Genomic DNA, 144,179 nt, shown 5'->3' with positions numbered 1-144,179 from the left:
CCCAGGTAAACCCCTGTCCCCATCCATTCTCGGGAGACGCACCCTGAGATGTGCTCCCAGGAGAGTCCGTGCCTCATCCACGTCCAGCAGCCCCTAGTCTGGAAGGCTCCCGCGTGAGTGTCCTGGGGCGGCTGCCACACATCACCACAAACTGGGTGGCTTAAAACAACAGGAATTTGTTCCCTTACAGTTTTGGAGGCCAGAAGTAGGAAATCAGTACCACCGGGCTGAAGTCAGGTGTCAGCAGGGCCACGCTCCCTCTGGAATCTCGAGGGGAAAATCCATTACCCGTTCCTCGCTTCTCCCAGCTCCTGGAGGCTGCCGGCTTCGCTGGCTCGTGGCCGCATCCCTCTAATCTCCGCAGGTGCAATCAGATGGCCTTCTCCTCTTCTGTCTGCAAAATATCTCCTTCCGCCTCCCTCCTGTGAGGAGATGTGGCTGCAATTAGGGCTCACCTGGACAATCCAGGATAAGCCCCCCATTTCCAGATCGTTAATTTAAACCTGTGCAAACACACTTGTTCCTTATAAGGTACAATTACAGGATCCAGGGGTTGGGACCTGACATCTTTGGGACAGCCATTAGTCAGCCTGACACACTCCCAATCCATAGCTCTGGCCAGACTTCCCCATCCCCTTTGGACATTTGTCCTGTCTTAATCTGAACTCATCTGTCCCATCCTAAACTGGAACCGCCATGGACATTTTGACCATGGCTGAACCACTGGTTCTGTCCTCCAGGCTAGGAATCGGGCACCGTCCTCACCCCACCTCTCCCTCCTCCATCTTCACCCTGACCTAGCCCCCAGGCCCATCCATCCTAGTCCAGAGACCCTGGTGCACTTGTGGGACGTGAGGTCAGTTGAGGTCATGCTTCCCCTCTGTTCACTGACCAAAAAGTGCCCAGTGCCGCTGTGGGTCATGTGTCCCCTCGGCCTCACTCCCGGGCTCCTTGGCTGCAAGTCCCTTCTCCCCCCAGAAATGCCAGCGGCCCCCATGCCTCCGTCCTTCAATCTCGCCTCACCTGCTTCTGTCCAGACAACTCCATTCATAGCCACCTCAAGGCACTCTCCTGTCCCCCGAGACTCGAATCCTGGCCCGGCGACCACTGCAGGCCCAGGGCCAAATTCTGAATGGACCAGAGGCCTTTCCCCCTGGATGTCCCTTGTCACCTGGGACAAGGTGTTAGGTGCCACCTGCACCCAACACCAAGTCTAACACCTCCATCCTCATCTCAGGCCTGCTTCTCCTTCTATGATTTTAAAGCACCGAAAAACAGCCTCTTGCAGATGACAACCTGCCAGGCTGTTACAGCTCAGGTCCTTCTCTCCGTTTAGAGTTTGCCTATCTTCTCCACTGGACCATGTCCCACAGCCGGGAGGCGGGGGACTCTGTGTCTTGGCCACCATGGTTGTCCCCAGTCTAATACGTTGCATGGCATGTAGTAGGCACTCAATAATATCCACCGACTAGCTTTTCCATTTAACGTTTTGTGGGCATTTTGATAATTAACATATCAATATTTTGATGTTCATCCAATGCTGTGTTACATGGACTTGCCCTGACCCGTATCAGTGGATGCACAGACTCTGTGTACTTATCTGCACCGCACACAAAGCTCCAAGGAGCTCTTTGTGTATGAGTCGCTGACTGCATCTCGGCTGGTTTCCATGAGCTAGGTTTCTAGGAATGCCATTACCGGCCTGAAGCGCTTTTGGTTCAAATCAGGAGCAGCTTCTTCACCAGCTCAGCCCAGGGTGGGAAGAGCTGGCCACCTGGCTTAAGCCTCTGACCCATCCACCCTAGGCCTGCCCTTCCCTCCGACCGAGGTGCAGGTCTGTCCCAGCAGGGGGGATGAGGCTCCCCGGCTCCACACCGTGCTCGGCCCGAGCAGTGCCCTGCAGTGCGCCCTCCTGGGGCATGTGTCCAGGGACCCTGCAGCTGGCCCCTGGGCCCTCACAAGGAGCTCAGGCCACGGCTTTGACGGTGAGCTCAGGCTTCCAGGTGGCCTGCAGGCCTGGACACTGGCTGCCCCCGAGGCTGCAGGACCCAGGTGTGCTGGCCACCTTGGCCCTCTCTGCAGGCCACTGCCCCTCCTTCACCCTCACACCCCAGTGTCCAGCAACCCTGAGGCCAGGTCCCTGTGGCCCTGAGACCTGTCCCCAAGCCCACAGCTAGGCTATTGAGCTTCTTTATAAACTGAGATAAAACCCACGTAACATAAAATTAACCATTTTAGCCATTTCAAAGCACCCAGTTCAGTAGCATTTAGTGCATGTTAGTACATTCAGAGTTGTGCTCTATCCAGTTCTAGAGAATTTTCAAGCCCCCAAAGGAAACCCTGCACCCATTACGCATTGCTTCCCAGTCCCCTGTGACAGCAATTAAACAAGGAGGTCGTCAGACAGTGGCTCTGATGCCAGGTAGCCACAAAAGCCAACCGACGCCTAAGCCGAGTCACTGCACTCGAATCTGGGAAGATGAGACCTGAAAACACCAAACACAAACAGCTGGGGGGTCTCTCCCAAATACGGCAGCTGCTTAAGCTGTGACCAAATTTTCTTGCTCTCCGAGTCTTCTCTATAAAAACCCCTCCCCGCTCCTGTCGGGCGGGCCTGGGGGGGCTCCAATCACCTCCAGTTTCAAATCGATGTTTGTTCAAATAGACTCTTGAAAAAATGTACCGTGCCTCAGTTTACCCAGCTCCTGCCAGCCCCTAGTCCTCGCCAGTCTGCTTTCTGCGTCTGTGGATCTGCCTGTTCTGGACGCTTCATACAAACGAGACCACGCGAGACGTGGCCGTCAGTGTCTGGCTCCTTTCCCTCTGCACCACGCTTTCGAGGTTCCTCCAGGCTGTGGCAGGATAGGTGTCCCCTCCCTTTGATGGCTGAGGACTATTCCAGGGTGTGGACTGGGACCCGGACCCGTGAGGGCCGTGCCCCGTCCCCCGTCCTGACCGCCCTCAGCTCAGGAGACTCAGCCCAGGCCCCGAGGCCCCCAGGCGGGCGCTGGCCCCAGTGCAGCTCACAGAGGTCTTGGGAGGATGGCGGGGAAGCGCATTCCATTCAGATCAAACAGCTGCCCAAGACACCCGCGAACAAGCACCCACGCAGCACACTGCCCCCAGCCTGCGGAGAAGGGCCGGTTACGGCCATCGTCCCAGAAACCACGAGCCTGGGTGTTTGTCCCCAAGGTGGGTCTGGGTCCCCTCCTGCCAGGGGCCCAGCCTCTCCCTGTGACCCTGAGCAGAGAGGCCACCTTCACCTGGGCACAGTGGGGGAAAGGACCGGCTTTCCTCAAGAAGTGGTGGCAACAGGTCTGGGCCGAGACTCCCCCCGCAGCCCCTGGCCCGGCTGCGAGGTGGCACGTCTGTCCTCGGTGGAGAAGAGGCCGGTGCGGGAGCGGAGGCCCGCTGCCCAGGCCGTCCTGCCGGGCGTGCCAGGCTCTGCCAGCAGTGGGCTCGGGCTCTCTTCCCCAGGCTGGGTTCCGAGGCCAGGGCTGGCCTCCAGACACCTGCGGCAGGCACTCCCGAGCCAGTGGGTACAGCTGCCCGCAAAGACAGGGCCTGGCCGCCCACGAAGTGTGCGGGCATTTCCTCTGTCTGCCCTTCAGCCAGGCTGGGCTTCCACGGTGAGGCAAGGTGTCCAGCCTGCACCCAGGTCCCAGAGGGCAACCCAGATGGAGGGAGTGACACCGGGAGACGGGGGAGAGCAAAAATGGCACCCAGGTTTTAGTGGCCCGGGTGCCAGGGCCAGTGGAGGCCCCTCTGAGCTGTTCCGGAGAGAGTGCTGTGCTGTTAGCCGATGCCCAGCAGCCCACTGCAGACTGGGAGCTCCGTGCCCACGGGAGAGGGTGTGGAGAAAAGGGAACCCTCCTACACTCTTGGTGGGAATGTAAATTGGTGCAGTCACTATGGAGAACAGTATGGAGGTTCCTTAAAAAACTAAAAATGGAGCTACCATTGATCCAGCAATCACACTCCTGGGCATATATCTGGAGAAAACCGTAATTCGAAAAAATACATGCACCCCAATTTCATTGCAGCACTGTTTACAATAGCCAAGACATGGAAGCAACCTAAATGTCCATCAACAGATGAATGGATAAAGAGGAGGTGGTACATATATACAGTGGAATATTACTCAGCCATAAAAAAAAGAATGAAATAATGCCATTTGCAACAACATGGATGGACCTGGAGATTATCACACTAAGTGAAGTAAGTCAGACAGAGAAAGACAAATATCATATGATATCGCTTATATATGGAATCTAAAAAAAAAAATACAAATGAAATTATTTACAAAACAGAAACAGACACGCAGACTTAGAGAACAAACTTGTGGTTTCCCGGGGGGAAGGGTGGAGGGGAGGGATAGACTGGGAGGTTGGGATTGACATATACACACTACTATATTTGAAATAGGTAACCAAAAAGGATATATATGTATAGCACAGGGAACTCTGCTCAATATTCTGTAATATCCTAAATGGGAAAAGAACTTAAAAAAGAAGAGATACATGTATATGTATAACTGAATCACTTTGCTGTACACCTGAAACTAACACATTGTTAATCAACTATATTTCAATGTAAAATAAAAATTTAAAAAATAATAAATAGGGCTTCCCTGGTGGCGCAGTGGTTGAGAATCTGCCTGCTAATGCAGGGGACACGGGTTCAAGCCCTGGTCTGGGAAGATCCCACATGCCGCGGAGCAACTAGGCCCGTGAGCCACAACTACTGAGCCTGCGCGTCTGGAGCCTGTGCTCCGCAACAAGAGAGGCCACGATAGTGAGAGGCCTGCACACCGCAATGAAGAGTGGCCCCCACTCGCCACAACTAGAGAAAGCCCTCGCACAGAAACGAAGACCCAACACAGCCAAAAATAAAAATTAATTAATTAATTTTTTTAAAAATAAATAAATAATAAATAAATGAAAAATAAGTAGCTCCTCCTCACCCCTCCTGGGAGCAGTTGTCCTATCAGCCACTCACACCTTAGTATGACTTTGTTCCCACTGCACAGACCCTCTCACAGTGTGGTAGCCACAGCAGCTGTACTCATGTTTCAGGGGCACCCAACCCCTGTGAGATTCTGATTCCTCTACCCAAGAGGAGACTTAGACTCCGTACCAGCCTTGTGGAATTTCAGGATATCAAGGGTTAAGGACAGATCTCTGGAGTATTTAGAGAGGGAAAGGAGAGGTTAACCACAGAGGAATGAGGATCCAACCAGCAACAGGCTTCTCATCAGTCCCAGTGGGTCCCAGAAAACAATGGAGTCAACCTTTAAAGTCAGGAGGTGGGTATTTTGAACTCACAATCTATCCTCAGCCGAACCATCAATTACATTTGAATTTCCAGATATGCAAATGTGGGGGAAGTAATCTGTTAATTCTCCTTCTGTGCCCTTTCTGAGAAAAATTTTCTTGAGGATGTACTCCAACAAAGCCAACAACGACAAAAGGAATTCAAGAAAAAGAAAGAAATGGAATCCAAGAAAACAGTTGCATTAACCCAAGAGTGAAACATGAAAGTAAATTCTAGTCTGAGAGCCTAGAAAACAGCCAGTACAAAAACTAGCACTCCAAAAGGGAAGCTGGCTGGCCTTTCTGATGTGGAAGCATGCTTGTTCCATCAATATGGAAAAAGAAAGGCAGTTAGCAATGCCAGGATAAAGAGTTACAGATGAGTGTCATGGGCCCAGATGAAGCATCCTGATGTGATTTGGAGCAATTGAATGAGTGTAAAAATTATACATCCATTTCAACATGAGTCCTGGATCATCCCCTTGCCAGAGGCCAGGCTCAGTGGTATAGGAAAGGAATAATATTTATAAAATCATAATATATTTTTACTAGCTTTAGAATTATAGACTCAACATAGTGGCAATTATAGGGGAGACACAGTTAACAGATTGAGGACAGAGTAAGTGTTATAAATTCTCCCCTAGCCATTTATTAAATTGCAACCCCTCACCTCCCTCCCTCTTCTCCCAGCTTTAGTTTTCTCCACAGCTCTCATCACCACCTGATACCCTCTTGCACTGTTGGTGGGAAAGCAAATTAATATAACCACTATGGAGAACAGTATGGAGGTTCCTTAAAAAACTAAAAATAGAACTACCATATGACCCAGCAATCCCACTACTGGGCATATACCCTGAGAAAACCATAATTCAAAAAGAGTCATGTACCACCATGTTCATTGCAGCACTATTTACAATAGCCAGGACATGGAAGCAATCTAAGTGTCCATCGACAGATGAATGGATAAAGAAGATGTGGCACATATATACAATGGAATATTACTCAGCCATAAAAAGAAACGAAATTGAGTTATTTGTAGCGAGGTAGATAGACCTAGAGTCTGGCAGGTAGAGTGAAATAAGTCAGAAAGAGAAAAACAAATACCACATGCTAACACATATATACGGAATCTTAAAAAAAAAAAAAAAAAGGTTCTGAAGAACATAGAGGCAGGACAGGAATAAAGACGCAGACATAGAGAATGTACTTGAGGACACGGGGAGGGGGAAGGGTAAGTTGGGACGAAGTGAGAGAGTGGCATGGACATATACACACTACCAAATGTAAAGTAGATAGCTAGTGGGAAGCAGCCGCATAGCACAGGGAGATCAGCTCGGTGCTTTGTGACCACCTAGAGGGGTGGGATAGGGAGGGTGGGAGGGAGACGCAAGAGGGAGGGGATATGGGGATATATGTACACATATAGCTGATTCACTCTGTTACACAGCAGAAACTAACACACCATCGCAGAGCAATTATACTCCAATGTAAATGACAGGGCATCACTGACACAAGTTGGGGGGAACAGTGCAGAGAGAGGATGCCGCACTTCTTCCCCTGACACAGAAGGGAGACAGGAGAGTGTGTCCAAGGCTGGTCACGGAAGTGGAGGTCCATACACGGGATTCTAAGCTATTCATGAAAACACGGAAGGGCTAAAAATCATACACCAAAATTAAGTGGGGAATGGATGAAGTTGAAATGACGTAAACTTCTCTTTCATACTGAGAAGTCAAATAGAAATTGTTTAAAATGGACAAATGCAGGGACAGAGTGGAAGCATTTTATTTAGAATTATGGCGGTAACAAGATCTGAAAACATAACAGTTAAAATGGTTTTCTCCTTAGAGGGGGAATGGGGTGGGAAATGTTTCTTTTTCATTTCATATCAGTCTACACTGCTTTAATATTTTTACTTTGTGTGTATTACTTTTATAATTTTTAAAAATGTGGGGGAAAAGCCATGGACACAGACGTCAATGTCCTTGTTTCCTGTAAAAATGTCTTCACTTGTTTATGATTTAGTCTTATTCCCTTGGACTTTATAGAGGATCTATATTAAAAAACAGCCATCGAAGAGCACATCTGTAGGGTTTGGAAACTGCAATGAAAGACATTCATGTCCATTATGTCACCTAATGTCCCCATACGAGGATTCATGCCGCACACCTCTCCTAGAATTTCTCACCTAAAGAAAGTTTGCCTCAACCTGGGGAAAATATCTACAACAGATATGGAGGACAGAAGGGTTGACATTCTTAATAAAGAGAAACTTTCTCAAATTAACGAGAAAAATTCCTAAATATCTCAATAGAAAGAAAGGATAAAGGATATAAAGCATCTCACCAAAGGAGAAATGAAAAATAGTCAAATAAAACAGCAAATTAACTTTTTTACCCCTCAGCCTGGCAAAATTGAAAAAAGGAGGAGGAGGAGGAAGAGAAAGGGAAGGAGGAGAGCAAGGAGGGGGAGGGGTGAGGAAGAGCGGGAGGAGGAGGGGGAGAACAGCCAATAATGATGGGGGTGGGAGGTATGGGGAGCCTGGCCCCCTGGGCCCTGCAGTCAGAGGCACCATCTTGCGTGGGCCAATTGGAGGATGTGAACAAAAGTCCAGCAGTTTTACTTCTAGGAATTGAGGCTAAGGAAATAATTGGCTAAGTGTGCAAAGATGTATATCAATCAATGACAGGTGTCAAAGACACCAGGACACACACAGAGGGAGAAAGGAGGCTGGGTGAGGAGAGAGGCAGAGATTGGAGTGATGGAGGAAGCCCAGGGACCACCTAGAACCACCAGCAACTAGGAGGAAGGCAGGAAGAATGCTCTCCTAGAGCCTCCAGAGGGAGCCTGGCCCCGCCCACACCTTGATTTTGGACTCTGGCCTCCTGAATTGTGAGACGATACATTTCTATCATTTTAAGCCACCAGCCTGTGGTACCTGGTCACATGTCCTGGGAAACTAAATGTAATTCTTAACAGTGCAAGAATTAACGTTGGGCTGACAGTCTCAGGCTGGACAAGGGTGCCCAGCCTAGCGGGCTGACTCCCAAGTGGGGCCTCCATCTCTGGTCCATGGCAACTGCCACCAATGCCACTGTGTCAGCTGGAACTGACAGGGTTCTATTCCAAAAAGGAAGATGGGAGAAGAATCCAAGGGGTAGTTTGGGTCAGTTTCATTGCTCCCCTCACCCATGCAGTCAACTGTGGCCTGGAAGGTGCATCAGGTGAAACAGATGTGGCTCCTGGTGATCACCTGGTAAGTGGCAGGCAGGTCCTCGAAGGACGGAGGGCTTCCCAGGTGAGCTAGGCCCATGAAAGTAGGACAAGCACAGCAGACAGAATGATGTTTAAGTATTCAGTGTATCTTAAAACTGTAGGTCCCGTTTCTTCCTTTCTTTAAAAATAGGCCGTATAGACTGGGAGAAAATATTTGTAAATGATGCGACTGACAAGGGCTTAATTTCCAAAAAATATACACTAAGTCCCCTACATACAAACGAGTTCCATTCCGAGAGCACGTCTGTGAGTCCAATTTGTTCATAAGTGCAACAAAGTTAGCCTAGGTACCCAACTAACACAATCGGCTGTATAGTACTGTACTGTAATAGGTTTATAATACTTTTCACACAAATAACACATAAAATACAAACAAATACAACAAATAAAACATTTTTAATCTTACAGTACAGTCCCTTGAAAAGGACAGCAGTGCAGTACAACAGCTGGCATACAGGGGCTGGCATCGAGGGAACAGGCAAAAAGAGTTACTGACTGGAGGAGGGAGAGGAGGTGGGAGATGGTAGAGCTGAAGGATCGTCAGCAATAGGAGACGGAGGGCAAGCTGCAATTTCACTCACGCCTGACATTGATGGCACAGGTTCTGGTTCCTTGCTGGATTCAATTCTATCTACCCTCCTGAAAAAACAATCCAGTGATGTCTGGGTAATAGCTCTTTTTTCTCATCATAGATGACACCGTAGCACTGGATTGCATTCTGAATGGCTGCTGCAACCTTCATCTACTGTTCTTCCTTTGGGTCTGTGCCTCAAAAACTAACAGTGCCTCCCAAATAAAGGAAATCCCCTTACCATTTCCTGTGTCATGAATCTCTTCGGTTCTTCAGTTACTTTTTCTTCCTCTTGTCCCTCTTCGTCCTTTCTCTGGGCCTCCAATTCCATCAGGTCTTCATTAGTAAGCTCCTCGTGTTGCACAGCAAGGAGTTCAATGAAGTCATCCTCTTGCAGATCTAGCTCCAGCTTCTTGCTGAGGGCCACTAAGTTGCTGAAGACCTCTTTGGACTCCTCATCCACCTCTCAAATCCACGAAAATCATGAACAAACTGTGAAAAAAGGTTCTTCCAAACCCCATTCATGGTGAAGGCCATAACCTCACACACGTTGGCATCTTTCAAAGTTCGCAACTTTAAGTTTCGTGTAAGGGACTTACTGTAAACAGCTCATAAGACTCAACAACAACAACAAAAAAACAAACAACCCAATCAAAAAATGGACAGAAGACCTAAACAGACAATTTTCCAAAGAAGACCTACAGATGGACAACAGGCACAAGAAAAGATGCTCAACATCACTAATTATTAGAGAAATGCAAATCAAAACTACACCAAGGTACCACCTCACACCAGTCAGAATGGCCATCATTTAAAAATCTACAAATAACAAATGCTGGAGAGGGTGTAGAGAAAAGGGAACCCGCCTACATTTTTAGTGGGAATGTAAATTGGTGCAGCCACTATCGAAAACAGTATGGAGTTTCCTCAAAAAACTAAAAATAGTTGCCATATGAAGAAACAACATTGTGAAAATGACTATAGTACCCAAAGCAATCTACAGATTCAATGCAATCCCTATCAAACTACCAAAGGCATTTTTCACAGAACTAGAACAAAAAATTTCACAATTTGTATGGAAACACAAAAGACCCCGAATAGCCAAAGCAATCTTGAGAAAGAAAAACGGAGCTGGAGGAAGCAGGTTCCTGGACTTCACACTATACTACAAAGCTACAGTAATCAAGACAGTATGGTCCTGGCACAAAAACAGAAATATAGATCAATGGAACAGGATAGAAAGCCCAGAGATAAACCCACCCACACGTGGTCACCTTATTTTTGATAAAGGAGGCAAGAACATACAATGGAGAAAAGATAGCCTCTTCAATAAGTGTGCTGGGAAAACTGGACAGCTACATGTACAAGAATGAAATTAGAACACTCCCTAACACCATACACAAAAATAAACTCAAAATGGATTAGAGACCTAAATGTAAGGCCAGACACTATAAAACTCTTAGAGGAAAACATAGGCAGAACACTCTATGACGTAAATCACAGCAAGATCCTTTTTGACCCACCTCCTAGAGAAACGGAAATAAAAACAAAAATAAACAAATGGGACCTAATGAAACTTAAAAGCTTTTGCACAGCAAAGGAAAACATAAACAAGACAAAAAGACAACCCGCAGAATGGGAGAAAATATTTGCAAATGAAGCAATTGACAAAGGATTAATCTCCAAAATTTACAAGCAGCTCATGAAGCTCAATAACAAAAAAACAAACAACCCAATCCAAAAATGGGCAGAAGACCTAAATAGACATTTCTCCAAAGAAGATATACAGATTGCCAACAAACACATGAAAGATGCTCAACATCACTAATCATTAGAGAAATGCAAATCAAAACTACAACGAGGTATCACCTCACACCGGTCAGAATGGCCATCATCAAAAAATCTGCAAACAGTAAATGCTGGAGAGGGTGTGGAGAAAAGGGAACCCTCTTGCACTGTTGGTGGGAATGTAAATTGATACAGCCACTATGGAGAACAGTATGGAGGCTCCTTAAAAAACTAAAAATAGAACTACCATATGACCCAGCAATCCCACTACTGGGCATATACCCTGAGAAAACCATAATTCAACAAGAGTCATGCACCCCAATGTTCATTGCAGCTCTGTTTACAATAGCCAGGACATGGAAGCAACCTAAGTGTCCATCGACAGATGAATGGATAAAGAAGACATGGCACATATATACAATGGAATATTACTGAGCCATAAAAAGAAATGAAATTGAGTTATTTGTAGTGAAGTGGATGGACCTAGAGTCTGTCATACAGAGTGAAGTAAGTCAGAAAGAGAAAAACAAATACCGCATGCTAACACATATATATGGAATCTTAAAAAAAAAACCAAAAAAGGTTCTGAAGAACCTAGGGGAAGGACAGGAATAAAGACGCAGACGTAGAGAATGGACTTGAGGACACGGGGAGGGGGAAGGGTAAGTTGGGATGAAGTGAGAGAGTGGCATGGACATATACACACTACCAAATGTAAAATAGATAGCTAGTGGGAAGCAGCCACATAGCACAGGGAGATCAGCTCAGTGCTTTGTGACCACCTAGAGGGGTGGGATAGGGAGGGTGGGAGGGAGACAAGAATATGGGGATATATGTACACATATAGCTGATTCACTTTGTTATAAAGCAGAAACTAACACAACATTGTAAAGCAATTATACTCCAATAATGACGTTAAAAAGAAAACAAAAAAAGGCACAGTCCAAACGGAAAGAAAGGGATGGGTAATATGTCATATGAAGAGGTGTGCTGATATATATGCATGTCTAGGAAAGGAGAAGGCTAACATGTGATATCCTGTTTGTTAAGAGTAATAAAAATAGCAAAGTTTACACACACACAAAAAAAGTTGCCATATGATCCAGCAGTCCCAATCCTGGGCATATATCCAGACAAAACTATAATTCAAAGAAATAAATGCACCGCTATGTTCATAGCAGCACTATTCACAATAGTCAAGACATGGAAACAACCTAAATGTCCATTGACAGATGAATGGATAAAGAAGATGTGGTACATATATACAATGGAATACTACTTGGCAAAAAAAAAGAATGAAATAATGCCATTTGCAGCAACATGAATGGACCTAGAGATTATCATACTAAGTGAAGTAAGTCAGACAGAGAAAGACAAATATCATATGATATCGCTTATATGTGGAGTCTAAAATATGACACAAGTGAACTCATCTACAAAACAAAACAGACTCACAGACATAGAGAACAGACTTGTGGTTGCCAAGGGGGAGTGGGAGTGAGGGAAGGAAGGATTAGGAGTTAGGGATTAGCAGATGCAAACTAGTATATATAGGACGGATAAACAACAAGGTCCTACTGTAGAGCACAGGGAACTATATTCAATATCCTATGATAAACCATAATGGAAAAGAATATGAAAAAGAATGTATACATATGTCAAACTGAATCACTTTGCTGTACAGTAGAAAGTAACACAACATTGTAAATCAACTATACTTCAACAAAATAATTATTTTTTAAAGGCCATATAGGAACTTGATACCATATTTGGAAAGTGATGCATTCCTTCTCAGCTCTGGTAAGAATGGGCTAAAAAATATAACAAACTAGTGAATATAACAGAAAAGAAGCAGACTCACAGATCTAGAGAACAAACTAGTGGTTATCAGTGGGGGTGGGGCAATAAAGGGGTCGGGGAGGAAGAGGTACAAACTGTGAGGTATAAAATAAACTACAAGGGTATATTGTACAACACGAGGAGTATAGCCAATATGTTACAAAACTATAAATGGAGTATAACCTTTAAAAATTATGAATAACTATATTGTACACCTGTTAAGTAAGATAATATTGTATAGCAACTATACTTCAACTAAAAAAAAGGAAGGAAGAAAGAAGGAAAGAAGGAAGGAAGGAAGGAAAGAAAGAAAGGAAGGAAGGAAGGAAGAAAGAAAGAAAGAAAAGAAAGAAAGAAAGAAGGAAGGAAGGAAGGAAGGAAAGAAAGAAAGAAAGGAAGGAAGAAAGAAACAAAGAAAGAAAGGAAGGAAGGAAGGGAGGGAGGGAAGGAGGGAGAGAGGGAGGGAGGGAGGAAGGAAGGAAGGAAGGAAGGAAGAAAGGAAGAAAGGAAAAATAGAAGGAATCTGGCTGTGTCTAACCAGAGCCACCAAGCATGCCCAAGCCGGACGTCACCTCAGCCCAGCTGGTACCTGAGGAGTTCCGGGCACCACTCAGCCAACCTTCCAGGCTCAGATGTGGGCACGTCCCTTTGACATTTGCCATGGCCCCCTGAGGGTAAGTCACGTGTCACTTCCTGGAAACGTTTTAAAGGTCAAGTTCTAGCATCGGTCAGCATTTGCCTCCCCTTCTGGGTGGCTGAGGAGCCAGTTTAGAAGGAGATGGACCAGCCTGGGACCCTCTCAAGGGCCTGGGCCACCTGGACCCGAGCGTGAGCCAGAGATAACTTGGGTTATTTTAATCCACTATGGCTGGGGAGTCCTTTGTTATTACTTAGCTTATCCAAACAAACAACCTGAACATCTATCGGGAAAGGAGGACTTAAGTCAAGATTGCAACCGGTTCAGAGCCCAGTGCCACGTGGTGAGGGCACGCAGAGGGGCTGCCTCCCTTACTTATCCAAAAACGCCAGCTGATCGCCGAGCAGGCAGGGGGATACACACTGGTGGGCCAAACGTGGCACACAGGCCACCGGCTGGGACCTCGACTTCAAAGACATGAAGGTGTGTACCCAGGGGGAACGCCACACGGCCAGGAGAAACAGTGGGCTCCCCAAGCGTGCTGGCGGGCATGGAGTCCGTGGGCGGCAGGAACATAGAATCCTGTTGAAATGTACATACACAAGAAGAAATGTGGACATTTGCACAGTCACGAATGCACTAACGAGATGTGATATATCCATACAATGGGGTATTATTCAACCATAATGAGGAATAAAATACTAACACACTTTTCACCACAGATGAACCTTGAAGACATTATACTGAGTGAAAGAAGCCAGACACAAAAGACCGCGCATTGTATGATTCCATTTACATGAAACGTCCAGAGCAGGGAAATCTATGGAGACAGAAAGTAGACAGAAAATAGGCTGCGTAGGGCTCGCGGGTGTTCAGCTTCTTTCTGAGGTGATGACAAGACGCTAAAACTGACTGGGGCGATGGGTGCACTTATCTGTGAATACACACTTTAAATGGGTGAGGTGCATGTTACGGGACTTGCATCTCAGTAAACTATTTTTGAAAAAGAAATGTGCGCATCTGTACTTACACAGCCGAGACCTGCCAATGGCATTTGCTCCGGGGAGGGGACTAGGGCAGGAAGAGGACGGGAGCTTTTTGCTCTGAACTGTGAACTGTACCTCTGTTTCATTTCCGAATTGTAGGAAGTTCTGCAGTAAGCAGTTACTCTTGTCACTGGGGAGAAAAGGAGGAGGAGGCCCACAGCCCACGCCTGCCAGTCTGGTGTCCTGCAGATTCACCAACATCCTCTCCCTGCTTTTTAAGAAGGCCGAGTCCACGTGGGCCGTGCTGCGCTGAACGCCCTCCGTGTGCCCATCTGGCTGGGAGCGTGCAGTCCTCGGAACCTCAGCAAGGGCTCATGAACTTCTGGAAAAACGCACGTACATTCTCCTAAGTAACCTCGGCCAAGTCTTCCCTGTTTCTGGATGGCGTCGCAGCCACTTACGGTAAAACTGACCTGGGTTCCACATCAACCCCTTTCTTGTTGAAAGGCTCTGGTTATAAACCACACCCTCAGAAGGATGAGTAAAAGATGGATTAGACAGGCCATCCCGCTTTCTTGGGGCAGATAACGTGGACGCAGGCCCGCAGCCGGTGAGAGCTCACCCAGTCGGCTCGCTGTGGTCATCATGACGTGCGGGTCTCGGCTGGTGTCTTAGGTAAGACGCACGTGGCTGGGGTGAAAGTTACTATCACTGCACATGTATTCTGCACTGTTCACTTTTGACAAAACAGGCTTTTAGTTCCAGAGGTGGCTTGGGTCTAGAATGGCTGTTGGATCCTTACGAACGAAGCTTTATTTCCACGGGCTCACCCCTGACATGGGCTTCGAGAAAAGCATGCAGATGCTAGCCAGAGGGGCACCGTGGAGTAACAGCGGGACCTCATCCACGAGCAGGGCAAGTCTGGCTTTGCAGTCGGGATGGGGCCTGCTTGGAGCCGGTCCCGCTTGCAGCCGGCCCGTCTGCCATCGCCTGGCCGGCATCCCACTCCATCTGGCACAGGTGTGTGCGCGGCTGCCCTGGGATCTGGATTCCCACATTCTGCTTTGTTCTTGCTGTGGAGTTCTGGAGGAAAACACCAGCCTGGCATATTTAGCCCTAAAATCCAGCCAAAGTGGAGGCAGGGCACGTTCAGGAGATCCGTGGGTCCTGCTTTGCTGTGGCCCTGTGAAGCCCATCAGGAGGACTTGTGGGATGAGTGGGGACCCAGAGGGCAGAGACAGGCCTAGAAGAGGGAGACCCATACTCTGACCTGCGACATTCTCTCCTGGGCAGTGGCTGCATCTCCCGGTGTCTCAGCGCCCAGCCCTCACGGGATCTGGGGAGTGCGCTCGGCCTGCCGCAGACCCCAGTGCCGTGGGGGCCTTGGCGCTGCTCCAGGGCAAGGCCGTGTCATTGTCTGTTTGATGTGTCTCTCTCCTCGACTGGACAGCCGCACGGGGCACAGAGTGGCACCCACGAGGGACAGTTCCCAGCACGCAGCAGGTATTTTAGATGGGGCTCTTCAGGTTGAAAAAAAAAAGATAAATCTACTTAAACTCAAGCACAAAAGGTGTAGTGGTCTCAGCACTGCTCTCAGGTGGAGGTTTGGTTGCAAGACTGACTCTGGCGGGCAACCTGACAGAGGCCGTTTATTGGTGGGTTGTCAGGAGCTCCCAGAATTGATGGGAGAAGGGGCACCGCAGATGTTCCAGGCATCTCAGGGCAGGAGGCAGACAGTCATCTGGCTGGTGAGGCCTTGAGGGCTCTCCCATCATGCAAAGCTGGGTCCCAGGTGGTGTTGCTGGGGTACCACGTAGGCTGTGCCGTGGTCACTGCCCCATGAGGACAGAAGGCTTGGTGGCCGGGGGAGAGCGCCAGGCAGGCTTCAGAGGGCAGTGGTGGCAGCTCTTGCAGGCTCCTGGGGCCCAGGGACAGGAGTGGGATCCCTGCCCCTCCGTCCAGGGCAGAGCTGGGGCTCAGAGCCAGACGGGGAGTGAGGACCGATGTCCCCATGGCTTCACTCCCGGACTGGAGGCAGGTCTCGTGCAGGCTGAACAACAGCCACCGTGGTGGCTGATCGGGAATCGGGCAGGATCTCATCCCCACTTTGCTCTGAGGGCCCCCCCGATGCCCTAATCACAGTTTCCGTGGATGGGACCTCGCCCAGAAGACAAGTGACTATTACTTTCTATGACAAAAGATGCCGTTAATGTTCTTGAGGGGAGGAGCTCATCCTGGGTTATCTGGGTAGCCCGAAATGCCGTCAGGTGTCCTCCTAGAGGGACACAGAGGGAGGTTTGGTACAGATGCACAGGGGAGGCCATGTGAGGATGGACGCGGAGACAGGCGCGAAGCACCACAGCAGCACGCAGGCCGAAAGAGGCGGGAAGCCACCCCCCCAGAGCCTGCAGACGGAGCGCAGCCCCGCATGACACCTAGGTTTTGAACTTCTGGCCTGCAGGACTGTGAGAGAATGCATTTCTGTTGATTTAAAATACGTTGAGATAAAATAAGCTTGTGGTGGCGTGTTAGGCGGCCATGGGAAGCAGAGACAGGTGGGTATGGCTGTGCCCACCCCCAGCGAGGGTGTCCAGGTTCACGGACATCCGGCACCCTGCTGAGGCCGCAGAGCGGGGTCTCGGGGCCGGAGGGGGTGCCAGCCCAGGGACACTGGCACGTCGCTGCCCCGGCGGCCAGGGCCGCAAACCTCAGGCTGCTGACCAGCCGCGCGGGTGGAAAACAACAACGGTAATAACAACGGCCGATGCTCACTGCCGCACAGCCAGAGCCAGGCCCTGCCATGTGCTCTGTGGCACCCACGAGGGGCGGGGAGCCTAACCCCAGCCCTGTCCACACCGCAGAGGTAGAGGACAGAGTGTGAGCCGTCCGCCCCGTGCAGGGCCCGGCCGGGACACGTCCGAGGGCAAACTTGATGCAGAAGCTACTCTCTCAGCCTCCACCCTGCACTGCTTCCCTGAGGAAAGCTTATACTCATCAGAATAAGTGGTTCATTCAAAGGCTTATATTTTATACCCAGTTTCATGTTTTCCAGTGATGTGGTGTGTTCTTGGATGTGAATGAAAGCATCACTTCAGAGGGAAAAAGTATAAGGAAACCTTTTCTGTTTTCCCCTCAAGGGTGTTAATCTCACCCGGCTGCTGAGTTCGGGGCACAGTTCTGGGTGGGCCAGGGTTAGGAGGCTGATGGGTCTGGGGGCTGCTCCTGCCCTTCCCCCCCCCCAACCAGGCTGTCGTCCCGATCCGTTCCTCCACCACCTGGCCCAGCGGTGGCCCCCTCCTCTCTGTAGGTGCAATCGTCCCCACGCTGGTGTCCACTTTGAGTCTCTCACACTTGTCGACAACCATAGCAGCACAGGGACCAAAAAGGCAGGAGGCTGTAGCCTTAATGGATCTGAGACTCGGAGGGGCAGGCGTGGGCGTGGAGCCAGGCGCTGTGTCCTGGGATGGCATCGTGCCCCGGATGGGGTTTGGGAGAGGTCGGCTCCCTTTGCTGAGGAGGGAGCCGTTTGAAACCGTCTGCCCCTTCCCTCTCATCTTTTCTCTTTCTGAAGGGGTTCCGGGTTGGAACTGTGGCTGGTGTCTATAAGATTCATCTGGGGCTTTTCTGGGTGTTTTTGAAAAGGCAGAACAGGAGAGAATTTAGGAACCAGACGGTTCTCGTAAAACAAAATAATGAATTCCTCCCAAGTATGAGATATTGATTTAGCATCACCTAAGAAGTCATCCTAACACTCTGTGAAGAATATGCTTTCAGTTCTAAAATCTTCTAATGGATATGTCAATTTTAACTGATTTTTCCCCATTAGGTCTAAATCTTTCCTTTGGATCGTGCCATGCGGCTGTCATGAGCGCTGATAACATGACAAATGGGGTTAGGATATGCACTTCCATTTTCCAAATGAGCCTTTCCGCTGAGGCTGCAGCTGGCCTGCCTCTTTCTAGGCAAATGAGCCCGAAGGCTTAGGCATTGGGGTCCTCCGTGTGGGGTGTGGCTCCATCACACGTGCCGAGACAGGGCGGGGCCGGCCTCCCCCAGCAGCCTCTAGACCATGTGCTTGCCCTGCAGCCCAGCATCATACTTAATTGCTTGGTGACACTGCTGGTATTATCATCATTATTCTTCTTCTTCTTTTGTCCGGAGATGAAATGACTGGTCCTGTAAGGGGGCTGGCAGCAGTGGCACATTATCCTATGATGCTTGTTCCGTGCAGGCACTGCTCTGAGTGCTTCTCCACTATTAACCCACTTAACCCTCACAACAGGTCACTGGGGGTTATCTGAGTTTTACAGATGAAGAAACCGAGGCACAGAGGGTTTGAGATGCGTCCGAGGCCACACAGCTGGGAAGCGGGCCTCGGGCTCCAGCCTCCAGTGACGAGAGGCGCAGACGGGACCCTTTCTTGGCAGAGGACTATCTGCAGCTCCTCCTGCCCCCTCCCCGGGGCAAGTCAGGCTGCCCGGCTGGGCTGCATGAGGCTCTTTACCTACCACCACTCAAGGGCCCCACTGAGACCAGCGGCTGCCACCGGGAAGGTGGGGCCTGTCCTGCCGCGTGGCAAGGCCCTCGGCTGCCGTTGGCCTCCCTGGGCTGCGATCAGGGGGCCAGGTGCGAGGGGCCAGGTCTGTGCGGCCCCCGAGCAGACACAGCAACATCGCAGAGCAGCCCTTCGTGTCCTTCATCGCATGTGCCAAGTGTTGCTTTGTTTCTTTATTGATTTTGCTGCCTTGCTTTGCAAGGTTTTCCCCAGGACTTTACCATAATAATGTTTTCTAGTCAGGCTGATGATGTCTCCCTTAAGAGGTATTAATATTGGAATAAATTGTTCTTAAGGTGCATCTACTTATGAAATAAACTGTAATAAGCACACTGCAGTGTTCCATGGAGCATAGTACACATCATAATATAGAGAAAACTGTCGGGTATTCATAACTTTGTTTTAACTTCCTGAATCAGTCCGCAAGGGATGGGATACCTTTCTAGAACAATCTCTGTCAGAGAGGAAAGCTCACCCAATGCTTCATCTGAAGGAGGTGGGGTGCTTGGTGGGAGCAGCCTGGGTGGTCACTGGGGATGGAGGAGGCCCTGGGAACCCCTCTGCACAGGAAGAAGGTACAGAGCATCTTCGAGACCTTCATCCCCCTCTGGCCCATTGGAGAATTCACTGCCTAGACCCCGAAACCACAGCTTCAGGAGGACTTCACTTCATTGGAAGTTCTCTTCTTTAACGGTAGGTGTCAAATGCATCGCCATATCTAAATATTCAATTCATTAAGTATTAAACATCCGTTCTACATAGCACTGTGAAATGCAAATGAGAGCAGCTGTGTTATATCTTAATACAAAATTCATTAAATCTGTAGCCCCAAACTTTCCGACCTCATTACAAAGTTGTGTGCTCACCACTCGCCACCAAAGATGTGTCAGAGTTCGGCTGTCTCTTCTGGAAGCCAAAATGTCCAGGCGGCGGGCACGCAAGAAGGATGCCGGGGGATGGGGTGGGAATTGGCCACCGTCACCCGGGAGACATGGGAAATGGAGCTTTGCTTGTTTTGTGCATCCCCCAGAGAAACTACTGACTCAGTTCAAAGGACCCTCAGGCTTTGCCACCAAAGTAAACCCACGTGTCCATGCCTGAGACCACGGCAGCTCCCGCAGCACGGGCAGGGCCGGGTAGACCACTGGCCCAGACCTGTGGGCCGCCCATGGGGTTAGCACCCTGCAGGGCCCACTAGCTCTGTGCAGAGGGGACCGGCAGGCAGCAGGGCCCCCACCATCCTGGGCCACCGGGAGATGAGCCCCAGGGGTCAACAAAGCAAAGAGGACGCAGGGGCTGGCCAGAGTCTCGGAGCCGTCAATTCTAGCGCACAGACACTCAGAACCATCTCCACGGAACCTCTGCCAACCACGAGGACTTGGCATGGGGCAGGGGGCAGCCGGGCACACAGGGCAGCTGACTGGTTGGTGAGTTAACTGACCCACTAGGTGTTCTCTCCTCCCTCTTCACAGTGTTGCTTCTGCCTGGGCGTCTCTCTGGAAACGATCTCATCTTGCCGTGCCGCATCTCAAGTGATGCCACACTCCGCCCCCCGCGCCAGCTGCCATGCCTGCAGAACATTCCCGAACTCCTGCTGCACTTTGGGCTTCTCCTTCTCCCTGTCCCGAGGCTGCCCTCTGCTCCTCTGGCGCCAACTCATGCCTTGCATGTGGTACCTGCTCCATAATCCTTCCTGAACTATTGAAAGAACAAATGAACATCCTGCATGGCCTATGAGAGAATTCACGAGCGTGGGCCCCGCAAGGCCCCATCCCACCTTCAGTGTTAAACATGAATGGCACTGCTTGACACATTTTCAACACAACCCACAGTAGGAAACGTGGCTTATGCTGGACCAATCCTCACATATTTATATCTCACGTGTGGTCTATTCTAACCTTTTAGCCTCTCTGAAATGCACTCTGTCTTACAGTCAAAGGCCCCGCCTTGCAATGAAACGCTGCCTGGCACCCTCCTCAACTCACTTGAGTTGTCCATCTTTTTGGTACCACGTGGGGTGAATTTCATTTTTGTTAAAATGTCTTCAAAGGGTGTCACTATGATTCAGCATTGAAATGAAAGGATTTTGAGTATGTAGAACGGTACCAAAGCAGGGCAGCGGATTCGAATTCGAATCAATATTGAATCAGAATTCAATATTAGGGAAGCAGGGCTTCCCTGGTGGCGCAGGGGTTGAGAAACCGCCTGCCAATGCAGGGGACACGGGTTCGAGCCCTGGTCCGGGAAGATCCCACATGACGCGGAGCAAATAAGCCCGTGTGCCACAACTACTGAGCCTGTGCTCTAGAGCCCGCAAGCCACGACTACTGAAGCCCACATGCCACAACTACTGAAGCCCGCACGCCTAGAGCCTGTGCTCCGCAACAAGAGAAGCCACTGCAATGAAAAGCCCACGCACCGCATCGAAGAGTAGCCCCTGCTCGCCACAACTAGAGGAAGCCCACACGCAGCAACGAAGACCCAACTCAGCCCCAAATAAATTAATTAATTTTAAAAAAAACATTAGGGAAGCAAATACGCATCATTGGGAGAAGGACTGGGAGGCCACATGGTTTTCTGCAAAACAACACCCAGTGCTTTATGAACCTGAAGGAGAGAAGAGGCCCATAAGTAGGTGAGGCTGGGTTGTGTTTGGTGACCAAAACACATGCAAAAGGACTGACTATACCACACCCAGCAATGCAGCCCAAGGCAGGATAAATGGCCAGGGCCTCACAGTAGATGAGGAACTCAAAGCACCAAGAAGCTGTTGGGACTGGTTCTGGTGTTCCGAATGCCTGTCATTTAATGCCTTTCATCATGGTTTAATTGGCTGTGTGTTTTCTTTCTTAGTTGTTCATAAAAGTATAGTACAGTGGGCCCTCCATATCCATGGGTTTTGCATCTGTGGATTCAACCAAATGCAAATACAATACTCAGCCATTTTGTATAAGGGCCGTGAGCATCCTCGGATCTTGGTATCTACAGAGGTTCTGGAGCCAATCCCCAGGGTCAACTGTACCTCTTACAACTTCTAGCACTTAGATCGATGAACTAAAAAACGCTTAACTTAAGAAGGTTTTGCAAACCAGTATCTTTAGTGTGCAATTCACTCTAAATATTTTCTCTTTTATTCTATTTCATTGTTTAAAAATTCTGGCCATGACCTACTAAACTGATTTCCTGGCCACTTGATAGGCTGTGACTTGCAATTTGAAAAGATGCTGGCAGCCACCTCCTCTACCACATGCAGGAACCCCACCCGGGAGGTGGGAGAGAGGCGTGGAGTCTGATCCAGCGCCGTCCAATAAAAATGCAACAGGAGCCACAGACACAGTTGAAAATTTTACACTTTTCACGTAGGCACGTGAAAAGTGTAAAAAGAAGCAGGTGAAATTAATTTTGATACTATATTTCATTTAACCCAACACATTAAAAGATACCACCTTAACACGCAAACAATATGCAAAATTTCTTAATGAGCTATTTTATACCCTTTTCTTCATATTAAGTCTTTGAAATCTTAGTTTACACTTAAGCCCATCTTAGTTCAGACTAGACAGGTTTCAAGTGTCATAACGTTAGAGAGCACAGCTCCAGAGCTGGGGTGGGCAAACCTTTCGTGTAAAGGCCCAGGTAATAAATATCTTAGGCTCTGCCAGACGATGGTCTTCGGCACAACTGCTCAACGCTGCCACTGCTGTGTGAAAGCAGTCACGGATAACACTTAAACGCTTTTGCTCGTGTTCCCATAACAACGCACTTACAAGAACAGCCAGCAGGACAGATGTGGCCCGAGGGCCAGAGTTTGCCGACCCCTGATGCGGGTCATTCCCCGCCCGAAACCATCACCGTCTCCGGACTCTCCAGCTCAAGCCAACAAACCCTCTTTTTACCATTTGCTCAAGCGGTCATCAAAATTCCCAGTTAAGATCTACCGTCTCAAGCTCCTGCCCGCTGCGGCCGCTGGGCAGCCCTCAGCGGTGCTCTGGGTCAGAGTTTCCTCCCAGCTTTCTGTTCACTCCTCAGCCTGTGTTTCTCCCACCCCCTTCCATCCGCAGTTCTTCCTGAAAGCTTGGCATCACCTCTCCTCCCTCCTGCTCTCCCCATCTCCCTTTCTCTTCTAGGAGGCATTGGCTGGGCTCGCCTGCATTTGAAAAGCATGGGGGAACGTGAGGTTGACTTCATGAAAGCACATTGCCAGCCCAGACCAGGGAGTAGGGAGACCAGTCGGGCTGGTTCAGGGAGAGGCGGCCAGACGGGCAGGAATGGCCCTCCGGCCCTCCAAGTGCACGGCCTGCATCCGGGTCTACAGAAAAGCTCCCACTGCGTCCCTGGTCCCTGCTGCCTGGAGGCCCCAGCACTGCAGCATCCCTCACAGCTTGGTGTTGGCCAAATGGCTCCAACGTCTGATTTTAGCTCGCCCAGCCCTGCACAGGAAATGATTTTCAAGTGACAAACATTAGCCTGGTGGCTCCCAAATGCCGGAAACAAACGATCCCCAAGTGATGGTGGCAGGTAGCAGACCTCCCTGGGTTTCCCTGCCAGTCCCTCGCCTTTCCGTGGGCAATTCCTTGTCCCCCGCTGGCCTCCAAAGCTGCGCGGGGCCGGGAGGGACCTGACCGATGAGTTGCTGCCCTGAGGTGTTTGGACTTGGAGCTCTGTCGGCTGAGGCAGACCCACTTGGGGGCCGTTGGCAGCCACGTGGAGAAAGCTGATGCGCAGTGCAAGTGAAGGAAACCAAGTGTGGGGAGCGGGGAGGCAGCTGGAGGGGCCTGGGGGCATTCGTGGCCCTGGATGTCACATCCAGCCCTGGTTTGTTCTTGCTTTCCTAGGGGCTGAGTGGCTCTTAGAGACAGCTCCAAGTCCTTTCCATAAGCCCCTTGCTGCTTTAGCCAGCTCCCATTTTGTTCTGACCACTTGCAAACAAATGAGTCCTATTAAGTCCTATTAAATGAGTGTGATCTAATGCAAGTGGTCAAAGCGCAGTGAACGCACTGAGGGGAGAAAGGGGCAGGGACGGCCTGGGGGCTGCAGCCTGTCTGAGGCCAGAGGCCCGGAGCCTCCCTTCTTACCCGTGGTCCTGCAGTCCTGGGCTTGGTTTAGCCTCCCCTGCCTGGGGAAGGAAGCACCTGCTCGTCTTCCATCCCTGGGGAGAGAAGCAAGAAAAGAAGCACTTCTCTTTAGAAAACACTTGTGACTTAGTTAATATCACAGGCTGCTTTGGGGCATCACAGGGGCGAATTGGGGAGTGAGAAAGTCCCTCCAAGATGGGACAAAGGGGGCTGCTCTTCACAACATACTTCCTGCACAGGGTTAAATCGTGTCTCCCCAGGTGCACGTCCACCCAGAACCTTGGAAGGTGACAATTGGCAATAGGTCTTTGCAGGTGGCATTAGTTAAAGATGAGGTCATTCTGGATTAGGGTGGGCCCCAAATCCAATGACTGGTGTCCTTGTAAGGAGAGGAGAGACACACACAAAGGAACAGAACACACAGGGACGACGGCCACGTGACGACGGAGGAGCTGCCATCCGAGGAACCCCAGCAAATGCCGTAAGCCAGGGAGGCAGGAAGGATCCCCTGCAGCGTCCAGAGGGAGCGCGGCACTGCCACCACCTTGACCTCTGGCCTCCAGACCGTGAAAGAAGAGATTCTGCTGTCTTAAGTCGCCCACTTTGTGGTACTTGGTTACAGCAGCCCCAGGACACTAGTGTGGGGAGCAGCTCCTTAGTCAGGCCCCCTGCCAGGGCCCAGCGCCCACCTGGGCTTCTGCTTCTGAACTCTTAGAAGCCAGCGGCTCCCCCGACACACAGCCCTCACTCTGTTTCCTGCAGCTCTGCGGGCTCCTGGACCTCCTGAAGAATCCGCTCTGTCCTGGGAAGCACCCTGCCTGCACCTGGAGACCGCCAGTGCCCCTTTAGCTGGCTTCCCTTTGCCCTGTGAAAAAGGCCACTTTGACGGTGACCTCAGAGGATGCCAGCGCCTGTGTCTGCATCCACCTCCCTCACGTACTGAGCTCCTGGCGGGGACCCCGGCCCTGGCCACCTCCACGCATGGCCGGAGAGGACGCACTTAAGGAAGCACCAGTTGGGGCTTCGCCGGCAAAGCAGGGATTTGAGAAACAAGTGTTCCTGTTGATCACGGGCCTGCTGTATCTGTTCCAAACTCTTGCTGCCTGGATGGGGTCATTTCTCCTCATGATGTCCGACGGGGGTCACGCTCCGATCCCCATTTGGTGCGTGAGGTGATGGAGGCCTCGCACGTCCAAGTGGCCCTGGCACCCCTGCCAGGAGATGGGGCCTTCCAAGAGGTGACTAAGGTTACAGGAGGTCAGCAGGTCATCCGCCAGGACTGGTGTTCTTATGAGAAGAGACACTGGATACACGTGACCACAGAGGACAGACACGTGAGGACACAGGGAGGAGGTGGCCGTCTACAAGGCAGGGAGAGAGGCCTCAGGAGAACCAACCCTGCCCACACCTTGATCTTGGACGTCCAGCCTCCAGGACTGTGGGAAGATAAATTTCATCTTGTTTAAGCCCCCCAGCCCGTGGTACTTTGTTACAGCTGCCCTAGCAGACAAATACAGCAAAGCCTCCTTGATCCTATTTATTTGTCCTTAAAATTCAATTTTTAAAATCGATTCATTGATTGATACTCTGCCATATTCCAAGATGGGGGTGAGTGTTTCAAAATCTACGTTGACAGGTCGAGGGTTCCCGTGAACATTGTTGGAAGCTCCCCCGCCCCCAGGGCTGCGAGAATGATGCTCTCACCTTTCCAGGCCTGTGGCTCAGGGGCTCATGTTCCACGTGGTGGTTTCACGGGTACCAGTTTGCAGCCCTGATGATGGGTCACCGGTGGGAAGATGCCGTGACAGCACGTGGGCAGGTCACTGGTGTTGTGTCCAAAGCATTGTCAGTGTTTCCTCAGGTTTCACACCGCTTGCATGATACACAATAGAGGGTTCCGGCCTCTGAGCTCTTCAGATCCTTCTCCCACAAAATTTAGGAGGCGCCCACGTGCCCCTGCAGAGTATTCTCTGTCAGGCAATTTCAAGGGATGCTCACAGAGGAGCTTTTCCCTCTTTTGAAATGCACTTAGAAATGGTTGTGTTGGTGAGGATTCCAAGTGCTCCCAAGTACTGGAATGTTCTCCCTAATTTGAGATGTTTTCCCCTCAAGCTCCCAAGAATTCAGGCAAGCATTGCCCAGTGTTCAGGTTTGGATCAGAGCTCCAGCGCTGGCTGCTGCAGCAGGGGGGTAGAGAAGTCATTCAGGCGTTCTGGTAGGGTGATGAAAACCGCTGCGTGCACATTTGAGATACAGAAAAGGAGCAGCTGAAACCATTTCCTTGTGGGGTCCCAATGAGAAACAGGCCTGTTAGTCCCATGGATGCAGGGAGGGGGCCAGGCAGCGACGTGCGTGGCAGGTGAGTGCACTGAGCCAGGGCCAGGTGCTGAGGTCCTCTGCGCTTCTCTCCTCCTCCAGCCGCGCTCCTGAGCGGGGAGGACTTGCCTGGGGACTTCCCCACACCTGTGGCTCATCGGCCATAAAGGAGATCCTATGAAGCCCCAGACCACCGAGTATAAACAACTGCCCATGACCCGGACTCCAGGCCCGAGATCTGCCAGGGAGCATGGCTCTCTGCCGGCAGCCCCCGGCCAGTGAGAGACAGGAGTCAGGTTGCGGTGTGACATTGGCCAATGCCCTAGGCTGTGCCTCAGCAGCAGGACCTGGGTGACACCCAGTGTCCTAACGGCTCACAGGGCTAAAGGGTCCTGAGTGAGGGGACACCCACACACCCTCCACCAGGCTCACAGCCCCCAGGATTGTGAGATGAAAGCAGAATGGTGGTCTCGAGGGGCTGCAGGGCGAGAGAGAAACAGGGCATTTATTCATGGGTACGGAGTTTCGGTTTTGTAAGATGAACAGTTCCGGAGACTGACTGCACAACAGTGTGAATATACTTAGCACTACGGATCTATACACTTAAAAATGGTAAATTAGGGGCTTCCCTGGTGGTGCAGTGGTTGAGAATCTGCCTGCCAATGCAGGGGACACGGGTTCGAGCCCTGGTCTGGGAAGATCCCACATGCCGCGGAGCAACTGGGCCCGTGAGCCGCGATTACTGAGCCTGCGCGTCTGGAGCCTGTGCTCCGCAACAAGAGAGGCCGCGATAGTGAGAGGCCCGTGCACCGCGATGAAGAGTGGCCCCCACTTGCCGCAACTGGAGAAAGCCCTCGCACAGAAACGAAGACCCAACACAGCCAAAAATAAATAAACAAATAAATTTTTTTAAAAAATGGTAAATTACACTGAAGATAGGGAATTTTTATGTTATGTGTATTTTACCGCAATGAAAAAGAAATGAAAAAACAGCAAGTCCCAGCTGTAATAGTCAGCTTAAATAGGTTCCTTTAAAATCGTTACTTTAAAATGAAAACTCAGACAGGCTGAGCACAAATAGATGGGAAAAGACATACCCTGAAACCAGTAAGCATAAGAAGGCGAGGCTGGCTACATTAACATCAGACAAAGTAGAACTCAGAGAGCAGTAAAAGAAAGGAGGAGGAACATCTCATAATGATTAAAAGGTCCACTCATCGGGCCCATCAGGCATGTGGGCTCTGAGCCGGCACACGGGTCCCCTGTCCACAGGTAGTCCCTGCTCTCCTTCCCTCTCTGGCTCCCATGCCCCAGGTCAGGCAGAGTGGTGGGCTGTGCCCTGCCACCCCAGGAAGACAATCTCTGGCGAGGGCAGAATTGCCCAGAACCCACCTCTCGCTCGGGCCGCGTGTCCAGGTCAACGGCCTGCCCCTGGGCTCGGCCACCAGCCTGCCTGCACGGGCCCATGGCCCCCGCTCACAGACAGCATCCCAGGCTGCAGCCCGGAGCAGAGGCCAGAGGGGCTGGGCAGCGGCGGCCAGGCTTGCCCAAGGGAGGGCGTTCCTGGGAACTCTGCACTGGGAGGCACAGGGGAGCAGGGCAGAGGGGAGAGCCCCAGTCCTCAATCTGGGGTTTTCCTTCCTGACTTAGTCAAAGCAGGTAACGGCATGTGAGGAGTGGACACAGCCCTGATGTGTCTGGACCTCAGGGCTCTGAGCATGGGGGAGGGTGTGTGGACGCCCCTCAGTACTCGGGGCTGTGACAGAAACATCTTTGCATAATGTCTTCAAGGTTCATCTATGTTGTAGCTTGTGTCAGGGTTTCCTTCTTTTTAAGGCTGAATAATACTTCCTTGTATGTATTTACCACATTTTGTTTATCCTTTCACCCATCGATGGACGTATAGGTGGCCGCCCACTTTTGGCTACTGTGAATAATGCTGCTATGAACATGGTGTACAAATATCTGTTCAGGTCCTTGCTTTTCGTTCTTCTGGGTATATATGTAGAAGTGGAGCTGTCGGATCATATAGTAATTCTGTTTTTAGTTTTGAGTGATCACCACACTGTTTTACATAGCAGCTGTGCCATTGTACATTCCCACCAATAGTGCACAAGGATGCCAATTTTTCCACATCCTTGCAACCTGTTATTTTCTGGGTTTTTCACTGTAGCATCCTAACGAGTATGAGGTGTGGGTCTTGCTTTTTAAAGTCCATTCTGACACCCTCTGCCTTTTAATTGGCATGCTCAGTTCACTAAAATTTAATGTAATTTTTGATGTGGTTGGATTTAGGTCTGCTAATTTAGTATTTGTTTCCTTTTTGTTCCCTCCATTTTGTGTTCCTCTGTTCCTCATTTTCTGCCTTCTTCTGGATTATTTGAATATTTTTTAAAAATCCATTTCAATTAACCTATTGTGTTTTAGCTATACCTCTACATTACACTATTAGTGGTTGCTTACAGATTAAAGTATACATAATATACATCCTTGACTTTTCAGTCTAGTTAGAGTTAATACTGTAGCACCATATGTAAAATGTAGAAACCTTATAATTGTATAGGTCCATACGTCCCCCCAGTCCTTTAATCTATAGTTGTCATGGGTATTGTATCCACGTACATAATAAACCCCAGAAGAAAATGTTACAGCTTTTTGCTTTAAACAGTCTTATGTATTTTAAAGAAATTAAGATTTTAACATTCATTTATATTTACCCAGTTTTGATACTCTCCATTACTCCTCTAAAATCTGAATTACCAACTGGTATCATTTCCCTTCAAAGAACTTCTTTTAGTACTTCTCATAAATAGCAACAGATTCTCTGTTATTTAATCTGAAAACATTTTCCTTTTTGAAGGATATTGTCCCTGGTTACAGACTCCTAGGTTGATGGGTTTGTCTTTCAGCATCAAACACATTGTTCCACCGCCTTCTGGCCTCCATAGTTTTTGATGAGAAGTCTGCAGTCACTCAAATCGTATTCTTCACGTACAATGTGTATAGTTTTTCTTTGGCTGCTTCAGAGATATCCTCTTTCTTTTGATTTTCAGCAGTTTGATTATGATGCTTAGACATGGTTTTATTTATATTTATCTTGTTTGGGGCTCACTGAACCTTTTGAAATTCAAATTTAGGTGTTTCACCAAATTTAGGAAATTTCTTGGCCACTGTAACTTTGAATACTTTTTTCTCCTACATTCTCTGCTTTCTCTCCTCTTGGGATTCAAATTGCATATGTGTTAGATGTTTTGATATTGTCCCACAGGTTCCCAGGGCTCTCTTCATTATTTTCAACCTGTTTTCTTTCTCTTCTTCAGATTGGATGATTGATATCATCTATATTGAAGTTCACTGACTCAGATTTTAATCTATTATCTCCATTCTGGTAATAAGCCAATCCCCTTGAATTTTTTATTTCAAATATTTTTCAATTATTTTTTTCAGTTCTAGAATTTCTTTTTGGTTCTGATTTTTATAATTTCTATTTCTTAGCTGAGATTTCTTATCTCTTCTTTCACTGCCAGCATATTTTTCTTTACTTAATTGCATGTAGCTATAATATCTTCTTTAAAGTTGTTGTCTTCTAACTCCAGCATCTTGGGGGTCACCTCAGGATTGTTCTCAGCTGATTGACTTTTCTCTTGAGACTGAGTCACATTTTCCTGTTTTTTGTTTTTTCATATGTCAAGCAATTTTAGACTGTATCCTGAATGTCATGTATTGGGAATGTTATGTTGCAGAGATTCTGGAGTCTATCCTAATCCTCCAGAGAATGTTGACTTTTTTGTTTTGGTAGGCAGTTAACATGACCGGACTTAAATTGCAAACTCTGTCTTTAGTATCAGCCCAAATCACAGTGTAGATCTTTTATTTTAGCTAAACTGCTTTGAGTCTACCTACAAGCATGTGTGGTTCAGATATCAGTCAGAGATTTGGGTAGAGTTTTTTCTTTTTATGCAGAGTTTTTAGTTTTTATATGCAAGAGGGTTAGGTCCAGTAGGAGTTTACTTGGCTATACCCGTATGCTTGTTTCTAATGCACAGGTGTTTTGTTCACCTGTCACAAAGCTGGGAGGCCTCTGAGCAGATGACTCAGTGACAGGTAGAAACGCCTTCAGAAGAGATTACGGAATAAAAGGTTAACTCTCTCTAGGCTGAGGGCAGAACCAGCTGTGGGCAAACCTGCCTGTATTAGCCTGCTCAGGCTGCTACCACTATGTGGCTCAAACAACAGAAATTCATGTTCTCACGGTTCTAGAGGCTGGAAGTCGAAAAGTAAGGTGTCAGCAGGTTTGATTTCTTTCTGAGGTCTCTCGCCTCGGCATGTAGATGGCTGTCTTCTCCCTGTGTGTCTGTCTTTTCCCTCTGTGTGTGTCTGTGCCTTAATCTCCTCTTCCTATAAGGACAACAGTCATATTGGATTGGGACCCACCCTAATAACCTCATTTTAACCTTAAATACCTTTAAAGGCTCTTTCTCCAAATACAGTCACAATCTGAGTTACTGGCAGTTAGGACTTCAATATATGAAGTTTGAGAAGGAAACGATTCATCTCATAACACTGCCCTTCAAAGGCTAAGGACCGCCCTCTCTTAAAAGACTGTAATTAATTCAGTTGATCCACCCAATGGCACCCATGTTATCCTTATATTCTGATGAGGAAACTGAGGCTCTGGAGGATGCAGTCATGGAGCTACTGAGTGGCACATCCGGTGCCCACTTCCCACATCAGCCTGTCTAACCGGGAGCCCATTTTGGGTCTTGGGCTCTGGTCCTCCAAGCCCAGTAGGTCATGGGCACCACCACAGACCTCAGGACCTCCCAACACAGGACCAAAAGTACCAACTGGGGCAGAGCCCATGTTGGACAGAGGGGTCCAGATAGTTCTGTGGGCTCTGTCTGTGGCTCAGAATTGCCTCCTGGCAGCACCAACAGCCTGACCCAGAGACAGGCAGCTCTCTCCCCAGGCCAACAGCACCAGGGCCGGAGCATTTCTAAAAGCCCTCACCTGAGAGGAGGGCCCCTCGCTCATCGGCAGCTGCCTTCTGGCTGTGTGGTGCTGTGGGCATCCAGCATCTCCATGGTCTGTATCTGACGACCTGAGCGAGGAGCGACGTGGCTCCATATGGGTGTGAATCACTGTACAGTGTCTGAGTTCCCAGAGGACGGCCTGGCTACACAGCCCACCTCAGGGACTGCTGCGGAAATGAAAGCTTCTAGAGATGTGTCCTCCACGCAATGGGGTTGGCTCTTCCGAGGTGCAGCTGGAGGGAAGAAGCGACACCTGGAATGAACAGAATTGGAATGTTTTGGAAAACTTGGCTTCAGTGTCATGTTAAAGTGCAGATGATACTGAAGAGCATGGCACAGTCCTGAGCCATGGACCAGCCTGGACCAGCCCTGAGCCACCTGCAAGTCTGGCTGGAGATGGTGGAGGGGAGGGAGGGGACGGACAGGCAGAAAGGCTGCTGGCGTTACAGTTCTCCACAGCTATGTTGCTGGCTCATTTTACATGGCAAAGAACATTTTTAACCAAGCACTGCTGCTTTCCCCCAGCTTGATTCATGCAATCATATTGATGCAGTGTATTCATGCAATTTGCCTCAATTACACTGTCTGGGGAACAGCCTGACAACCCGTTAATCCGCTGGTAAAGTACTTGATAAACAAATTCAGAGAAGGATCACTCACAATCCTGAATTTCACCAGCTCCCTTTTTTTGCAAAAGGAGTCTGGGTGCTTGACCTCCCAGGAGGAAGCGATCGGCTCTGTCCTGTGTCCTAAGAGCCTGCCCTCCCCACGGGGTGGCCGCTGCCAAGTCACACCCCACCGAGGAGGTGCCATGCACAATGCATGTGCATCCTGCCATCAGGTAACTCTAGCCCAACATGTTGCCCAGTGTAGGGTCACAACAGGAAGATATGCAATTAAAGGGACAAAAATACCCCAAGGAAATCAACACGGGACTTAGTAATATCAGACACATAGGTGACAACTGTCAGACAATCAGTCAACAAGGGGCCCCGTGTCTGTGTGATCCCGGCTAACCCATTATGATCTTTGTGAAGTGTCCTTCTGGGGGGTCCGGATCTGCAGATAGGAGGGGAAACCCCTTCCCTTTTATTAGCAGCTAAGCTCTTTATACTTCGACCATATTGCAGCAGGTTAGAAGTCTAAGCTTTATTGTCTTATGTTATTGAAAATCCAGATTCCGGCGGCCTTCTCCCTCAGGTCACGCTTTGTCTGCGAATACATTCTCATTTTTCCATGTACGGAGAGCGTCTGGAGAGAGGCAGGAAAGATTAGGGCTGTAATATACTTGAATCCAGTTTATTTGCCTAGCCAGAAACTTCCAACCTCCGCAATTGCTTCCCACCCAAGATGTTGTCTTTAATTCTTTCGTGACAGGGAGAAACACCGGCGCCGGCTCCCAGCAGGTCCAGGCAAAGAGGAAGGGCCTGGGCCCTGAGGTGTCCCTGCCAGTGGGGGACAGGGGTCCCGCCACAGACTGAAGTTTCTGGTTCTGAACTTCTCATTTGTTTATGAGGAATGCATCTTCAGTGGCATGTCATTCATCAGAAGAAAAACACGTTCATTAGAGAATGGCGGGTGCAAAAAGCCCCCTGGCCCGCGATTCCTGTCGCGGCCGCTCCCTCGTGCTTGGCGTCCTCCGGGAGCATCTTGTCCCCTGGCTGCCGGCTCCTGCCCAGGTGTCGGCCCCGACCAGGGTGGTCCCCACAGCCGCTGCTAAGGTCCACCTTAGCCTGTGTAACCGCCCCTCCAGACTTTGCCGCTGGACACACACAGGAAGCCTGGGAGGGAAATGATCTGGGGGGATTATTTTGTTAATTAGTTTGCTCAACTTAAACGATGGAACAGCAGGGTCCAGCTGCCTGGAGGGCGCCCTCCCCATCCCCAGCCTGGCAGAACAATGCCTGCCGTGGCCTTGGACTGTCCAGCCCCTGAACTTGGGACCGGGCTTTCCCCGATTATTATCTGTAGACCCTGCCTACAGTCCGTCCAGTGTGGCTCAGAGCACAACTACTGAGCACCGACTGTATGCTATTCCATGCCAGGCCTCAACGAAGGGAGGAAGCAGAGACGGCAGCCCAGAAAGCAGCGCTGAACTGCGGGCCTCTGAGCTCAGGGCGGGGAGCGGGGCATGGGGACAGGGCCCCAGCTGGCAGGGAGCACCCAGGGAGGCGCTTGGGAGATGTTGCATAGAGTGACCAACTGGGGCCGGTTTGCCTGGAACGTCCCTGTTAACACTGAGACTCCTGTGTCCCAGGAAACCCTCGGTTGCCGACAAACCAGGACAGTTGGTCACCCTGGCAGCCAGAAACTCAGCTCAGTGCTGCTCTGTCCCATCCGGGTGACCCTGGAAGTCAGCTCACAACCTGGGCCTGTTTCCTTGGATGATAAGGATGCCTTTCACCTCTAGGAAACCTCGAGGTTTTTCATACACTGTTTTGTTTGGGTCCATGGCCTTCCCCAAGGCACTTTGGATGCCTTTAAGGAAGGCTACCATCAGTTTGCTGATGCCCAGGGAGCCAATGGGCATGATCCATTCAGAGACGCAGCAAGTCGCACGGCATCGATGGTGGAGAGCTTGGGATAAGAAACTGGCTCATACGGGGAAGAGGCTCCACGGTCAGCAGGAGGAGGTCTGGAGGCTCCAATCTCTCAACAACTCAGCCAGTCAGGGTGCTCCAGGATGGGTGAGGGTGAGAGTGGACACATCGGTGGGGACACGAGGAGCTGGTGCTTGACCAGTCTGAGTCTGGGGGCCGCCTCTTTAAGGGAATGCCCGGGTCCCTGCACCCCGAGTCCCCAACCCCTTCTGGGCTAAAGGCACCCCTGTGCCAGGTAGCCTGTGCCAGGCCGTCCACAAAGAGCTACCATGACTGTGTCATACATCTGCCTGTCCCTGCGGTGCAAGGACCACGTGAGCATTTGGGTCTCTCCAAGGCGAAGGCCACGTCAAGGCCCCTTTGGCAAAACATCTCAGGAAGTGGGCCGTTTGGTTCATGGATATCAATTCTGTACTGGCCTCAAATTCTTTCCCCTCACTGGAAATAAGGCAGCAACGAGCGTCCTCGGTGATTCTCCCCTGGCCTGGCCCACCCTGCCTGCCTCCCGTGGTAAAGCCCCTTACTCAAAAGAGCAGGAGGAGAAGAGACCGCAGGAGTGGAGCTGGAGGCCCAGCGAGCGGGGGCCCTGACGGCCATGGGGGGCTTGGGGAAACTTCACGGCCTCTTTGCCCAGGGCACCATTCCTGGACACGAGCCACCATGCAAGGGGACGCTTGCATCCTGGTCAGGACCCACGCCCCACCCGGACCTCTGTGAGGCCTCCTAGGGTGGATGAGGGGTGCTGCACCATCCGAAACGCTATCGCCTCCTTCCTGCCACCGGAGGGCAGAGTTGGGGAAATCTGTTGCGCTTTGAAGGAGACAAGGCTCCCAGTCTGACATCTTGCCAGGGAGACGCCGTGTCTGAGACCAGACATCCGGAGTACTGGCAGCTTCCACAAACCTAAATCTCCAGGGGCCCTGACAGGTGTCACCGTCCCCACATAGGACGTTTGACCCCAGAAGGGAAAGAAGACAGTGGTCCCTTCCGTAGGCTCAGAACGCAGCTTTGGGCATAAATCTGTGGACAGAATCGATTCTTAGGAGGGTGACGAATTGAGCAACGAGCAGGGGCATTTGACACATTAGAAGATTTTGCCAAATGGTCTTCCAAAATGATTGTAACACTCTTCATTGCTACCAACAGTGACTGAGTGCCTATTTTCCAACATCCTAACCAGCACCAAGTGTTATGCTTTTTAAAACTTCTTGCCAAATTGATGGTAAAATATCTAACAGATTTGACTTGCATTTTTAAACTTACAAGTTTTAGCATTTTTGGCTGTAGCAAAAATTCAAGAGCAACCCAAGTGTCTACCAAGAGGATACCAGCAACATGAATGATTGTTCATATATTCAATGTAATGACACATGGCTCTTCAAACAACGAGCCAGATCTGTGCTGATGAGTTATATTCACAGGAAGGACGCCCAGGACACAGTGCTAAGTGAAAATGAAAGTTGCAGGAGTTTTGTGTATAATTTTAATAGGTTCCACACACACACGTGCACACACACGCATACACGTACACACACGCCCATGTGTGCACACCTGCACATTCATACACACACTCGCACACACATGCCCCAGGAGGAGGCATCAGTGGGCATCAGGGAAGAAGACGTGAGATGGAACCCGCCCAGCCCATGCTCATCAGGTGACTGCCTTCCCAAATCCCGACAATCGTGACTTGCTTCCAGCAAGCCAGGCTGTGCTGCCAGAACATTTGAGAACAGAAAGGGAAATCCACACGTGTCAAGCGTCTGACACTAGTAGGTAAGTAAAACGGCACGAGCCCGCATCCCGTGTGCGCCGACGACAGCGACAGCCTTCGTGCCCTCTGACGTGGGACTCAGCATTTCTGCAGCCCTTCGGGCCCGGCATGGCTCACGTAGAAACCACGGCAGAGCATGGCTGCGAGCTGCGTTAAGACCTTTATTGCAGAAATTTTTTTCTTCTGGGGAATGTTCATTCGAAGCAGAGGCCTCAAAACACTGAATGCAGACAAGAAAGTCTGATTAGGCAGCCACGGCATGTCCAGTCACACCCACACGGATGGAGATGAAGTCATGACTCAGAAAGTCACATCCCGCATGCGGCGTGGCTCGTGTCCGTCAGCAGCAGGGATCACCGAGGCAAATGCTGGCATCTCATTTGCGAGGTGACCGTCCCCTAAACCTATCAAATGCTCTCCCATATTCCCAGGCAGACTGATAAAGTAGTTTGATACCAATCAGTTGTAGATTAGATTCTGCAAAGCACATTTTCCTAGGAAATCCAATTGCACCTGCTTTGGTTTCTGGGGCAGTATCCGTTATTTGGTGATGGTACATGAATTGTGCTTAGGCTGTTTGAGAAGAGAGGGTGTGATCCTTCATCTGACGGGGGCCAGATGAGACTGCACCGGGGGCTTTGGAAGGGGAGGGGCCGGAGTGGGCACCCTTGGGTCCCGTGCTGGCTGGGCAGCCCCGTCTGCCCCTCTGCTTGGCACCTCCCCGACCAGGACCTGCCCCAGGGGCCCAGCCTGCAGGCCATACATCCGAAGGCAGGCGTTTGGTGGTTCTCACCGCAATTTATTTTAATTACGTGTGACATAAAGATACCACCTACAAATGAGACAATGCTGCCATAAGAGTCTCAAGGTTACTGTAGGGAATACTTCATAACCAAAGTGTGTTTTCCCCGAGGAGTTATACTACCATTTGATTTAATTTTTAATTTTTACATTTTAATCAAAAATAGATCAAATGGTGGTGGTCTCTCTGGGGAAACATACTTCAGATAGGAAGCCGGCCATGCTCCTTTTAAATATGTAAAGCTGCCATCTCCCTATAAGTCACGGACGGCGCCTGCTGCCAGCCGCCCCTGCGATGGGCTGGGCGTGTTTCCCGGGCAGCGAGGCCGCCGGCGGCAGCTAAACCTGCTCCAATCCATCAGGAGCCTTAAACAAAGGACGAGAGGTTCATTTAATCAAATGCCCTCCGCACCATGTGGTCATCAGATCTCCCCGGGGTGGGGCTTGTTCTGCCTCCCACGGGGAGTCCCCTTACCTCTCCCTGGTGGGTCGGTGGGCAGTGTGAATCACATCTCAGGGGGGTGTGTGTGTGTACACCTGTGCACACTTGCTCTGAATTCTAAACAACAGGCAATAAAACTTTTCAATTGCAAGGAAAGGTACGCACATTCTTACCCAGGTGGGTCTTCCACTTACAAGGGTCACCTGGTTTGTCACATCACCACCTTGAGGGTGACCCGGACTCCTGCTGATATCCAGGTGGGCTCCAAGAGCAGCCACTCAACCCACCACGGACCACAGATGACACACACGTACCTTCTGCAGCTTCTCTGGACTTGACGTTCTCATCTGTAAAGTGGGGACGAAGCTGGGATGTGCGTCATCGTGGGGACCAAGCGTCCATCAGAGAACACGCTGGAGAAGTACTGGCCGCACACCGGAACTGCTCACGAACGTTATCTCATTAGCGTCTTGCTGCTGCCTGCGTAATAAAGGTAATGTACTCATTCTCTCTCATCCTGAGTGTCGCCACAGGACACTGGAGGCTCTGTTCAAGGCTGGATGCCTGAAGGGGAAACAGCCTGGACAATGGGGGAGACCCGGGGCCTCCAGCCGCCCTGCCCTTCCCGGGGGCTGCCTTAATGCCTCAGCAGTGCCCACAGCTCTGCAGCCGGCAGGGCTTTCTCAAGTGCCCGGATCTCCCTTCCATGAGTAACCCAGACACCCCCACACTCCAGGCTTCCAGCCTCCCCCGTTACAAAGCCGGCGGATCCCAGGAAGCTGGGAGGGGGTGGGGGAGGCACGCGGGGGAGGGGCACCGCCCACTTCCTCCAACTCCTGTCCCTGCCTCAGCTGAGATCGGCAACACTGTCGCCACACCAACCTGCCCCGGAGACACGCTTCCTCACGTTTCTGGATTCAACACATCCCTACGGTGCCCCAACTCAGGGATGTTCCCCTCCTCCCGCCAATGTCATTTACATAAAGATCCACTGGAAGTGTTCCCTCTGAATCAGCTCCAGGGAAATAACGCAGTTTCTCCTAAAGAACAGGTGTGCCTCCTTTCTTTGGGCCAGCAGTCTGTACATAGCAGACCATCTCCGTGCCCTAGAAGCCCAGAGAAAAAGTTCACGCTTGCATCCGGCGGCCTGGCTCCCGGGCAGTTGTCCTCTGCTTTGGTGCCGAATCTGTCTTCTACCTCCTCCTCTGTGGCTCGTCACAGACGTGCTTGGCACTGGCCTGCCCGGCTCCCTCTAGAAGCTGTAGGACAGCGCGGCAGTAAAGGCTGGTCTGGCTGCGTCCCCGCCCCGGTCCCACCCGCTAAGCCTGAGGGTGGAGCCTGGCTCTCTGGGCGCCCCTCCCACTGGCCAGGTGGGCAGGCCCCCCCTTTCCCCGCCCGGGTCGAGTACCCCCTGCACCCTCCTCCACCCCGGTCACCGACGTAGCCCATGGCTTGGCTGGACAGACTAGGTCCCCCGTGCCCGCTTCTGGGGCCACCAGGGGGCTTTGGGACAGCGTTGGGGGCCCCCAACTCAGGACTCAGGGTAGGTGGGTTTGGCTGCTGTTCCAGACCCAGGGGGCCCAGGGGAGGTGAGGCCTGCAGGGACCTCAGTCGGCTTCGGGCCCTGAGGGCCACCGTCTATCCCCACAGTTACACAGGTTCCGGCAGTTGAGCAAATTTTCTCACAGACCATGCACAAGCTGTGCATCACAGAGAAAGCTCACGAGTGAAATAGAGAGCTGGGAAGACATGTTCTTAATAGACTTTATTACTAATGCAGAGGCCCTGGAACGTACAGTGAGGGCCCTGGAACTGGGGGACTCCAGCCCTCAGCACCGAGGGTGGCCAGGGCGGGTACGAGGCCCGGCTTGGGCTCGCTCACTCATCCTTCACGTGTTTGATCGCAGCGCTTGGGGAAATCACGCGGCCGAGGGGACGGGGGATGAGCAGGCATCCCGGTGCCAGGCGGGGCGTGGACACTCCCGCCTCTGAGACTGGGGAGGATGGCCATGCCACCCGGCGGGTAGGAGGTCCAGCTCGGGCGGGTCCCCTTTCCTCCGCTGGGCTCGGTCTTCATGTTAGAATCCGAGCTCCACACGGTGCCTTCCGGGGGCACAGAGTGTCATCCGGGCAGGACAGCGACTCTCCAAGACACGGGGCAGGTCCAGGCCTCTCCACTCGGGGGCTGGGGTGGGTCCCGGGCTGGGAAGCTGCCGAGGCGGCCCGGCTCACTCGCGGCCACCAAGGTGGTGTCCAACTTTACGGTCATTTTGTTCGTAGGGTTTGCTGCCAAAGTGACAATTCTTCCTGAAGCCACATGGAATAAGTGCCACTTCCAATCCTGGGAGGGAGAGCATTCTGCTGGCTGAGCCTGGGATTTTAGACTTGGAGTTCTTCTCATTTAGAGTTAGAAAGTCAGGGGAAACATTTAAAATGTTAAATGAAAAATTCAAGATATTCTGTTGCGTATTGTTGGGAATCAAAGCAGAGAAAGAGGAAATCCTGTCACATTTAGAAAGGGACTCTCCCTCGGTGATACACTAAGAGTGATTTTAACCTCATCGCCACGTGTTCTCTTTTCAGCCTTCCTGCAGTGCACACGCGTGGCTTTTCTACCCAGGAGAGAATCACCAGCAACAGGGGAGACACTTAGGGCCGAGGGCAGGGTCTGGAACGGGAAGCGGGCGGTGGACTCGGCTGGGAGGTCGGAGCCCTGCCGGCTGCGGGAGCGGGACCAGAAGCCGAGGGTCCTCGCTGGGCCCCCCCCAGCCCTCCCAGCCCTGCTGGCTGAGCACCCTGCTGGCCTGGTGGTGGCTGGGCTCCTGAAGTTCATTAAAAATCGGTTCCAATTGACTCTGTGAATACTCACTGAACCCGCCTGGGTGCCAGGGAACCCTGCCCAGCTCTGGGGCACCGCCGAGTGAAGCACCGTCCTCGACTCCACTCGGGCCCGAGAAAACCTCGCACCCTTGCCCTCCAAGGCCAGCCTCCCTCAGGGATCTGGAAGGGGCGCCGGGTAGATAGGGGTGGAGGGGCGCCCTGGGCCGGCGGCTGACGGCCGAGCCAGCGCGCCTGGATGGGGGACCATGGCACAGGGACCTGGCATCATCCATGATATACAAACATCACTAATCCACAGAATCCAGGCAAGCTGGAAGAGAAAATACGGTGTAATCACAGTAAGACTTTAACGTATAAGATTTCTAAAAGAAATGTGAAAATCTACATGACGTTTTCTATCTCACATAAGACAGAGTCGTGTGAATTCATTTCACAAAAGCAGCAAAGAAACACCAAATCTGAATGCCACACCGAGGGTACAATGGACCATCTTACGCATTTATACCAATTGTGCCAATACGTCTTTTTTGTTAAGACCCACACTTCCTAAGAGTGACGCAGAGCTTGAGAGAATGTAAACAAAGCTGAGCTGCCGCAGGACCTCTGTGATCTGCTCGGCCCGTCACTGTTGCTCACATGGTTTTTGGGGACAGAGTCAGATCTTCTGGGACAAGCCTCTGTGCCTCTGTGTCTGAGGTGGCGTTTCCCAGAATAGGGCCCAGAGCATGTAGGGCCCTCACTGGACCGTGTCCACCTGTGTCAGGGTTCTGGTATCGAACTTGACAACGGAGGGACAGCTGGCTGGCTGTGGGATGCTCTGCAGTCCGCGTGGGCACAGCAGCCAGCGCGGGCTGCTCCAGAGCCTGGACTTGCCGACACGGGGTCTTGAGCGCATCTGTCAAATACCCCGGATACCAGTGAAACTGCGGCCTAAGTGGAACCATCTGGAGGGACAAAGAGGCTTTGTGAAAAGCCTCCTCCTGCTCTGGTCGAGGAGAAACTGCTGACCACGGGGAGGGGGAGGAGAGGTCCTTCAGCGGTGACCCTCTGGGGGGAGGAGCAGCATCCAAACCCAAGTGCAAAGTCCAAGAGTAAGTGCAGCCCTCCCTCCCGAGTGCCACTGCAGTCTTTTTAATTTCACTGTGGTAAGAACACTTAACGCAGGATCCAGCCTCTCTTGGGTTTTCAAGTGTGCAACACACACAGTGTGGCTGACACAGGCACTCTGTCTCCCCGCACATCTGAAACTCCACCCACCCAGCAACAACCCCCCGTGTGCCCCTCCCCCCAGCCTGGTAACTACGGTTCTGTTCCTTGCTTCTATGAGTCTGACTCTTTTAGATTCCCCACATAAGTAGAATCATGCAATATTTATTCTTCTCTGAATGGCTTATTTCACTTAGCATAATGTTCTCCAGGTTCATCCATGTTTTCACATAATGTAGGATTTCCTTCTTTTTAAAGGCTGAATAATATTCCACGGTGTGCATATACCATATTTTCTTTATCCATTTATCAGTCAACGGCCATTTAGATAGTTTCTGTATCTTGGCTATTGTGAATAGTGCTGCAATGACCATGGGAGTGCTAATATCACTTCAAGATCCTGATTTCGATTCCTTTGGTTATATTCCCAGAAGTGGAATTGCTGGATCATCTGGTGGCTCTATTTTTAATTTTCTGATGAACCTCCATGATACTATTTTCCATAACAGCTGCACCATTTTGCATTCCTACCAAGAGTGGACAAGGGTTCCAACTTCTCCACATCTTCATGAACACTTATCTTTTGCTTTTTTGGCAACAGCCATCCTAACGGGAGCGAGGTGTTGTCTCAATGTGGTTTTGATTTGCATCTCTATAATGATTAGGGATGTTGAGCGTCTCTTCATATGCCTGTTGAAGGCATCATACTTCCTGATTTCAAAATATACTGCAAAGCTATACTAATCAAAAAAGTATGTTAACAGTATAAAGACGGACATATAGACCAATGGAACAGAATAAAGGGCTCAGAAGTAAATCCATGCATATATGGTCAAGTGATCTTCAACAAGCGTGCCAAGAATACACAATGGGGAAAAGATAGTCTCTTCCACAGATGGTGCTGGGAAAACTGGACATCCACACACAAAATAATGAAATGGGACCTTTATCTCATACTATACATACAAATCAACTCAAAATGGATTAAAGATCTGAAACTGTAAAACTTCTAGAAGAAAACGTAGAGGAAAAGCTTCATAACATTGATCTCAGCAATGACATGATGTAACACCAAAAGCATAGGCAACAAAAGCAAAAATAGACAAGCTGGACTACATCGGACTAAAAAGCTTCTGCACAACAAAGGAAACAATCAACAAAGTAAAAAGGCAACCTATGGGATGGAAGAAAACATTTGCAAACCATGTATCTGATAAAAGGTTAATTTCTAAAATATGTAAGAAACTCCTATAACTCAACAGCAAAAAACCAAATAATTCATTTTTAAAAGGGACTAAGGACTTGAATAGCCATTTCTCCAAAGATGACACACAAATGACCACAGGACATTTTTGATGATTGGCAACTTTTCGGGATTGGAAAAAGCATTCATGACCCCCGAGGTTAAATTTCTTCTGCTAATTCAAATTACTTATGAAGAGGCTTGTCAAGAATGTTTGAGGGCTTCCCTGGTGGCACAGTGGTTGAGAATCTGCCTGCCAACGCAGGGGACACGGGTTCGAGCCCTGGTCTGGGAAGATCCCACGTGCCACGGAGCAACTAGGCCCGTGAGCCACAAGTACTGAGCCTGCACGTTTGGAGCCTGTGCTCCGCAACAAGAGAGGCCGCAACAGTGAGAGGCCCGTGCACCGCGATGAAGAGTGGCCCCCACTCGCTGCAAATAGAGAAAGCCCACGCACAGAAACGAAGACCCACCGCAGCCAAAAATAAATAAATAAATAAATAAAGTGTAAAAATTAAAAAAAAAAAAAAAAAAAAGAATGTTTGAAAAATTTAAGAGATTTAGATCATCATTCAACTGGCTTTCCTGAAACATGAATAAGTGGGCCTCACCTGAAGAGCAACCAAAAAGATCACTTTAAATGTCATATACATTTGTGGTTGACAGTTACATCTTATAATTTTATTCTTAATAAAGGTCATAACTAAATGTGATTTAAGTTTGGATTAGTGTAATTATTTTCACCTAAGTAAATTTAGATGTCCGTAAAGGAATATCGTTTGTCCTGAATTGGGGCTAAAAAGTCACTATGTATTTAGTTAAAGCTCAATTAGCCCTTGCTGACCTGAGCAGGCCACTGGGAGGGCTTGGGCTCTCGTTCCAGAAGGAAGGGCTGGCCCCAGGCCTCCAAAGCCTCTGGCTCTCACCCTTACCATGAGTCAAGGAGTGGGAGTGCTCCTTGCAGACCAAGGAGAGTACCTGGAGAACCACACATGGGTGCAGAGGTAGCAGGTACCGCATGCCGAGCCATCCCTACATGCACACTGGGCGTTTCACCTCGGGTGGCTGACACCTGTCACAATGACTCTGTAAGGAGACGTAGGCCCCAAAATACAGCGGAGGAAATGGATGGTCAGACAGAAGCCCCAGATGAGTCCATGAGAGCCAGGAGACGCAAACCCACACTCTGCATTGTCCCCATCAGTCACCGTGGGAACCAGTTACCGTCACCGGCCACGGGAGGTGCACGGCCTCTCTTTACTGGACCACCCAGCCTTCCAACTGCTCGGAGCCGGCCCAGTAGATCAAACTGACATGCCATCCTGGACCCACACCAAGCTGTTTGTCCTCAGAGCGACTGGAAACTAAGGAACCTGATTTTGAGGCTGACGCTGACCCGCCCCTACTGGAAGGTCATCTGGAGGGATTATTGCTGAGTTCTTGAGAGAGATGGTTACTTCTACTCCATAGAAGCTGTGGAGTAGGTGGGTCCCAGGTGAAAGATGTCAGGTGGCCGAGCAAGGCTCTGAGCAGAAATGTACTGTACAGCTCGAGCTTCAAACAGAGGAGGCTTCTTTCTCCTCATCCTCCTTTCTTTTCTTGCCCAGCTCAGCTGTCCCTGCGTGCAATGGAGGGAAAGGCCACGATCCATGCGGGTGCCGCTGTCTGTGACCCTCCCCTGCAGCACTGACTAAGTGACAGTTGCCACCCTGTGTCACCGTCCACAGCCTCTGCCCTCCAGTGATTACGGCGGGAGGCCCAGCAGCGCCAACAACTGCTCCAGGACACCTGAGCGTGGCCCAGAGGAATGGACTCCGTCCAAATGCTTGTCCGGGCTGTGTCCCCAAACTGGGGACTGAAGGGTCATCCCCAGCTCTGCGTGACCATTTTCCCACAGAATCCAGGGCAGGGGGGCTTGTCTGAGCTCCTGAGTTATCCCAGGGTTTCCAGTGGCTGGAGGAGGAGGAAGAAGTGGAAAATGAGTGGTTGGATTTGGGTTGTCCACAGTCGGTGACTTACAGGAAGCAAGGAAAAGAAAGGGAAGCAGTGGGACTTCCCTGGCGGTCCAGTGGTTAAGACTCGTGCTTCCACTGCAGGGGGCTCGGGTTTGATCCCTGGTCGGGGAACTAGAATCCCGCAGGCTGCGTGGTGCAGCCAACAAAAAAGAAAGGGAAGGACTGAGTCATTGTAAGTCTTGATTTGATTTTTTATTCTGGTAAAATACACGACAAAGAACTTACCATTTTAACCATTTTTAAGTGTACATTGCATCGGCATTCGATACATCCATATTGTTGTGCAACCATCGCCCCCCATCCATCTCCAGACCTTTTCCGTCCTCCCCAACAGAAGTTCTGTCCCCACTCCCGCTCTGAGCCCTGCTGTTTGCATTAGACAGCGCTGCCTTCCCACCGGGCTGCAGAAGTGACAGTGGTCACGGGAGATGGACACCCAGGAATCCTCACCAAATAAGCACACATTTTGTAAGTAACTGATGGGCCAGAAGTTCCTAAAGGCTCTCTAAAATAAGCACAAAAATCAAGAATACTATCATGAGCTCAGGGGCCGTGGGCCGTGGTGATGAGGTCTGGGATGGTACTCGCCATGCGGCTCTGATTGCAAGGGAGGGGGCTTCACAACAGGGTTCGTGTCGGGGCAGAGAGAGCCCGCTTTAACCTCCTCTGTCGAGGCTGCCTGTGACCCTGCGCACTGGGCTGGGTGGCTCAAAGGCCCCACGCCAGTGGACCCCGTTCCAGCACCTCAAATACATCACCGCATCGGCCCCACTGCAGCTTATTACAAGGTGGGCACTGTGGTTCCCATTTCACAGGCAGGAAACTGGGGCGCTGGGTTGGAGTGAGGATGCGGCAGGAGCCCCGGGCCCCCGACCCCTCAGACGTTGCCACTTCAGGTGCTGGACACTGAGCCTAGGGACTTCCTAGGCTGTCCGGTTATTCCAGGAAAACGGAAACGCCTTCCACACTGGAGCCCGGGGACTGCCTGCACCTCCACGAAGGCCCCATGTCACAGGATCCTAAGTGACTCGGGGACACACCGGTTCTCAGAGCGTGGTCAACGGCACCTCCTGGGGCACCCTCCTGGGAGCCCTCCCCCAGACCTGGAGACTCTGCCTTTTAAGCAGCCCCTCCCGCCCCCAGGATCCAGGAGCGCTTTGAGGAGAGCGGGCGGGTCTGGAGGGGCAGATGCGGGGGTCCAAGGAGCCCGGTTTGGACCCGCGGCCTGGCCGTGGATAAGTGACCTGGCCTCACTGATCCTCTATCCTTATTAGTACAGTAAGGATAATTCTCCCCCAAAGGGTTTTTGAGGGTTAGAAATGATAATTTAGTAAAACACCTGACACACAGTGTTGTTCACTCTCTAAAGAGCAGCTTCTTTCCCTTTGCTTTTGGGGAAAAAATGCGCCAAAAAACTGTTTTGAGTTTTAAGCAGCAAATTTTCGGGAAATGATCTGGTGTAACAGTTATAATCAGAAAATGTGATGGAAAAAAGATTATCTAGAACTGAGCTTAAAGTGTAAGACTGATACTAACAAAACAAAAACCAAAAATGAGGGGAAAGAAGGAAACTTTTAGCTACACACATAAGAAGTATTATCAGAGTAAAATGTGCTGTGTCTCCGGGTGACAAGCCACAACAGCGTAAAGTCACTGCTTATCCCACAACTAATCGGTAAATTCAGCACAAATCCAATAAATATTTTATGTGGTTTTTACTTTTGATATTTGACAAAACGATCCTGAAGTTGATCTGGAATAATGAGCACGTGAGGAGAGCCGGGAACATCTGACAAATAACAGGGGGAGGTGCCGACGCAGCCGTCCACACAAGCACGTGCGCTGGGCCTGGACACTCCTTTTTCCCCTTTTCTGCCCATGTGTTATATTTTAACAAAAAGGCCCCCCCCCACACGCACATACACATCACACACACACAGGTCATGTTACAGCCACCAGATGAGAAAGACAGATCAAAGAACAGAAGAGGAAGTACAGAAGCAATCCCACGTATAGAAGTGGGATTTACAATCGGTACAGAAAGATGTGGTTAGAATAACTGGTTAATATTTGGGGAAAAGCAAAGTTAGATATATCACCCTTTATGTCCCCAAACTTTGTAGCTAAAGCAAAGTTCTATGTGTTCAAAATGAAACCAGAATCATGAAAAATGTTGATGCATAATTTACATATCAGTTCATATAATGTATGTAATCCTGGGGAAAGGAAGGTCTTTCTCGAATAGTTCCAAGAAGAGAAACAGGCTAAAAAGAGGCCAACAGATAACACAGCTAAAAACTTCCAGCAAAGGACTTTGTAGACCTCACTGAAAAGAATGTGAAAAACTGTAAATGGGGAAAAAATACATGTAACAGATGAGAGAAAAACAGACTTATTATTTAAAGAACTCCTAAAAATAAACGACCATGACATGCACCCCAACAGGAAAATGGCCAAAGATGGGACGTTCAGAAAGGACACCCACGTGGCTGATGACACGTGTCAGAAACGCAACACAGAACCCGCGCATTAAAACCACGAAGTCGGTGCAAAGGTCAGATTGGCAGGGATCAAAAAGGAACTTTTGCCAAAAAATCAAAATTGAATCTGATCAAGCTTCTGGATCAACACCAACTTACAGGAAGTACAGAGGTCAGAGGAGTAGGTAGAACACGGGAGATGCAATTAGCAACATCTCAGCACAAACTCTACGAATAGTTTCCTGAAAATACACTGCAAGGGGGGACAGGAGGTGGGGGACCCGTGATCAGAGACTCAGGACAGATCAGCCAGTCAGGTGCGTGGACCCTGTCTGCGTCCTACATCCAACTCAAACAAGTCATGAAAAACCAAACAAAATAAAAACAATCACCTGTGAAATCGAAGAGGCGTGTAGGAATTTGACCAAAGACTAGAGAGAGATTTCATAGTATAAGGAATTATTGTAAATTTTGTTTGAGGGCTGAAAATTGTATTGTGGTTATGCTTTTCACTTGTCTGTTTGGGAGGACAGACTGAAATAATTATAGTTGAACTAATATTATGTCTGGGATCTGCTTCCAGCACACAGGGAGGGGGAGAGGAGGTGGGCAGGACTGGCCATGGTGACCCTTGTCGGAGCAGGTCAAAGGCTAAAGGGGGTCCTTGTACTATTTCTTCTGCCTACTTTTGTGTGTGTTTAAGACGTGCTAAGTTAAAAAGAAAAAATAAGAGTGGGTTCTATTTGGTGTTGGTGAAAGGGAAGGGACATGGGACCATCTTTCCAGAGGACAGAAAACCAGTGTACCCGCTGACCTAGCAATACAACTTCTAGAATCTCCTCTTATGAATATAATTGAAAACTTTATAAAAATGTATGTGTAGGACTTCCCTGGTGGCGCAGTGGTTACAAATCCACCTGCCAATGCAGGGGACACGGTTTCAAGCCCTGGTCCAGGAAGATCCCACATGCCACAGAGCAACTAAGCCCGTGCGCCACAACTACTGAGCCTGCGCTCTAGAGCCCGCGAGCCACAACTACTGAGCCCACGTGCCGCAACTACTGAGCCTATGTGCCACAACTACTGAAGCCTGCGTGCCTAGAGCCCGTGCTCTGCAACAAGAGAAGCCACTGCAATGAGAAGCCTGCGCACTGCAACGAAGAGTAGCCCCCGCTCGCCGCAACTAGAGAAAAGCCCGCGCACAGCAACAAAGACCCAACACAGCCAAAAATAAATTAAAAAAAAAAAGTATGTGTAAGAATATTTATCCAGCAATTTTTGTGATAGCAAGTAGATGAAAGAATGAATGAATGAATGAATGCAAAGAACCTAAATGAACATTAGACGGGGAGTGGGCAAACGCACTGTGTATTTTCAGTCAATGGAATAAATACTATGCAGCCCTTTTTTTTTTTTTTTTTTTCTGGCCACACCGCGTGGCTTTTGGGATCTCAGTTCCGCCACCAGGGATTGAACCTGGGCCCTAGGCAGTGAAAGTGCTGAATCCTAACCACTAAACCACCAGGGAACTCCCGATGCTGCCCTTTAGAATGACAACCTAATACACACTTGCTGACATGAGAAGATGTACATGATGTTAACATCAAAAGTACAGGCCTACGGATGTGCATGTCCACACAGAAAAGGTTTTATAAGGATACACGCTGAAATGTGAACATTAGTTATCTTTGTGTGGGGATTATAGATGACTTTTTAAAAATATATTTATTTCTTTATTTGGTTGCACCAGGTCTTAGTTGCGGCAGGCGGGCTCCTTAGTTGCAGCTCGCCAGCTCCTTAGTTGTGGCATGCATGTGGGATCTAATTCTCCAACCAGGAATTGAACCCGGGCCCCTGCATTGGGAGCGCGCAGTCTTATCCACTGCGCCACCAGGGAAGTCCCTGACTTTTATTTATTTATCTATTTATTTTTTTATAAACTTATTTTATTTATTAATTTTTGGCTGCATTGGGTCTTTGTCGCTGCGCGCGTTTCTCTCTAGTTGCAGTGAGCAGGGGCTACTCTTCGTTGCGACGTGCAGGTTTCTCATTGCGATGGCTTCTCTTTGTTTCGGAGCACGGGATCTAGGCACATGGGCCTCAGTAGTTGTGGCTCATAGGCTCAGTAGTTGTGGCACATGGGCTTAGTTGCTCTGCGGCATGTGGGATATTCCCGGACCAGGGCTCAAACCTGTGTCCCCTGCACCAGGAGCGCAGATTCTTAACCACTGCGCCACCAGGGAAGCCCCCTGACTTTTATATTTATATTTCATTTCAACTTATCTAAAATTAAAATTTTTCTTTAGTAAGTATGAATTTGAGGTATCATTTTGAAATGCGTTAAAAACAAATTTGAAAATAAACTATATTTTAAAAGGAGGCAAAACAGTTCAAGTGATGTTAATAAGTCTTCGATAACCATTTACCATGCTTTTGAATTTTCTGAGAGTTATGTAATTTGTTCCAAGGTTTAGAAACCATTATAAACTTATTTGGTAAAATGATAAAAGGTATGTGCTGATATTTTTGTCCCTACACAAAAAGCAAACAATGACAGATCATGATTAAGAAGAAATGGAAAATTTAATGGATGTATATTCATGTATATATATATTTGATACACATACGCAAGTGCCTGGTCTGTTTCCTCAGAGTGTTCCTCCTCTTTTGACAAGAAGAGAAAGACGAAGCACCTTAAAGGGATAATACATTTCATGCTCATCATGGGTGTGTCAAAAACCTGTTTCGTGGAATCCATGCAGGTTTTGCATGTCGCTAGTCTGTTTTCATACCTGTTGTGTGGATAAATTGGTGTGGCAGGGAGAGGTGGTCCCTGTGCGGGGTCTCCGGGCGGTGGGCCTACCTCCTGCCCGTCACATCCCCTAACATCCCGGCAGAGACAGACAGGCTCCCCGCACACCTGCCTACAGACTTTAAAGCCAGCCCTTCCCCACCAAAGGGCACAGCTAGTGTCAGAGCCGTCAAAACGATGGCCTGCTTGTCCCCAGGTGGGGTACCGTGCCACCTTTTAAAACGACGTTTTCCTACAATGATGTGGGAGCATGTTCACTACATAACATTCAGTTAGAAATAAAAAAGAAGTCCACATCCGGAGCGCGGCCCGCCAGCAGGCCGAGGGTGGCCATGAGGGGTGAGGGGGTTTTGTTTTCCTTTCTCTATTTTCTTCTACATGAGCAAGTATTATTTTCATAATCATAAAAAAGCCAATTAAGAGTTTTACCCAAATGTCATCTCCCTCATCCATTGCAGGCTGCAGAGCCCCAAAGGAGGCGGGTTGGGCGGGACAGAAGGGACGATTCCAAAGCCTGGGTGAAGTCAAAGGCCAGGTGGGCGAGGTGGGCTGCAGGACGTGCTGCCAGGCTCTGCAGCGCCAGGGGCCTCTGCTGGGCAAGAGGGCCCGCTGGTGGGCTCCGAGGGGCACAGGGGTGGTTCTGGAAGCCTAGACCCAGCACACTCTACCGCGGGCCTGTTCTACAGGGACAGAGAACGCTGAGGCCACATCTCCCAGGGGCCCCCATAAGCTCTTCCATGCTGCGTTTTCTCTTTACCATCTAAGAACTGTAGGAATTCGGGATAAAACTGCCGGTTCCCGCACGCTGGCCGGCTTCACTTCACCCCTCTTGTCACGTTTACACTGTGAGGACTCCTCATACGCGGCTTTTCCAGAGAAGGTCGCCTGCTCTGGCCTCAGAGGGGCCGTGGGGCAGGGGAGGGGACGGACCCTGAGCAGTGGCCAGGCCTCGGTCTCACCCCTGGGTCTCACGCTAACGACAGCCCGTGGGTCACGAGACCCTTTCACAGAGGGACTGCGGCCGAGACGCTGGTGGCAGCGTGGGGAGGTGAGCCCTGACCGCACGTCCGCCCAACTCTACCCAAGGGCGTCCGTCCTGCGCCAGGCAGGGTGCTGCACAGGGGCTCTTCCCCCCCAGGAAAGCTTTCAGTCCATGTAAACGGCTGGGGCGACCGCTGTGCTGCTTCAATTACCAAAACACCTAGCTGTGAAGATGTGGTCACCTCCTCGCCCCATGAATTTGGGGGAAAAGGAAGAGCTTATACATAAAACAAAATGTTGTCATCTAAGAATGTTCACGTTTTCCATAAAAATTAAGATGTGTATCTCATTTGGAAAAGACAGAAGCAAATTAAAGCTCTTTAAAGATGTATTTTTAAGGCCACAAATGTCAATACTTTCTCTCTCGGCCTTGACTGGCGTTTCCTCAGCAAGTCACAGCTCTGCGATCTTGCTCGGGGTTAACTGTCTAGTGACTCCAAAGATGCTGGGGACAGAAAAGTCAGCTTTCTGTCCTGAACCTGGCAGCGCGTCCAGTGACTGTGGGTAATCCATACCACAGACGGTCGCACTAAGTTCCTTTCTGCCCCGTGTCTTCTTCTGCCCCGTCTTTCCAGTATGAGGTGCCTCTGTGACTACACACGATGGTTTACAGGTCGGGCTCTTCGGGACGTGGATGCTGCGGCCGGTCACTGGCAGAGGACACGGCCACACGGCTAACGCAGGGCAACACGGCGAGCACGGGGCTGCGTCTGCCCGGGCAAAGGACCCGAGAGCAAGCCTATGACCCAGTGGTTTCACCGGGACCCGTCTCTAGGTGACAAGGGCATCTCAGGGCGCCTGCAGACCCAGGGGAACAATGCCAGTCTCCACAGTCAGGCCATACACTGAACACTCAAGAGAAGATGAGAAATTCCCATTTTAACATAAAGGTGGTCCTGTGCCTGATAAGTTCACTTGGGGAATCACACAGAACAGACTGGATACTAACATTTACTGAAATTCAGTTTAAGATTATAGAGCGTTTTCAATATAAAAATAAGACTTTTAATTAAAAAAGAGTACATAAGCAGCTCTGGATACATCCACAAAACAATAGAAAAGTATAAAGTGGGGCTACATCTGGATATGGCTCCATAAGCTATAGGGCTCTCAAACCTCACAGGAAGTTTGATACTGAGTTTTTTAAACTTTTAAATAATGCAATTGATCTTCTTCTCAAGCAAGATGCATTTGAAAGGAGGCTTCATGAGGAGTAACATTTGGAGGCTCTTCTGGCTCTGGAGCGGAGGACAGTGGGATTTCCTGACGGCAGGGTATCAGGCGCTATTTGAACAGGTGGGCACACACATCCACCCAGGAGAGGTTTACATTCGCTGGCACATGAGGGTTCAAAACCACAATTGGAATCTTCCTTTTTCAGCTTGCATCTTCTACCAATTCTCCATATGGTTAAAATGTCCCTACAATGATAAAACAGCATGTCATGGGAATTAATTTACCTTGGCTTTACATTCACCAACACAAAGCACTGCATTTAAAACAGCTGAGCTAACACTTATTTCTGTGGTAAGTACATATTTACAGACTATATATAAAATATTATAACTAAGATATTTAAAGCACTTCCTACAGTGCCTGGTACATAGAATGTTCTCAATAAATGTTACTTCTCTTCTCTCCCACAGTTCTATGAGAGGGGAAAAAAAAGAATAAAAATATCATTTATAAATTCATAAATAGTTTTAAAAAATGATGTCTAAATATGGAATATGGATTCAGCACAAAAGCACTGCAGCAGGGGCCAGGGTCTGGAAGTAACCCAGCATCGGGAGGATCCCCACCCGGGCCCCCGCCCTCCCCGCCCCGGGAGCAGACCTCCTGTCTCCTCACCTTCGCCCGCAGAAGTAACTGGGAGCACCGGACGGCTGGGGGCAGACCCGTGGCCAGACACTGTGCCACCATGAAATGAGAGGTCTTGTCCAGCATCCAAAAACCTTTATCACACTTGCCACTATCCCAGCAAAGAGCAGTGTGGCTGCATGGCCCCTGGGCAGAGGCTGGCAGGGCACCCCTGCTCTCCAAGGCTGCGCCGTGGTGGCAGAAGGCTCGCTGGGCTGGCTGAGGCCAGGAAGGGAGCAGTGGGCCAGGCGGTGGGGGGACAGAGCAGTCCGGTCCACGATGGCATCCTGTTTCCTGGAAGGCGGGTGCTGCCCTGAGCCACGGAGACCCAACAAGAGAGACTGAGGACTTGCGGTCGGCAAGGGAAGCAGCACCCAAGCTCGTGAACACCCGTTTCACACGGATGGATAACTGGGGTGATTGGAACGGGATGCTGTGGCTGATGAACCTGACGAGGGGTGGGGAAGGCTTCACACACGTGGACCATGGAGGCACAGCACAACCTTACAAGACGGGAGATGGCACCCCAGGCAGTGAGAACAGCAGGTCAGAGTGTTCCAGAACCGGAGCAGCTGCCTGTGTGACTGAAGCCAGGGTTCATGGTGCACAGAGACAGGGACGGGAGATCTGCCTGGAAGGCCAGGGGAGGTCAGGCTGGGCCAGGCTGCAAAAGGTCCTGAAGACCACGATGAATACAGGGGCTGGATTTGTTCAATGGGCCTGTGTTTCCCAAAACAGTCTCAGAAGCACATGTATAATAGGCATCCCTTGACAAAAGGATGTTCTAGAGATACTAGGCCGAGCAAAATCAAACTCATCTCTTCACTTGATTCTCGGGACCAACAGTCTAATGTACATCAAACCTCCAAAGGTGGGGAAAGGATGCAGCATTTCCTGAACTCCTCTGGCCGGAAACTCTTGTCAGGAGCCCCTGAGCAGCAGGGCCCCCAGTGGGGAGGTGGGGAAGAGGCCAGACAGAGCGTGGAGGCTCTGCGGAGGGGCCGCGGGAGAGGGAGAGGAGGGGACAGGTCAGCAGGCAAGGCTGCAGAGAAGACGGGCCTCTCGGGAGAGAGACTGGGGCTGGGGGCAGGGGTGGGGAGAAGACGAGCAACGCTTTTTAATTAATTTCATCATCATCGTCGTCAACACCACCATGTGGCTCAAAAAAATTTTTTTTGTTGAAAAGGTCTTCACTGAGATGTCTCATTCCTGCCCCCATCCCCACCCTCCTGGTTGGATGGGGTGTACATGAAGCCATGCTGAAGGCAGAACAAACAGGACTTGGGACAACTGGACGCGCGAGACAACAAGAGGACCGAGATCTAGAATCTCCCACACAAAGGAACCTGTAGGAACCACTCATTTAAACCTTCCACCCAATCTCTGTTCCCTGACCCGACTTCAAGTTCCCACGTCACCATGTTCTTCTCCCCACAGTCCAGTTTGTCAATGTCCCTCTCAAAGCCCCTCTCAAAGCTCGGACCCCCAGGGGCACCCACAGAGGACCTGTCCTGTCCCTGATACAGATGTGAGGTCTGACGTCCTCAGACTCCGACACGCCTGGTGGCAGGGACCAGCCACTGGAGGCACGTCTGATGGGGGATGTCTGGGCACTGAGCCCCTGATTGGGGTTCATGCTTTAGAGGGACCCCTCTGGCCGTACCTCTCCATGGATGTTCCCACCCAAAGGCCCTGTCCCCTTCTAGAGCCCATCCCCTGGCTAGGCCAGCCTCTCCTGCAGGTGGATTCTCCTGAGACCACAGCACATCACTAGTGTGATTGCCGCAAGCCTGAGAGATGCCCACGGGGCGGGTGCTTGTTGGAGAGGGGTGTGGAGATGTGGGAGCAGGAACGTGGACGGGGTAGACGTGTCCACGTGCACATGCTCAAGGCCCCTTGTCCTGTAGGACAGGGCCTGAGCTGAGGAGGGGGGTGGGCCAGGGGCCAGCTTTCCCTCATTCCGCCATGCCCCGGCGTGGCACTCTGAGAAACTCAAGAATTCTATATTTGAACCTGGCCTTCTACCTTGTTAGGAAGGATTATTTGTCTGTATAAGTCTGAAGTAGTGCTGGAGAGCAGAGCACAAACCAAGGAAAAGAAGACTTGATTCCTGCGGTCACGTTTTGCCTCTGTTCCAGATTGTCCGGTAGCTCCCGTGTGTGGAACGTGTCCTAGCCTAATCCGCTAGGACCCTTCTAGGGGGCGGGCATGGCCGACGCGAACAAAGCTTAGTACTTATCGGTACCCAGCGTCTAGTGAGCAGCTCAGAACGACAACGAGCGCGCCATGTTTATAATCAGTCTCCTCCTGAGTATCTTTAAGGGGATCAAGTGTGGGAAGCAATCCGTTTAGACCAGGGAAAGGATAAGTGGGTAGCACTGAAGTCGGGGGAGGTGGACTAGCGCGAGATGACACCCCATAATCTTCTCCACTCCTCTGAGGCTGAGTCAGGTGCTCACGCTGGGAAGGAAGACGCAGGCCTGAACCCAGGCCCAGGCTTCTGCAGGGCGCAGCTCCACCAGCCACAGCAGTGCGACGGGCAGCGCTCTCACCCCAGATGTGCAGGATCAAGAGCTTTGCAGAGGAGCTGTTGTTGAGCTTGCGAGACAAACAGGCAACTTTAAAAATAGGGTATAAGGGGCCTGCGTGCCACAAATCCTGAGCCCGCACGCCACAACTCCTGAGCCCTCACACCACAACTCCTGAGCCCGCGCCCTGGAGCCTGCGCGCCACAACTACTGAGCCCACACTCTAGAGACCGCAAGCCACAACTACTGAGCCTGCGTTCTAGAGCCCGCGAGCCACAACTCCTGAGCCCGCGCACCACAATTCCTGAGCCCGTGAGCCACAACTCCTGAGCCCACGTGCCACAACTACAGAAGCCCACGCACTTGGAGCCTATGCCCTGCAACAAGAGAAGCCACCGCAGTGAGAAGCCCACGCACCTCAACGAAGAGCAGCCCCCGCTCGCTGCAACTAGAGAAACCCCGCGCACAGCAACAAAGACCCAACACAGCCAAAAATAAAGAAATAGGGTATAAGGATGAATGTATATTCTAGGAAAAGACTTGAGTTTAAGACCAAAAAAAACTGTAGGCACAGCTTTCCTGGACTTCAAAAGCAGGCATTAAGGACAGACTCTCCAAAATACATATAGGCTGTTCTCTTACATAAGTTTGCTTTATCTCAAATTCATTGTCATGGGCTCAGGAAGGGACATCCTGGCACCTTGGAGGGGATGCTGACGTCTTAAGAGGCTGCCCTGGAAGGAGCCTCAGGAGCTTAAAGAGCCCACTTACCCAGCGCTGCTGCTGCCGCTTTTAAAAAAGATTTTTGTTGCTGTTTTCTTTTTACCTTTTGACCCCCTTCACCAAGTTCTCCCCCCCAACTTCTGGCAACCACCAATCTGTTCTCTGTATCTATGAGCTTGTTTTTTTGTTTTCTTTTTTTAAGATTCCACATATAAGAGAGATCATACAATATTTGTATTTTTCTGTTTGACTTATTTCACTTAGCATAATGCCCCAAAGTCCATCCATGTTGTTGTAAATGGCAGGATTTCCTTCTTTTTATGGGTGAATAATATTCCATTGTATGTATAGCACAATTTCTTTAACCACTCATCCATCCTATTTTTGCATGTTTTTCTTATATTCAACAATCTTGTTGAATATTAGTTCTAGTAGTTGATCTGTAGATTTTCTTGGATTTTCTATGTAGATAATAATATCATCAGGAAATAACAATTTAGCTTTTTTCCTTCCCAATTCTTGTTGCCATTGTTTCTTTTTCCTTGTTTAATTGTCTGAGTTAGAAACCCTGGTAAGCAGAAGTGGTGACAGCAAACAAACGTGTTTTTCTCTTCATCAGCAGAAATGCCCACTAAGTGTGAGGATCCTTAAACCTTACCAGGATAAACCCTTCTATTTCTGGTTTTATCATGACTGTGATTTGGAGTAACTGAACACTGTTTCTGTCTCTATTAAGATGATCATTTGTTTTTGTTTTCCTCCTCCTTTGACCAAACAATGTAGTCATTTTTCTAATGCAAGTCATCCATGTGTTCCTTCATGTAGGATTTCTTTAAACCTATAAAGCCATCTGGGATGGTAGCTTTTGAGAACATTCCCAAATTATTCCATTGTGATTGGTCTACGTTCTCTCTTCCGGAGTCAGTTTCGGCAAGTGAATTACTATGGGGGGAAGAGAATTCCTACTGCACTGGTCATTCTAGCTCTGAGCCTAGCACAGCCACGTGTTCACACAGGACAGTCCCCTTAGCATTTCAGAGCGTTATTCCAAGGTCTTTGGTGTCTGTTACTAATGGGGGGGTCTGTTGTCACTCAAATCACTGTTTCCTCATGGATACCAGTCCTTTCTCTCTAGCAGCTCTCCAGAATTCTGTCTTTAATGTTCTTCAGTTTCACCATGATGGACGTGCACATACATCACGTCCAAGACTCACCAGGACTTCTCAGAAACACAAAAAAGGATAGACAGCAATATAATAAACGCCCATGATCCATCACATAGCTTAAGAGATAAAATATTACAGATATAACTGAAACACCCGCCATATCTGAGCCCTCACTCCCTCGGTAGCAATAACCTTCTCAGGCTGAACTCAGTCTATCATTCTCAGGAATGTTTTTCTTCTTTTAGTTAATATGTATCCACGTTTTACATGTTGAAAATTATACCTAAATGGTGTCATTTTCTTCTGTAATTTCCTTTTTTAAGTTCATCCATTCTCACTGTAGTGTATTATTTCACTGAATAAATATAGCCAATTCACTTATCCATTCTCCTATTGATGGACGTCTATGTGGTTTCTGGCCTTCTGCTAAGCAAACAACGCTACAATTATTTGGTACACATTTCCCTGGGCACCTCTGAATATGTACCTAGTACTGAAACTTCCAGGCCACAGGGACACCCACCATCACCTTTACTAGACATCTGCTCTCCAAGTCACTGTGCCAGGTTATACTGACTCCAATAAAGTGGACAGACCCTTCAGGTCCACATCTTCACCCACACTTAAATCAGCAGACATTTTTATTTTTGCCACTTTGGTGCTTTAATTGCATGCCCTTAATTATTAGAGAGGTTGACCCTCCACTTAATATTTATTGGCTGACTGGGTTTCCTCTTCTCTGAACTGCCAATTCATATACTTCACCCATTTATCTGCTACTCTCTGTTTTGTGTGTTGCAAATGTCTTCCCTGCTTTACGGTATCTTCTTAAACAGTGAAGGAGGAATTTTGATATGCAACGTCTTATGTGTGTAGTCAAATATGTTAGTCCTTTCCCTTTGGGTTTATTAGTTATTATAAATCTTCCCAACGTCATAAATATATTCGCCTATACTTTCTACTGAAAGTTTTAAAGGTTTCTTTGTTTCTTTGTTTTGTTTTTTTTTCCCACATTTAGGTTCTTTACCTTTCCCCCACTTCCCAGAATTGATTTTTGTGTGGGGTAGAGATCTAATTTTATTTTTCCTCATATGTGGATAGCCAATTGTCCTAGCACAATTTATAGAGTAACTGGTCATTCCCAGCTGACTTGTAACACATTGTCTGTAATATATCCAGCCGCCATATATGCATTGGAGCTACATTGCTTGGTCAACTAAAGCTCTCGATTTTATTCACTTGTCTATCTGTCTACCCCTATGCCAGTAACACTGTCTTAATTACTATAGCTTTGTAATATATCTTGACATCTGATTGGTGATCTCTCTCACCTTGTTCTTCTTCAAAACTACTTGGCTACAAATGCCTTTCTTCAATTTTGGGAAATTCTCAACCATTATTCTTTTCAAATCAGATCTTATCATTATCTTTTTCTCTCCCATATTCTAAATTCCTTCCTTCTGGATTTCCTAATGAACCTTATCATTCTTTCCTCTGACTGTTAATCACACTTTTTATCTCTTTATCTCTCTTGCTGTATTTTGGATGATTTCCCCAGATAAATCTCCTAGTTCACTAATTCTGTCTTCAACTGTGTCTAACCTGAGAATTTTTTTTCACTTCAATGACTGTATCATTCATTTTTAGAAGTTCGTTCTTTTTTTTTTTTTAACCTCCCAATTCCTTTTTCATACCATCCTTTCCTGCATCATGGCTCTATTTCTTTTAAAATCATTTTTTAAATTCTTAAAATATTTACCTTTATAGTGAACTTCAGGTTCTTCTATTAATTCAGATTCTTACAGGTTTGTATTCTCCTGTTTGTTAAGAGTTCCTGACGCCACTCCCCTACTCCACCCCCAGCCCTACCACGGTAGATTTGTTTACATAGTTTATATCATTCTATTGTGATCTCATGCACAGTGCCAGCTGTTTTACCTCTGAATCCTGTACGCTCTGGATGGTGGAAGCATCCCTACAGGCAGATTCTGACTTTGCCACTAGCCGAGGCTTTAAGGACTTTAATAGTCTGTGTCTATTTTTATGTTCATGCTTTAACTTTTGATTTTTGTAGCACTGAGACAGAATAAACTTGGAGCCCACACCCATGTATGGCCCGGTATTTTAATTTCTAATCCCCTTTTATGGTATAGGCAGATCTTCAAGGAAAAGAACTTTAGGCAAGGGTCCAAATTCTAGCTCCCACACCTCCACTGGCCAAAGTCTCATCTATCTCTGGACATCAGCATTCTAGCCCCCATGCCCTGGGCCCATTCTAGGACCAAACCCAACAAAGGCCAAGACCTAACAACAGCCACAAAGGAATATGTTTGTATCCACTGCTCTGCTTCTCTCTTCACTTATTATATAATTAACTATGTATCTAATGTTTTTATCTGTAGCAGGAAGGGATACATTTGCATTAGCTTAGTCTAACGTGCTTGTAGGAAATCTAAATTGCATTTTTCTTAAAACACTATCTTTTCTGTAAAAATCCATTTCACCGTCTCCTCATAGTATAACATTTTATTCCTAGAGAAAGAAGGTTTAGTTTTGTTCTTCTAGTCACCTGAAGGCTATCTGCTCCTTCAGAGCCCGGAAATGATCTCAACAACATAGTTAAAAATTTCTTAACTATTTTTCTGGCATCCATATTCAGAGAAAGCATTTACTATCAGAAGTTATATCCAAAGATTCTGTCAGCAGGTCTATTCAAACTCGTCTATTTTGGGATTCACGTCTGGCTACACTGACACAGCCAAACTCCTCTTTTGGCCGGCTTGTTCTTCCACCGTTTGAATAATTCAGCCCTACATCTCAGCCAAGAAGCTCTCACTGTGTCTGGGAATGACATCCGCGAAGACCCACCACCTCGCGCTGTGCTCCTCAGAGGGGTTAGAGCAGGTCGTCACCGTGTAGTCTGGGAGTGCTGCTGCCACACGGGCTATGAGCACACGACCAGCCAGGAGAGCGGGAAGAGGAGAGGGCTGCGGTGTGGGTCCTGGGGCCGCCACCTCCCCATCAGCCATGGTGCATGGTGGGCCAGTCACTTAACCCCCGTGGACCTCATTTTCCTTACCTGTAAGGTGACAGGGTTAGACCGGTGGCCTCTGGGGTCCCTGACAGACCTCGGGGAAAATGCACAGAGCGCAGTTTGATTCCTACAGAATGATCAATGAAATTCCCGTTGACCCCTCTATGACTGTGTTTCCTTCTCTCAGGACGTAAGAGTAAAGGCCGCACGAGGAGTAACTGTTGCTGAAACAGGACACAAAGAGCAACCCACTGCACACAGATCTGTCTTCACCTACAGCACAGTGTTACATTCTCATCCCTGGCCCTTGCTCCTGCCTGACACCCGGGCCCAGGAGAAAGAGAGAATCCTGTTTACACCAGCTTCTGGGTCCCTTCCGTTTCAGTGCAGTATTTACAGATGCTACAGATGTAGGAAGCAGTGGCTAATAAGACAGATAGGTAAATAAAATAAGGCAAATATTTTAAAGGTCACGCATTTGGAGATAAGAAGTAGTACAAGGAAAAAAATGTATCCATTCAGAATCAGAATAATCATCCCTGGGCTCCTCCTGCCATCCCTACAGGGAAAACGGAGCCCAGACAACAGCTGGGACGTGCCCCCGCCGCGCCTACTCTCACGTTGCCCGCCTCTCTTCTTCCCCTCCCCCAACACCACTGTCCCACAAAGGATTTCCACGTCAAAAAGTGAGTAACATCGAAGCTTATTAAGGCTGCTCCCTTAGTATTTGCCCTCAACACTGACGAACAGGCTGCTATCCAAAATCAATTTGTTGGGGATTGGGAGCAGGGGGGTGGTCCACAATACCAAAAACATCATGTTTTGCGTGTTGGCTTTTATGTGGCAATTCACTACCAGCCTGGGTTAAAAACCCAATAACCCGAGATAAATGGAAGCAAAGGAGTACCAGTGATGTGCAATATAAAAGGCCTATCTTTTTCAACTTAACGCCCAGGTTCTCTACTCTGTGGGCACTCCTAAATGCTGAGCCTGCTGGGCAACCAAGACCCACAGGCCTACATTTAAAACTGCAAGGCTTTTGTTTTCAGGAGGATTTGTCCACTCCTTCGATGATTAGCCCAGGTGGGGTCCAGTCAGAAAAGGGAAATCAATCTAGGTATTTCATACAGAGGGATGTGGGATTCAACTTCACAAGTGATGGAGGAAAAGAGAAGCCACACAGGGGAAGGGAGGCAAATATTCCCCCAGTAGAAGCCCCACCCTCCTGCAGGCTGGGAGGACAAAGGGAGGAGACGGTGTGACTGCAGAGCCCTGGAGCTGGCTGGCTCCACCCAGCAGGAGCTGGGACCGCGGAGGGAGGGGCTGAGAGGCTGCCTCGGGCGGGGCAGGGAGAGGGAGCCATGCCCTGGGAGATGCAGGGGAGACGAGCGTGGTGAACGGAGCTGAGAGAAAACGGACAAGTGACCGTCACGCGGACCCAATAAAGTCTGAAGGTGGCCCCTTCCCTGAGGAGCTGTAGAGCATCAGTGGCCAGGTACCATTCAGAAAACGGGGTGCTGAGGACACAGCACCTCCCCCCCGGCGAACACCTTCACTCTATTCTTCCTGTAGTTTCCTGCCTGATAACGCCCACCCCCTTTCACGCATCTTCCTTTCGTAATCACGGAGACCTCTCACAGCCTCACTAGGTCTTTTAATGGGTAGAATCTCTAAGAAGAGCGTGATTTCCATGGCACACTTGGCTGCCACGACCCCTGTGCCAGGCGGGCTGAGCTGACCGAGGAAGGAAGCGGGCCGCAAGGCGCAGTCCGGCCTTGGGACCACTCATGGAAGGAAAGGAGCCTGCGAGAGACGGCGACCATCACCCTGCTCCTGGCCTTGCAGCCTGGACGGTGCACAGCAGCGAGGGCGGCCCACCCCGGGGTGGGGGTGGACACCCCCCGTGACATAACATCCCGTCCCACCGCCTCCATTGGGGATGGCTTCACCCCAGTTGTCTGTAGCGTGAGCAGGGCGACAGGGTGGAGAGGGGCTGTTTCTAGGTAATAACTTGTACCAGGAGCTGAACCGGGCCAGTGATCACCCCACGACACCGTCAGCAACGACTGACTTAGTCACCCCGCGACGGCGAGCTGGGACAGACCAACCAGGAGACCCGTGTGCCGCCTGGAAAATGGGCTTGAGAAGGTCTGCAGAAAACGTCCTTGCGTACGTGAGCAATCAGGAAAAGCTTCGCGGGAGAAAGACAACAGGAGCTCAGGCAGCCAGCTGAGACAGCCACGTGAGAATCCAGATCAGAACCCATCAGGTCAGCTGATACCCCGCTGAGGTCAGAAATACACCAGAGAACTGGGATGCAAAGGAGGTTTTCAGGGATAAGCACCAAACAAGCTGAGAAACACAGGTAAGTTTCCTGTTAGGGATTCCACACAAACTCCCCAACATAACCTCTGCGTCTCTTTGAGCCAAGGTCGCCATCCCGGGTCAGCTATGGGAACTGTGGGCCAGGACGGGGCGGGCTTGCGTGTGAAGTGGGGGGCACACTTGTGAATGGAGCTGTGTGTTTAATAAAGTCTTCTGAAATTTGGAATTGCTGCCCATCGGTGATTTACCGTTAAGCACTTCTCCCTGGGATCTTGCATTTCTAAAAATACTATTTGCTTTTTATTTAACACTGAGCCTTTTGATGTTCTAGAATACAAAAATAGTGTCTTATTATTTTAAAAGCTTAAGAGAGAAACTAGCCATATTATTAGAAAAAGAAGATATATGCAGCTATAGTCTGTTCAAATATCAAGAGGTGTGACTTTTCAAATTCACATTTCAATCTTTATTTACATAAGACTTTTAGAAGTAGTGGGTGTAAATATTAAATCACCCAAGCTTGGGTGAAATTTTATTGAGAATAACTACAAATAAAGGGAAACTGATTTTTTAAAGTCAGTTTCTGAAATTTAGATGAAAAGAATATCGAGCATTAACGAAAAAATGATATATTTACATATCAATATAGGTTTTCTGTGCGCAGATTCATCTCCTAGGAAACATACAGAGGCAAGCTTGGGGAATTACAAAGGAAGGAAAACCCTAATCAAATAGGTACTGTTGTTCAAACAGAACATTAGCTTAAATGATCCAATCAGGTGCTTGGGCCAAATTTTTTTTTCTTTAAGCCGTTCGTGCCAGAAGACGACCTCTCAGAGCATGAAGAATCCACATTACGTTCCAACTGTTTGCCCAACAGATGGGAGATTTGAAAGATACATTCCATGGAAATGGGATAAGAACAAGGAAGGTCCTGGTTAGTCACCAGCATGAATGCAATCTACCCATAATGGGGTCGTATTATTTACTCGAAATCCAGGGCATGTTTGGCAGTTACAGTGAATCAACCGAAATACAGTAAGTTCAAGTTGCTGTATCTTTGATCTCACCATTGTTCAGGATTACACCACAAAACGCAATATAACCTGCGGAAAGTTCCCGGCAGATAGAGGACAAAAAGTAGAGAAGCACATTGGGGCAGGTCTGCCACCAACCTTTGTCTTCATATTTGTCTGATGACGTCACAGAGTCAGAGGTTCGCGTGGATGATAAGTGACACAGTTCTAGGCCTCAGTTTAAAACAGAGTCATTGCCTCTCACTATAAAACAGTCGCCTGCAATGCAGCACGTGAAGACTATAGTTTACTGACTCAGTCTTTTGCTTATCAAAAACAGCAATGTGTTTCTCTAAAGATCTTTAGGGGGCAATCCTGAAAATACTCACACAGACACACAGACACACACACACAGACACTCCTGGTTTCTATGTGGAAATTAAACACAATTCTATCTTACTGCAATATGAAGACTGCAAATTTAAAATTAAAAAAACCCCAAAAAACAAAAGCCAAGAATTACAGCGGTTTCAAACCTATTAACTTGTTTTTAGAACAAGTTCAGAATTAGTAACAAGGGTATCATGATGCTAACGCACACTTTACGATTTTCTGCCCAGCACAGGAGACTGAGAATCTGTCTCTGGTCACGTTAAGACCTCCCTTTACTTTGAATTAATGGTGTGAATACTGTGTTTCTCCTGAAATCTGTGGTTTGTGTGAAGTTTATGCAAACATGAAAGAAAAGCTTAAAGAGGGAAAAGAGAAAAAACACGTTGATTCCTATTTTGATAAGTAAATGAGGTTAGGACTTTTCTCTAAGATGTACTCAAATAACCTCTATTTTAACCATATCCAGAGACCTGTTCCCTTCCCTGAATCCTGTGTTTTAAGAAAGAATTTAAAATGTATATTCAATTTCTATTTCCAGTCTGAAGCTGGAAACAAATTAGTTTGCAGCTGGGTAGAATGTTAAGAAAAGCTTATCTGCACCTTTTTATTCACATCCCTCATTCCTTAGAAACGTAACTGCTGTTTTTATGAACTTTGTTTTATGGATCTAATATTTAAGGCCAAGTCTATCTTTTATGTCACAGCAAGAAGGTTAATGCACTTACAGACTCCCCCGCAATGCATCTTGGGCAAGGCTGGGCCCAGCTCTTTCCACCGTCCTGAGGAACCTATTTAACAAATCACAGCCACAGGTGAATCAGAACAGTGGTTATTTACACTTTTCATTAGACATCTAAAGGCTGGTTTGGTGGGAGCAGAAACCTACCCCCACGCTTGGTCGCCCCTGGCCACCGTCTGGCCTCGGTGCAGGGAGGTGGCCTCTGGGCTGGGCATCTGGTGACTCGGGCTCCTTGCTGCCCCAGGATGCGGGCACGCGCACCTTCACCTGGTGGCAGCCCCGCTCCTGCACCGCTGCTTCTAATCTCCTGCATGCCCGTTTCTGCAACAAACAAAATCTCACTTGAGATGGCCTCGTAAAGCACACAACACTCTAATTGAATTTGCTTTCTGAGAACCTCAGCTGCAAAGACAGACCCCTGTGGAGCTGGGAAAGTTTATAGGACATTTGAGGAGATGACTTTAAACTTTATCTTTCGGGAATACACACCATCAATTACACTTAACCTCATTATTTCTAGCATTGTCTGATATTTACTTAGCTTTACGGATTTAAAAGTCATTTTAAACAATTTTGGCAAAACTCTTGTAATAAACTATTGTGACTGGTTTATTGATATTGAAAATGTATAAAACCTATAAATTTTGTTCAAGAAACTAGTTATACGCTTCAATACATTTTGCCTGGTATCAAGGCAAATACTTTCTTAATACAATATGAATAATTCACATGTGGATAATTCTTTGTCTTACTGACACTGAAGAGTAAACTAATTTTATTTATTTCAAAAGTTGCACACACAGCCCATAACTGATAACCTTTGGGAAAGTCAGCATTTGGCTTTTGCTTCCCCATGAACTAAAGATGAATTACAAAAGCAATCCGCCAATGCTAAAGGAAAACGGTTCACTCTCTAAGTGCGAAGACTGTGTACTTTGCGGGGTAACGATGTTTTCAGTGACACAGAGCTGAGGATCAGGAGGCCGCTGCAGAGGGTCAGGAGGTCCACCCCTTGCAAGCGCCAGCATTCCCTCCTGGGTCCCTGGGCCAGAGGGCGGCCCCGCTGGTGGACAGCTCCCACCTGAGTCAGAAAACACCCCGGTACACGGGCAGCCCACACACCCTCTTCAGTCACTGGCAAACCATCGTCATGACTGGTGCCAAATCTGTTCATTATCTGTCCTATTATTTATTTATGGTTTTCTAAATTGACTTTTTTTACTTAATGGATTTATCTAATATGTTGATAGAAACCTCCTATCACGGGTTTAGAGTGCTAGTTTTACTCTTCCCTAACATGTCTTAAAACAGATACCTGAGGATGAAAATGGAAAACGTTGACCTCTGAGCCCCTCAAACCATTGAGAATAATGTCCTGGGGTAAATAAAGTGTGGAATCCAGGCGGCTGAGACAAGGGCAGAGGCAGTCACCCCCCTGCCTACAGTTCTTCCTGAACACCGGGAAATACAGAAAGGTCACAGTCACTTCTGCACTGAACCACACCCCGGGCACAACCTGAAATCAGAGAACACTGACACCTGAGAATACGGCCAGTGAGGATGAAAAGCCACCAAGCCCCAGTGCGGGGTCCCCTCTACTCCAGCCCACACCCCCAGCGTGGCTCCACGCTGAGCAAGGGCAGAAGCAGAAGCTGTGAGCTGGACGGAGTGGGGACGCCAGTGAGCGTGGGAGTGATCTGTCCCCGGCAAGCCCACCCAGACACGGCAGCCAGAGCCCCGGAGCACAGACTCGGTGCAGGGCCTCCAAAGTCCACACCGTGGAAACAGACAGACGCCATTTAAATAGGCTCTCCTCCAAACTCACAGCTCCTGAGAGGGAAACAGGCAAATGAGTTGGGGGAGTGCCCCTTGGGTGCTGGGTGGTGAAAATGAGAAGGAGAAAGAGGGGGAGTTAGGGTCCTGCAAGCAAGGAGGACCATAATACCAGGAGCCTCACGCCCTCCCCTGTCCATCACCAAAACAGACAGACAGACACCTGCTACACCTGGACTCAGCCAAATTAACAGAAGAACTGCCATTAGACCAGCAATCTTTACAAAACACCCAATAACATAAAAATTCCTCCTGAAAAACAACCAGGAATCAAAAGAAGATTGTAATTCAAACAATCTAAAAACATACTTAAACACTCAAACAAACATTTGAGGATACGAAAAACCACCTTGAATTAGAAATGTAAAATGTAAAAACAGAAAGGGACAAAAGCAGGGAGAAACCAAGAGAGACTTGAATGAGTTCAGGAAAGTAATGGAAGGAAAAAGCACAATTATCTCAGAAATGAGGAATAAATTATAAAATGCACTAAGGAGAATAAATTCAAGTGAAAATTAATAAAAGGCACCAAAGAAGGACAGGAGCACAACCAAGAGAAGGAAAAGAACATAAAAAAAAAAAAGGGAGGAAAGGAAGCAGTGAAATGGAAGACAAAGAAGGAATAATGTTCATAAATCAGAGTTCCGAAAAGAGGAAAGCAAAATAATGGAGCAAAGCTAATGTTTAAAACTGTAACCTAAGAAAACTTCCCCAAAACAAAAAAAATGACTGAATCTTAAAATGAAAAGGCTCACAGGGCACCTGGGAAAATTAACCCAGAATGATCAACACTGAGATATATCCTACTAAAACTAGGAGATTTCAAAGATAAAGATAAAATCCTCAAGGCCCCTGGGCAGGCAGATCAATGAAAGTGCAAAGGAACTGGACTGGCATCAGGTTTTCCAAAACCAACATACAAGTAAGACGACAATGGAGAAACATTCTTTTCAATCTCAATGAAAGAAAATATGAAATAAGCATTTTAAATCCAGCAAGCTGTCCTTCAAATATCAAGATTACAGAAAAAAAGTTTCAACATAGATGAATTTAGGGAATACTACACCCATCAGCCCTTCCTGAGGATTCTATGTGAAGGTAAGCTTTATCTCACCAAGTGATGACTGGGAAAATTCCAGCATAAGGATTTTTTGTAAGCATTTGAAAGTATTTAGATGTACATCTAAGACTAAATTTAAAATAAAGGTGGGATTAGGTCAAAAGACTAATGTGCAAATATTACATACTCTGACAAAGCAGAAATCATTCAACTAAAATATGAGAGACGAAGGGGGAGGGAAAGAGGAAAAATTCTGACTGTGTATAGGCCAATATTGTATAAGTGACAGGAGCATATTAAACGATACTGGGAAAAAATTGATAAATCAGACAGTAAAGAGTTAAATGATAAAACCGATTACTAAGGACATTAAAATAGGTTTAAATACAAAAGTAATCACTAGAAAATACAAATTCTCCTAAATCCAAAATAAAAAATCTCAATAAAAAAGCAAAGAATACAGATTGCATAAAGAAATAGCAAATATAAGAAAATATACATAATTATGGAATATTATGATAGAGTTGCATGCAAATAAATCAGTCACGTCAAATATTAATGAGCTTAACTCACCAATTTTTAAAGAAAGGTTTTAAATTTGGTTCACAGAACAAGACCCAATTATATGCTGTATACAAGAGGCACACCTAAAATAAAATGATTTTGAAAGGCTAAAAATAAAAAGAATGGACAAACATATACCGGCAAATGAAAACAGAAAGAAGGAATAGACCAAGTAGATTTCAAGCCACAAAGCATTAAATACAACAGAGGACATATTTAATGCTAAAAGCCATAGTTCACAAAGAAGACTTAATGCTCATGAACATCTATCCACCAAACAATATAACCACCACCTTTACGAAGCAAAGACCATACAGAGATACAAGGAGACAAAATCACGCTAATCATAGGAGACTTAATACACCATCCTCAGTACAAAGCAGAGCAAGGGTTCCAGAAAGTAAGAAGAAGACAGAAGATCTAAATGGCGTTCTCAATCAAGGTAGATCTTATGGACATGTACTGAACTTCATACCCTGATAACACAGAATCACATTCTTCTCAAGAACCTACAGCACACTCACAACAACTGATCATATATTAGGTCACAAAGGAAACATCAATAATTTCCATGAGGTAGAAATATTGAAAACAACACTTTCTGATCACAATGCAATAAATCTATACATTATTAACAAAAACAAAAAACAGAAACGCACATCCACCTGGATATTTTAAAACCTGATTATTGACTCCCAGATGAAAGAGGAAATATAACCTGAAAGCACAGAATTTAAAAAATAATTACAAGGAAAACACTACCTATCAGAATCTATGCAATGGATTTAAAGCAGTTACCAGAGAAAAATTCATTATACTAACATGTTACCAATAAAAATGAAAGAATAAAATTAATGAATTAATAAAATCTCAGCTCATAAAAACTAGAAAAAGAACAACACAGTAACCCAAAAGAAAACACAAGGAAGGAAATAATGGAGGGAAAAGCTGATTAATGAAGTAGAGGTTTTTCCATCGAAAAATAGTAGATCTAAATCCTGGGGATTTGGGGGTGGGGAGAGAGGAATTAACAAAACGGACAATCCACTGGCTAACTTAACCAAGAAAAAAAGGGGAGAAAGCACAAATACAGAAAATAAGAAATGACACAAGGGAAATAAAATGAAACACAAGAAATTTTAAAAATCGTAAGAGACTATTTTGCAGATCTCTATGCAAATGAATTTGAAAATGTAGACAAAATGGATAACTTCCTAAGAAAATTCAGATGACAAAACCTGACCCCAACAGAGATAGGAAGCTTAAACAGATGACTGCCATAGAAAAAAAACCAGAAAGGGTTATGAGCAAGTACCCCGCAAGAAGCACCAGGACCAGCCGGTTCCACAGGGGAATTCCACTAAACTTTCAAAGATCAGATCGTTCCAGTGTACTACACAGAAATTATTCCAGAGCACCGAGAAGGAAGGAAACTTTCCAACTCCTTTTATGAAGCATGTATAACTCTGATAAATCAGATAAACAGAACAAAGAAAGAAAACTGCAGACCAGTATCACTCATGAATATCAATGCAAAAATATTACATAAAATATTAACAAATAGAATTAAATATCACATTAAGCAATCACATATCATGACCAAGTAGGATATTTTTCTAGAAACGAAAGTTGGGTTCAGTATTAGGAAATCCATTAAGATCATTCACTGTATAATTAATAAAGCTAAGGAAAAAATAATATTATCTCCATGGATGCTGAAAAATCCTGTGACAAAATTAAAACCCATTTATAAAAACTAAAGAAAATAGGAATTGAGTGTTATATTCTTAACATGAAAAAATATACATAGCTTAATCCTAAAGCCAGTATCTTATTTATTGGGAAAAGACTAGCAGCATTTCCACTAAGATCAGGAACAAAGCAAGAATGCCCAGTCTCCACTTTGGTTCACCATTGTCCTAGAGGTATTATGTTACCCAGTAGAGTTACAGAATGGCCATCATCAAAAAGTCTACAAATAACAAATGCTGGAGGGGGTGTAGAGAAAAGGAAACCCTTGTACACTGTTGGTAGGAATGTAAATTGGTACAGCCACTATGGAAAACATTATGGAGGTACCTTAAAAAAATAAAAAGAGAACTACCATACGACCCAGCAACTCCACTCATGGGTATTTATCTGGAAAAAATGAAAACTCAAATTCAAAAAGATACACACACCTCAATGTTCACAGCACCACATTTACGATAGCCAAGACATGGAAAGCAACCCAAGTGCCCATCAACAGACGACTGACGTAAGAAGATGTGGTGTATATGCACAATGGAATATTACTCAGCCATAAAAAATATCGAAATATTGCCATTTGTAGGAACATGGATGGACCTAGAGAATATTACGCTTAGTAAAGTAAGTCAGACAGAGAAAGACAGATACTGTATGACCTCACTTATATGTGGAATCTAAAAAAATATTACAAACGAATCTATATACAAAACAGAAACAGACCCACCAGATAGAGAAAACAACTTACCAAAGGGGGGGGAAAGTAGGAGTACTGGATTAACAGACACACACTACTGTGCTTAAAATAGATAAGCAACAAGGATTTACTGTATAGAACAAGATATTATACCCAATATCTTGTAATAACCTATAAAAGAATACAATCTGAAAAAGAAAATTTCACAAGTACACCTGAAACTAACACAATATTGTAAATCAACTATACTTCAACGAGAAAAAGTGGCAGGGGTAGTACTGGTGATAAACAGACAAACAGACCAATGGGACAGAACTTCAGAAAGAAACCTGAATGTGTATGAAAATCTGGCATCTCGAACCAGTGGGATAAAGATGGACTCTTTAATACATGGAGCTGGGACAATCAGGCAGCCATTTGGAAAAAGATAAAATACAATCTGTATCTCATACCACATACAAAAATAAACCTCAAATGGATTAGGGAGCTAAATGTAAAACAGAAAAGAAACTATAATTCCTAGAAGAAAATGCGAATAGATGCTTCTTGAACCTTGGTGTAGGGAAAGACCTAACAATGACTCAAAATCCAGAGCAAAAAAACAAAAATTTATAAATTTGACTATATAAAAATAAAAATGTCTGCAGGGCAAAACAAAACAAAACCCTAAACAAAGTAAAGAGATAACTACAAGTTGGAGGGAAATATTTGCAGCACACACCGCAAGAGAAGAGCTAATAACCCTAATACATGAAACTCTCATAAAAATTGAGGAACAAAGAACCAGAAACCCAAGAGAAAAATAGGAAAAAAAGACACGAACAGACAACTGATGAACAAAGTTATAAAAAGGGCCTCCAAACACGGGAAAAGCTCAAACTCACTTATATTTACAGAAGTGAAAATTAAGACAATATCAAGATACCACTGTCATCTATCAGGCTGGCAAAATTTTTAAAGTGTGATGCAGCCTCTGTTGGTGAGGCTGTAGGAAACAGGCACATTGTTGATGGGAATGCAAACTCTGCAGGGAAATTTGGCAGTATGTAACAAAGCTCATCCACACTTTTTAAACTCAGAAACTACACCTCTAGGAATCTACCTTCCAGGCACAGCAACAACGGTGTGAAAAGTAAAAACTGCACAGGGTTATTCATGGCAGCACTGGTTAAAGCGCAAGGTATTGGAAACAACCTAGATGGAGAGTGGTTGGACAAACATGGTACTCTCCAGGCAGTGGAGCGCCATGCAGCGGTAAAAAGGAGGAGGGTCCCTGGCTTGCAGTGATTTCCATGATATACCGTGAAGTAAAAAGACAAACTGCAAAAGAGTATCTATAATCTGCTATCCTGCCTGTCAGAAAGAAGGGGATATAAGACATTATACACCTCTCTGCTCATCTGTGCAAAAGAAATACTGGGAGGATATATCAGAAGCTGAAGAGAGTGGGTGGGAAAGGGCTGGCCAGAAGGGGGCTGGCACCGGGGATGAGGCGGGAGCCCCACCCTGCTGAGCTTGTTCTTGGGTAGCTCTGAGTCTTAGAACCGTAGTAACATTTCATGTGCCCAAACAATAAGTTTGAAATTTAAATCAACCAGCATGTCAGGGAGAGGGGACCCAAATGGAACACAAACGATAACAAATGAACAGAACTGTATTACAAAAGAATAACATAGCCACTGAAGGACAGAACCATCCTGAGTGAGCCTGGAAAATACTATTCTGAGTAGAAACGTAAAAGGCTAATGACAGACAAAAAGAGCCCATTAGAAATTATGGAAATGAAAAGTATAGTTATGGAAAAACTCAGCAGATCACTAAACAGTGAGTCACTGATGAAAAATAACTAATCAACTATGAGACAGAACCAAAAAAATTACCTGGACCGCAGCACAGAGTCAGAGACACAAAAAACTATGAAAACCAGTAAAGGAGAATGAAGGTAGATTGAGAAGATCCAACACACATACATCCTCCAGATTTGGAGGGTTAAAATAAATAAATGATAGTGAGGCAATATTTGAACTAATGACAGAATTTTTCAGAACCAAGGCATGAAATGAATTAGATTTGAAAATCCAACCAAACACCACACAGGATTGGCAGAAAAAGAACCCACATCCAGACATATCACAATGTAACTGCAGAACATCAAGGATAAAGAGAAAAGCAAAGAGGCCACCTCTTTAAAAGTACCTCTTTTTTTTTTTTTTTTTTTAAGTACCTCTTTTAAAGTAAAGAGGCTGTATGCAATTACTGACTCTAGTTAGTAAATCTGTTTCTCGCAGGGTTACCAGTTTTGAAGCTTTATTGGCATACTAGGATTGAATAAATAAGTAAATATATTGTCAATAATGAGAGCCAGGTTTCTACTATTGAAGAAAAATTACAAATAAAGAAAGGGAGAAGGCTACAATGAACCCAGGGGTGCTGGATTAGAAATGGAATTATTAGTATGAATGCACAGTTTTTAATACATATCCAGATAGAGATACAGAAATATACATAGATGTGTGTATATATATGTAAATACAAATATATATACATTTACACACATATATAAAATATGTATTTTATAATGTATACATTATAAATATGTATATAACATATACATTTCCTAGCTATGTCTGCTGAGAACAATGGCATCCTAGCAGCAAGACTACACCTAAGCCCCTAGATACTGGTTTCTAAATATCATTCTCCCATTAAAGGAATCTGGGCTCCATGGAAAGTGGTTGATTCAGGGATGGAGCAAGGAAAATATAAGCTGAGCCTTAAACATTTTCTGGCACCCAAAATAAGAAAGAGTTGGGTTTTTTTTAAAGGACAAGAGCACATCAAAAAAAAAATAGCACCAACCTGAAGGAGTTCCTAATGGCCAAAGCTGAAACAGCTCAAGCAATAAAATAAATAACAATAGCAATGGATTGTAATCCACAGAATAAATACCCGTGAGGCTAACCAAAACATAAATAATTGAATAATTGGGGGAGAAAGGATAGTTCTTCCTTGCAGATGAATTCTAATTAGTAAGTGTAAAATGAATGAGGGAAAGACAAAATCATCATTAAATCTATACCACAGTGAAAAATATTTCAGGCAAGATTTACTAATAGGTGCTAAATCAGTAGGCAAAGGTTTAAGGAGAAGTAGGATATGGCACAGTCTCAAAGTATCTCCCCCAAGGTATGTATTAATTACGAAGAGAAAACCAGTAATTTTACAGGGGATGAAACCACCTTCATCCAGAGATAGAACGAAGGTTAGTATCACCAGTAATGAGACATCCTGACATCATGGACCCCCGATGGGCCGCGCTAAGAAAGCGTAACATCACCTCTGTGATATTCGTGCCCAAAAATGCACAGCCTCAACCTCATGACAGAAAATGCTGGACAAACCAAATTGAGTGACGTTCTTCTGCAAAATAACTGACCACTGCTCCTTAAAAGTGCCAAGGTCGGGACTTCCCTGGTGGCACAGTGGTTAAGAATCTGCCTGCCAATGCAGAGGACACATGTTCGAGCCCTGGTCCAGGAAGATCCCACATGCCGCGGAGCAACTAAGCCCGTGCACCACAACTACTGAGGCTGAGCTCTAGAGCCCGCCAGCCACAACTACTGAGCCTGCATGCCACCACTACTGAGCCCGCGTGCCACAACTACTGAAGCCCACGTGCCTAGAGCCCATGTCCCACAACAAGAGAAGCCACCGCAATGAGAAGCCCGCGCACTGCAAGGAAGAGTAGCCCCACTCGCCGCAACTAGAGAAAGCCCACGTGCAGCAACGAAGACCCAACACAGCCAAAAATAAATAAATTTGCTAAAAAAAAAAAAGTGCCAAGGTCAGGAAAGACTGAGGAAGCCTCATAGACTGGAAGAATCTAAGCAAACACCAGGACTAAGTGCAATGTGGGGTCCTGGATTAGATCCAGGAACAGAAAAAGGATGTTAGTGGGAAAACAGGTGAAACTGGAATAAGGTCTGTAGTTTGGTTAATCGTCCTGCACCAATGTGAACTTCATGGTTTGCTAATTGTACTACGATTACGTACGCTGTTTAGGTGAAGGGTGTTCATGAATTCTCTATATTTGGGGGTTTTTTTTCCCCCCAACCTTTCTGTAAGTCTAAAACTATCCGGAAATAAAATTTTAAAAATGAAGGTAAGAAAGTCTCTCGTACCCGCTGTGGCATGTATGCCACACTTCCAGAAATACGGATGCAAGCCAAATTGCCTTCCCACAGCCCGCTAATTCTAATTTTTCCCTCTTGAGCAACATAAAATAAACAGTGACAGGTGTATAAGATAAAAATCCTTTCCGATGTGTGAGGACAGCTCTCAGGTACTTCTGAGGCTATTCTCTCCAGCCAAACTTTCCTACTGCCTTTCACTATCACGTATCTGAGGTTTTCCACAATCTTCCCACCCTAGACATGCTGCCCTGGAGTTCCTAAATCGTCAAGATCCCTCTTAAAACGAACCATGCAAAACACTTGCAATGCCCTGTCGCCACCCACAGAGGAGAGCCGCGTCCCCACCTCCACGGCTCGGCCCTGAGCCTGCAGGGAAGAAATCCCCGCCAGCCGAGCGGTCCCGGCGACCACGGCATCGGGTCCACGCGAGGCCGGCGCCCCCAGCTCCACGTCTCCTCCACAGGAAGCACCGTCCCATTGCTGGACACTGAGTGTCCTTGTTCTTCTTTAAGTTCAACTGCAGGCTCTGCTACGTCCCCTTGTTAGGTGTAATTTGATTTCCATGTTGTTTTCTAGTGTATCAAAGTACTGCCAAATACTGCTGTAATCATGCGGATTGCCTTCGTGATTGGAAATGACGCCGCCTTCTGTGTCCCACCTGAGTCGATCAAAGTGTTGAAGAAGAGAAGACCAAGGACCTAGATCTCCGGTTACTCAGGATCTGCTCAATCTTTACACTGCAAAAAGAGGCATGATGTGTAAAAGGGGTTTATTGTCAAGCTCCAATAATCTGGGCAGGGCTTCCCTGGCGGTCCGGTTGTTAAGACGCCGTGCTTGCACGGCAGGGGCACGGGTTCCATCCCTGGTCAGGGAACCAGGACACCGCGTGCTGGGCGGCACGGCAGAATAAACATCATAAACATCGGGGCAAAGGGAAGAAGTGGGGATACTAAGTGTGCCTGTGCCATCTTACACACAGGCTGCGACTTTCCCGTCAGTAACCTCACAGGCTGGTAACTGCAGTATCATTGTCTCCCTCGCTCCTTCCTAACACCACTTGCCAAAAAGGAAAGCAAAGGGGTGTGGGTGGGTGACTGCGGCCGCAAGCCATACTTTCTGGATGGAGTCTACACACTCTGGAGCTACACTCTAAACTCTTCCTCTCTGGGGTCAAACAACATCTGGCACAGTAAGTCAGCAGACCTGGGACCACAGCCGGCGACAAGCTGACACTCCTCGTGGCACCCAGGTGGCCGGGGCTGGGTCCCCAATCCCGGCGCAGGGGAAAGGGGGAGTCACACTGACACTGGGGTGGTCGGCGAGGGCTGTGCTCCTCCAGGGAATGTGGGGATCACCTGCTTGGTGGCCCTCAGCCAGCTGAGTGGATTAAATTGTTCATGTTTTCTGCCATTTACTGTGGATTGCTGAAAGCTGGCCGGATACAATACTGATCCGTATCATTTACTCGGGAAATATTCCAGTTATCGTGGATTGGCCTGGACCAGAGGAAGACGAACGCTGCAGAGGCATTTAACTCCAGGATGCCTGTGCTGCATGGCTTGCTCTCTTCCACTCCCTACTAGAGGCTCTGTCAGCCTTCATAAAGGCAGATGAAGATGTACCACCCAAATAAAAGACTCTTGCTATGTATAAACAAAATTAAAATCCTGAGTATACACAAAGACCCCATTACTTAATAACTGAAGAAGATCTACCGAACAGCAACCTCGCGAGAGAGGAGCTGAAACAGGAACATGGTTGAGTAAGAGAAGACACTTGATAAGATGCATACATTAAAACATAAAAGATGTATCATGTTCCCACAACAAGGGGACACACAGCTGGCAGGTCTGGGAAAGACAAGCTCCCCTCCGTTGAGAAGGCAGGTCATGCCTTTGCTGACGGGACTCTTTCCTTTACTGGAAGTGATGGGGCCCCGGCGAGCTTGGTGAGTGGGGTGAACGGGAGGTGGGGGTAAAGGTTTCACAAGTGGGCAGAAACGGAGTGCACAGCCCTGGCTCGTAGAAACCAGACGGGGGCTGTTCTCCTGATGCACCCGGGCACACACGGGTGAGCCAGCAACAGGGAGCACACAGAGCACCGCCCAGCCCGGCTCTGTCGAGGGCCAGCTCTGCCCTGGACTGAAGCCAGACATGCGGCCAGCTCTGGAAACCCATTTCTCGACTCTGTGCTCGACAAGGAGGTGGAGGATAAAGACGCCAACTTCCCTGAACCCTGACAGAAACACAGCGTGTATCCTCTTCAGTCAGCACAGCAAGAAAGTGGCACGCTCTTAAAAACCTTAAGTTAAGCGTATGTAATACATATGCTAATATATGTCAAGCATATTTACTCTAAGTTAGAATGCCAGTGTAAATCATTAGAAGTTGGTAATGCAATTAAAGGTAATTCTCTATACACACACACACAATAATCTCAACTTTCATTTCAAAGGTATTTTAAGGATTTTTATTGACTAACGGAGATTATGCTAAAGATCATTTGTATTATAAATGTATGATGCTGGTTAACTGAGTTCTAGTTATCAGAAAATTTGCTGAGTGAGTTTTTTATAGGTTAGTTTTAACTCCATCATAGTAAAGAAAGTTTACTTTTGCTGGAATAGCTGATGCAGACATCCATCAGCTCTGATACAGAACCGTTAGTGCTTATGAACAGGATTAATAAGGCCTACAGACTGTCGTTGAGAAAGAAAGTGTGTTTCCATCAAGCAGAGCTTCCCCCTCAGTGACACTTGGAAACGACCTTGTGCTCTTGGGGAGGGGTTGCTTTCTGCGGCACAGAGCAAACTACAGAAAACACCAGAAGCTAGGGTCCCTACTCTCACCCCCATGTTGTCAGGGCATCCCAGGACTTCAGCCACGTGGACCGTAACATCGAGATGCTGCGCTTCCCTCAGCTGCCCTTTCCAGAAGACTCCTCACCTTACCGGGCACGGGCTTGCATCCACGCCCTGGACCGAGTCTAGCTCGGCGAAGAGAACGCATCACCTCCTGATGAGGAGATGAACGAGGGTAAGCCTCGGGCAGGACTGAGAGCTGGTTCTCTAGAGGAAGGCAGCGGAGGAGAGTGAAGAAAAACCACTCTTTACTTCCAGTTAAAAGACAAATGCACACTCTAGACTGAGGATTAATTCTGCTTGCATGGTTTACCAAGGACACTATAACCCTAAATTGTAAAAATCTACTCACCGCAGGTGGAGCCTAGTAACTGTCCCTGCAATGATTAAAAAACTACAGCTTGGAGTGTTCTTTTTGTTTCTTTGGTTTTTTTTGGCTGCATTTGGGTCTTCGTTGCTGCGTGTGGGCTTTCTCTAGTTGCAGCGAGTGGGTCGTTGTGCTGCGCGGGCTTCTCATTGTGGCTTCTCTTGTTGCGGAGCATGGGCTCTAGGCGCATGGGCTTCAGTAGTTGTGGCGCACGGGCTTAGTTGCTCCGCGGCAAGTGGGATAGAACCCTGGTCCGGGAAGGGTTCTATCTGCATTAGCAGGCGGATTCTTAACCACTGCGCCACCAGGGAAGTCCGTGCATCAATAACAAACAAAAATTCTGCGACGTAGGAAGGATAGGGAATTTTATTTCTACGAAGTCCACAAACCTCAGGTAACTTGCCTGGTGATTTGAGATGGCAGAGCTGGGGCTCAGTGTGCATTCATTCTAACTGGAGAGACAAGACTGAAACATACACTAAAGCAACACTAAAAACTTTACAATAATGTATGAAAAATATTTCAAAATTTAATATAAAGCTATAGTAGTCAAGATAGTATGGTAATGGCACAGGGATACACATAACAGATCAATGGAATGGAATTGAGAGTCCAGAATAAACCCTTCCGTTTATGGTCAACTAACTTTTGACAAGAGTGCCAAGACTATTGAATGGAGAAAGAAGAGTCTTTATAAGAAATGGTGCTGGTGTAATTCTACATCCATACATACAAAGAGAAACATAGGGCCCTGTCATTTACCACACACAAAGATGAACTCAAAATGGATCAGAGAGCTAAATGTCAGAACTAAAAGTATTAAATTTTTAGAGGAGAACACAGGAGAAAATCTCTGTGATCTTTGGTTAGGCAAAGATTTTTTTAGATATGACAGCAAAAGCATGACTAGTAAAAGAAACAAATTGATAAACTGGATTTGATCAATATCGAAAACTTTGGGGCTTCAAAAGACACCATTAAGAAAGTAAAAAGACAAGCCACATTCTTGGAGAAACTGTTTACATACCATATACACGTTAAAGGACTTGTCTCCAGAATATATAAAGAAGTCTTTCAACTCAACAAGAAGACAACACAGTTTTTAAAATGGGCAAAGGATTTGAATAGTAATTCTGCCAACAAAGATATACATATGGTCAATAAGTACATGAAAAGATGTTCAACATCATTAGTCATTAGAAAAAGGCAAATCAAAACCACAATGGGATACCACTTCCCACCCACTTAGAATGGTTATAATCCAAACAAGTGTTGGCAAGGATGTGGAGAAAATGGGACACTCATTTGTTGCTAGTGGGAATTTAAATGGTGCAGCTGCTTTACAAAGCAGTTTGGTGATTCCTCAAAATGTTAAGCGCAGAGTTAGCTGACAACCCAGCAATTCCACAGCTAGGTACCCACCCAAGAGAGATGAAAACATATGTCCACACAAAAACTCGGTCATGAATGTTCACAGCAGCATTACTTATAAAATCCCAAAAGTGCAAACAACCTGAATGTCCATCAACAGAAATGGTTAAATAGAATGTGGTATTATCCATACAATGTAATATTATTTAGAAACAAGACAGAATAAAATACTGATATATGCTTCAAAATGGATGAACCTTAAAAACATTATTACGCTAAGTGAAAGAAGCCAGTCACAAGAGACCAAATATTGCGTGATTCCATGTATATGAACTGGCCAGAGCAGGCAAATCAAGAGACAGAGCTGGGGGAGGGGTAGCTGCTAATGAGTACCAGGTTTCTTTTGGGGTGATGAAAATGTTCTGAACTTAGATGATGATGATGTCTACACAACCCTGTACGTACACTAAAACCACGGATCCGTGCACTTTAACAGAGTGGACTTAACGGTATATAAATTTGCAATATTGTGATTTATAAGAAATATATATATGGTCATTCAGGTGACCAAAATGTATTTTTCAGATATACCTGGCCTTTGTCCTTGGTTTCTGGATCACAGCTCCCAAAACCCTTGGAATTTCCCAAGCGATTAGAGCAATGTGAGTGTTCTCTGTCATAATATGTGCTCTCTAGTCCTCAGTTCCTGAAACCACTTCACAGCCATAAAGGTGAAGTGGGTGTCTCGTTATTCCTAACAAGCCCCTTTCCACCTCGACTGGGTTTATGCTAATGAAGTGACTTTTGAAAAGCACCTGGGGGGTGGGGGGACTTGCTGCCTGAGGAACAAGGTAGAAAACTAGATGGATGGAACTTTCAGTCCCACCCCCTGATTTCCGGGGAGGGGAGAGGGGCAGAGGCAGTGTTCAATCATGCGTACATAGCAAAGCCGCCATAAAACCCAGAAGGAGGGGGTTCGGAGAGCTTCCAGGATGGGGAACCAGACGCTTCCACAACCAGTGTGCCAGGCCCCAAGCTCCAGGAAGACAGAACCTCCTTTGTTCAGGAACTCATCCTATGTGTTTCTCCATCTGGCTGTTGATTCGTATCCTTCAATGTCCTTTTACAATAAATCGGTAATCTAGTGAGTAAACGGGCTTCCTGAGTTCTGTGAGCTGTTTTAGGAAGTTAATTGAATCTAAGGAGGGGGTCGTGGGAACCTCTGATTTATAGCCAGTCGGTAACAACCTGAGCTTTCGACGGGCATCTGAAGTGCAGGGCAGCCTTGGGGGACTGAGCCCTTGACCTGTGGGATCTGATGCTGTCCCTGGGTAGTTAGTGTCAGGATTGAGCTGAATCCTTGGACATCCTACTGGTGTCCAAGAACTGCTGTGGGCAAGCCTCTCCCCCAACACACACACACACATTGGAACTGGGTCCAGAAACCCATTTAAAACTATACATAAATAAAGCTATTTTTTTAATGGGCAAAAAACCTGAATAGACAGTCCACCAAGAAAGATATAAATGATTAATAAACACATAAAAAGATCTTCAACATCGTTCGTCGTTAGGGAAATGCAAATTTATATTGCTGTGAATACCTAACTTCACACCTACGAGGATAACTATAATCAAAACGACAGACACCATGAGGATGTGGACAAACCAGAACACTCACAGGATGCCAATGGAGGTGCAAAATGCTACTGCCACTTTGGGAAACAGTTTGGCAGTTTCTAGGAAGTTAAACATAAATTTACCATTGGAACCAGCTATTCTAGTCAGGGACATCTATCTAGCAGAAATGAAAACTTATGTCCACACAATGATCTCTATGTGACCCTTCTGAGTTCTCAGCACTATGCATAATAGCCAAAAAGGAAAAACAGCCCCAATGTCCATCCGCTGATGAATAAACAAAATGTGGTACATCTATACAATGGAATATTATTTAGCAATAAAAAAAACAAGCTACTAATATATGCTTCATCATGGATGAACCTCAAAAAACATTATGAAAGTGAAAGAAGTCAGCTGCAAAACCACACACTGTATGATTCTGTTTACATGAAATGTCCAGAAAAGGCAAATCTAGAGAAACAGAAAGTAGATCAGCACTTGACTGGACCTGGGGGTGGGAACGGGAGTGATTGCAAACGGGCACAAGAGTTCTTTCTGAGGTGAAGCAAACAGTCTAAAACTGGGTGGTGATGGCTGCACAACTAAATTGACGAAAAATCACTTCATTGTACACTTTTAAAAACACTAATCAATGTGGTCTTGATGATAAGCGGAAAAGGGAAATCCGAGAAGTCATGGGCCACGGGCATGGTCCTGAAGGGGCACACTGCACTCAGTTGATTTATAATTTTCCCTAAATAAATGATACTTTGAAAATATCAACAATTTTATGCATCAGTGTAATCCTCCCTTCATTTCTTTTCAGTTAAACACACATACACACACGCTCTTCCACGTTAAGCAGTCACAAAGTAGGTGCTGAACACCTACTGGGTGCCTCGTTTGGTTCTGGGCACCTGGCAGTTAGAGAAGCAGACGCCAGGTCATGGTCCTCCATGGGTCACTGCTGAACACAACAGACACCTAAAAGGGCCCAAACCATGGAAAACTACCTCCTGACTGACCTAACCTCATTTTGACTTTTCTGTGTCATGTACAAAGAAATCTGCTGAAAACTAGAAATGATTGAGGCTATGTGTAGCTAGCAGTATGAGTATCTGTATTAGAGTTATAACTGAAGGTGAATTATGATGGATAAAATTCCTTTTTCAAGATGGGAGGATGGCTGAATACAATTAAACTGAGTAGACCAGACAATACGAAGTAGCTCAACAGATGATTTCTAAACTAAAAGACAGGTGAGAGAAATAAATAACTTGTTTCTTAAGGAGTGGGTTACAATTATTTAGAATGAAAAGAGTGGCCACAGAAAGGCAAAACAAAAGGGCTTTGTCGGGGGTCCACATCATCAGCTACTATTCATTAGGTTTTTTTGTTTTGTTTTGTTTTTTAATTTATTTTTGGCTGGGTTGGGCCTTCGTTGCTGCACGTGGGCTTTCTCTAGTTGTGGTGAGCGGGGTCTATTCTTCGTTGCAGTGCACGGGCTTCTCATTGCAGTGGCTTTTCTTGTTGCAGAGCATGGGCTCTAGGCACGTGGGATTCAGTAGTTGTGGCACGTGGGCTCAGTAGTTGTGGCTCATGGGCTCTAGAGCACAGGCTTAGTAGTTGTGGCGCACGGGCTTAGTTGCTCCGTGGCATGTGGGATCTTCCCGGACCAGGGCTCAAACCCATGTCCCCTGCATTGGCAGGCAGATTCTTAACCACTGCGCCACCAGGGAAGTCCCTGTTCATTAGATTTTCACAGTGGGGATCTCATTCAGCAGATGAGCTATAAAACCTACATCCTACAGGACGAAACAAGCAAATTTAACTCTGAATTTTCTCACTTTGTAAGTTCAACCCCATAGGATAACTTGGATGGAGTTAAAGCCATCAATATGTCTAAGTGGTTTTGCCTACAAGGACTACTAGCTTTACTGGATAACTTCTCAAGTGTTAGCAAAGGTAGATCTAAAAGTTATCCAGAGAAAGAGTGGATATAAAATATCCTCAGCCCTCTAATTTAGGGGCAGCTATTCATAATACCAAGAATTGGTGAAAATGGCAGATTGGAATTTTACAATTTACTCACATCTAAATTTCAACAGCTACATCAAAAACATTCCAGATTGCAACTCAAAATTACCTGCCCTCTCACAAAGCTCAAGCTTGCTCATCCCTGGACTGAAGACATGACCTGTGTGCAGGTGTACCCAGAAGGAAAAACATGTCTGCCAACAGAATGTGCACCTGAACACCTTCCACCCTGTAGAAGAACCCACACAGCACAGCTAAATAAAGTCACACCAGGGCTGACAAGCTAAATTCTGTGCAGAAAACACTCACATTGTTAGTGGTTTTAGCCAGCAGTGACTTTGCTGCTGCAGTGCACAACCTACACAAACTTTAAATTATTCTAAGTCAAAACAGATAGAAAGCATTCACAATTGACATTCTTGCACTGTTTAAGGAGTGCCTCAGACTTAACTTTACTGAGTATATGTGTGTGTGTGGCAACTTCTTTCCATAAACTTTGAATCAATAATGCAAGTAGCTCTTCAGGCCAAGATGGAGCAACAGGGACCAGATTCACCCTCCTGCATGAAAACCACCAAAACATGGACAAAATAAATGAAACAACAGAGTTCAAGACACTGACCAACAAGTAACAAAGAACAGTGACCCCTGAGAGAGGGACACAAACGGGCTGAGCCCTATACCTGCCCTCCCTCACTGCCTTGAGCTTCCAGGCTGTGGCATGGCAAGGGGAACTGAGGCAGAGCCTGGGGGATTCCCTGAGTTCATAACACATTGCTGAGCATATTGGGGGCTCACAGGACAGAGCCCTGGAGAAAAGACAGTGGCCTAGAGGGAGAAACAGGATGATCCACACGCATACAGCTGAGTGCTGATCAGCATACATGTGTAAAGAAAGTACCCAAGGGCAGGAAAAGAGCCACCCAGAAGGATTAGAAACAGTAGTGCCTGGTGCTCAGACATGGCTGGGAATACTGTCTGACCCTGCCACCAAACCTGGAAAACCTCATGACTCATGACACAGAGGGCAGAGTACACAGATCTTGCTTCAGGAGTAGGGAATTATTAGCCCTAGACCAAGCCCTATTCTGGTCTCACCTAACAAATCTTAAAAGCATGATCCAAAGGCTCAAACTTTTTCCAAGTAACTTATCTGTGACCCAGAACAAAGTTCAAGCATGTTTATAGGAATCTAAAAATATCCAGCACCCCATATGGTAAAATTCACAATATCTGACCAGCAAAGAAGCAGAAAAATATGATGCATAGTGAAGAGAACAACCTATCAAAGCTGGCCCCAAACTGACACAGATGTAAGAATTAGCAGAGAAGGACATTTAGAAAGTTATTTTGACTGTATTCTATATGTTTGGAATGCTACACAGAGATATGGAAGATCTTTTAAATCCAAATCAAACATTATAAGTTGAAATCTACAATGTCTGAGATTAAAAAAAAAAAAGTAATGGATGTAATCAACAGATTAGACACTGCAGAAGAAAAGGTTAGTGAACTTGAAGGCACATCAATAGAAACTATCTGAAAATAAAAGAGATTTTTAAAAATGACAGAGCATCAGTGGTATGACCTAAAGAAGCTTAAATGATGTATAATTGGAGTCCCAGTAGGAGAGAAGAGAGGGGAAACAGAAAAAATATTTGAAGATATAATGGCTGAAAACGTCCCAAGTTTGAGGAAAACTATAAACCCATAGATCCAAGAATTTCAATAACCCCAAACACACAAAAACATGGAGACAATTATACCGAAGAACATCATGGGCAAATTGCTCGAAGCCACTGATAAAGAGAAAACTAAAAGGACCCAGAGACCAAAGATATTACATTCTGAGGAACAGAGATGGGATGATGGCAAATTTCTCATTAGAAACAAACCAACTAGGAAGACAGCGGAGCAACATCTTTAAAGTACTGAAAGAAAAAACTACCAACTTAGAATTCCGTATGTGGTAGAAATATCTTTCAAAAATGAGGGTGAAATAGAGACATACAAAAGGTCAAAATTTTTATCACCAGTAGGTTTGTCCTATAAGAAATGTTAAAGGAATTCCTTCAGGAAGAAAACCAAAATATAAAACCAGATGGAAATACGAATCTACACAAAAGAATGAAGTGCACTGGAAATGGTAACTCTGTGGGCAAACAGTAAGTTTTTGCTCTTGTTACTGAAACTTCTTTAAAAGATGACTGACTGTTTAAGCAGAAATAGTAATAATATAGTATGGTTTACAGCATATATCAAGGTAAACTATAGGACAACAAGAGCACAAAAGCAGAGAGGAGAGGGATGGAAGTGTATATTGTAAGGTTCTTACATGTACAGTGGTATGGTACCACCTGATGACAGACTGTACAATTTGAAGATGCACATTCTAAATCATAAAGCAAAAAAAAAAGTTACAGCTAGTAAGTCAATAAAGGAAATAACATGAAATCATAAAAAATATCTTACTAAACCAAAAAGGAGAAGTAAATAAAACAAATAAAAAACAAAAAGCAAGATGATAGACTTTAATCTAATTATATCAACGGTCACATTAAAAGTAAATAGACTAAATACTCTCATGAAAAGGCAGAGATTGTCAGACTGAATAACAAAAAAACCCCAATTATAGACTGTCTACAAGAAACTCACTTTAATACAAAGACACAAATAGATTAAAAGTAAAAAGGTGAAATAAGATATACAATGCTAACACTAATCCAAAGAAAGCTAAGGTTGCTATACTAATATCAGACAAAATAGATTTCAGAATGGAGAATGTTACCAGGGATATAAAAGGTGATTTCATAATGACAAAGGAGTCATTTAATCAAGACAACATACAATTCATAAATGTATATGCACATAAGAGTTTCACAGTACATGAAGCAAAAACTTATAGAAGTGCAAAGAGAAAAGACAAATCTACAATTATATTCAGAGGTTTCAATACCATCTCACAAAAACTGTTAGAACATTAAAAATATTATAGGACATGAAAAAAATTGTTAAGGATACAGAAGATATGCACCAAACTATCAACCAACTTGACTTAACTGACACTTACAGAACACTTCATTCAACAGCAGAATACACATTTTCCAAGACTAACCATATTTTGAGTCATAAAAGAAGTCATCTCATAGGAAAAACAGTATGGAGGTTCCTCAAAAAAATTAAAAATACAATATCATCTGGCAACCCTACTTCTGGACATTTATCAAAAAGAATTGAAATCAACATCTCAAAGAGATATTTAGCACGTCCATGTTCACTGCAGCACTATGCACAATGGTCAAGATGTAGAAACAACCTAAATGTCCATTTCAAATGAATGGATAGAGAAAATGTGGTATATTCAAACAATGAATACCATTCAGCCCTTAAAAAGAAGGAAATTTCGCAATATGCAACGACATGGAGGGGTATTGAGGACATTATGCTAAGCAAAATAAACAAGATAACAAAAGACGAGTACTGCATGATTCCATTTATACAAGGTATCTAAAATAGTCAAATTCACAAAATGAAGACTGGAATGCTAACTACCAGGGGCTGTGGAGAGGAGGAAATGGAGAGTTATTCATCAGCAGAGACCTGCTGTACAACACTGTACCTACAGTCAACAATAACTGATTGTACACCTATGGTTTGTTAAGAGGACGGATCTCATGTCAAGCATTCTTAGTACAATAAAATTTTAAAATTAAATTACATTTTAGAAAAAGAAAAAAGTGTCAGTAAACTTCAAAGGATTCAAGTCACACCAAGTATGTTCTTGGACCACAGTGGAATTAAACTAGAAAGCAATAACAAAGATCTCTAGAAAATGCCCAAATATTTGGAAACTAAATAACACACTTCTAAATAACAAATGCATCAAAGAAAAAATCAATTGGAAAATTCTAAAGCATTTTGAACTGAAAAAATAAAAAACAAAACATAACATGCACTAAAGAAGAAATGTATAGCACTTGGTGCCTATGTTAGAAAACATGAAAGGCCTCCACCCAGTGACCTCAGAATCCACCTTCAGTCACAAGAAACAAAAGAACCAGTGAACCCAACATGAGAAGAAAAAGGGAAATAAAGAAGATGAGAGTGAAAATTATTGACAAAGTAAATAGAAAAGCAATAGAGAAAAATCAATGAAACTTAGAAAGACATCACATGTACATAGATCAGAGACTTAATATTGTTAAGATGGCAATATTCCTCAAATTAATCTATAGATTCAATACAATCCCTATCAGAATTCCAGCTGATTTCTTTGCAGAAATTGACAAGCTGATCCTAAAATTCCCATGGAAATTCAAGGAACCCAGAATAGGAAAAACGATGTGGAAAAAGAACAAAGTTGGGGGACTCTCACTTCCAGGTTTCAAAACTTACTATAAAGCTACAGTAATCAAGACAGTATGGTACTGATATAAGGACAGACATACTGATCAATGGAACAGAACTGAGAATCCAGGAAAAAACCCTCACATTTACAGTGGACTGGTTTTCAGCAAAGGTGCCAAGACAACTAAATGGGGGGAAAGAATAGTCTTTTCAACAAATGGTGTTTGGACAGCTTAATACCTACAGGCAAAAGAATGAAGTTGGAACCTTACCCCACACCATATATAAAAATTAACTTGAAATGGAATGTAGATCTAAATGTAAAAGTTAAAACTATGACTTTTAGGGAAAAAAACAGGCGTATGAAATAGGAGAATAATTTTGAAAATCATGTATCCAATAAGGGACTGGTATTAAAATATACAAAGAACTATTACAACTTAATAATCAAAAGACACCAACCCAATTTAAAAATGGGCAAAGGATCTGACAGACATTTCTCCAAAGAAGATATACAAATAGCCAAAGAAGCATATGAAAAGATGCTCAACATCATTAGTTATCAAGAAAATGCAAATCAAAACTACAAAGAGGTATTACTTCACATCCACTTAGAATGGTTACAATTTAGAAAGCAGATTAAGTGTTGGTGATGATGCAGAGAAATTGAAACCCTCATACACTGCCAGTGGGAATGTAAAATGCAGCAGCCACTTTGGAAAACAATTTAGCAGTTCCTCAAATGGTTAGAGAGTTACCATATGACCCAGAAATTCCACCACTAGGTATATACCCAAGAGAAATGAAAATATATGTCTATACAAAAACTTGAACATGAATGTTCATAAAAGCATTATTTATAATAGCCAAAAAGCCAAATTGTACACTTTAAATACTTGTAGTTTGTTATACCCCAATAATGTTGTTAAAAAATAAATAAAAAGAAAGAAATATGATAGGCAAAAAACCCTGTAATAGCCAATGAATTAACGTATCCTTCTATTTTATTTCTAAAGGACATCAACAAAGAATGGAAAGAAATTACAACACAGGAAATGGCCACTTATCCCTAGGAATCAAAAGCTGGGAAAAGGGATCTTGGATCAACTCAGATGAAACCAGAATAAAATATCAATCCGACGTGAGCCCAGGCATCTCAGGTATGCTCTGCCTAGAGAACGTGTTCTTTACACAGCTTTTTTGGAAGGAGAGTCTTCAGGGAGACGAAAGGCTGAGTAGACATGAATCTTCAGGTGTTCTAGGCAGAAACTTCTATTCTTAAAGGAATGGTGAGTGTGGTGGGCAGGGACTGAAAGGAGCCAGGCACTGGACGCCCCGAGTCACGGCGTCAACCTAAGCAAGGACCTCACGTCTCTTCTTCCAGAGCCTAGAACAGTTCCTGATACAAAACAGATGCTCAAAAAACAGCTACCCAACGGAAACGATAAACACTACTGATATTTAACTGCTACACGTGTTACCACATTAGTTAACCTTACGATGATCAGGACACTAACAAGATTACAGGAGAGGGCTTCCCGGGTGGCGCAGTGGTTGAGAATCTGCCTGCCAATGCAGGGGACACGGGTTCGAGCCCTGGTCTGGGAAGATCCCACATGCCACGGAGCAACTGGGCCTGTGAGCCACAACTACTGAGCCTGCGCGTCTGGAGCCTGTGCTCCGCAACAAGAGAGGCCACGATAATGAGAGGCCCGCGCACCGCGATGAAGAGTGGCCCCCACTTGCCGCAACTAGAGAAAGCCCTCGCACAGAAACGAAGACCCAACACAGCCAAAAGTAAATGAATAAAAATAAATAAATAAAGAAATAAAAGATTACAGGAGAGGCACCTGACTCTGGTTCATGAGACTCACTCATTCCAGAGATGGGTCCTGGTGGCTGTAGCTCCTAACTCCACGGCTGGTTTTAACGCACAGGGTGTAGGGCCACTAGGCTGTCACAGAGGTAGGAAAGGAGCTGCACTTCCTGAGTAACCAAATTCTGAAGGGGGGTGTGTGTGTGAGAGAGAATGGAAAACTTGGGACAAGAACTTGGCTACTGAATTGAACTCAGTCTGGATTATTAGATCAAAGACTGGGACACAATACAACATAAACAAGAACTTTATCAAATTAGGAGGCAATATACACCACAGCAATAAGGTACCACCTCATCCTTCTTTGGTCACAATTAGGAAGTGTTGTAGCCTCAACCTGGGCATTTAATTTCAGCAATTCCAATCTGAAAGATCACTCAAGGTTTCTTCCATTAAGCCTTTCCTGTTCTCTCTCATCAATAGTGACCTCCGGCTCCCCATCTCTGACAGCCCATGGCATCACACTTTTCATCATTTTATGGCCAATTTAGGACTTCGTTTTGAAGTCTCATGTTTTAGTTCCACAAGCCCCCCATGGGAAGCTGTATAGCCCAGTGGTTAAGAACACAGGCTTCGGAGGCAGACAGTGGGGTTTAAGACCTACTGCCACCACTTGCTAGCTGTGTACCCTTAGGCCAGTTGATTAACCTCTCTGTACCCGAGTTTCCTCATTGGTAATATGGGTATAATAACGGGTTGTGGTGAAACTGATAACCCACGTGGTAGCCACTCAAGGACTGGCAGTATCTCCCACACCTCTGCTAAATGTCTCTAAGCCACACAACTCAGTGTGGCCTAACAGGAATTCCTCCTCCTGCAGTCACACGTCAATCTTTCCTCAATGACAGCACCATTGCATATCCAGGTGCCCAAGTCACAACCCTGGGAGTCACCTGGACTCCTCCCTTGACATTTCCTTCCACATCCACTCCACCAGCAAGACCTGACTGTTCTTCCTCCAAAATATACAGCCAAGTCTGTGTACTGTCCCCATCTCACTCCCTTCTGTCTGAACCTCTGTCGCCTCTCACGATCTATTTACTCCTGGCCTCCCCTCTTGACCACTATCCCTTTCATTTCCCACAAAGCTGCTCCGTGGAAAGAGTTAGCTCTTTAAATGTCAGGATGATCGTGTCACTCCACTATTTACTTCCCACTGTCTGGAGGACAACACCCAAGGAGTGGTGAAGCCACGGACAAAAGGAAACTGGGTCCCTGGATGTCTTTGATCTGGGTACCACCAGACCCATACTTATATTTAGCGGCTCTGTGTTCCACGGCCCTGGGCTCACCTCCATACTGTAATGTACGGGAGAATCAAACTTCCATCCGGTTTGAGCCAATGTGGTTTGAAGTCCCTCTGTTACAGAAGCTTAACCTATGCCCTGTAATATGGCACAAGGGAGTGGGGCGCCACTGTGACAGAACCTAAGTGATACTGGCTCATGGTCAGGCAGTGGGTGGTGAGGAAACATGCTGCAGAGTAGAAAGCTCGTCACTCCTGCTATGCTGTGCAAAACATTTGAGAAAAACGTTGCCTGCGTTAACTCAGAAGGCACATCCCGTTCTTATGGAGCCCGTAGGTCCAGAAGAAGCAGACAAACAATTAAGAAGCTCGGTATGGTGGCAGATCCTTGCTGCTCTTAGAAGGAAATAAACGCGATGAAGTGAGAAACAGCAATTCGCAGGCAGAGGTGTTAGACAAGAGCGCAGCTCAGAGGCCCTGCCCTCCTGCTCCAATCCCACAGGACTTCTTCCAGTTCCCTAAAAGCCTACGCGCTTCCTACCCACACTGTTTTCCCTTCAAGCCTCACACAGACCCGATTACCCACCCACCCCAGCTTGATTAGGCCCTGGCCCCCTTACTGATCACCTCTTACCCTGCTCTCTCACAACAAAGCACTGGCGTGTCTACTCACCTGGCACCCATACCACACCCAGCCCAGAGCCTGCACGTGGAGGCGTGACTTAGGAACAGCGGCGTGCAGAACGCAGGACACCCCCCTGACCTAGACATCGAGACCTTGCAGGGAGCCCCGCGCACATCTGAGGGACCCTACGTCTCCAGTGCTCCTGAGCGCCCGGGTTCGCATCTCTGCGCAGGCGCGGCCTGAGGGGCGGCCCCGCCCACTACGCTCCGCCCCAGCAGGTGAGCGTGCCCCGCTCCGGCCGGGCCTCCTCCCAGGCAGGGCGCCAGGAGACTCGAGGCCCAGTGGAGGCCCGCCGAGAGCCGCCGCCTTCCCGTTCCTAAGGCCCAGGCCCCGGGGGACTCACCGCGTCCCCCGGAACCTGCAGCTCCTCTGGCCTCCGCCGTCGCCACCGGCCCAGCGCCAGGGGGTCCATACGGGCCCAGGCCCGAGTCCGCCCAGCCTCTCATCCCCACAGCCCGCAAGGTGCCGCTGCCGGCCCACGCCGCCGCGACCACGCCCTCTTCGCCCACGTGTCCCGAGGGAGCCAATGAGGGGCTGGGGGCGGGGCGCCGCAAGGAACCCTTGAGACCCGGCGGGCCCTGGCGGCAGGCAGGAGTAGCGGAGGCCAGAGCCTTGAGGAGACGAGGGTAAGTTTGCCTCAGGTCATTGATTTGGGACGAGGGCTGGCCGTCACTTCTCCGATCACTGAGTCGGCCGTGGGGCTCCAAAGAACCTACTCTTAGGGTTTCGCCACGATTCGACTACAGACCCTGGACCGGCTGGAGGAGCGCCCGCCTCCTTTCTTGTGATTGGTCTCCGAGCCCCGTCTGCGGCCGTCTTCCTGTGGCTGGTTGGCTGATAGAAGGCGCAGCGGGCCTTATCAGCATCGGAGAAGCTCTGGCGTCTCTGGGAGATGTAGTCCCGGGGATGCAGCTTCAACTTCCGGGCGGGAGCGGGCCCCGGGAGGCTGCGCGGCCGCGCAGTGGAATCCTGCCGGGTTTGCTCGGTGCACGATAGCTTCTCGTCTGGAGGCCCCGGGAGCACCCCGCTTCTCTGAGGCTGCAGGCCGGGGCTTTTGGGCTGTGCGGAAGGGGAAACCGAGGCCTTGCTGTCCGCGCCGTCGTGGGGTGGGATTCCGTCTGTGCGCAGTCCCCAAACCGTGGGCATCGCGCCCCCGACCCAGCGCTGTGCCGAGCTGCACTGCCCTCATCTCAGGGAGCCGAGGGTCAGGAGTCAGCCAACCTGTCCAGGCTGGAGCGTGCTCAGGCTCGGCCGGCCCCCGCACCCCACCGCGGAGCCCCCGCCGGCTTCTGCACTAAAGCGCCGAGCCCGAGATCCTTTCTGGTTAACTAAAATTGGTATAAGCCAGTCCTTTGACAGTGATTGGCTAGTGGGTCTGTTAGGGGCATGGCTGGCTCTGGGACAGATGTTCCTTACTGTTTAAAAAAGGGGCTGGATGGTTGGGGGCTTAGTTCTTTCCTGCTGTTGTTGCCAGTGGAAGCTCCCTGGAGCTGCTGCAGCCTTATTATCACCATGAGGGCAGCTGGTTGGAAACTTAGTGAAAAGTAGGAAGGCATCCAGGCTCTAACAATGTGAGCTTCTGAACCAACCCCAAACCGGCTGACCACCAATCTCCAGACGTCTTGTCTTGTCTCTGTTATTTGAGTCACTGTAAATTTACCATTTTGCTGCAGTTGGAGGCATCTTTTGTCACAAAGACTTGTCCTTACCCGTTGTGGTGAAAAGCATGAATCCCTACTCAGTTGGGCTACTTTCTGCAGGATATTCAGCAAATTAAGTAGCTAATTATGTCAGTTTTCTCATTTATAAAAGGTGATGACTCTTCTGGTATTGGGAGGATTAACTATAAAGTGCTTAGAACAATGCCTGACACAAACTAAATACTCAATCCTACTGCTAGTACTTCTAGGACTACTAGTTAATCCTGTGTCAAAAACCCTTGGGACCTTCCAGTTACAAGGTGATTAAGTTCTGGGCATGTAATATACAGCATGGTGATTATACTTAACAATCCCGTTTTCTTTATATATTTGAAAGATGCTCAGAGAGTAGATTTTTAAAGTTCTCACACAACACACACACACACACAAAATGTAACTATGTGAGGTGATGGATGTGTTAACTTACCTGATTGTAGTAATCATTTTGCAGTATATACATATATCAGATCATTACATTGTACACAGTAAACTTACACGACAAATGTCAGTTATAGCTCAATAAAGATGGGTGTGGGGACCTTGGGGCCAGATGTTGTTTTGGAATTCAAAATTTTTGTATTCTGTGTTAAAGGGCAGTATGCCTACTGCATGAAACACTTTCAGCAGGGTCTGGAACAGCATATAATCAAAGACAATGTTTCTGCAGCAAAAATGTGTGAATATTCACAAATTTTAACCCGAAGTGGGATATATAAAGGCTATAGTCTTATGTTAGTTCCAATGAGTTTGCTCCAAACTTAGGGGGAAACTTCTAAGTTTTAGAACTTTTTGCATTTCAGAATTGAAAATAAAGTACTACTGTGGGCCTGTATTACTACCTCTACTTTAAAAACTTTGCATGTATGTGTCTTGCAGTTGAGATTAAATGACCTGCTTTGTCGTCCAGTTTCAAGTTCACTGTTCTTTGCACCTAGGGCTGCTTTTTCAGATGCTTGAGCCAACCATTGGGTAATGGGGGTACAAACGCTTAGTCCCTGAAGTAGTGACAGGTGGTCTCCTTGACGAAACTCTACTCAGGTTCCTCTGAAATCTCTTATCAACTAGGCTCTGACCTTTGGGCTCCCGTGTTCATCCCTGCATTTTCCAGTTTCAGCAAGAATCTTGCTAAGTCAGCTTAGCCAGAAGCCCCCACCCTTGATATCTGATCACCCTTGGTGTCTGATTGGGCTCCTCATCCTCCATCATCCCCCAGGGGTTGTCTGATCATGGTGGCCTGCCTTCAGCAAGAATGCTGCTAGGTTAGTTTAGCTAGAATCTCCCCTTACCCCTGATGTTTCCTCCTAGAAATTTTCCATCCACTGACCCCACTCCCCCACCCCGCCATGCTCCTTGGCTATAAATTCCCACTTGCCCTTGTATTTAGAGTTGAGCCCAATCTCTCTCCACTCCTGCAAAAGCCCATTTCAGTAGTCCCTATACCTGTCACAATGGTCCCCCTGAATAAAGTCTGCCTTATCATTCTTTAACAAGTGTCATGATTACTTTTCTCTTTAACACAATTGGTATATTTAGAAGGACGCAGTTTAGCTTATCACACTATTTACCAAACATCACTCATTTGGGTACCAACCACAAGATGTATACTAAACCTCTCCTATTATTTACCTAGTATATTTAAATTCTTAATATCTTAAAATTTAAGACTTTAAAAATAATACAAAATATCTATAAAGTGATAGTTTAAAGGACTTGTTATTCTAATATGTTAAATACATTAACAGAAGAAAACAGGAGAAAGCTTCATGACATTGGATTCTTGCATATGATGCCAAAAACACAGTCAACAAAAGAAAAATTAGATAAACTGAACTATATAAAAATGTAAAACCTTTGTGCATCAAAGGACACTATTAACACAGTGAGGTGTGCTGGGGGAGTGTTCATTCCTGAGCCTCAGTTTCGTCCTCTGTAAAATAGGAATAAAGCCTTCCAGGGAAGTCAGAGCTTCATGGAGTAGCTGGGGGTTGTCTTTAACAACATGCTCAGTGCAGCTTCCCTAAGAGGGGTTGTGCGCATACACATGTGTCTTGTGCGTCTGTGTATGTGTGGTGAGGAGGGGGCCAGAAACAGTTTTTTTTCTTTTTTTTTTTAAAGTGTTGAAGCGCTAACATGGAATAGTAAGGAATTATTTTTATTTATTTATTTATGGCTGTGTTGGGTCTTCGTTTCTGTGCGAGGGCTTTCTCTAGTTGTGGCAAGTGGGGGCCACTCTTCATCGCGGTGCGCGGGCCTCTCACTATCGCGGCCTCTCTTGCTGCGGAGCCCAAGCTCCAGACGCGCAGGCTCAGTAATTGTGGCTCACGGGCCTAGTTGCTCCGCGGCATGTGGGATCCTCCCAGACCAGGGCTCGAACCCGCGTCCCCTGCATTGGCAGGCAGATTCTCAACCACTGCGCCACCAGGGAAGCCCCCAGAAACAGTTTTGATTCAACTGTTGCAAAGTCATTACCTCTACTCTTCCATTGACTGAACCTTCCTCCTTTAAATCTTTAATGACCTCTCTAAAAAATGACTACCTCTGCTTATCCTGTTGGCATGTAACAGAGAATATATACAGTGTATCTATATACATGTATATCTCCAGAAACACATAGCCTGGCACATAATAAGTGTTTAATAAATGCTCTTTCCCTTCCTTCTTGCCCTCTTATTTTAAAAAAATTCCCAGAACTACTTTGGGCACTAGAATAGGTTATTTTCTTCCTTTGAAATTCACAATTTCATTAGACATTATATGACAATGTCGGTTATCTTCTTTGCCTGGAAACACTTCTCCCTAAACTGCAACAGCTGTCTTTCTTGTTTTTCAGAGGCCGAGGGAACCACCCCTCCGGAGAGAAGCCGAGCCCACCCCGCCCCCACCCCATCTGCCTGATTCCGGTCCCTCAGGGCACTCATGCCTGGATGGTGGGAGGCTTTCTTTTTTTATCCATTGATGTTCCATATCCCCTCCAGAAGGGCTGTTCTCCACTGGGCAGATCCAGGCCTGCAGTTGGCACTCAGGAAATAACCATACACTGGGCGTTAACAGACTTTAGTGGTCAATTTTGCACCATTGATTTCACTTCATCCTTGCAGCAACACAGCAGGGCCCGGGCTGTCTTCATGTTCAGATAAAGGAACAGAGAAACGTCAGGCTCAGAGATGTTGCCTACGGTGCCCAGGGCTGCAAAAGGTTGAAGGGCGGACCTGAATTCAGACACAACTCTGTCTGGATTTCTTACGCTTCTGCTGGCCTTGCCTTTGGTTCCGGTGGAAAGCCTCCTTGTTAAGCTGCAAACCCCGTGAGTTTGATCAAACAAACAAACAACAACAGTTCAACAAACAAAACAGCTCTGCTAGTTGCCCCAAGGCCCTTAATTTCACCACACAATTTTCCAGACGCTGCTGGCAGGTACAGAGTCCCAGTCGGCTTCCTCAAGGTGAGCCTCTGCTGCACCCCGACATGAATAATCTTTATTCTGATCACCCACCTTTGCATTCGAAGTGGTTCATGCACGGGAGTGTGTGGCCAAGGGCTTCTTCTCTTAAGAATCTGTGTCCCCAGCGCCCAGCACAGGCGGGACCCAGCGTGAGTACTCAGAGCTAGGCCGATGAATGAATGAGTTCAGCAGAGGTAGCTGTGTGGCGTCAGCTCCAGCCACAGCCCAGGGAGGCCTCAAGACAGGGGCCCCTGCCCTCCTGGCCCCTCTGGGCTGTTTTTAGCTAAAGACATCTAACATCTCTGGGATGTTAAATGGGACAAGGAAAAAATGAGAGTGCACAAGCCATCCACTACTCCACCTCTTGTCTCGGTGATTATGTCTTATGTTTCTGTGCCACAATCAAAGTGTTACTAAAGAGTGGCTGGTCAGGATGCCTACAGGTCCCCACGCTCTGCCTGCATCTTCTGCCTTGGTCTTCAGCTCAACAGTACACGGGTGACTTGAGGGCCCACGCGCCGTGGACAGCTGCTCCATCCCAAGAGGGGTCTGAAGGATGCCTGTCTCTCTGGAAAGTCAGCACATGTTCATCTTCCTAAGGGTCATGGTTTTGTTCCCATGTCATTTTAGCTCAGGTTATTATTTTTTTTATGGCAAGACTCAGTATAAGATTTTTCTAAATGCAATCCTTATAATGATCCAGGAATATTTCATTAAGGCAAATAATAATAACAATAATAATAACCCATCATTTTCAACTTTCAAAATAATATCTCTACATGGAGACCTTTGTGATCTGAGCCATTTCCCTACATTATTTCCTGACATTGTAAATATGCTCTTCAGGGATGATCAAAAATAGATAATTATTTGAAAGACTTTATGACCAGTGCAAATTAGAGATTTGTATGATACTGTATAACATATGTGCACCCATCCATCCCATAATGGAACTGTAAACACTTGCTTTATACCGTAGGCAAGGATTTTATAGTCTGCCATTTTGCATTTTCTACATAGGTGCTGTAGAAAAATTGAAATATTAATAAACCACAAATGTGCCTTCTAAAAGCAATAGCTTTAGGTTTGAACAGAAAGTATTAATTGTATCTCATTTTAACTTATCCCTGCTTCTAATCGCTGGGTAATGATTGTTAAATGCCAGACACCAGTGTACTTTCTATGGTACACTATGTTTCGACAATAGATTAAAATTTTAGCATGATGTTTTATATTTCACCCTAAGATTTTTTTATTTGCAAGTGTATGAAGTCACACTGGCTATGTTTGAGAATCCATTTTTGGCATGTATTTTCATATAAATTATAGGGTGTTTTTGCCTCTCAGCTCTCACACCATAGTAAGGAGAAACCCCCAGGATGTGGAAATATGACTGAGGCCGCGTTAGTATGTGGGTTGGAAATAATGATTATAAATGACTCGGTAGGTAGAGAAAATAAGGGGAGAAGACTTACTGGGGAGAAGTAGAAAAGCTTGCTCTCTTTATGCACAGCTGGAAGAAGGCACCATGAAAGATATATTACTAGTCACCTTTTTATTTCTAAGGGGTTTTTATTAACCCCTTTTTATCTATCAAAATAAATTGATTGCCAGCAGATGCCGTATTTTCTATTTGAAATTATAAAACAAAAGCAAAGGCACACAAACTCACATACTGCATCTTCCGGTAAATAAGAGACAAACCCCTCCAAAGAGATTGCTAAATAGTGTTAAAGATTTTTATAGCCATCCCTTAAAACAGAACATTTCATTTAAGGATCCGAGTAGGCCTTGGGATTCTTCAGAATTTGGCTCCCCCCTGCTGTGTTAGTGGACAGGAATTCCAGAACACTGTTAGTAATATTTATGTCCCATCATAAAAGGACATATATCTGTAGGGTAAATACAGTTATGCCCGATAATAACTCTGTCCTGGGTAAGGAATGATATAATAACCTGATTCAATGGGAGAAAAAAAAACAGGGCCCAGAATCCATGTGAAGTGTATCCAGTCATTTCTAGCTGTGATGCAGTGACAGAGAACATGCGGAAACCAGAAAAGCAACATTTCATCCAAATGGGCGAGAGCATCTTCCTGGTCCTCACCCGCTGGGGAGAAAGGCCTGAGAGTTTGGGACAATAGGAATAAAACACAGCAGTTTAGGAGCTGGGGCCTCCCGTGCAGAGGGGCTTGGGGGGTGTGAGGGTAGCAGGCTGCGACTGAAGACCTACCTGAGGCCCCAGGAGCTTTGCCTCTTCCATCTCAGCCCTCAGGGCAGCTGCAGCCTGACTTCTGACGGCTCAGTGCCTGGCAGAGCTGGTGTGTCGTGTCCGTGCAGAATCAGCCAGACGTGCTGCTTTCTCCTTCAGGTCCACGCCATAAAGGGTTACCCAGTTTAAGGTCCCCCACTTCTGCCTCTTATCATAGGAAGGAGACTTTTCCCCCCCTGTATCTCCTGTTATTCATTTCTTAGTTCAACAGATATGAACTGAGAAAAGAATGTATGTCATAGCTGGAAGGTCTAAAGGTCATGTTGGCATCAACATTTTTACATGAGATATTTGTTCTGATTAAAATAGTGAAGTGTATTTCATACAAATGAGCAAATAATAGATACTAACTTAAACTTAGGCTAATAATGGAGTCACCACCAAGTTTTTGCTTTACTCTGGTGAAGAGACACAACCATGGAGGTTTAGCTACTTTATCAAGAGAACATGAAAGACCGACCCATTTATTTTATATATGTACTACAGGGCAATAGCGCCTACGCATCATTTAAAAATCAGTGGTTTGCTTTTTTCCTTCCTTGTTTGTTTGGTTCCAGAGGAAAGAATTTAAAGTTGGCAATTTTTTTTAAAGAAAAATCATCCCAGCCATTGAAATCCGGGCTGGGCGAGCCAGTTTGGAGACCATGGGAACTGGGAATGCTTTTGGAATTTGAAGCAAATCCAAACCTGTTCACATCACCCAGTGCTACTTTATTATTTCACCACCTTCCTGGACTTGCCCCTGAGCTTCACTGAGAGCAGCTGCTGCCACACTGTGGGGCAGGGGGCTTGCACAATTGCCTGAGTGGGAGAGCACCAGCATCCCTGCCCCGTCCTGCCCGCTGGACTCCAGCGGGGGCCACTGTGCCGGCCAAGGCTCACACAGCCCAGGCTGGACAGCTCTGGAAGGGGTCCAAGAATATAGACTTTAGGTGATTAAAAAAAAACAAAACTTGGTGTTCCTTTGCCCTACACCTGGGAAAATGTCACCACTATCTTTTAGATGCTAGAGAGGCCGGGAAGGAAGCTGTTACAGGTGTGGCCGACTTTTGAGGCATTTTATCAAACATAAGACTATGGTGGTCATAGATTTAACTGAAGTTAAACCAATTAGCTCTCCAGGTTGGGATGGCTTCTGCCTCATGTGAGAGAACCACTGATTGGCCATGGCTTGCCCCCCAGAAATATTAGGGTGTATTCTCTAAGGGGTGTGTGTTCTCCCTTCCACAGGTAGGAAGGGCCAGCTCTGCTCACGGTGCTCCCTGGACACTCCAGACATCCACTCTGTGAGGTGACATCTCCAGGCAAAAGCAGCCTATGAAAGTGCCAAGGTCAGCGGGACAGAGGGCCTGTGAACTCAAGCGTAGGTGGAAGGATTCTCTTTGAGACGTGACATCTTGGAGCCACACGGCCCAAAGGAGCTTGCCTGGTTAGAACTTCTTAGTTCTCTTAAGAATTACCTCTCATTTTACAAGTGATCTTGTTTGTGACACCAAGGCAAACTCATTTGTATCCTTAGTTTCTCAAATTTGAAACAAGAATTACAAATAGGAGCAGAAAATTGACTCCAAATGGACCTGGAGAATAAATACACAGACACACATGCACACACACACACACACACACACACACACAACACTGTTTATATGTAAAACGTTTGACTCAAGACAACACACAGCTGCATACAAACACACAGTGACTATGTACACTCATGATCAACAAAGTGCCATGGAATCTTCATCTGGGTGATCACATGGAAAACTGAAACTTCAGGTAGGCAAAGATGCATGTGGCAGTGTATGTGTAAGCTTTTCCTTCTCTCTCTCTGCACATGACCCTTCCCTCCAACCCCATACTAGCGGCTTTCATATGTACAGCACAGACTTGGTACATCTTATAGGACCTCAAGTACACTGCCAATCGAACTGAGAAGGCAGGAGAAGCTGTTAAAAATTGGCAAGTCAGGGTAAAGCATGTTTTTGGTGGATCAGTAGAACCTCTATAGGTAGAGCATCAGTTTGTGTTAATTCTGAATTGTGACGTCTCCAGGTTGAATAAAGAAACCACTCAACAAAGAATGCTCCTTCCCCAGCCTGAAGAAGCGGCTGGTGCCACCTACAGCCTGGAAACTGGCTCTACAATCCTCACCTGCCGCCCTGGCTGGTCTTCCGTGGAAGAGAGATTAGAATTGATGCAGGGGATGGAAAATGGGCAGTCAACTCTCAAGATGAATTTTCCCTGATAAATTGTCAACAGCTAGAAACGTGTTTAAAAATTATTTTGACTAAAGAGCTTTTGAAGATTGTAGCAATTAGATCAAGATTTGTGAACTACATTTCCTATAAATATATTTCTTCTAGAGAGCACCTTATGGGATGTGGTCACATATATTTTTTTTTGGCCCATAGCAACCCCAAAACGTTCAACTCAGTGCTATATTAGGTTAGTGGGTACATGCTTATCCACATTGTCTTATTTTAGGGGAAAAGAGATTACTGTGAAACCATCAGATAACACACACTTCTGAAAAGAAATGAAATGTATTTTTATCGGTGGGGCCAAGATGAAGTATGTCTTGAAATCTGTTTTACACATAAGCTTGCTCATAAATTGTCCATTCACTGCTTTGAAATCTTTTTTCACATTTGAGGAGCTGTCACAGGTCCCTAATAAACATGAGTCTTATTTAGTTTACTGGATATGTAATTCTTCTTTTCTTTGAAAATAATTATTTTTCAAGCAAGTGCAGCAAAAATACAACCAATAAAAATCTCGCTATGGCAGCATAAACAACCTTTATAGCCAGCATATACATAGAGTTCTTCCAATAATAGCAGTTTCTGGTAAGGAAGGGAACAAAAAATTGGCCAGACTTTGCCAAGATCAAGTGCGGGGCTCCTAAGGGTTGACAGAGGAAACATCATAGCCCATTCCCACTTCCCTATCCCAGACTAGTTCTTGGTTATCAGGGTGACATTTGTAGCATCCCAGTTGCCAGGGAGGCCCTTGGGCCAAGGAGAACAGGGCTGGTCACTTGGTTGGACCCAGTGTCCAGTTTACCTCAACGTGGTTTGTGAGACAACCTTCCCAAGGCCCATTCTTGGGGCCGCCAAAGCTGATGGACAGCGGGATGAAATTCCCTGGAGGGCTCCCAAGGAGCAGAACACAGACTGTCCACTTCTTAGTTACCCCACTCTCGGTCCAGGCCGGTGGTCCCTCAGCAGGACTGTGCCAGGGTGGGTGGCAGGGCTAGAGCGGGCCGATGGGGGTCGACTTCGGAGAATCTGGTCCAGGGATTCTGCTCTGGGGTTCTGGTCAACCCGTTGGGGCTCCCGGGAGGGGCGTTTGTTTCGGCCCTTCCAGACCTGCGCCCCGCCCCCCCAGCCGTGGTCACGTGACCACGACCCCTGCTCCGGGCCACCCGCGTGGATGGAGCCCGCAGCATTGGGACACGGGGCCACCCCAGCTCCGCGAGGACTCCTCCGCAGGAGCTCCGTGTCGGCAGGTTCTCAGCAGACGTGCGGTGCTCATTTATGCCATTTATAGTAGCTCGAGAAGATGTTATCGCAGCTTGAGAACGGAAATTAAAATATGTATCCTTCAGGTGCAAATCTACTGTACTTACAGTTTTACTGTTTCTCAGCAGGGGGCTCCATTAATCTTGTAACAGTGAAATTCCTAAGGAAATTAATTCCCTCCAGTTGGGGTTATTCTCAACCGGCCTTTGGAGGCGGAGTGATTGGGATTTAGGAGTCTCTCTTAAAAGAAAGGAAGCATTGGCCATTTTCCTTAAGTAACAACACTTCTTAATGCCATGCTTTGCCCATTAAAAACCCTGTGTGTCTCTCAGCTCCTCGAGGGAGTGTTTACAAAAACCTAGCCAGGTGGGAATTCAATTCCAAGTCCTCCCCTATAACGACCAGGTGTTTTTCTCCACCTGGGTTATCTGTGCCCACCTAGTACTCAGCACTGTGCCCTGTTGGGGAGTAACACTGGGGCCCAGGAGGGAATGATGCGTCACCAAACGTGGGATGGCTAAAATATTTCCTCACCCATTCAGGAGTGGTGAAATGTTAGCTGTCATTAAAAATAATTACACCTCAACCACACAAATACATCCCTTTTGAACTGGGGTCCATTCACAGACACAGGGTGCAGCACCTTTGCTGCCAGGAAGGCCCCCCTGCAGCCCTCTCTGAAGCTTGTGCTCTGCCAGGCCAGGACTTCAGCCGCCAGGACCCAGAGCCTCAGCTTCCCGGTCCCCATGGTCCCAGCCCCTGAAGTGCCACACAGCCTTCTCAGCAAAACCTAATTTTCCCATCCTTTTCAGGGCTGTGCTGCTTGGAGAGCCATTCCTGGTTCCTGACCAAGTGGGCCGGGGAGCCCGGAGAGGCCCCTGCCCAGAGGCCACGAAGTGTCACTGGGTTCCCTAGGGGGATCCCTCTGCCCCAAGAGGGTATAGGATGTAGCTAAATGATGCTTACATATGGGTCAGCAGAATGTCAGTGTCTGGGATTAACCCACGCTGGGGACAAAGGCCAGAATCAGCCCCAGCATCTTGCTTTCCTGTGGTTCTGAGTCTTCATGCACTAAGTTCTGTATGATAATGATGTGTTTTTCCCTCTGTGCCTGAACACGCTCAGGGGAACAGAGGACTGGGCTCTCCAGAGTATGAGCAGCATGCGGGATGGGGTGCGGTGGGGGGCAGGAGGAGAGCTCGGGGTGGTACAGGAAAGGCCATGGAATGAGTCCTGGCACTGCCCCTTCCCTGCTGTGGCTTTGGGCAATTTCCTTAGCTATAAAGTGGGGCAGGTGTAACTGAGCAGGACACTATGGGGCCTTCTCAGGACAAAACTGCACCCCGCCTCCCATGTCCTCTGCCTGACTCTTGTCTGCAGAAAAACTTTAGCCTCCTAGGCCTTGCCTGAGTTCCAAAGTATAAATTTAATCAGAGAAGTGAGAAAATGCAGAGAGAAAGGAAAATGGTCAAGCAAGACAAAATAATAGTTTAAACAAAGTCCAGGGCCTTTAGTTCCTCCTCAAGGGCTATAGATAATATTCTGAGCCATGTCCTTGGAGCTGTGTTGCAGATACCGAAGCCCCTACCAGGTGGAAGAAGTTAACTGCAGGCTGCCCACAAGCATGCAGACCCCAGACCAGCTGGAACCAGAAGGTTGATGATGTTGACTCTCAATAACCTCACCACCAAGCAATCAGAAGTATGTCCACGAGCTGATCACACCCCACAACCCTCCTCCCTTACCTTGTCTTTAAAAACCTTTTCCTGAAAGCCTTCGGGGAGTTTGGGCCTTTTAAGCACTAGCTGCCTGGACTCCTTGCTTGGCTCCTGCGATAAATGCTGCACTTTTCTTCACCACAACCTGGGGTCAGTAGATTGGCTTTACTGTGGGTGGGTGAGAGGACCCAAGTTTGGTTTGGTAACACAGGCAGTGATGTCTTTGCATCATGATCTGGAAGCAGCAAGGACTTTGGAAAGCTGAAAAGGACTGTATAGCTGTGTACACCCTTATCTACCTGTAACTCAGATGTGACAGCCCCCCAAAATGTGGCTTGGGCTCAGGGCTGAGTGGAATGGTCTTTGTTGCGAAACCAGAGCATTTTAAAGCTGAGAGATTCACTTGCTGAACGTAAGGCCTGTTGATATCAATAGTGATAACAGCAAAAAGGGCAGGAGGCAGAATTGGAAAGGTTTTTAGGGAGTTTTCCCAACTTTTTTTTTAAGGTAGGGAGCATGCTCTCTAGCTGGTATATCCTGCTTTCAGCAAATTCCATTTAAAGAAGGAAAAATCAGGATTTTTAACAGTTACATTAGATGGGTGATTCTTGCATTTTTTGAAAAAGATTCACTATCGCACATTTCCCTAGTGCATTACAATTTCATTATTTTTAAATTACAAAGCCCATCCATGTTCTTTGAAAAAAATGCAAGTGAAATGTTTTTAGTATTGATGGGTAAGTTTCCTTCAAATTAGAGATATAATTCTTGTACAACATTTGTTGCAGATGTGTTTCCAAACATACTAACATTTCAATGAATGACTCCAAAGAAGTTTAAAAAACAAAAAAAGAAAAAGAAAAAGTGCAGGTGACACTAGGAAGCATATAATGTAAAAGGTGCAGGTCCTCCCTTTAAAACTTCCCTATTTTCACTCTCTGGGCACAAGTTCTCCTAACACTTTGGAGAACATCCTTCTGAAGACCTTTTGCTATGCTACATTTAGCTATATGGAGTTATGTGTTTTATTTACATATAATTCTGTTTAAAAATGGTCATCAGAGCATACATCTTGTTTTGCAACATGCTGTTTTCTCCCCTCCTGGTGCATTTTTTCATAGTAATCTCTAGATTTTATTTACTTTTTTTAAAAAAAACTAACCTTTTTATTTTAAAATGATTGTAGGGTCACATGCAGTCATAAGAAATAACAGAGAGATTCTGCCTATGCTTTTCCCCAAGATAGCATCTTGAAACACTGTAGTACAATATCACAACTAGGATGATGATATTCATACAATCTGTCCATCTTCTTCCATTTCTCCAGTTTTACTTGTACTCTTCGTGTGTATTTCGTGCTATGCAATTTTGATCACGTTTAGGTTTGTGTACCTACCACCAAAGTCAGGATACAAAACAGTTCCTCACCACTCTCTTATTGCATTTTAGATAATGGAATTTACCATCTTCAGGAACAACCACTTCTCAGGATGAGGCACATATGTAACTAAAGACCACTTTCAATCACTGGAGCAGAGCTGCCCAAGAGAAAATACAAAGTGAGCCACAAATGAAAGTCACCTATGTAACTTAAAAATTTCTAGTAACCACATTTAAAAGGTAGAAAGAGGTAAATTTAATTTTAATAATATATTTCACAAAACCCAGTATATCAGAAGTAGTATTTCAACATGCAATCAATGTAAAGATTATCAATGAAATATATTACATAATTTTTTTTTGTTTTTTGGTAATAAGTCTTTGAAACTCCACAAGCCCACTTCTCCACCAGCTGCAGGTAGAGAGCATGTACTGAGCACCTGCCACGTTCTTGGCTCTAACTTAGGCACTGGGACAGAGACACAGTTCCCGTCCTTGATGAGAACCGGGGCTGGTGGAGACCACAGGTGCAGTTCTAACCCGGGGAGATGTGCACGTGGTAGAAGGCGCACAGGTGCCCTGAACACCCACGGGAGGATCCATGGGGCCTGCCCTCAAACTCGGTACAGAGCCCGAGGACCCCCAGGAGGAGCCTCACGTGTCTGGGTGGAAGCGATGGCGTTAGTAAGATGGGAGCTCCAGGAGTGGCTCTTTGGAGAGCAGGCGGGTGCAGTTTGGGGAGAACCAAGAAGACTCCCCCGGCCTCAGGGCAGATGGATGCCGGGCTCCGGAGGCAGGGGAGGGCGCTTGGCTGGCGGCTGAGGTTTCCCTGGTGATTGAGGATACTAGGACCATGGATAGTTTTACCCAGGCCGGAGAGTGCGTGGGAATTATGGGAAGGGGAGGTGGAAAGGTGGTGAGCGGACACTACCTGGGGCGTCAACATTAGGAGATGCCAAGGGGAGCCAGGGAAGACCCGAGGTTAGAGGAGCGTGGGGCCTGCGGGCCTGAGTGAGAGGGTCCTGGGGCTGGGCCCGTGGTGCCGGAGGCGGCCCACCTGCCCAGGCCGTGCTGCTCGGAGGTCACAGTGGGTGATGGGTCGGCGCCCTGGCTGCGCCCAGGGATGGCCCCACCGGGGGGTAGGTGGCGGGCCACGCGGGGGCGCGGGTTCGGTCTCTTCAGGACCGAGTTCGAAGCTCCTTGTCAGTGTTGAGGTTCGGAGAGGGCGCAACCTCCCTTTCCCTAACCCATTCCATCCCCACCTTTATGAAATTTCCTTTTAGCTTAAAATTTCACGTTGTTAAATATACACTCACATCACACACGCACACACCATTCTCCCAGCTGCCGTAGGAGTTGCAAGGAACGTACGGCGCCCCGACATCCAGGAGCCCCGGAAGCCAGGATTCCTGACAGTCCGGAGCCCCGGGGGTCAGGAGCCTGGACTTGGCCCGCCGGTAAGCCCCAACCTCCTGCGTTTCACCGGCTCCGGGCAGCCGCGCGGGCCTGGGGGGCGGGGCTTCCGCGCGGGCCGGAGGCGGGGCGGGGCTTCCGCGTGTAGCCGCCCGAGCCCCTCCCCCATCGACCGCCCGCGCTCGATTGCTCTTGTCTGGCGGCGGCAGCATGGCGGCGGGGGCGGTTGAGGCGGCGGCTGCCGTTGTGGAGGTCGGCTCAGCCGGGCAGTTTGAGGAGCTGCTGCGCCTCACAGCCAAGTGAGCGGGGCGGCGGGCGGCGGGCGGCGGGCGGCGGGCGGCGGGCGGCGGGGGTGAGGGGACGCGGCGGGGGCCGGCCGCGCGGGCTGCCCGGCTCCCTCGCACCCGGCCCGGCCTGGGCGGAGCCGCCGGCGCGGCCCGGACCCCGAGGCCAGGTCCCCGCCCCGGAAGGGGAGCGGGGTACACCGCAGACCCCCGGCCCCGGCCCGCCGGGCGCCCCGAGGCCCGGGTCCCGCCCTGCCGCCCGGCCCGGCCTCCCGGGGCGCGGCGACGCGGGGACTCAGCCGCGGGTCGGGGGTGGGCGCGGAGACCCCGGCCCCCGCCCGCTTCATCACGGGCGGGCGGCGGAGGAAGGCCTAGCTGGGTCGGCGCTCCTGCCTCTTTTCCGAGGGTCGTTTAAGGGTGTTGGTGATGGGGCAGGGCGCACTGTGTGGCGCTGTCTGGACCGAGGACGGGGGTCTCCTGTTTCCTGGACGGACTCAGCCGCGGTCCGCTCTGGCTTGGCCCACGTGCCTCTCGCCCTTGGGACGGCGTCCGAAGGAGACCCACCGGGATGCAGAGGCCGGACCTGGGGGAACACATGGAAACCCCGAGCTTGCGAGTCGGCGCCGGCGGGCGGGCACGGGGCCTCCGCAGCCGTCTCGCGGCTTCCGCTGGCCGAGCGCTCGGGGGCTGGGCGGTGTCTCGGGGCATGGCCGGTGGGGGCGGCGGAGCGCCAGCCGATTGCCTGGGAGCCAGCCCCAGGGCCGCTGCGCACGTTTCATAACCAGGCCTCAGGAGTGTTCTCTGCGGTGAGAGGGGTAGGACAGTGCCCACCCGGGGGTGTGGGAGCGGACACGCGTGCTGCCTGGCCGGCGGGAGCACTCGCGGCGCCTTTGCGCCCGGGCTCTTCTGCGTGCGGCGGTGCGGCAGCGCGGGCTCGCTGGCAGTGGAAGCGTATCGGCGCGAGTGCAGGAGTGGATCGCGATTGGAAGCGGGTAGTGAGTACGCTGGCGAGCGGCTGAGCTGCGGAGTGCGGGTGCGATGGGAGAGTTGCCGTCTGGCTTCGCCGCCGTGCTGAAGTTAAAAGGTGTTCGCCAGAGCCGCTCTTGCGGCGTTTCCGGTCTTGCTGGGAAACTGACAGAAACGGGCGAGTGGGGCGAGTGGGGCGGGGCGGGGCGGGGGGGGGGCGCGAAGAGAATGACGTGGACTCATTGATGAAAGGTGATTCATCCAGCGCTCCCCCCATCTTCCGGCGGCCCACTTGTGGAGTGCCCCAGAGGCGGCGTCTTGAAAGGAGCAGGCCTCGTGTGGACCTGCCCTTCATAAGTGTTCAGTTCACGGTCACCTGGAGGACTATTTTGCTTTTGTGTGTTTCACATTTTTGATTTTATGTATTGTTTTTTAAAGAAAAAAGTCATTAAGACATCACAGTTGGAAAAAGTTTGAATGTTAATTCTTGCCACGGGCCCGTACTTGTAATGATCCGGAAACCAATATACCTTTTTCGTGGTGATTAGTTTAAATGGGCACGTGGGAAGGAAGTGATGCTTGGCATCTGCGGAAGGAACAAATCTCTGCTACTTTTGGTGAAAGTGGCAGCATTTCAGAATATTAAATAGTACTTGTTAATGTTACTTAACGTCTACTTTACAAATCATCACTTCTCAATTTTAAAATTTCATGTGAATTGAAAACTTTTCTTAAGTCAAATAATCAGACGTTTATATGTTACTGAAACCTCAGTTGGTCTATACAGTGGGGATATTAATACCCATTTATAGAGTAATTAAGGTTTTTGCCCATTTGTAAAATATTTAACAGAGTCTAATACTATATGATCTTAATAAACGGTAGCTGGTGTTGTCTGCAGAGGCATAACTATAAGAGCAGAACACCTGTTATAACAGAAACAACCATTTATCGATCAATAATTATCTTACTGATAAAGAACCAAGGTTCATTACATTGTTTAACATCACAGTAGTTAGGATTTGAATCTCGTCTTTCTCTAAAGGTTTTCCTTAAACAATGCACCCTGCATATTGGACTGTCCATGAAGGTGGAGAGAATACTTACATATAATCCAAGAGAGGGTGACAGCGTTTATGTTTGTTTCAGGTTTATGTCCTTATGATACTAGACATCGTGTACCTAATTGGAAAGGAAGTTAAGCATCTAAATGTGAGAATATTGTGGATAATGTAAAATAACAACATTAATATCATTATTTAATGTTTTCAAAGTGCTTGTATATTTTTGTTTGATCTTCCCAACCTCCCAGGGTGTTATTGCTATTTTACAGATGTGGAAGTTAAGTTAAATTACTCTTCCGAGCCACATTAGTAGTAACGGAATTTAAGTTGTGTATGTGTACTTTTTTCTTTTCTTTTTTACATACGTTGGCACGTACTGTTAAAAAGTTTGGTAACCTATTTTAATTTTTTAAAAATGTACTCATTGTGAGCATTTTCCCATGTCATTAAACATTCTTTAACATATGATTTTTAATGGCTTTATGATACTTTATTGTAAGACCATTAAGAAAACTATCTTGTTGAACAATAGATTTTTACAGTTATTTGCTATGTAAAATACTGGGAAAATATTCATATACATACATCTTTGTCTCTTTAATGACTTCTGTAGGATAGATACTTGAAAGTGTGTAAGTATCTTGAAATTTCAGAAAGGTTCCAATTTAATTTTTACAGGTAGGATATGAAAGTGCCATCTCACTTTATCCTTTTTGTCATTGAATATTATGATTTTAAAAATCTTTTTTTCAGTTTGGTAAAAAGTGGTATCTAACTTTTAAAAGATTGAGGTATTAACATATACTGTAGTAAAATGCACAGATCTTAATTGCTGGGTGTGATGAATTTTGACATTTGTATTAACACAAGTAACCATCGTTCAGGACAAGAATGTAGAGCCCCAGAATGCTCTTGAGGCTCTTTCCAGTAATCCCCACCAGTGATCTGCTTTCTGTCACTGTAGATGAGTTGTGCCACTTCTTGGACTTTACGTAAATGGAGTCGCAGAACTCCTGGTCTTTCACGTCTGGGTTGTCGTGCTCAGTGTGTTTTGGGATTCATCCGTGCTGCCGTGTACCTGTAGTTGGTTCCTTTTTTATTGCTGAGTAGTATTCCGTTGTGTTAATATACAGCAGTTTCTCCAGTGTGTGGACATTGGGTTACTTGCAGGTTTCGGCTGTCATGCGCCAGACTGCTGTGAACATTCCTGTGCAGTCGTTTCGTGGGCCTGTCTTCCTTCCCACCATCCCTTAGGCCCCAGAGGCCCCCCGCCACGCTGTGCAGAAGCTCTGCGAGAGGAGGCTGGAGTAGGCCGAGGCTCACGCGGGAGGCTTTGCGGGGCCAGGTAGCTCACTTCTGCCCCGCATCCCACTGGCCACAGCTCAGTTCCAGGGCCCCAGCCCGGGACACAAGGGAGACTGAGAGGTGTAGTCTAGCTGCATGCCGGAGAGGAAGAGGCAGCAGGGATTGGTGAAATACTTCCTCCATAGTCTCTGCCCACCTACCCACCCGCTGAAGCTCCTGCCTTCTGCTGCTGCACTTGGAACCCATGGAGTAGGGGCCCTGCCATGTGTCCTTTCCCACCTTAGGCGGCTCTGCCTTTAGAGCCTCCTGCTTTACTCTTGTGTGCCCCTGGGCAGCCCTCCCGTCTTCCTCAGTCCTGTCTGTGACCCCTGTCCTCCATTTTCCTTCGTATCAACACATGACCTTGCTTCCTACCTGGAAAACAGGACTTCCAGAAGCATCTTCCAGAGCTCTTCTTCGACTTGCCCCTCCCCCGACACCTACACATTTACTTGATTCCTTTGCTCCTGACCCGGAGGAGATTGTCCCTCTTCTCAAGGCGAATTCTTCTCTGCTCTCAGTTTCCCTCTCCTGCCACCTTTGAGACCTTGAATCCTTAGCTGTCTCTCGTGTCTTCAGCCTCTCCCTCCCCATTTGCACTGTCCCCTCACAAAATAAACGATGAAATTTTTCCTGTATTGAAAACAGCCCATTCCTTGCTCCTGTCTTGGTCCTTGCTCTCTCTCTGTTTGCAGCCCAGTCTCTTACAGAGTAGGTTTCCAGCCGTCTCTGCGTCCTCGTCCTCAGTCCGGTGGTCCACACGCTGCTTCTGTCATCCGCTGGGCTGAACTCTCACTGTTGCTGCTTGCCCTTCCTGCTGCATTTGACGATTGTCTCTCCTTCCTTCTTGACTGCTGGGAGACCCTTGAACCTTGCTGTGTGCCTCTTAGGTCCCTTCTCTGGTCTACCACCGGGGCTCCTTTACCGCCATCTGTCCTAACTTAGTGTTGATGAGCCCCAGAGGCTCTGCGCTCGGCCTCCTCTTTATCCTCCTGCATGGATGAGCATGGCGCCGGCGCTGTTTCTTGATTCCCAGATCTGCAGATCAGGCATGGACTTCTTTCCTGAGCTCCAGACTATCACAGCCCACTAGACTTCGTTTCCTCTCAGGTTGGCAGCTTCTGTACTGTGATTCGTGGCTAGTGCTACCACTAGCCATCAGTCACTAAGCCAGAAACTTGGAGGTACTGAAATTTAGACTGTGCTCCAGTGCCACCAAATCCTGCCCCCCGCTCTCTCAAGTCCCCAGTGCCTCCCTCGGCTTCTGGCCCCCAACACTGCATGGTAAGCTCCTCCTTCTCTCCATACTTAGCTCACATGAGCTAAGTATCCTATTCCTTTCCTTGCCCAAGGTTAGTTGTCCTTGTTTCCTTTCTCCGTGTAACATATTTTTCAATGTGTTTTCTTCCTGGGTTTTCAGATTTTTTTGTAGTCAAGGGGGATTATATTTGAATTTGAAATTCTGTAAAACTGAAGGGTTTTTCAGTTGGGTATGAGGATAGACTTAAATATATCTTTGCCAAGATAATTTTACATGAAAATAGTTGATAGATATATACTGAGATTCCTGAGAATTTCACTGACAATTTATTAATCGCTATTCTGTCTGTTCATACGATCAATTTTTAGAAAATCTTCTGTAGCATAATAAAAAAAAGTATGTGAAAAGCAGCTCCCTTTTTTTCCCTTTGTTTTCTGCTTATATACCTTCATTTGCAACATTTTATTTCTATTCCTATGGTCGCTTCATCACAGTACCATGTCTAAAAAGTAAATACTAACATGAATAGTAGTAACGCATATACAGTCATTTTTCACAAATGTTGTGCCTTGACTACAGAAATCTAGTTTCCATCTTTCTTTCCTAAGGGTGTCAAAATAGAGTTAATTTATGTGGCTAGTAGTTGAGGTGGATGAATATTCAGAACCACTTCATGTGAGCTAAGCATTGACTCAAGAAATATCATTAACTTGAAAATTCATCCAAAAGATTCTCAGGACCTTGCAAGTTGTTATATTTCTGTCTGTGTTTAATATAACAAGATTCTGGCAGTACAAAAACAATTCAGGCGGTCCTTGTACAGGTTTCTTTGCTAATAGAATTTGATCTGCATCAGTATTTGCTTATTTCTAAAGCTACTATATTTTTAAAACCTGCATTTTATGGATTTACAGGTCCCTCCTTGTAGTCCATTTCTGGGCACCATGGGCTCCACAGTGTGCTCAGATGAACGACGTGATGGCAGAGCTAGCCAGAGAGCACCCCCAGGTTTCATTTGTGAAGGTACTGTGTTTTCAGTGTCATGTTTTTTAAGAATTTAATTCTGATTTATGGGTTAGACTACATTTTATTAACATATAAGGGAGGACTGGTGTGGGATTCCTCATGTTCATAGCTGGTGTTGGGATCACAGTAGATTATTCTTAAACATCTTAAAATGGTTTTGCATTTTTCAAATACCGAGTGGTGTAAAACTCACCACACTTTCCCTGACACATGCTTGGTTGGGAGGACAGGATGGCAGTCGGGGGAGTGTCTACGTGGGCAAAAAGCAGATGAGATCATTCATTGTGGGGAATTGTGGTTTTAATATAGTAAAGATAGTAACAAGACTTACTTCATTGAAAAGCTAGGTGTGACATGGAAAGTGATTCAAGAAAGGGTGTGTGAAGGCCGCTGTAGGGACCGGGGGAGTAGGAAGAGGTTGCTCTCGGGGCCGGGAGGTGCAGACCTGCAGGAGAAACCGAGTTCTTCTGACCTGCCAGGAAGCAGAGGAAAAGGAAGCCAGTCTCTCCCTTGCTGCCTTTTTTTTTTTTACCCCGTTGTGCATGCTCTGCGTTCCTAGTATCTTTCTTGGGTAGGTAGTACTAGGAAAGTGAGAGTTGTGACTGGATTAGCTCACTTGGTTTAAGCACATTTAACGTTATCAATCAGGACTTAGTACTCATTTAGGCAGCAGGGCCAAAATAGGAGCTGAATATCTTAGAAATGAAATTTGGAGAAGGGAGAAAGCTGAATCCTTAGTATTTAAAAAAGCAGACAGGAAACCAAAGCTTTATTTTTATTTTTATTTTTTTAAAATAAATTTATTTATTTATTTTTGGCTTCATTGGGTCTTTGCTGCTGCGCGCGGGCTTTTCTCTAGTTGGGGCAAGCCGCGGCTACTCTTCGTTGCGGTACGCGGGCTTCTCATTGCGGTGGCTTCCCTTGTTGCAGAGCACGGGCTCTAGGCATGTGGGCTTCGGTAGTTGTGGCACGCGGGGCTCAGTAGTTGTGGCGCGCAGGCTCAGTAGTTGTGGCTCACGGGCCCAGTTGCTCCGCGGCATGTGGGATCTTCCCGGACCAGGGCTCGAACCCATGTCCCCTGCATTGGCAGGCGGATTCTTAACCACTGCGCCACCAGGAAAGCCCAAAGCCTTATTTTTTAAAACCAGGGTTTGTGAGTTCAGAGGATATGTTGGCAAGTATACCTGTATATGGGGTTAAAAGTGACATCAACTGTATTGCTTGTATGCCGCTTTTTATGTAAAATGAAGACCCAGAATTCTGACATACTAATCCATTTGTATAGTGAGTGATATAATTTTCAGACAGTTTCTATATAAATAAGTGTGCTTTGAATAGGTATTGCACTTAGATGGTTCAGAAATCAAAACAGTATAAAAAGATGCACATTGAGAAGGTCCGCCCCACTCCTTCCCCGTCAGCCCTGTTGTCCCGTAAGTAGCTGCTTGTATTAATTTTGCATGAATCCTTCCAGTGTTTCTTTATGCAGATAGAGCAAGTATGAATATAATGGTTAGCTTTTTAAAATTTAAGGACTGAATTAAAATTCCAATGAAATGTGGAATGAAACCTTAGAATGTAACCCTAAAATGTCCAATATAAATAATGGAAGGGAACATTAAAACTGCATGTTTGGTCAGTGATAAAAGATAATGATTACAAGTGAAATGAATGATTAAACATTCAATCATAAGATTAATCAAGATGATGGTAATTGTTATAAGTCTGCTTTTATGTGGATAATGTTACTGGTTTAAGTAGCACATTGTTCTTAGCTGCCATTTGAATGATTTATTTAAAGTGACTATAGAATTACTTCTCACATTGGTACCAAACTTGGCAGTGAGACTTTAAGTTGTTCAAGTGCTTAAGTGTCTCAGCAAGCCAAGGGTTGGGAAGCCCTTATCTGTTGGGGATACCTGAACCCAACTGCACCTGCCATTCATGGAGAGGGTGACAGGGCTAGGTGGGTAGTTTGCCCAGGTCGTTACTTTCTGCAAATTCACTCTGTGGCATAGTTTTTCTTACTTAGACATCCTCAAAGGTAAAGATCATTTGCATGGAATTTGGAAGGTAGGTACTTTTAAAGGCCACAGTGCTGAACAATAGTCAGCCCAGGAGAGGTAAAATATTTGAGAGATCTCTTGGCATTTCCCAGTAAGAGAGGCATGTGGTTCATTTCAAAACAGCTTTCTCAGTGAGAGCTTTGTGAAGCTTCTAGGGTATAGAATTGATGTTCTACTACCCTCTGTTTCTTTTGATTTCTTGGTCTTTTTTTTTAAATGACTGCCATTTTTCGGCATTTTTGACTTGACGTACAAGAGGTTAGTTCATTCTATGACTTAGATTTACAGAATCATTATATAGATGGTTTTAAACACTTACGTTTTTAATAGTTTGATTGTAAAGGTTTGTGATCATCAACAATTCCTTATTTTGTAGAAGATGGTAAAATAATACCGGAGAAAAGCTAGCGTACATTTTTGGTCCCAGTAGTTTGTGCTCATTGGAATAGGTTGCCGAAAGGCAAGACTTTCACATATATTGCATCTGAATCCCCTCCCTTCCTGGACTGGTGATATGGTAATAAAGTACCTGTGCTCCTTCCTGGTGCCATGCTTAGGCCGCGTGCTGGTTGCACTCACCTGCGTCGGCTGCCATGTCCAGTCAGGTCCTGGGGCTGTGTCCCACCCTGATGTTCTCACACCTCCAGGGGCATGGAGGAGATCCATGAGTTATTTCTGTTGCTGGAAGTCTCACGGAAACCTTCGTGTGTTCAGAGTAAAATTAACCAGCTAATTAAAATATCAAGTGCCTTTGCTTTTCAAATTATGTAAAGTCAGTTTGTTAGCACTTTAAAATGGGAATACATGTTTATCATTAAATCAAATTGTTTGGTAGATAGACTATTTCAAGATAGTTTCTGGTAGGGGGGTGGGAAGGAGGAAGAATAGTATTGGGTCATGAAATTGGGTTCCACTAGTCATATTCATGGTCCAAGTCAAATCCATCTTTTAATAGGAGTGGCAATTTATTTTAAAAATTTTGTAGTTGATTTTATTATTTTATTTTTTAAGTAAAGATTGTGTGTATTTAAGGTGTACAACATGATGATTTAAATCAAATCCATTTTGTGTGAAGTCTTTCTTGTGTACCTCTGTGGCTTTTTTTTTTTTTTTTTTTTTTTTCCCCTCTTTCCTCTCTCTCCGAACTTAGTCTGTGCCATTGTTTGGACTGTTAGTCGGGGAATATCTTGTATCTTCATCTGCTCTGTCGTTTCGTTCCCGTTTTGTTGGCTTCTTGACTAGATGGTGGGATACTTGAGGTAGGGACCTTTACCTTACCATGTTTTGTTGTTGTTGTTTGTTCGTTTTTGTTTTTGTTTTAAATTGCTTTCCTTTGTGCAGGTGGGAGCAGAGAATATTGATCAGTTTATTTGGCACCTTAGAGAGCATGTTTAGGATTCCATTTTTTAGGAACTCTAAGATGTCTCTCAGATAATTCTAGTAGAATTGTTAAATCTTAAAAATATCCTAGTTTTAATCGATGCTGTCTTGGTAATAAAAAAATACCACAATTAACATAGTTTATTAGCTGTTACTGGGCTAAGTTTGGCAAAGTCTTAAAAAAAAAGTTATCAGAAATGTTAATTTAAGTACTATGTTGAAATTTATATTTGACTATCTGACAAATAAATAATTTGATTCTGAAAATTTTTCCTTTTGTATCTTGTCACAGGGCAGAAAGAAGCCCTGTAGGAGGTATAACAGAATGTCCCGGAATGTCAGGTGGTTTTGTTTGTTTGCTTGTTTTATTGAAATATAGCTGATTTATACTGGAATGTCGAATTTCATCATTCTGGCCTTAACCTTGGAGGCTCATTGCCACCACTGGCAAGTAGTCATTCCCATTTTGGCTTAGGAATAGTGACCACTGTTAGTTCAATATTCTGTTCAAAATTTATTTCTTGAATACTTAATTATACGCCACACAGTATGCTAGTTACTGGGAATGTGGAACAGTAAAGGTACAGACAGTAAATGGGTAACACATAGTACCAAGGTAATTTCAGGTGGTAGTAAGTTCAGCAAAAGAAATGAATAGGCAGGCTATGAAAGATGGGGACTTGGGCGGGTGGGGTGCTTTATTTAGGTTGGGCTGAAAAGGTGTATCTAATAAGTGAGAGTTAAAAAATGAGAAGGTGGCAGTCATTGGAAGAGCTGGGAGAGAGCTTTTAGGTAGAGGCTTAGCAAGTGCAGACTTTAGAGGATCAGCAGTTGGCCAGTGGGGCTGGAGGGTAGTGAAGGAGGAGAGGCTCTGACATGAAGTTGCAGAGGTAGGCAAGGGCCGAGTGGCCTTGTGGGCAGTGGTCAAGTTTTGGTTTTATTCCAAGTGCAGTGGAAGTGACATAGTCTGATTCCTAAGTCGATTACTGTGGCTGCCATGTGGAGAATGGTTTGAAGGGGGTAAGGGTGCAGACTAGAAGCAGGTATGCTAGTTAGGAGGCTATTTCACCGGGCCAGGTGAGAGATGCCTTGGACACTAGTGGGGAGAGTGTTGAAATAATGTCGTGGTCTGAGTCGGCTTATATTTTGGAGGGGGGGCACCCAGGAGACCTGCTGATGGATTGGATGTCAGGGGTGAAGGAAATAAGATTAGTCAAGGTTGTCTCCTTTTTGATTCGAGCAGGTAGATGGCTTAAATGAGATAGGGATGCCCTGGGGAGGAACAGGTTTAGTGGGAGATATCCAGTAGGGATCTGAGTGCAGATGTCGAGTGTGTGGCTTGGAGGTGAGAGGAGCGGTCTGGCCTGGAGAGAACTTGGGTGGCAGTACCATATTGGTGCTCCTTAGAGCCAGGGGGTTGTATGAGACCGCTCTAGGAAAATGAGTGTAGGTAAGAGAAGCAGACTCAGAACCAAGTCCTGGGATGTGCAGCCATGCAGTGGTTGGCCAGAGGTGAAGGAAGAAGCCAGAGACTCAGTCTGAGAGTTGGAGGAAAAGAAGCCACAGAAAGCCAAGGGAAGGGTATCAGAGAAAGTGGGTGTGGTCATCTTTACTGAATGATACTGAAAGGTCAGTAAAATGAAGAAAAAAGGCGTAACCATTGGATCTGGTGAAGTGGCAGCAGGGCCGCGGAGAGTGGAGTGAGACTCTGGAGCCAGACTGCTCCACCGCCCAACAGTGTTGTACTCTCGACCACGTTACCTAGCCTCTTTAAGTTCCGGTTTCTTCCTTGAGACAGCACCTATTGTGACGATTAAGTGAACTCAGTGCCTGAACGTACTTAGAACGGTGTTAGCCATTATCATCACGATGGTCAGTGGTGACCCTGGTAAATTGAAGGAGATGATGCAGAATTCCCTTCCTCTGGACTCATCTTGCTTTAGTAACACCTCCCTGCCCTCCTCCCCCTTCTCCACAGACACAAAGCACGCTGTGTGGGGAGGGTCCAAGTGTGAGATTCACGGTATAGGAAGCACGTGGTTCCCCCAAAGGCCTTCCGGCTGGGAATCCATTCTGGAAATATTCGTGTCTGTTTTGTCCTGAAGTCATGTATAAGTCCTGTCTTTGAAATTTGATTATTTCTTGTTTGATTGTTGTAGTAGAAAAGTTAACCATAGTATAGTGAAAAAAGCACAGGCTTTGTAGTCAAACAAACATGGGTTTGTTTCTCAGCCCTGCTGCTTATTAACTGTGTCTGGAGTGACCTCTTTACCTGGCCCCCTGTGAAGCTGAGATGATTACATGCCCCATACTTCCCAGGCTGTGACAGGTCTAGGTGCTCTCATGTAAAGGCATGTCGTGGTTTATGGCACAGAGCAGGCCTCCAAGGAAGGTATTAGCTCTTATTGGCCATCTTTGGTCTCTGGAATGCAGAAGAAAATTAAAATTAAAAATTTTTAGTATTTATACATTTATCTTCTACTTCCATTGTTATTAACGGTTATGTTGTTTTACATCCAACAGAAATATTTCCAAAGAGTTTTAGTGTTGTGAAGGTTTCGGACTTCAGGTGCCCTTGATATTCTGGGGAACGGCTTTGCCTTTAATGGTGCTCCTGGCCCGGGCTCAGGAGGATTTGCCTGTCACCGTTGCCTTTGTCTTATTAAGATCTCGTCTTCTGGGAGCTCATTTAAGGGAGGCACGTGTAGCGATCCTCCTGCCTTCGGCAGGAATTTCAAGAGCATCATTTGCTTCCCAGAAGAGTTGTCAGTAAGGGACCCTACTGGAAACCAGCGGGAATATGAGAAGAGATCAAGTTTCAAAAGCATATCGGATTTGATTTTATGAGTCAGGGTGCTGCTTGTTTTGTTCTGGTTTAAAACGCTGTTGTCTTGTTTCTGCTTAGTGTTGCCTGGTTTTTGACTTGTATTACTTTTCTGTTAGAATCCAGGAGTGCCAGCGAGGGGGTGGTCTTCACTGATCCTGGCCCAGTCAGTGCCCAGTGTGTGGCGGGCACTCACCAGATGCTAGCCGGAAGACAGATAGTGACGCGCTGCCTTTGTCATCACCTTTGTGCTCTTCTTCGGTCTGAGTGTGGAACTGTATGAAGGAATATGGCACAGACGTTTCTTAGACTTTAGAAAGAGTCTCTTCTAAATAGCTGTCTCTGAATGCTTTACCTTCTCTTTGTTCTTTTTTCAGTTTTATTGGACAGTTGACATCGACTTTAAAATGTATATAATTTTTCACATTGGAGAATGAAAATAATTTAAAATATTGTTTCAAAAGGGCGTTGTAAAGAAACGAGAATTAAGGTGGTAAGAGAGCACCCAAGGGCGTATGGGCTGGAGACACGCGCCAAAGACAGACCGCTGCTTCCTGCTTTGTCACTGCCGCCCGTTTGATGGGCTAGGGCTCCAGACAAAAATAGTGTCTCCAGCCCCGTGGGGGTCTTTCACTCCTGAAGAATGCAGTGTATATAGTTTAAACTCTTTAACAGTAGAATTTATCAATAAATTTTATTTCCTACAGGTGTAGTGTGAATTTAGATTTTTATTGGTTTTCAGAGTTTATATTACATTGACAGTCCTGTGAGGGAAAGATACAATGTATCTCGGTTTTTCTCAAAGTATACAGTTTAGAAAGTCCACATAAAAAGCTTGAGGTAATTGTGTTCTAATTATTTAGAAAGGACGTTACTAAATAATGTTTTAAGTTTACGTATCAGATACCACATCAGATCTTGTTGAAGGGCTTCAAGGAAATTATCGAATAGAATGTGGTCATCTTATTTAAAATGCATTTAAATGTATAAATAGACCCGGAAGCAAGTAACCTAGCAAGATATCTGCTTTGGGTCCAGCAGCCTTGCAGGAGTTAAAAGTGAAATTTATCAGACATCAATAGTTTATTGAAGAAATACTCCTTTTTGCTTCATAATTTGCAGAAAGCTGCAACTGTCAGTCATGATGTACTGCCTCTTGAAATTAGTCAATAGAACAAACAGCAAGAATTGCTGTGGGCAGAAAATAAGCACTGTAATCGTGACATAACTGGGGTCAGTGATTTATGGATTTCAATATAGTCGTAGCTGCATATGATTGAAAATTTACTAGGTCGCTAGTGCACCAAAAATTTTATTCACAGCCTCCAGGCATCTTTTGAAATGTGCAACAAAATAAAAACCTCTGAACCTGTTTTGATATCGCAGACTCAGTGGATGACATGCCAGCCCAGTGAGTCTCATTTAAATGTAAATGTGTCGTAAACTTGTGTACCATACTCTTTAAAAAGCATCAACTACTTGAAGGGATAATGCATGTGAAACTGATTTACATATTGAAGTAGTAAAAAAGGATCTTTTTATAATCACGCTTAAATTCTTTTATTTTAAAGTTGGAAGCTGAAGCTGTTCCTGAAGTATCTGAAAAATATGAAATTAGTTCTGTTCCCACCTTTCTGTTTTTCAAGGTAAGGATAAAGATGGCAGAAGAGATTGTCTATCTGCAGCCGGCCACGGGGCTATCTGTGTTGGTTCCTTTGCCCTCTCCCCTGCTCCCTGAACATGAGGCATTTGCTTGCTCCTGGCTTTGCCCTTTCTTCTTGTAGTCTCATCGTTTGCTTGCCCTTAGGGGTCCTGGAAAAGGGGCATGGACTGTGGAGGTCCAGCCACCAGGATTGGAGAAAATTCCAGATACGTGGTTGTAAACCCAGAATGTTCCCTGAGTTGGGTCAGAAGTTGGTTGTTTGGGGCATGTGCCTGGACGTAATGAAACATCTGGCTGGTTCTGGTTTGATTAATGACTCCTTTAGGAAGTGGGTGCACATCAGTGCTTCAGGGTACCCCTGGGTGTTAGCATAGTCCCCCAAGTACCTCATTTATACTTAAGAGTAGATTTGATCCCAGCGAGGGTGGGGAAATCCTTTCTGACCTGGTTTGAGAAGTAGTGCCGCTTTCGTAGTATGTTCCCAAAAAGGAAAAAAGAAAACAATTACTTATTTCTGAAATTGAGATGCATAGCAGGTAATCTGTAATCAGATTTTTAAAAAACTTTTCCAGTGATAATGTTGACCTCTTGAAAAACTGGCTAGAACTATGGATTTGTGCTCGTTGTAATTTTAGAGCCTAAAATATAGAGATGATGAAGAAATGCACACATACTCTAAATGACTTTTTTAACTTTAGAATTCTCAGAAAATGGACCGATTAGATGGTGCCCACGCCCCAGAGTTGACTAAAAAGGTTCAGCGACATGCGTCTAGCGGCTCCTTCCCACCCAGTGGTAATGAGCACCCGAAGGAAGACCTCACCCTTCGCCTGAAGAAGTTAACTCACGCTGCCCCCTGCATGTTGTTCATGAAGGGAACTCCTCAGGAGCCGCGCTGTGGTAAGGGGCTGCCCTGAGGATACTCCCCGGGAGGGGCGCAGTTGAGGCGACGCGCTCTGTGCAGGCCGCGCCCTATATCTGATACTTGTGTTCAGACACCCTTAGAAGAGCGGGAAACGTCGTAACTCCCAGGGGATTCTGTAATTAGGTGTGAGAACTCGTTTGCAGTGTAGACTCAGAGAATGTTGGAACCAAAAGGCATCTTGGAAATCATCTGATTCAAAATCTTTGTTGTCTACTGCCTAAGTCCCAGTGAAGGTGACTCGCTCGGGTCTCTGGGTAGCAGAGTTGGGATTAGGTTCCGGCTGCCAGACCGCTGTCTCCACTAATGGGCTTTTGGGCTGTTCAGTTAATTTTGCTCTTAACACTTACCTCTCTTTCTTGGCAGCCTCCTTTTATTCACATAGTCCAGATTCAGCAGTTTGAAAATGTACAGAATTGCAGTAGTGTTCCTATGTCTACCCGGTGTACTTCTGCCTTCCCTGTTGTCTCTCAGCGTCTGATGTCTGTATTATTCACCCATTGATGTCAATTCCAATTTGTAGCTGCTCATAATTTAAAGATTCCCAATTCTGTGGCTTATAGTCACTCTTATTGTCTTACCACAGGTGTGCTTGGAATTTTGTCCTTGAGTAAGTCTCAGAGTTATTTGGCCCCTCTGGTATTGGGGTTACGTTGTTTACTTTTTACTGTGCCTTGTACAACATTATTATGCTGCATAATGGAGCATTTAATGCCTTTTGGTGATGCGTGTTTGTTTCAACTGCACAGGAGGGATTTATTAAGATAGGTGGCAGGAAAGTTGAGTGTGTTATTGATGTGATTACTGCATGTCCAGTGTGACTTTATAATATAGCCAAGCTTCCAATATAAAGTTAATTGTAAATTCTTCCCTGTATAGTTAGCGAATTACATATTGAAGTATGAAACAGTCTAGTTTTAAACGTAAAGTTTCATGATGAATTCTATCTTAGGAAGATAAAGAGATGGTTCCTTTTTCTCTCAGTTATGCTTGAAAATTTTCCTTGCCAGTATTTCCATGTCAGATGCCTGCTGTTTGTGTATTGAAAGGCTACCTTAGTCTATACTAGAGTTAACCAAAGATAGCAACAGATAGTCTCTGTGTTTTGGTTGTTTGTTTTTAATGGATGTTGCAACTGGTTCACTTTCTCCCATCAGGCATGAAAATCATTTCTGGTACTTTATGTGGTGACCTAATAACAGGGACTTAAATCAGTCCAGTGGATTTTATTTAATACCTTCATTGAAGCCTGAAGTGCTGTAGAACTGGTTGTAAGATGTGGAGGAACCGGTGGGACAGGTTATACACAGGAAACCTACAGTAAAACCAGTAGAATATTATTTCCTTTGGGAATGAACAGTAGTGTTCTCTTAATCGTTTCTGAATAATAACCTAATGAAATTGGCAGGTGGTAAAAACTGAAGCTTAGGGAAGGTATTCTGAGGCAGCAGAGGGGAAGGTGATAGGTATACTGGAAAGCCTCGCAGACTAGATGTCACGACTGGTGAGCTGCAGTCCTAACTGCCCCTATGCCTGCCACCTGCCTTGATAACTTGAGGTACAAATCAGTTACCTTCCTTGTGACTTCACTTCTTCCTTGGTGGTGTTGGGGGTTGGAGCCAGTCTTGGAGAGCCTTTTCAATTCAGATGTTGTATGATGACTCAAATAAATTAGAATTATACTTAGAAATAATCATTTTTCTGCTTATCTTTTACTTCATTAGACTGGATTTATGATGTATTTCTAGCCATTTTTATGTTAACCGTCTGAGTGGCATTTGGAAGACTGTACAAATAACGAGGTAGAATAAAAAAGAAACTTTGAAACATTTCAGAGCAATAGGAAAAACGCTGTATTACAGACATTTAGATAAATACTTGGGGAATTAAAAAAAGATTTTTTAGATACATATTATAAACAGAGTTTCATTCCGTACAAGTACTTATTTTATTGTTTATAATTTTTATAACTACACTTTTTTTTTTTAAAATTAATTTATTTATTTATTTTTGGCTGTGTTGGGTCTTCGTTTCTGTGCGAGGGCTTTCTCTAGTTGTGGCAAGCGGGGGCCACTCTTCATCGCGGTGCGCGGACCTCTCACTATCGCGGCCTCTCTTGTTGCGGAGCGCAGGCTCAGTAATTGTGGCTCACGGGCCCAGTTGCTCCGCGGCATGTGGGATCTTCCCAGACCAGGGCTCGAACCCGTGTCCCCTGCATTGGCAGGCAGATTCTCAACCACTGCGCCACCAGGGAAGCCCATAACTACACTTTAATAGGCTTTTCTGTTTCCCAGTATTTTGGTTTCTGTTACATCATGTCTTTCTATCACATATAGTAAATAGATTATTTTAGAGTTTTGGTATTCTTTGAAAAAACATCTACTTAAGGATTAATTGGGAGTCTTTTATTGTGACTGTGCCCTGCTGCTTCCTTCACTGATGCTGCTCTGATTCTGTTTGTCCTTTTCTGTGTGCACTGCTACACAAACTGTCTTTATCTTCAGACTGTTCTCTTACAGGAATGTACACGACTTTCACCCTCTTCCTTTCTGAGCCTGTTTAGTGGACAATTGTTTTTGCTTTTCTGGTGGTATGTTAGAGATGAGGCATAGGCAAAGCCTCCTTTATAAAAGAATGGCTATCAGTGCTCATGAGCTCAAGTGGCTGGTATTTCCATATTTTGCACAGAATTCACTTTGAAAGCACTGCCATCAGTAACACGCATTACTCCCTTTGGACGCCCTTTGTGGAGTAGAGCTACACTTGATTTTTCATTAGCGGGCCCCCACCTTGCTTTCAGTTAATCAGAAAAACATGAATGAATAACATTTAAATGTTGCATCAAGGAGACCTTGAAAGCCATTTCAGGGTCTGCCCTGGAATCTACCTGGACTCAGCCCAGCCCCTGCACATTGCACATCTCTGTCTTCTCGACCTTCACTTTTGGGCTCTACCTAGAGAATGGTATGGTGTATTAGGAGCCTGACATGTTGATAGGGTCTCAGTCGTCAAAGAATTAGATTATCCTTATTCTGTGCTGCTCAGGAGGACAGGAAAGAGAGGGCTCTCATGTTTTAGGATGATTTTCAAGAAGAGCTGAGATGCACATCTTTTTAAACAGAATGATAAATCCTTCAACATGCAGGTTAATCAAGTTATTTGGGAATTCTTGTATCTATTTCTGCTAACAAAGCTTTTAGCAAAGCAGGAGGTATTTGAACCACAGTGCAGAAATTTCTCCTGCAGTGAGAGTCATCTAACTGGGTTTTACTTTTTAAATCAGACACAAAAACATTGCAGGTTCCGCAGTGTTCTTTAGGGTCTCGTTGTTGTTACGTAGTGGGGCAGTTAGGTTCCTTATTCATGTCTTCTGTCATGAGCAGAAATGATTGTGGGTAGAAATGGTGGTTCTGGGACAGTTAAACGTGGTTTTTCTATTTTTAAATATTTTTATTGCATGCATGCATTTTTCCTAAAAAAAGTGGGTGTAAACATTTTGTTATTAGAATAAAGCCTTCTCACTATTTTATCCTTAAGCATAACATTCCAGTCTGCCACTTTAACCCTTAAAAATGAAACTCTACCAATCAATCTTTCTAGTCTGCATGTAATTGCCTAAAGCAAAAATAAAGCTTTTTCTCAGCCAGTTACAGTAGAAATGAGTTAATATATTGGCAACAGAATAACCATCAGCAATCAGCCGTTAGCTGTTTACTAATGAACTCCCAGATGAATGAAAAATTTCAGAATCAGTGTTTTACTTCAGGCTGTACATGAACTTAACACTTCAGTTGTAGGAAAAGCAACTTATGTGCTATACAAATAAATACTGGTGCTTCATCTCAATGATCGGCAGATCTAAAAATGTCTGGAGCCAGTAATAGATCCATGTTTTAATAGTAAAAGTGCTTTTTGCATGACATCAAGTAAAGCCTATTCGTACAATTAATTTTATACTGAATTTCGTGGTTTGATTTTATTTAAAACTAATTGCAGATGCTGTTAAATCTTCCAGGAATTTTGAATCTGAAGACTAGGTTATTTTCCAGCGGATTACGACTGTGTTTGAAAAGAAGAATGATGGAATGTGAAAGAGTAGAGTACAGAGTATTGAAAAACAATCGGGAAGAATTAGCTTATAGAAAGAAAAATACTCTCTTTTCAGACAAGACTAATAGGTTTATAAAAGACTGATATTCACACTCTTATTCTTCAGTGCTAACGTCATAGTAAGAAAATGATGTCAAAAAAGTACAGAACAGAAAAAAAGTATAATAAAATCATGGAACATACGATTGTCACTACAGTGCGGTAAAAATAAAATCACATTACATACTTTGGGGAATGTAAATAGTTTTAGAAAAGAAACTGTCAAGTTATGACACGAGATGAGAAAGAATACCAGCAGTCTACTGACAGTTCATATATAACAACAGAGAAGATAGCTTTGAAATTCAATGTGCTATATCCATTTTAGACTAAAAGAGAACACATTGCTTCTTGATTTTTAATTTATTCTGTTTAGGGATGGTAAAAATTGAGAACTATTGAAATGGGTACACAGGAAGTAGTAAAAGGGCAGTAGAAAACAAACAGAATTGGGTTTCCAAGTATGGTCAAGTAGTAGTTAAAAATAACAATTGTAGAGTTTTTTCCTCCACCCGGTGTTGATTCTCGTAGATTCACAGAACAGCAGAGCTGGGAGGGACTGTCTGGGCATCCACGTCACTCCCCTGATTGGTGGGAAAGTGCAGGGAGGCGGAGGTGGCTGTCCAGGCCTGAACTATGCCTCCCCTTGGTGAATGGAGCCGGTGCTGGGGCTTGAGGTCTCTGCTTTTTGGCCAGTACTGTTTCTCCTACAAGAAAAATACCTAATATTGAAGAGGAACTTCGATAAATAAACATACTTTTTTTTTTGTTTGTTTAAACTCACGAGTACTTTAAAAAGTTAAGCCATACCCGAACATGTGATGTGGTTCAAGGTCAGAGAAGGGGTTCTTGGAGTTTGTTTCCTCCTTACATACTATTCAGCCATGCTAATTAAATCATTGGTAAAATAGAGGCAGACATCTATGTTCAGTAGATAATATGTAATCTGAATTAATTTAAAATTGTGTGTATTTGAGAGAGAGAAATTAAGTTCTTGATTTTCTTTTTCTGTATGCAGGTTTCAGCAAGCAGATGGTGGAAATTCTTAACAAACATAAAATTCAGTTTAGCAGTTTCGATATCTCCTCAGATGAAGAAGTTCGTCAGGGCCTCAAAACCTATTCCAATTGGCCCACCTATCCCCAGCTGTATGTTTCTGGAGAGCTCATAGGAGGACTTGATATAATTAAGGTTAGACTTGAGAAGACTGTACCTTATACAGAATTTTCATATTTAAGCATACTTTTATAAGTGCTGTATTAAATCTAAAGTATAAACTTCTTAAGGCTCTACCTTTATGAATATGGTCTGAAATAAATAGAAAGTATTTCTGATGAGGTGATTCATTAATATTTTGTATTATGGCATGACCAAGGAGATTTATGTTATAATAAATGTTTCTTAAACTTACATGTATGTTTATTTTAGGAGCTAGAAGCATCTAAAGAACTGGATACAATTTGCCCCAAAGCCCCCAAGTTAGAGGAAAGGTAAGCGTTTTAAAAGTTTGTCTGCTATTATTTTAAAAACATTTTAAAAATTTCAGTTTTTGCATTACTCTTTCTATGTAGAAATCAGAGATTTGCTTTTGTATGCCAAAGTCATAATTGTGTCGTTTGCAAACTAGTCATGCAGACTTGGGAAGGTCTCATTTGGATTGGAGAAAATTTTGTACCAATTTAATGATTATGTAGAGGATAGTCTTTGTTTTATAGAAATGTCATTGTCACCATGGAACGACCAAATTTTAGTTCTCTCCATTTCGGAGCTGGGGTCCAGTTGTCTTGGTGTTCAGGTTTTAGTAGCGGTTCCTGCTCACAGCCTAAAGCTGGCTTACTTGTGTTTTCTTCTGTTGCTTTCACTGTCCTGGTAGAACACTGTGAAAAGTGGTTGAGTGTGGAAAGCAGATGCTGTGCATGGAGTTCGTGTGTAAACACTTGGGGGATTTCTCACTGCCTTTAGAAGAACTGTGGTAATTTAAAAATTCGAGGAGATTTTAGAGCTGTAAAATCTCTTTGTTTTATGAAGGATCTCAATCTGCTTTCAGAGACTTTATCTTATAGAAAGTTTGGGCTTTGGCCTGTAGGAAGACTTAAAGTTAGGATTTTAAATGTAATAAATATTAATTAATGTAGAGGATTAAAAAGCAATTTAGTTTGAAATACAGCAGCATATCAGCCATTCATAGTCGGGGCTTGACTTTGTAAGGTAAAACTTCCTGTTGTTGTAATTTTCTTATTTAACATTTTGAGATTTTCTAAAAGTGTTTAATAATAAACACCTCATTTATCTGTTTTTGATTAATGAAGTAATCCTCATAGTTTGCATATATGTCGAGCTGACCTTTAAGTGCCACCTTTTCTCAAATGATTTACACCCTTTACTACCTTTTAGGTAAGAAAGTGCTGCTCCTAGTTCCTTTGATACTCTAGTGCCTTCAGTTGGGTTTCTGCTGTGCGGCCTGGGTGGCCATGGAGGCTGTGTGGCCTCAGAAGACTGCTGTGCTTTTTCTAATTTCTTTTTACAGATACACTTGTATTTGCTTTCCGTTTATTTTCCTCTGTGTTGAATACACTTTTGCTGTTGTTTTTGTCCCTGTCTTCATCAGACCTTCTCTCTCTTTTCCTGATGTGCTGCGTTTGTATCTCCTGTGGTTTCAGACACCAGCAGATAACTGGCTAGAGTTACATAGAAAGTAATATCCAGTATATTTTGAGTAAAAATTTAAAGGGCTCCTGGAAAGCAGAGTGCAGGAGCCTGAGTTCCTGGGCTTGGCCATGTCTCTGTGGGTGGGACAGAGGGACCTGTTTGGTTCCCTGGATCCCGGTAGTTGGGTCTCCAGGTGCGTGATTGGGGTCTTTCTGAGAATTAGCTGATTGTACCACATGAAAGTGTATGTGACGTAGCTTTGTGCATGATTTGTGTGTCTCGTTTGTGATACCTTTTTTCTCTGAGGAGATTTGGAGCCATGAATGATCCAGAGCATGTGGAAGGAGGAGAACACGGTGCTGTGACCACCATTGTCCACTGGGGCCTAGAGGCCCTTCAGCAGCCCGTTGTCCTGATGCGGACTGTTTCTGGACTCTAGGCTACATGCAGATGGTTAGCATTCCTGACAGCAAGTTAGATCATGAGGTTTGAAAGATGGTATAAAGTACCAAACATAAAGTCAAGACGAGAGCATTTGATTTTAGCAGCTGGTGTTGGTTGGTGCTCCAAGATTTAGCGCTTCTCCCTGCAGGTGGGACCTTGTGGGCGTGAAGAGTGTAGAGCCATGTGGGCCTCATGATGGGAAAGGGACACACACGTCTAGTTCTGGAAATTCTGGGTGGGCTCAGTCTATAGGTCCCTTACTGAACAATTCCTTACTGAGTTGGTTATTATTATTTTTTTTAGTTCTGTGAGTTGATGGGCTTAAATTGCAACTTGAAGGCACATTCATTGCCTTAAAAAGCCATATTGTGTTTTACAGTGGCTCAGGGAGACAGTGAAATAAAGGAAAATGTCAGTGCGTTTGCTTGTTTAATGCCACTCAAAGCTGTGGACTCTCATCCTGCTCTCTCTCAAAGATGTACGCTGCTCATGAAGCGGAGTGAAAGTGGTGTTTAATAATTTAGCTCAGCCGTTTTATATCAATTTTCTCTCTTCAGGCTCAAAGTACTGACAAATAAAGCTTCTGTGATGCTCTTTATGAAAGGAAACAAACAGGTAAAGAACTCAAAAATGGTTTTATTTGTAATTTCTTTTGAATGGTTTTATTTGTAATTTCTTTTGATGTTAACATCTGCAACAAGGGGACACTTAAATCTTTTTTTCCTGGCTTTAGCTAATGAAGCTGTAGTGGTAGCAGGAAGTTATCCAGGCGTCAGTTGGTGCTTATGGAGATCAAACAAAGTGATCTACATTTTGCTTGACTTTATCATCAAATCTCAGTGGGGTGCATTTCTTCCTGCTGCCAAACTTTGTCAGCTAACGTGGTCAGCACTGTTAACACTGGACTGGTTCTGTTAGCTGCTGTCGACTCCTGGAGTGTGCAGTTTGGTTCTCTACTTCCCGAGTTACACCTTTTATTTTTCTTCTTGGTGGTTATTTAAAGCAGATTTTTATCCTTTTTTTCCTGGAAGCCCAGGAAGTATGCATAAATTCTGGGAACAGAATCATTAGTGCAGTTAAGGTGTTTATGTGGTGCCAGGTCTTTCCCACAGGATTGGGAGTTGGAATCCTGGGGCTTGAAAAAAACTGTAAGATTTTTCCATAACCTCGGAAAAGTTTGGTGCTCTATGGTGTGAAGGTAGATTTAAAAAGTGGGAGTAGAAGTCCACTTGGGCGTAGAAAACAATGACCCTAATCACTGCAGAAAGGTGGAGTTGAGGCCGTCTGAGTGAAATAGAGGAGGGGCAGCAGAAGCCTCAGGGTTTAACTCAGGACCTTTCTGACCACAAAGGTTATATATAATGTTAGAGCACGGGTCATCTCCAGTGGGTACAAACCGAGGTAAGTCTAGGGGCCGTGCGTCTGGGACAACGTCTGGATGGGTCAGTCCTGAAGGTGCAGGTCTCATTCCTCTGACGGCTCTTGATGTGAAGAGGCCCTGGGAGGTGGCTGCCTTCTGCAGGTGCTATCCCCCTTGACAGAGCATTAGATACAACCATGCTAGTGGGCTGTGTGGGAAATGGAGTGCATCCTAAAATTTGTTTTTTTCTAAATTTAGGAAGCTAAGTGTGGCTTCAGCAGACAGATTCTGGAAATACTAAATAGTACTGGGTAAGTAAATCTTGTTTTCAAATGGTATATTTTAAGAAATTCTAACTTTTCAGTTCTGCCACTGATGCTTTTCAGTTGTTATATCTGTTCATATATTTTTATCTATTTATTTTTGCTGTAACGTTTTGCGAATGCTTTAGCTTAGACCACAATAGAATTTTCTGGCCAGTGTCCAACCTATTGGTAACATAAAGGAGGTATTCTGGCAATCATCAGAATAACTCTTTGTCTACTTTCCCAGAGGAAAGTTGTCTGCTTTCCCAGAGGAAAGTTGATAACTGAGTTCTTACCATGCATAAAGATATTTTAGGGAAAGTGTATTATAGGCTTTTAATTTTCTTTAAAAAAATATTCTAGTTTCCAAATAGTTCATGAAACTGATAGGGTACATATTAAGATCCATTATCTGGATCTGAGAAATAGGGTAAATTAAATTGCAGAGCTCATGCTTTTGCTGTCCTTAGTGATGGAGCTGCCAGGTAAGAAAATTGTAATTGAGTTTTGTGGTTAAAAACCAAACCACTTGGGACTTCCCTGGTGGCGCAGTGGTTAAGAATCCGCCTGCCAGTGCAGGGGACACGGGTTCGAGCCCTGGTCTGGGAAGATCCCACATGCCAGGGAGCAACTAAGCCTGTGCGCCACAACTACTGAGCCTGCGCTCTAGAGCCCGCGAGCCACAGCTACTGAGCCCACGTGCCACAAGTACTGAAGCCCACATGCTTAGAGCCCGTGCTCCTCAACAAGAGAAGCCACCGCAATGAGAAGCCCGCGCTCGCTGCAACTAGAGAAAGCCTGTGCGCAGCAACGAAGACCCAACGCAGCCAGAAATAAATAAATAAAATAAATAAATTTATTAAAAAAAAACGAAAACAAAGAAAACACCAAACCACTTGTTTGGAGATACTTAGCACATGTTTTATGGGGTTGTCAAATGTTTCTGCTTATTTTTCTTCCTTATTATTTCTCAACTGCTTCTTTTCAGTATTGTAAGGATTCTAACCGTAGCTCTAAATAGAGTAGCCGACCCTGTGAAGTGACACGGAAAGTCATCTCCGAAGCATTTGGGCATTCGTGGGTAGGGTGGAGTAACACAGGTTCAAATACAACTTTAGGGACCAAGGAAGAAACACAGTTGTTCTCTTCAAATGATTGTGACATTTCACAGAGGAGAGTCTAGTTGCTTTTGTCCTGTGGCCTCCAGCTGCCTCGTTTCCACCCCGCCCCAGGATGTAGGAGAGGCCGGCTTGGCTTTGGTCGTTTTTTTACGCCCCCTTTCTCTGTCTTCCCTCTGCCACAGCTCCCAGTGAGTCGCCCTCAGGCCACCTCTCCCTAGTGCCTGTGTGTCCCCTCAGATCCTGAGGCCAGGGTAGGACAACCCTAGGTCCATCACCGCTCAAGTATTTGGTGGAAAATCTCCATAACTTTACTTTGTGTCCCATGTCTGTCTAATCCTGATTGGATTGGAAGCACCAGTTAACCCCCAGTGGAGCACCTTCTTTGGGAGAGAGTGCCCTCCCGGCTCGAGACTGGCCAAACGCCTCCCAGGGTCTGTTAACTTGAGTGGACCGCGGTCTTGCTGAGAGCCAGTAGAATGTGGAGGAAGCTCCTGGCGCTTTATTCCTTTCCTCCATTATTGCACTTGTCTGTTCCTTCCCTAGCCAAAATACGCGTGCCTTGAGGGGCTGAGTACCTAGTGTGTATTGGGTATGAAAAGCACCCTTTACAGTGAACTTCTAGGAGATGTATTGGCTGCTGTGACTTTATATACCTATGTACATTTAGGCCCAGCACTTCTTAGATCCTTTATAGATAGTTCCAGAACTCATTATTTGTATCGTACTGTGTCAATTAGGAGATCTGCCTCCTTAGTTCAACTTGAAGGGAGACTTACGTTGGGTGATTCTTTCTTTTTTTTTTTTTTTTTAAATCATTTTTGCTCTTCTTTCAAACATTCCTCTTTTGGTACTTGCTGCTGATTATCCTGTCAGGTTATTTTTTTGACTGTTTCCTGCATCATGGACAGTCTTCTTTGGAACTTGTTTACTCAGTAAACAAGATTTCCCTATGAAGATGGTTTTGGTTTTATGGAAAACAAAATTTGTTTCTTTATATGTGGCATTTTCTTTGGCCAGTTTTTGGAATCGCACATATACCCACAGTCTCCCTGCAGGGATTCAGTCTTACATTCTTAACTAATTCTTTGATCACCTTGTAATGAAATCCTCCCCGAGTAGATGTGGTTGAATTTTCATTAATTTATACAAGTAGTGTTCATTACACGGCATAAAGCCACAACACTTTCACTGGTTTTGCGCATATTGAAAATAGCACGTGGGACTGCCCTGGTGGCACAGTGGTTAGGAATCCGCCTGCCAATGCAGGGGACACGGGTTTGATCCCTGGTCCGGGAAGATTCCGCATGCCACGGAGCAACTAAGCCCGTGCGCCACAACTACTGAGCCTGTGCTCTAGAGACTGCGAGCCACAACTGCTGAGCCCATGAGTCACAACTACTGAAGCCCGCGCGCCTAGAGCCCGTGCTCCGCAACAAGAGAAGCCACCGCAGTGAGAAGCCTGTGCACCGCAACTAAGAGTAGCCCCCGCTCGCCGCAACTAGAGAAAAGCCCGCGTGCAGCAACGAAGACCCAACGCAGCCAAAAATAAATAATTAAAAAGAAAGAAAAAAAGTATAGCATGTGTGTTCTGTGATAAGTTTATTGCTGTGTGGAAGGCACATCTGCAGAGGGTAGAGTTGGTTGGCAATGTTTTTTCCCAGCTGGTGAGACCCCAGCCTCCATCCAGGGGCACCAGCAGGGCTGCTCCCTCCTGCAGCCTAAGCAGCTGCCAGTAGGTTAGGAAGCAGCAGTGCCGAGGGGGCTGGAAATGGAGCGAGGGTGCTAACGACAGGCCTGCATAAACGCTGAGTCTAACCTGAACTTGGCAAACTGCAACTGGCCGCCTACTTACGTAAATCAAGTTTTATTGAAACACTGTCCTTTCATCTCTGCCTTGTCTGGCTGCCTCTGTGCTTCACAGCAGAGGTGAGCGCTTGGAGCAGAGACTGCACGGCGTGCGGGGCCGAGATGTTCACCACCTCAGCCTTTACAAAGAGGCCACTGACCCCTGTCTAACCTGACACTGTGTAGAGAAAACTCCAGACAAATTGGTGTCTTGGGATGACTTATTCTGTGTAGTACCTGACAGATTAAGAAGTAAAATCATTTCTATTTTTCCACAGTAAATATTGTTAGCAACAAAATAGTTTTACTTTTCTTGACTGTTTTTGAAACACCAAATAGTTCTTATAATTTTTGTCTAGAACTGTATTTCTTGTGAAAATGTTTTCTCCTTTTTTGTAGTGTTGAATATGAGACATTTGATATCTTGGAGGATGAAGAAGTAAGTTCTATGTTTTATGTTTTGTCCTTTGTCTTAGTTTTAATCATTAGGATTATCATTTAATCCTAATCTGACAGGAAGGTTTCAGGGTCCCTGTTGTTTCCGTAGGTTCGGCAAGGATTAAAAACTTACTCCAGTTGGCCGACATACCCTCAGCTGTATGTGAAAGGGGAGCTTGTTGGAGGACTGGACATCGTTAAGGTGAGGTTGGGATTCGTTCGTCTGGGAGCCCAGATAACTGAAAACCCGGGTGCGTTTCAAAATTATCATTTCATTGGGGTTGTCCTCGATGTTCTTTTCTGGCCTCATATCTAATCACTTCTAGACCAGCATTACCATCTCTACGACCATAATATCTTGTTGTTCTCTCAGCTCTCACCTGATCCGGGCAAATCAGCCCCCTTACTGTGCGGCCTTTCCTGCCACGCTGGGTCCTTTCAGAACCTCCTCCAGCTCTTGTGGGACTGTTGGCCAGGGTCCAAAGTGTGACTGGGCATTCAGAGCGGCTCTGGGTGTGGCCGAGCTCAAAACTTGATTTGTTCACACTGTACGAAGTTCTTCCATGTTGTCAGCTTTTCTTCACCCTGTCTCTGCTCTGGATTTCCGTGCATATCTCATATTGAAATATGCTTTCTATATCCATCAGGGCCTTTCTCTGTGAATCATTTATAGATTTTTTCCAGCCAGAAGTGTGTGTTTTGCTCCTGCTTCTGAAGTTCTCCTGTCCTTTTATATTTATATTATCATAATTATATTATTTTCTGGTGTCATTTTGCTTTACTCACATGCACTTGGGTGATGGAGTGAAGAGCACCAGGCTGAGGGCTGGGGGCCTGAGACCTAGTGCCGGCCTGGCCCTGCTGGCTGTGTCACCGAGGCCTGAGGTCATCTCCAAGTCCCCCTTTGATTCTCAGATGCTAGAACACTGGAGAACTCTGTCAGATCGTAAGCGTGTTTCAAGGACGCTGTTTCTTATATGTCTTTGATGATGAATTTCCTTCTTTGGTTTGCTTAAGTAAATTCTAACTGAATTTTAAACGAACATGACTTTTCTCATAGAATTTCAAGTCCAGAACTTAGGGCACCCCTACCTGGTAGCACCTGTGTGCTCCGGTGCTCTCCTGATTAGCCCAGGACCCCAGAGGGCAGCTGCAGCTTTCACGTCCTCAAACCCTACCCCCGACCCAGGCCCACCCTGGGCATGATGGTGTGGGAGGTGGGTGGCAGTGGGTGGGCACAGGAGGGCCTGGGCAGGAATGCAGGGCTCTGCTCCAGAAGTGCCAGCCTTCACGAAAGGCGGATGGTGGAGCTGCCGGGGCTCAGGCCCTCCTCGGCCTCGCCGGTTAGAGCATTTTCCCTGAGGTCAGATCCCTGGTATTTTAAGTGGAAAGCAAGTGGTAAGTACTGCTGTCTCTAGTTATAAAATGAAAGTTTTTAACTCATGCTTTCGTACCGTGAAAGAACTCTGGCCCAGCCCTGAGTGCCGGTAGGTTTTCTGAACACAGGGCCACGGTTTCATCTGCCCAGATTTTGTCTCCTGCCCAGTTCCAGGTTTGACATCACACTTCTTGAGCAAGCCAGTGAGGCATTTCCCCAATAAACTGTCTCATTCCTGGAGGGGAAAAAAAAGGTGGTTTAACATAGTAGCTTTTGAATAGCCCTGAGGCAACAAAAATAGATCTGCATTTGTTATTTTATATCTATTTTTTATTTTTGTAAGACACAAACTGTCTTCCGACCGGAATACCCTTGAGCCTGTTCTTGTCTGAATGTTTGATAGCCTGTACCTCAGCCACTGGTAGCCCTTGGGGAGATACAATCAATAAATCTCATTTAATTCTAAAGCTGAGCTGCATGGGCACCTTCTTTTTAGGTATATAACAGGGTGTTCGTTATATGACTTTCTGTGTTCACCTGCTAAGAACTTACACATTTGGAAATGTGTGATAGTGTTAACATTTTTCTTTGAGAAGATAACTGGGAATAGCTGTTAGGTTGCCATTTTGGTCTGTTTCTGGCAGAGGTCAGTTCTTCACCTTTGGGTCACTTAAAGCAGTGGTCCCCAGCACTTTTGGCACCAGGGACTGGTTTCGTGGAAGACAGTTTTTCCACGGGCGGGGGCGGGGGCGGGGGCGGGGTGGCGGTGGGATGGCTCAGACGGTGACGCGAGCGACGGGGAGCAGCAGGTGAGGCTTCGCTCGCTCGTCCGCCGCTCGCCTCCTGCGTTGCGGCCCGGCTCCTCCTGCGTTGCGGCCTGGCTCCTAACAGGCCTCGGACCGGTACCGGTCCGTGGCCCAGGGGTTGGAGACCCCCGACTTCAAGCCTCAGCTGTGTTGCCAACGGGTTAATCCTGACTGCGCTCAACAGGAGCCGTGAGGGCTGTTTTGGTTGAGTGGGTGATTGAATGAATGAATTACTCGGTGACTCAGTGACTCCATCAGGCTGATGTCCTGAGAAAAATATCTACTAGTTAATACGTACACAGTGCGTTAATGTTACCTCTGAAGAGTGAACGGCTCCTCACCGCAGGCTGTTTGGACGCAGGAACAGTTGAGAGGCAGAATATTTAGATCCGGTTGCTGTGTAGCCCACAGGCTCACAGTCACTGCGGCGTCCGGAGGGCCTGCGCCACGCCAGGCAGGCCCCTCTGGCTCTCCGTGTAGGCTGCCATGTCTCATCCTCCGGCGGGTGACGACATGGACGGAAGTTAGGGGAGCTGTCTGCCCCGTCGCAGCCAGGGAGCCGTGGCCAGATTCCACCCGAGGGCCGCCCGGCCCGCCCACCTTGCCGCGTGGCCTGCTGCCTCTGAGTGGCGTGCTCTGAGAGGCCCTGCTTGGCCTTTTGGCGTAGCTGGACGTCTGCTTGTTAAATGGGTAGAAGATCCCAAGACCTTGCTGTCTGAGTTTGTGTGACAGGATCATGCCTCTTTGGGTTCAATCCAGAGAGCAGTGCGAGTGGATTTTAGTGGTTTTATTCATTGATGTTCATGCAGCTTAGGGAGAACCTGAAATGTTCTATCAAATTAAGTGTTTACCTTAAACTAGAAAATCTTATTTATCCTCCATCGTCATGTTTTAAACTCGATGGCTGTATTCCATATTTTAGATCTGAAAGATAGGCACAAAAAACTTTCTGAATTACTTCATCTCTTTAATGGTTTCTGGCCTTTACATTTACGTACTAGTACCATGGCTTTTCCAGGTTTGGTTGAAATAGTGAAGCCTGTTTACCACCTGTAGGGCCGCAGGTGTCATGTGCATTGTATCTGAGTGGACCTTAATATCACGGCGTTTCTTTTTTCAGTCACTCAAAGTTCATTTTCCCTGTTTATTGCTATTGCTTAAATAGGAAGCTTCATCGTGTTGCTCTCATTGCTGTATTCACTAATGCTAAAAAATCTGGTGGTGTTCGTTTTAGAATGCCTTTTAACTTTAATTTTGTACTGATAGTGTGCCCAGTTTTTATGGCATGATCCTTTGTTCAAGTGTGTTGGTGGACTGGAGTTTTCATCCAATGAGGTGTTTCTTTGGGTTCTCTGATATAGATGCAATCTTTCATTGTTTAGATGTTTTCATTTTTTATATATACGTATGCGTGATATTATTGTTTCCTTTTTTATTTTTAGGAACTGAAAGAAAATGGTGAGTTGCTGCCTATACTGAAAGGAGAAAATTAATAAACGTTAGACTTGGTGCCCAGCTACTGCAAGAAAGCCTTCATTCCAGTGGAGCAGCTCATGATTTAGTCCTCAGAAGTGGGCTAGGAGTAGAAAATGCTCGTCCCCAGTTACGCTTTGTGTATTTCACAAGGTGTTGTGCTAAATAAACGTATGTGACGTTTCTTCCACCAAAAACAGAACGCAATAAACACCTTCAAGTTCAGTTAAAAATAATTGTGTAAAAAAGTGTGTCTTTACAGTGGTGTTAGACGTATAGTTACTGTAATTAACCCACTTTTCATCTCTTATTCATCATATGTGGGCATCTTGAAGCAGTTAAGGAATAGACAGTCTTCAGAGAGTGGAGAACTGTGAGAGTCTGAACCACAGCAGCATTTAGAGCCACTCGTAGACCAAACCAGTGGCTCCCCTCACTGGCCGAAGATCTCTTTGCAGCTCAGAAAATTCTGCTGCAGACCTTGTCCTGACAGCATCACTGAGCTGGGCCCTGGTGCAGTCGCAGTGGCAGTGCCAGGCGTCTGCAGATTGAGGACCCGTCTCAGAAAGCCCCAGCAGCGCAGTACCAAGAAACCTTTGCGAGGAAGGTGACTTCGCAGTGGGTGTGTCAGCAAGGCTTCTTTCGTAACTTGTACAAGGATGGTAGCCTGGCAGAGAGCAGAATGGTGGTGTCGAGCTGTGCATTACACATCACAACTTATTTTAATCATTGTATTGAAAGTATTGATTTAGCCCTTAAGTATGTTGAGAACATCCAGAATTCCATGAAAATTTCAATAGTATTTTTGATCCCGAATCCAGCGTATTGAAAAAACAGTTGCTTCATTAGGCCTGTGCTGTGCATGCCTTAAACAGACAGTTGAATCCCCTGTCATGGTTCTTAGACTTTTCTGGTACCTGTGGCACATGTTAGCCTCCTTGAGTTTTCCCAGCCTGTCGATCTGAAAACTGTCTGGTGGTTGTAAGGAAAGGGGTGCAGAGGCCAGCAGTTTAGGTAAGAGAAACAGGAGGAAATGCAGGTTAGCCCTTCAGCAGGGCGCTGGCTTTTCCTGTCTCTTGAGCGACAGGCCATTTCTCTGCTTTTTGGTTGTGTGGAGAGGAGGGAGCTGATGCCCTGGTGTGTGTTACAGAGGACATCTGCACGAGATCATAAAGGTGGCCGTGGCCTTGCTTCCTGCCGGGAGGAGGACACCCATCATGGTGGATATTCCTGCCACTGTGTGTAATCAGGTGGGTCTCTTCTGGGCATTAGTCCATGAACTACATTTTTCCATTTAAAATGAAAATAACTGTATAAGCAAACCTTTAAAATGCAGATGGAAATGGAATTTTGACTGAAATTTTATTAAGCCTTTGGCTTCAGGGATGCGTGTGGCTCACAGAGGGGTCCCTAATTCCCTTGTGTGCTTTATCCTAAACCTAAAGCGTCTGCACGCCGCTTTCGTGATTTCTGCTCTCCACGAGTGCTACCTGCCCTGGTACATTTTCTACTAAGTCAAATGTTAACCTCACCTTATCCCAAGCAACAGTGTCTTTGCTATCACAACAGTAGCTTTACTAGTTTTTTTTTTTTCCCGCTTGCACATTCAAATAAAATATATAACTTTTAACAAAAACGCCGACCTCCAATTTGGGAACCGCCCTTCTGGCCAAAGGTGTTGCTCTGATAAGGTGAGATGCTACACGCATTTTAGGACAGGCTTCCCTTCCTCCAGGTGACTCTTGCGCGATGAAAAACTTGACGGTGTCGTCTTTGGCTGAGCGTCACGGTTTGAGGAGGGATGAGTTCAGAGTTTCTGGGGCGTTGTCCTGTCCCTGTGTTGGGCGTGAGGTTGTCCTCTTGAATTCTGTTAGTTTTTGGCTCTGTTGGCTCCAGGTATGTTGGAGTGACAGTGGCGCAGATTTCTGTTTTGCAGGTGTTTCCAGCTAGACGTTGGGAAGGCCAAGAGGCCTCCATGCAAACCGAGAGCCATTCCTCATTGACTTTTCTGGGTATATTGTAGGAGTAAGGCAGGCGATTCTTGTGCCTGGTGGGACTTCACATTCCATAGGTAATCCCCGACCAGATTTCCTAACCAGCAAGCCTGTCCTAGTCGTAACGTTCTGTCAAAATTGTAATCTTCTCCGGGATCCACAAATCCTGGAGACAAAGTAGTTCTCAGCACCCGAGAGACCGTTGGCAGGGAAGGTGACAGGGTGTCATTTGGATGTTGCCCAAGTCTGAGCTTTGTTGGGAGCAGACTTGGGGCAGGGGCTGTGTGAGGGTTTTAGCGAGTTTGTCTGGTTTGGGGGAGTAGGGGCGTGCGTGTGGATAGAAGGGCTGGGAAGCGCTGTTGTCTGCTGGGGAGCCGGGGGCCTCTGCACGGCCCAGCCCTGCCAGCTCCTCGCCTACGTGGCTCCCTGTGCTTGAGTTCGCTTGTGACATGGGGCTCATGGTGGGCCTGGGGCTGGGGAGCGGCAGGTCACCGTGCAGGGTGCTGCGGATGCTGGCACTGGCTGCCGTTACGACTTCGTCTGTCAACCCCCAGGTTGCCCTTCGAGAAAGTGACTGTTCCATAGGAACCGGCAGGGCTCACTGAGGAAGCAGGCAGCTCCCCAAGACTTGTGTGTCGAGGCTGGAGGCAACTTCCTTGCGAGGGAGGGGTTCTTAGGGAATTGGTATCCACTTGGGGAAATAGCTTGCAGGAAGGGACTAAAAAAAACAAAACAAAAACCCCAAAAAACTCTGATTTTGCTTTGTAACCAGAAGTGGAAAGAAAAAATAAAACCAATGAAAGGAGTTGGGAATTTGGGTGAGGAACTCAGGGAGATAAGTGAGTTGTTAGCGCAAAGGCTCAGCTGCAGGCTTGGGCTGAGATTTCCGTCCGGGATTATATGACTCCCTAGACCTGAGACTTGCCCCCTCCACGCGGCCACCCCATCACGGTGTATGGAATTAAGTTGCCTTTGTACCTGTAATGGGAAATGCCGGGTGACTGGCCGGGACTCTGGGCTCTGGCTGAAGTCTGTCCCTCTCCTGAGCACTGGGGAGGGCAGTTCATCCTTCCTCTTTCTTACCACCTGTTACTTTGTAGTCCAAGGATTGATTTGAAGAAGGCCTAGGAGGTAAATGTGTTGAGATTTGCTAAAATAATGTAAATGGCCCTTGGAACATGAAAGGATGGGGGGAGGGGTTGGCCTTGCCCTGGTAGTGACGGGGACCTTGTGTCATTCTGTGGGACAGCTGAGCCTTGCAGGGCAGCCGTGCTTGTTCTTGGCCTCGGTCAGGAACTTCAGGCCTTGTCCATCTTGATTGATCATTAGCTTGCTCAAGAAGGAAGAAAAAAATGATTTTCCATTTGCAAACTTCACAAAACACCTCCTGATGAGTTTGAGATAGAGACAGATTTTTTAAAATAGGAAGCATATGTTTATAATTAGAAAATCTCATTGTATTAACTTATTTTTAAAGGAAATACGTTTCTAGTCATGCTAAGAAGTTTAATTGACCTCTGAAACAGCTGTAATACATTTGAATGACTTGATGCAGATAATCATTACCTGCCTCATTGGAGGGAATTACAAAAATAAGACCTATCCCGTGGCCAGATCAGAAGTTCAAAGCTTAAGACCAAAATATGAAGCATGATTTTCGATTTAGGTTTTAAATAAAGTCAGTTTTCTTAAACGTGACAATAGGTACTTGTTACCACAATTCACACATTTTTTTCCAAAATAAAAGTAATTTGGTTCTTTGCAGATAAATTCATTTTTTTATACCCCATTTCAGATGTTGAGTTGTAGGAATGGATAGAAGTTGGTGCCTCATTCACCAAAATGGGTAATTTCAAAGACAGGGTTTTATAGTTAGTAACCCCACTGTGGTTTCAGAATGCTAGTAGGGGCTTTGTCTGATGTTCACAGACGTTCAGATCCGGAAGATGTGAGTTCGGCCGGCTTCGGGGCATTCGGGCCCAACGGGGAGGGCGTGTGTCGGGCGTGTGCCCGGGTTCGCCACACGCCGAGGCCACAGCATCCCCCGAGGAAGGCTCCGGTGCATCTAAGTTACTTCGCAGGGGTTCAGGGCTAGCCGCGGGGGTCTGAGCCAGGAGGGACACCAACTCCAGCCCTGGGCACTGTGCTTTGGGCATCGCGGCACGATGGCTGCAGCCAGAGGTCTTGGGCTTCCGAAATCCGTCAGGAGTACCGTGGCTGTGTAAAAATTAGGTGCCAGGACTCAGCCCTTATGACCAAAAAGGCCTGTCGTGTGCTCCCCCACCTTCATCTAAATGGTTATCATTTGTAGATAATTTTTAACCATCTCCTAAAACAACGCGTTTTGTTTAAGTTATAAGTTTCCCGTTTGAACCCCTAGAGGGAGAGCCTGACCCTTTGTGGGGTCGCCCGGGGGATGCCTGCCACGTGGCCTGGAGTTAGGGGGTGAGGGTTCCTGTCTGCAGGAACCAGGTACAGCCCAGCCTTCAAACCCAGGCCTGGAACCTGGATATGGGGTCTATTCAGGAAGAAGAGAAGCTTGGTATTTTTACGGGCGTTCGCATAGTTTTTTATGCTATTGCTCTGTGTTTTGTGTTTTAAAAAAGGGCCATGATGACAGATAGGAGCTTGAATGCCCTCAGAGAGCCCCTCCCTCCCTTCCTCCTCCCTCTAGAGGAAGGTTCCAGGCCATTTGGCCGCTGGTGCAGGCAGGCAAGAGGCCCCAGCTGTTTCTGGGCCCACAGTGGAGATCTGGCCAGGACTGGCGCAGTCCAGGGCGCTTGTCCCTCGTGTGTCTCGAGGGTCTCACTCCAGCGTCATGGCGTCCTGCTGGGCAGGGTGTGTGGGTCCGGCTGTCAGGCTCCGTGGAGGGGGAGCAGCCGAGCAGGTGGCTCACGAGTACAGTGCCGGGCTCTGTGTCACGTCCAGTCCCTCCGTTCCTAAGTGTGTCCTGTTCCGGAAGAGAACGCTCCTCAGGGCACTTCCCTCTCCTGGGAAGCAGCCTCCTGCGTCACCTAGGTGGGGCCTGAGTGCTGAGCCCAGTGCAAAATGAAAACTCTGGCCCTTTCTTCAAAGAGCAGGAAAAAAGTGCCCTTAGAGGTGCTAAAACATAAAGCTTTTTTCTTCCACATTCTCTATGTCATGGTTTTAAAATTTTGCTGTTTAATGCCCTAGTAAAGAAAAATTAAAAATTTAAATTATTAGCAGGAGTCCGCTTTTCTTTGTATTGTGCAATGACAACTTTAAATGCAAATATAAGAGCATTTACCTGTACATGGAGGATGTGAAATGACAGTTTTTATAGTTTGGGCGTGCATGTGTATTTTGTTACCAAACGTTGGAAATGCTGCACAAAACTCAACCTTTTATTCCCCTTCTTGATGGACGCGCATTCTCTCAACACTGCCCTGGCTGATGCAGGAGGAAGGGCCCGGGGTGGGGGCGGGGGCGAGGCGGGGGCTGGGTACCATCTTTGCCTCCTGTCAGTTCACCGTGAGTGGTCGGCCAGCACGAGGGATACCGCGCAGAGGGCCAGACAGGGTTCCTGGTCACGTGTGGCCCTTGGAACGCTGTTGCCTTCGCTCTGTGTAGAAGCAAGCTGTGGTTTGAACGGAAAGCATGGCCTCTCAGGGCTGCGGGCTTCCTGCTGCGGGCTCACCTGTACGTGCGCTGAGGCTCAGGGACCTCCCGTGCACAGGGGCACTGGGAGTCCATGCTGTGTGTGAACGGGGTGGCGGCGACAGGTGGGCCCTCACGTTGTCCCCTTAGACTTCACCTAGCAAACACAAGTCCAGAGATACCATGATGCATTTCAAGGTGACAGCAGAGTGTTGAACAGCGTGGGTTCCCTGAGGGAGGGAGGGCCCTGCCAGCGGGACTGCGCAGGCCCATGAAGCCTTGGGGGTGTGGTCTGAGGGGGGATGGGGGGGAGGTCCAGCCCTGACCCTGTTCTTTCCTAGAGGTCCTGTTGAAGAGCCACTTAGTGTAACTGCTGTCCCCCTAATGAATCTTCTTTTTGAACTTGACCAGAACTGTTCACTAGGGAAACGTGCACATTACCCTCAACACAATCAGGGTCCTGAGTCCTTGCTCTTCACGCATTGCTGTGTTAGTGATGCGGTGTGACAGCAGCAACACCTGCCTACCTGGTGCTGATGACGTGTCAAGTACTGTCCTGTATATTTGACACAGTGAATCGCTTACTTCTCACAACAACCTATAAGGTGGGCATTATCAACCCCATTATATAGATGGGGAAACTGAGCACAGAGAGGTTAAGCCACCTGCTCCAGGTCACACAGTACCAGGTGGAGCTGGGATTTGGCCCTGGGTCACCTGGCTCCAGAGCTCCTTCCCTGGTGACTTGGAGGGAGGCCATTCAAGTTCCTGGTGGCCAGAGGGCACTGAGCACAGGGCGGAGGGCTGGCCTGTGGATGGGGCCCCAACTGGCCCTAATGGGGCAGAGGGCTGGTGCAGGAGGTGGGGTGGAGAGAAGACTGACGATCACGGGAGCTGCCCTCTGCTGAAGGCCAGGCTCTGCTGGAAGCCCAGGGCTTGTTAGGTAGAAACTGCCAAGGACCCAAGCACGATGGGTGTCACAGGTGCCATTTTTGGCGTGGGGGCAACAGGTTCAGAAATTTTCCAAAGTCACTCACCTCAGGGGGTGGTTGAGCTCCCAATCCCTGCACCCTCTGGACGCGGCGAATGGTCATTCTCAGCAAGCGCTGTGCTCTGGCTGGGGTGGCGGACAGCAGCCACTCGGTGCGGTCGGCAGGGCAGCCCCTCTGCTCCGGGCGAGCCCCTTCCCGCCCCGTGGGTCCCGGGCGGTTGCTGTCACCCCGGGGCAGCCTGGGGAACAGCCCGGCGCTCACGGAGCAAGCCTCCCACCCTCTGTGCAAACAACGAAGTTCTAAATCAAGCGAACAAAACATTACAATTTGTGCTGTCCTCTTATCATGACAAATACACCCTGCTAACGACCCGGAGGACTGCATTTGAATTGAGCACGATCAGCCCTTGGAGGGCTGTTCTGGGTGGCTGCAG

At 46.5% G+C, this 144,179-nt stretch overlaps 2 protein-coding genes and 1 long non-coding RNA gene across 4 annotated transcripts; 2 read left to right on the top strand and 1 right to left on the bottom strand.

Moving 5' to 3' along the window:
* Window positions 1-51,622: 51,622 nt before the first annotated feature.
* C1H10orf143 (chromosome 1 C10orf143 homolog) lies at window positions 51,623-91,425 on the bottom strand. Of its 2 annotated transcripts, XM_061191882.1 has the most exons (5): window positions 91,276-91,425; window positions 64,575-64,748; window positions 64,414-64,476; window positions 52,495-52,797; window positions 51,623-52,064 (listed from the first exon to the last, which is right to left on the bottom strand). In XM_061191882.1, the coding sequence occupies exons 1-5, from the start codon at window positions 91,342-91,344 to the stop codon at window positions 52,035-52,037; spliced, it is 639 nt and encodes a 212-aa protein (XP_061047865.1). In that variant the 5' UTR covers window positions 91,345-91,425; the 3' UTR covers window positions 51,623-52,034. The 2 variants fall into 2 exon arrangements, with proteins under 2 accessions (XP_061047865.1, XP_061047875.1); XM_061191892.1 differs by lacking the exon at window positions 51,623-52,064 and having other exon boundaries at window positions 52,544-52,816.
* LOC133092544 (uncharacterized) lies at window positions 91,169-100,615 on the top strand. The gene is made up of 4 exons (XR_009701068.1): window positions 91,169-91,558; window positions 95,463-96,074; window positions 99,576-99,774; window positions 100,395-100,615. It is a non-coding gene; the product is annotated as an uncharacterized LOC133092544 (long non-coding RNA).
* A 5,948-nt stretch (window positions 100,616-106,563) lies between these two features.
* GLRX3 (glutaredoxin 3) lies at window positions 106,564-137,378 on the top strand. The gene is made up of 11 exons (XM_061191874.1): window positions 106,564-106,673; window positions 112,208-112,316; window positions 120,161-120,235; window positions 120,951-121,152; window positions 126,342-126,514; window positions 126,752-126,813; window positions 128,974-129,031; window positions 130,035-130,087; window positions 133,447-133,486; window positions 133,595-133,687; window positions 137,112-137,378. The coding sequence occupies exons 1-11, from the start codon at window positions 106,585-106,587 to the stop codon at window positions 137,160-137,162; spliced, it is 1,005 nt and encodes a 334-aa protein (XP_061047857.1). The 5' UTR covers window positions 106,564-106,584; the 3' UTR covers window positions 137,163-137,378.
* The last annotated feature ends 6,801 nt before the right edge of the window (window positions 137,379-144,179 follow it).

This window comes from Eubalaena glacialis, chromosome 1, assembly GCF_028564815.1.
Source record: "Eubalaena glacialis isolate mEubGla1 chromosome 1, mEubGla1.1.hap2.+ XY, whole genome shotgun sequence".
In the NCBI taxonomy this organism is placed as follows: domain Eukaryota; kingdom Metazoa; phylum Chordata; class Mammalia; order Artiodactyla; family Balaenidae; genus Eubalaena; species Eubalaena glacialis.
Note: the sequence above shows the minus strand (reverse complement) of the source record. Positions and strands in the feature narration are given on the sequence as shown.

Coding starts and splice junctions, on each gene's coding strand:
- C1H10orf143 (XM_061191882.1), bottom strand. CDS start 91,344: ATGGACCCCCTGGCGCTGGGCCGGTGGCGACGGCGGAGGCCAGAGGAG. Junction 52,798..64,413: donor GATGCATTGCGGGGGAGTCT/GTAAGTGCATTA, acceptor CCCGCCTTCCAG/GAAACAGGATGCCATCGTGG. Junction 52,065..52,494: donor AGTTACTTCTGCGGGCGAAG/GTGAGGAGACAG, acceptor TTATCATTGTAG/GGACATTTTAACCATATGGA.
- GLRX3 (XM_061191874.1), top strand. CDS start 106,585: ATGGCGGCGGGGGCGGTTGAGGCGGCGGCTGCCGTTGTGGAGGTCGGC. Junction 126,814..128,973: donor GCCCCCAAGTTAGAGGAAAG/GTAAGCGTTTTA, acceptor TTCTCTCTTCAG/GCTCAAAGTACTGACAAATA. Junction 130,088..133,446: donor GAAATACTAAATAGTACTGG/GTAAGTAAATCT, acceptor CCTTTTTTGTAG/TGTTGAATATGAGACATTTG.